At 44.3% G+C, this 144,179-nt stretch overlaps 1 protein-coding gene across 5 annotated transcripts; it reads left to right on the top strand.

Moving 5' to 3' along the window:
* The first annotated feature begins 51,413 nt into the window (after nucleotides 1-51,413).
* AKAP1 (A-kinase anchoring protein 1) lies at nucleotides 51,414-127,215 on the top strand. Of its 5 annotated transcripts, XM_073589718.1 has the most exons (12): nucleotides 51,608-51,661; nucleotides 58,675-58,744; nucleotides 93,085-94,922; nucleotides 95,406-95,539; nucleotides 97,914-98,040; nucleotides 98,137-98,261; nucleotides 103,303-103,480; nucleotides 103,897-104,047; nucleotides 116,701-116,768; nucleotides 119,730-119,803; nucleotides 120,499-120,564; nucleotides 126,309-127,215. In XM_073589718.1, exons 3-12 carry the CDS (start codon nucleotides 93,110-93,112, stop codon nucleotides 126,369-126,371), a joined length of 2,799 nt encoding a protein of 932 aa, XP_073445819.1. In that variant the 5' UTR covers nucleotides 51,608-51,661; nucleotides 58,675-58,744; nucleotides 93,085-93,109; the 3' UTR covers nucleotides 126,372-127,215. The 5 variants fall into 5 exon arrangements, with proteins under 5 accessions (XP_073445822.1, XP_073445821.1, XP_073445820.1 ...); XM_073589721.1 differs by lacking the exons at nucleotides 51,608-51,661; nucleotides 58,675-58,744 and adding an exon at nucleotides 51,414-51,556; XM_073589720.1 differs by lacking the exon at nucleotides 58,675-58,744 and having other exon boundaries at nucleotides 51,526-51,661.
* The last annotated feature ends 16,964 nt before the right edge of the window (nucleotides 127,216-144,179 follow it).

Below are 144,179 nucleotides of genomic sequence, written 5' to 3'. Positions count from 1 at the left end.
CTGCGAGTTCCAAAGTGGAACTGAGAAAGTGAGTTATACATAATTCCCCGCAGTTCTTGGAAGGTTGTTAGCAGTGGTGGGGCATCCAAAATACCCCCCCTGCGGTAAATTGTTAGAGCAAGATTAGCTTGCTGTATTTTGTCACGTGGTGCCGGTGGTGCGATAACTAAGATAAGCCCCAACTGTGCCTGTGATAGCCGTGTGCCGGCAGTGTGTCGCGTCCCTCCGTCCGCTGACAAACCCGTGTCGGTGGTGGGATCGTGACTTTTTGGTGGCACCGGCCGCGCCGTTCATCACAATTTGGTGGCAATGGCGTGCCACCTGCTTGCGTTCATCACATCAACTATGGGACAATCATATTTTGCAGGCTGCTCGCTTCTATAGCATACAGATGAAGCAGCATCTGCAAGCTATAGAATCTGTCAGTGCTGCACTTACTGCACACTGACATGAAATGCACGACAGGAAATTTCTCAGCTCTGGTAACCTGGATGTCGTCATGATGACATCGGGTTACCTTGGCAGCGAACGGGACTCCATGACATGCCGCAGGGTCTCCGATCCAAAGGCAGAGGAGCTGTCAGGCCTCTGCCTGCTCCCGGAATGCTGCGATCGTGTTTGATCGCAGCATTTCGGGGGGTTAAAGTGCCGGGGCGGTCTGTGACCGCTCCAGGCACTTAGTGCCGGTGTCAGCTGTGAGAATCAGCTGACACCCGGCTGCGATCGGCCATACACCACCGGTGCGTGCGGCCGATCGCTATGACATACTATACCGTCCATGGTCAAATTGTGCCAGGGCACATGGACGTTATAGTACGTCAGCTGTCAGAAAGGGGTAATGAGGAGTCTGTTTTTTTTCAAATCCAGAATAAGGCTGAATTGAGCCCCATTTTTATTTCTCCTGGTGGAACTTCTTCCAATATGTGACTCTCCTGGAGAGCTAGGATCTCGTTCTCTAGCACAAGTTTATGCGGGGATGGCTGAGCAGGGATCTCCATATATCTTTCCCACGGGAAGGTATGGAACTTCAGTTTTAGGCCTGATCCTATTATGCAAAGGATCCAGGTACTGTAAGAAATCTTTTCCCAGGCTGGGAGAAAGAGAGCCTTCCTCCCACATGGGGAGATGAGTCATTGAAAGGGTGTTTTGATTTCTCTCAAGAGACCCCCAAAGAAGAATCCCCTGCCTCCTCTGGATCCGTCTTGCAACTTATCCAAATCCCTGGATGGCTTCTTGTGGCTGTACCGTCCCTTCCGAAAGGACTTTCAAAATGATGGAAAGGGTGGTCTTGGGAAACCCTTCTTACCATCCCCAGCTCCTTCCAGTATCTTATCCAGGGCAGGCTAGAATAGGAATTTGCTTTCACAGGAATATAGCTTGATCTTCGCCTGCATGTCTCCCGGCCAACACTTTAGCCAGACTGCCCTGCGACCTCCGATAGTCAGTGCAGCTGATCTAGCTGCCAACCTAGCAGAGTCTACTGATGCGTCAGCCAGGAATGCTGCTGCCCCTTTAATGGTTGGGATTGAGGCCAGGATGGTATCCCTTGGCAACTCCTTATCCAGTTGATCTTCAAGGTTATCTAACCAGACCCTTAGAGACCTGGCTGCACAGGTTGCCGCAATTGCTCGTCTTAGGGCACCTGCGGAGGCCTCCCACGTTGCTCTAAGGAAGCTATCCATCTTCCTGACCAACGGGTCCGTTAGTGAACCTAGATCTTCAAAACCTCCTGTAGACCTTGGATGTCACTACATCCAACTTAGAGGCCTTATCCCAAGAAGTAGTAGCCTCCTCCTCAAAAGGGTATTGCCTCTTGAAGGAAGCTAAAAACGGGCCAATTCTCTCCACTTTTTCCCCACTCCATTAATGAGGTCCTGCACCTTATAATTCATGGGGGAAAGACCTGCGTTTCCTTTGTTTGAGGCCCCCAAACATCATGTTCTGAACTGACCTCTTGGATTTTTGGGCTACGAAACCCATTGTGGACCTTATGGATTTTAGCAATTTATCTGTCTCATCTAAGGGAAAACAATGTCGACCCTCTGTGTCACTATCAGATGAGGTGGAACTTAGACCTGATGCATACAGCCCCTCTTCCTCTGACACTGAAGAATTATCTGATGACGGAGGGGATACCCTTGGCCTCTTCTTTCCCTTAGGGATTCTATCTTCTGAGTGGGACAGTGATTTTACGGACTTTTGTATTTCTGTCCTGATTAAAGACCTCAGACTTGAAGCAAAATTAGGGGACTCTTCTGAAATAGTCTGCTCTATACACGACTGACATATCTTTTTTGACCATGTTCTAACGCGTCCCTTCCAACAGAGGGGGCACTCCCTGTGGTTTGTTATCCCCGTACACTTCTCAGGCACCTCCTATCTCCCTCCCCCACTCCAAAAAAAATAGAGAGCTGAAGAGAAGAGAAAAAAAAAAGAGAAAAAGGGGGCATTAACACGCTGAACTTTCTCAAAGATCACTCAAAACTTTGAAGCTTTTAAAGGTACCAGATCAGGAGATTGGACCACATCCGAAAGTTCTTCCCTGGAGACTGCGGATTCCTCAATCCTACTGGATCTGCAATGGCTGCTGGATTCTGCAGTGCCTGGCACACTGCCTGAACGACCCCCACAGCTGCTGCCCCATCGACCTGCACGTAGTTGCTGGGGTGCTTGCTTTCTGTGGGGTTGAGACAGGCGTCACCTATCTTTATCCGATTTCTGCTGCAGCGCTTCCATGCTGACATCGGCACTCTGCCTGCCAGTGGTCCTCCTTACATAGCTCCGTTCCACGTGGGGACCGCTGGCTGACATGCACAGGTCACTTCTGGTACTCACCCCCAAATCCACCAAGTATGACTAGGACACATGGTATCAATTATTACCTGTAATTATACTCCACATGTATCCACTCGGATTAATGATGCCTATCATCAACTACATAACATATCCACAACAACAAAAGATGATTAGAAAGGACTTTTACCAATATAGAAAAAGATTTTGTTAGAAAAACATTTAAAATATTACATATCACCAATTAGAGGAACAAGGGGAAATAGACATACACATATGTGTAGTGTGATTGCACACACGAAAATGACGCACACATCCAGCACATAGAGGATAATGACCGCTGTGTATCCCTAATTATAAGACCATCATAAATATGGTATTTATCCAAAATAGATCAACCTCAAAAAGCAATAAATAAATATAATTGATAATAGTAATTAAATTACCATATCCCATAAATAATTGTCAAATTTCACCACTGAGATTGTACATTATGATACCCCATAAGGAAACCATATTCTAGATGCCTATTTTTGTTATTTTTATTTTGCATCCACCACAATTGTAAAATTGGCCACTATAATTAGAAAACATTGCCACTATATAGTAGTAAGTATTTTGTGGGACGATGCATAAATACAGCCACACTTCCTGGCTATCCATCTATTAAGCTACCTATAACTCCGCCATAATGGCCGCTGTGTAAATAGGAAACAAAGCCCATTATATAATAATTACCGGCGGTGACAGTCAGGAGGTGCTCCGATGCCTGGATAGCGCGCCCGCCCCGACGCGCGTTTCGGACCCGCCTTCTTCATGTTTAGTTAGTTTGCTGGTGGTGACCACTCCCACCATCCTATATAAGTTCACCTGGTGCATCAGCTGACTGTTGGTTATGACAGTTCCTTTTTGGATACCAACCGTGGTGAAGACCGGCGCCAAACGCAACCTGTTGCAATTTGGTGCACTCTGCGCACCGTCAAAAGGACGCATGCGCCGCCAAACGCATACCTGCGCATGGCCTGCATCCCCAGTGCTAAAGATAGGGGACGCAGGTCGCATGCAGCGTCATGTGCCCCTAGGCGGAGCTACCGGAGGAGGCGCAGCAGGGGGCGGGACTTAGCGGCGGACGTGCGCAGGCCGACGCTGCTGTTGGAAACGCAAATGTGAAACCACCCTTAGTGTGACGGGGCCTTTAAGCATTTTTTGTGCTATTAGATAAAAAGTGACTGATAAGTGGAGAAAGAAGTATATTTCTCTACAGCACTATATTATAAAGTTTCTTATCTTCACTTGTACAATTAATTTATGTACAACATTAACCCCTTCCTGCCATCCGACGTACTATCCCGTCCACGGTACCCGGGCCCGTATGACCGGGGACGGGATAGTACGTCGGCGCGATCAGTGGCGCCCACGTGGTGAGCGCCGCTGATCGCGGCCGGGTGTCAGCTGATTATCACAGCTGACACCCGGCACAATGTGTCAGGGGCAGTCACGGACCGCCCCCGACACGTTAACCCCTTGCACACCGCGATCAAACACGATCGCGGTGTACCGGGGGTTAAAGGGAAGCATCGGCAGGGAGGGGGCTCCCTCCGTGCTTCCCTGAGCCCCCCACGGCAGCGCAATGTGCAGCGCTGCTGCGGGGGACTCCCTTCCTCCAGGCCCCCGAATCCAAGATGGCGACGGGGGCCTTCGGGGGCCTGCGGAAGCTGGCTTCCTCAGTGCCTGCAAAGCGCAGGCATGAGGAAGCCTTCTGCAGTGCCTGTGTCAGATCGCTGATCTGTCACAGTGATCTGTGATGTGACAGATCAGCGATCTGACACAGGACAGTGATGTCCCACCTGGGACTATTTAATAAAGTAAAAAAAAAAATAAAAAAAAGTGTAAAAATAATTAAAAAAAAATCGCCAAATAAATTAGAAAAAAAAAAAAAATATTCCCCCAATAAATCCATTTTTTGGAAATAAAAAAAACAAACAATAAAAGTACACATATTAGGTATCGCCGCGTCCGTAACGACCCGCCCTATAAAACTGTCCCATTAGTTAACCCCTTTAGCAAACCCCTTAAAAAATAAAAATAAAAAACGAAGCAAAAAATAATGATTTATTATCATACCGCCAAACAAAAAGTGTAATAACGCGCGATCAAAAAGACGCATATAAATAGCCATGGTACCGCTGAAAACGTCATCTTGTCCCGCAAAAAACGAGCCGCCACACAGCATCATCAGCGAAAAAATAAAAAAGTTATAGCTCGCTGAATAAAGCGATGCAAAAATAATTATTTTTTATATAAAATAGTTTTCATTGCATAAAACCGACAAAAACATAAAAAACGACCTAAATGAGGTATCGCTGTAACCATACTGACCCGAAGAATAAAACCGCTTTATCAATTTTACCGCACACGGAACGGTATAAACGCACCCCCCCCAAAAGAAATTCATGAAACGCTGGTTTTTGTTCATTCTGCGTCCCAAAAATCGGAATAAAAAGCGATCAAAAAATTTCACGTGCCCGAAAATGGTACCAATAAAAACATCAACTTGTCCCGCAAAAAATAAGACCTCACATGACTCGGTGGGTCAAAATACGGAAAAATTATAGCTCTCAATATGCGGTGATGCAAAAACTATTTTTACAATAAAAAGCGTCTTTTAGCGTGCGACAGCCGCCAAACATAAAAACCGCCATAAATAGTAAATCAAACCCCCCGTTATCACCCCCTTAGTTAGGGAAAAATAATAAAATTAAAAAAATGTATTTATTTCCATTAGGGTTAGGGCTAGGGGTGTGTTGGGGTAGGGTTAGGGCTAGGGTTAGGGTTAGGGGCGTGTTGGGGTTCGGGTTGGGGTTCGGGTTGGAGTTAGAATTGGGGGTTTCCACTGTTTGGGCACATCAGGGGCTCTCCAAATGCAACATGGCGTCTGATCTCAATTCCAGCCAATTCTGAGTTGAAAAAGTCAAATGGTGCTCCTTCCCTTCCAAGCTCTGCTATGCGTCCAAACAGTGTTTTACCCCCACATGTAGGGTATCAGCCTACTCAGGACAAATTGCAAAACAATTTTTGGGGTCCAATTTCTCCTGTTACCCTTAGGAAAATAAAAAATTGGGGGCAAAAATATCATTATTGTGGAAAAAAATGATTTTTTTATTTTCACGTCCGAGTGTTATAAACTTCTGTGAAGCACTTGGGGGTTCAAAGTGCTCACCACACATCTAGATAAGTTCCGTGGGGGGTCTAGTGTCCAAAATGGGGTCACTTGTGGGGAGTTTCAATAGTTTAGGTACATCAGGGGCTCTCCAAACGCACATGACACCCGCAGACCATTCCATCAAAGTCTGCATTCCAAAACGTCACTGCTTCCCTTCCGAGCCCCGACGTGTGTCCATACAGTAGTTTTCTCCCACATATGGGGTGTCAGCGTACTCAGGACAAATTGGACAACAACTTTTGGGGTCCAATTTCTCCTGTTACCCTTGGGAAAATGAAAAAATTGGGGACTAATTGATCATGTTTGTGGAAAAAATACGATTTTTTTATTTTCATGCCCTGGCATTATAAACTTCTGTGAAGCCCTTGGGGGTTCAAAGTGCTCACCTCACATCTAGATACGTTCCTTAGTGGGTCTAGTTTTCAAAATGGGGTCATTTGTGGGGGGTTTCCACTGTTTAGGTACATTAGGGGCTCTCCAAAGGCAACATGACACCCGCAGACCATTCCATCAAAGTCTGCATTCCAAAACGTCACTACTTCCCTTCCGAGCCCCGACGTGTGCCCATACAGTAGTTTTCTCCCACATATGGGGTATCAGCATACTCAGGACAAATTGGACAACAACTTTTGGGGTCCAATTTCTCCTGGTACCCTTGGGAAAATAAAAAAATGGTGATTAAAAGATCATGTTTGTGGAAAAAATACGAATTTTTTATTTTCACGCCCGGGTGTTATAAACTTCTGTGAAGCACTGGGGGGGTCAAAGTGCTCACCACACATCTAGATAAGTTCCTTAGGGGGTCTAGTTTCCAAAATGGTGTCATTTGTGGGGGGGTTCCACTGTTTTGGTACATCAGGAGTTTTCCAAACGCGACATGGTGTCCGATCTCAATTCCAGCCCAAAACGTCAAATGGCGATGCTTCCCTTCCGAGCTCTGCCATGCGCCCAAATAGTGGTTTACCCCCACATGTGGGGTATCAGCGTACTCAGGACAAATTGCACAATAACTTTTTGGGTCCTGTTACCCTTGGAAAAATAAGAATTGAGGGTGAAAAGATCATTTTTGTGGAAAAAATATGATTTTTTAATTGTATGGCTTTATGTTATAAACTTCTGTGAAGCCCATGGGGGTTCAAAGTTCTCACCACACATCTAGATAAGTTCCTTAGGGGGTCTAGTTTCCAAAATGGTGTCATTTGTGGGGGGTTTCCACTGTTTTGGTACATCAGGGGTTTTCCAAACGCGACATCGTGTCCGATCTCAATTCCAGCCAAAAACGTCAAATGGCGCTGCTTCCCTTCCGAGCTCTGCCATGCGCCCAAATAGTGGTTTACCCCCACATGTGGGGTATCAGCGTACTCAGGACAAATTGCACAATAACTTTTATGGTCCTGTTACCCTTGGAAAAATAAGAATTGAGGGTGAAAAGATCATTTTTGTGGAAAAAATATAATTTTTTAATTGTATGGCTTTATGTTATAAACTTCTGTGAAGCCCATGGGGGTTCAAAGTTCTCACCACACATCTAGATAAGTTCCTTAGGGGGTCTAGTTTCCAAAATGGTGTCATTTGTGGGGGGTTTCCACTGTTTTGGTACATCAGGGGTTTTCCAAACGCGACATCGTGTCCGATCTCAATTCCAGCCAAAAACGTCAAATGGCGCTGCTTCCCTTCCGAGCTCTGCCATGCGCCCAAATAGTGGTTTACCCCCACATGTGGGGTATCGGCGTACTCAGGACAAATTGCACAATAACTTTTAGGGTCCCGTTACCCTTGGGAAAATAAAAATTGGGGTGAAAAGATCATTTTTGTGGAAAAAATATGATTTTTTAATTGTACCGCTGTACGTTATAAACTTCTGTAAAGCCCTTGTGGGTTCAAAGTTCTCACCACATATCTAGATAAGTTCCTTGGGGGGTCTAGTTTCCAAAATGGGGTCACTTGTAGGGGGTTTCCACTGTTTAGGTACATCAGGGACTCTCCAAACGTGACATGGCGTCCAATCTGAATTCCAGCCAATTTTACATTGAAAAAGTCAAACGGCGCTCCTTCCATTCTGAGCTCTGCCATGCGCCGAAACAGTCGTTCCCCCCCACATATCAGGTATCTGCGTACTCAGGACAAATTGCACAATAACTTTTGCAGTTCAATTTCTCCTGTTACCCTTGGTAAAATAAAAAAAATTGAACCTGAAGTATTTTTTTTATGAAAAAAAGTTAGATGTTCATTTTTTTTTTAAATATTCAAAAAAATTCCTGTGACGCACCTAAAGGGTTAATAAACTTCTTGAATGTGGTTTTGAGCACCTTAAGGGGTGCAGATTTTAGAATGGTGTCACTTTTGGGTATTTTCTATCATATAGACCCCCTCAAAGTGGCTTCAAATGTGATGTGGTCCTAAAAATAAAATGGTGTTGTAAAAATGAGAAATCGCTGGTCAACTTTTAACCCTTATAACTTCCTAACAAAAAAAAATTTTGGTTCCAAAATTGTGCTGATGTAAAGTAAACATGTGGGAAATGTTAGTTATCAAGTTTTTTGTGTGCCGTATCTCTGTGATTTAAGGGCATAAAAATTCAAAGTTGGAAAATCGCGAAATTTTCAAAATTTTCGCCAAATTTCCGTTTTTCTCACAAATAAACGCAAGTTATTTGAATGAAATTTTACCACTAACATGAAGTACAATATGTCACGAGAAAACAATGTCAGAATCACCGGGATCCATGGAAGCGTTCCAGAGTTATGACCTCATAAAGGTACAGTGGTCAGAATTGTAAAAATTGGCCCGGTCATGAACGTGCAAACCACCCTTGGGGGTGAAGGGGTTAAACATGCAGTTATGTAAAGGGGTTGTCGATCATACTTTTCACAAGTCTGCAGTCACTCTGTGCTTTCCTGTCATTTTGGTAATGTGACAAAATATAGAAAGATGTGTCTCTCAGTTGTTTGTCTGTTCTGATTTTATTGTATATAAAAAACGGAACTCTGCCCACTCCTAGATTTTGGTATTAGGCTATGTGCCCACGTTGCAGAAATGCTGCGGAAATGTCCGCAGCATTCCCGCAACTCCCCGACGCGGGTAAAACGCATGCGGAATTCACATGCGTTTTCCCGCAAAACACAAGCGTTTTGCAAGCGTTTTTAGTTTGCAGAATGCTTGCGCTTTTCCAAGCGATTTGAAGCATCGCTTGGAAAAGTGACTGACAGGTCGGTCACACTTGTCAAGCATAGATTTTTAAAAGATAGTAAAAGATAGAATGTAAAAAATAATAAAAAAACAAAACAGACATATACTTACCCTCTGTTGGCCCCCCGGAGTCCTTCCGGCCATCAGCGGTCCATGCGGCAACTTCTGTTCCCAGGGATGCCTTCGACAATGACCCCTGATGACGTAGCATCAAGCGACACCTCTATGTCATCCGAGGTCAATCGCACAATGCATCCCTGGGAACGGAAGTTGCTGGCAGCGTTGATGAGGGCCGGGGGGACTCCGGGTGCCGACACAAGGTAAGTATAGCCCTATTTTTTATTTTAATTCTATTTTTTACAGGAATATGGTACCCAGGACATGGAGGAGAGTCTCCTCTCCTCCAGACCCTGGGTACCATCCGCACAGGAAGCGCTCACTTTACGCATGGTGGGCATAGCCACATGCGTAAAGTGAGCGTTTCAATGCAATCCTATGGCGGCGGAATCGCCGGGATTCCGCAGAAATAATGGACATGCTGCGGATTTTACCACTATGCGATTCTGCAGCGGTAAAATCCGCAGCATGGGCATAGCAACTGCGGAATCTCATAGGATTGTATGGGGATGCGTTTCATTAGCGTTTCCGCTGAGGCAAAAACGTGGTGGAAACGCATAAAAAACGCAATGTGGGCACACAGCCTTACAGTGTCAGCCAGGACCAGAGCTGAAGTGCTTCCTGTAAGAAGGGACACACCAGGACAGACATTCACTACTAAATACTGCTTAGCCCTACTGTTATGAATGGGTCACCAAGGAGGATAGCAGGACCAGGCTAAGCCACCAGAAAACCAGAGAGGTTGGTAACTAAGCAGATTGCAGACCCCTCATCCTATCCACACAACTAGCAGTAGCCGTGGAGCGTACCTACGATGCCCTAGACGCCTCGGCACAGCCGGAGAGCTAACTCAGCCTAAAGCAAGAAAGGTGAAATCTAAACTGCCGTGGAGCAGACCCCAAAGGAATAGATAGCCCCCAAACATATATTGTCGGTGAGAGAAGATGAAAACACAATCGCAGGCAGAAAAATAGACTGAGCAAATGATGGGGCCTAAACTGACTAGACAGGACAGGAAAGACACTGTCTGCAATCATGCAAAAAACCCTGAAAAATCCAACACGTCTGATGCACAAAAAAACACTGAAGTCACACGACTTCACCCCCACCATATCAGCACTCTGGTATATACTGAAAGCAAAGCAAAAAGAGACCAATATAAAAGGCGACAGAACAAACTGACACAAGCAGGAACATATGGGCGGTGATCCAGCACAGCCCCAGCAGGAGCACGCTGACCCGCACAAAGCAGAGATAGACAAAACCAGATCAAATGCAAAAAGATTAGCAAATGAACCACTTAGCTGAACCATGCAGGAATAGAGCAGGAGACATCAGACCTCAGAAGGCACAGAAAGAAAATCACCAGCAGGGATTGAGAAGTCAGCTGTCTTAAATACACTGGTCAGAAACCCCAGATCTCCAATTGTCATAATCATTATCAGGTGGCAAGCCTCTGTCAATCTGACCAGCTCCACTACCTCCAGTAACCACCAGAGGGAGCACAGAAAGAGAATTTACAACAGTACCCCCCCTTGAGGAGGGGGTCACCAAACCCTCATCCACGCCACAAGGCCAGTCAGGATGGGCCCGGTGAAAAGCACGAACCAATCTCTCGGCAAGAATGTCAGAAACAGAGACCTAAGAATTATCCTCCTGGCCATAACCCTTCCACTTGACCAAGTACTGGAGTCTCCGTCTAGCCAAATGAGAATCCAATATCTTCTCTACCTCATACTCCAAATTACCTTTAACCAATACAGGGTCAGGAGGCGCCGCCATGGGAACTACTGGCTCCACAAACCTCTTCAACAAAGATTTATGAAAAACGTTATGAATCTTAAACGTAACTGGAAGGGCCAAACGGAAAGAAACGGGGTTAAGGATTTCCAAAATCTTATAAGGTCCAATGAATCTTGGTTTGAATTTTGGAGACGCAACCTTCATAGGAATATTTTTTGAAGACAACCAAACCATATCACCCACTTTAAACCGGGGACCAATGGTCCTATGCCGGTTGGAAAACCGTTGGGCCTTTTCCTGAGAGTGGGACAACTTATCCACTACTTGGTCCCAAATCTGCTGCATTCTCTCTACCGCAGAATCCACACTTGGGCAGACCGAAGATTCCACCTGCCTTGAAGAAAATCGAGGACGAAACCCAAAGTTACAGAAAAAAAAGTGGCAGAACTAACCCTATTGTTTAGCGCGAATTCGGCCAAGGGCAAAAATGAGACCCAGTCATCCTGATCAGCAGATATGAAACATCTCAAATAGGATTCCAAGGTCTGGTTTGTTCTCTCAGTCTGCCCATTGGTCTGAGGATGAAATGCAGAGGAGAAAGATAACTGAATTCCCAGTTTGGAACAAAAAGCTTTCCAAAATCTGGAAACAAACTGGACTCCTCTGTTTGACACAATATTCTCAGGAATCCTGTGCAAGCGAACCACCTGTTGTAAAAACAAGGGCACCAACTCAGAAGAAGATGGCAACTTTGGGAGTGGTTCAAGATGAACCATCTTAGAAAATCTATCACAGATCACCCAGATAACAGTCATTCTCTGAGAGACAGGAAGATCAGAAATAAAATCCATTGAGATATGGGTCCATGGCTTCCTGGGCACCGGCAGGGGCATCAACAAACCACTAGAACGAGAACAGGGCTTGGACCGAGAACAAGTACCACAGGACTGCACAAAATTCCTGACATCACGAAATAAGGCAGGCCACCAAAAAGACCGACTCATCAAATCTCTGGTATCAAAAATACCTGGATGACCAGCCAACGCGGAGCAATGAATTTCAGACATTACTCTTTTCCTCCACTGGTCAGGGACATACAATTTTGCCATAGGGCAACGTTCAGGTTTGTCTTCCTGAAATTCCTCCAGGGCATGTCTCAAATCGGGTGAGATGGCAGAAAGAACTACACCCTCATTTAGAATGGTAGTAGACTCGATCACATCAAGAGAATCCGCAAAGAAACTCCTAGAAAGGGCGTCCGCCTTAACATTCTTAGTGCCCGGAAGAAAAGAGACCACAAAATTTAAAACGCATGAAAAACAAGGCCCACCTAGGTTGTCTAGGATTCAAGCGTTTGGCTGATTCAAGATAAATCAAGTTCTTGTGGTCTGTGAGGACCAGAACTTGATGTCTAGCTCCCTCCAACCAATGTCTCCACTCTTCAAATGCCCATTTCATGGCCAACAATTCCCGATTCACCACGTCATAGTTACGTTCAGATGGGGAAAATTTTCGAGAAAAGAAGGCACAGGGATTCATCTTAGAAGTCACCGGATCTCTTTGGGACAAAACAGCTCCTGCACCAATCTCAGTAGCATCTATCTCCACCTGAAAGGGGAGTGAGACATCAGGTTGCCGTAGAACCGGAGCAGAAGTGAATCTCCGCTTAAGCTCCTGAAATGCCGAGACTGCATCTGGAGATCAATTCACCACAGCAGCGCCCTTTTTGGTGAAATCAGTCAGTGGTTTGACAATACCAGAAAAATTACTTATAAATTTACGGTAGACATTAGCAAAACCCAAAAACTTCCGGAGAGCCTTCAAAGAAGCGGGCTGAACAGAATCATAAATGGCCTGTACCTTGGCCGGGTCCATTTCAATAGCAGACAGGGACAAAATGAATCCCAAAAATGAAATCCTCTGTACACCAAAGAGACACTTCGATCCCTTAAGATACAGAGAATTTTCCCTCAAAATCCAGAACACAGTCTGGACATGTTCAACATGAGAATCCCAATCACTGGAAAAGATCAAAATATCATCCAGATAAATAGTAACATAGTAACAGTTATTAAGGTTGAAGGAAGACTTTACGTCCATCTAGTTCAACCCAGATCCTATCCTAGCTTGCCCTAACATGTTGATCCAGAGCAAGGCAAAAAAAACCATGGGGCAAACAGTAAGCTTCACATTGAGGAAAAAAATTCCTTCCCGACTCCACATACGGCAATCAGACTAGCTCCCTGGATCAACGCAATATTAAGGAAACTAGTGTATAATGTATACCCTGTAATATTATACTTTTCAAGAAAGGCATCCAGTCCCTTCTTAAATGTTAGTAAGGAATAACTCATTACAACATCATATGACAGTGAGTTCCAGAGTCTCACTGCTCTTACAGTAAAGAATCCGCATCTGTGAGTATGCTTAAGCCTTCTTTCCTCCAGACGTAGATGATGCCCCCTTGTCCCCGTCACAGGTCTTAAGGTACTGTCACACTTAGCGATGCACCAGAGATCCCGACCAGCGATATGATGCGGTCAGGATCACTGGTGCATCGCTAAGTGGTCGCTAGTGAGCTGCCACACAGGCAGATCTCACCAGCGACATTGCAGGGGTCGCTACTTACCTGTCAGACGAGGCGATCCTGACGTCCTCCCGCCCGCGTCCATGCGTCGCTCGTCTTCACAGCAGGAAGCTGACGACGCGAAACGGTCCAGGACGTTTTCGCGCGATCAGCGATAACCAAGGTAGCGGTCGGAGGTAAGTATCAGACATAGCGATATCGCTAGCAATATCGCTATAACGTCACAAAAACCAGTGACATTATAGCGATATTGCTAGCGATATCGCTTAGTGTGACAGGCCCTTAAGAGTAAAAAGATCATTAGAAAGGTCTTTGTACTGTCCCCGCATATATTTCTACATTGTAATAAGATCACCCCTAAGCCTTTGATTTTCCAAACTAAATAACCCCAAGTGTAATAACCTGTCTTGGTATTGCAGACCCCCTAGTTCCCTAATAACCTTGGTCGCTCTTCTATGCACCCGCTCCAGTTCAGCTATGTCTTTCCTATACACCGGAGACAAGAACTGTACACAGAATTCTAAGTGTGGTCGCACTAGTGACTTATATAGAGGTAAAATTATGTTCTCCTCATGAGCATCTATGCCTCTTTTAATGCATCCCATTATTTTATTTGCCTTTGCAGCAGCTGCCTGACACTGGCCCCTAATGTGAGTTTGTCGTCCATCCATACACCCAGGTCTTTTTCAGTGACAGTCTTGCCCATTGTTTTACAATTAAGCACATAATTATACACCTTGTTCGTTCTACCCAAGTGCATGACCTTACATTTATCCCCATTAAAGCTCATTTGCCATATATCAGCCCAAGCTTCTAGTTTACATGAGTCCTCCTGTAATATAAAATTGTCCTCCTCTGTATTGATTACCCTGCAGAATTTAGGGTCATCTGCAAATGATCAAAAACTTATCTACAAAGTCCCGGAAAATATCGTTCATAAAAGATTGGAAGACAGAAGGGGCATTAGTGAGCCCAAAAGGCATCACCATCCCTCAGGGCTATTAAACGCCATCTTCAATTCATCCCCGTGCTTGATGCGAATAAGATTATATGCCCCCCTGAGGTCAAGTTTGGTAAACCAACAGGCACTTTTAACTCTGGAAAATAAATCAGAAATCAGGGGTAACGGGTACTGATATTTAATAGTGATTTTGTTAAGGGAACGATAGTCAATACATGGCCTTAATGAGCCATCTTTCTTGGCCACAAAAAAACCCAGCACTTAAAGGTGAAGAGGATGGTCTAATATGACCCTTCTCCAACGACTCCTTGATATAAGATCGCATAGCATCATGTTTGGGTAACGATAAGTTGAAAAGCCGACCCTTGGGAAATTTACACCCGGGCATTAACTCAATTGCACAGTCATAACTCCTATGAGGAGGCAAAGACGCAGACTTTCTCTCACTAAATACATCAGAAAAATCAGCCAAATGTGGTGTCCAGTTTTGGGCACCACATTTTAAAAAAGACATCAACAAACTGGAGAAAGTTCAGAAAAGAGCGACCAGAATGGTGACCGGTCTGCAAACCCTGTCTTATGAGGAAAGGTTGCAGGATTTGGGAATGTTTAGTTTGCAAAAGAGAAGACTGAGAGGAGACTTAATAGCTGTCTATAAATATCTCAAGGGCTGTCACATTGTAGAAGGATCAACTTTATTCTCATTTGCACAAGGAAAGACTAGAAGCAATGGGATGAAACTGAATGGGAGGAGACCCAGATTAGATATTAGAAAAAACTTTTTGACAGAGTGATCAATGAGTGGAACAGGCTGCCACGAGAAGTGGTGAGTTCTCCTTCAATGGAAGTCTTTAAACAGAGGCTGGACAGACATCTGACTGGGATGATTTAGCGAATCCGGCTTTGAGCAGGGGGTTGGACCAGAGGGCCCAGGAGGTCCCTTCCAACTCTACGATTCTATGATTCAGGAATACCATGAGACTGGGGAGAGGTGGAGAAAACAGGAGTGTCCCTAAGAACACACTGACAACCCCAACTCACCACAGACACAGATTTCCAGTCCAAAACAGGATTATGAGTTTGCAACCAAGGAAAACCAAGAACAGTATCATGCAAATTGTGCAACACCAAAAATTTACAAGTCTCTTGGTGGTCTGGGGCGACCCGCATTATCACCTGGGTCCAAAACTGGGGTTTATTCTCTACCAAAGGAGTAGCATCAATACCCCTCAAAGGGATAGGAGTCCGCAGGGGTATCATGGGACAACCACAAAATTTAGCAAAGTCTAAATCCATCAGATTCAAAGCTGCTCCTGAATCATCAAAAGCCTTAGCAGAAAATGTAGATAAGGAGCTGATCAGGATAATCGCCAAAAGGAACTTAGGCTGTACACTGCCCACAGCAAATGCATGAGCAAAACGCTATTCTCGTTTAGGGCAGACAGAAATATTATGAGAGGTGTCCCCACAGAAAAAAAACAACTTATTGCGCCTTCTAAACTCCTGACATTGCGCCCTAGACAAAACACTATCGCATTGCATGGGTTCAGAAGTTCGTTCGAAAGGCGGCAACGCCTCTCGTGTAGTTTTATGTTCACGTAAACGCCGATCAATTTGAATGGCCAATGACAGAGTCGTCAAGACCAGAGGGGACAGGAAATCCCACCACAACATCTTTTACGGTTTCTGCCAAACCCTTCCGAAAGAGAGCTGCTAGGGCATCGTCATTCCATTTAGTAAGGACCGCCCACTTTTGGAATTTTTGACAATATAACTCTGCAGAATCCTGACCCTGGTTCAATGCCAATAAGGTTCTCTCAGCTTGATCAATAGCATTAGGTTCATCATACAACAACCCCGGGGCTTGAAAAAACGCGTCCACATTAGCCAGAATAGGATCTCAGGGTGTCAAAGAAAAGGCCCAATCCTGGGGATCGCCGTGCAGCAGGGAGATGACAATTTTAACCTGCTGCACAGAGCTCCCCGATGAGTTAGGTTTCAAAGCAAAAAATAGTTTACAATTATTCTTAAAATTCAAAAATTTAGACTGATCCCCAGATAACACATCAGGAGTAGGGTTTTTTGGTTCAACAGCAGATGATTGAGCGAGATAGGCAGAATTCCCCGCACTTCAGCAGTGAACTGCTCAACACGATCAGACAATTGCTTAGTCTCCATTTAGACAACAAATATCCTCCTACGGCCCCAGAAAAAAAGAGGAAAAAATATACAAAAAAAAAAAATTCTGACATTCTTTAGAGTACCCTAAAGTGTACAGTAAGGCTGGTGATTCTGTTATGAATGGGTCACCGAGGAGGATAGCAGGCCCAGGCTAAGCCACAGAAAACCAGAGAAGTTGGTAACTAAGCGGATTGCAGACCCCTGATCCTATCCACACAACTAGCAGTAGCCGTGGAGTGTACCTACGATGCCCTAGACGCATCGGCACAGCCAGAGAGCTAACTCGGTCTAAAGCAACAAAGGTGAAATCTAAACTGCCCCGGAGCAGACCCCAAAGGAATAGATAGTCCCCAAATATATATTGTCGGTGAGACAAGATGAAAACACAAACACAGGCAGAAAAATTGACTGAGCAAATGATGGGGCCCAAACTGATTAGACAGGAAAGGAAAGACACTGTCTGCAATCACCCAAAAAACCCTGAAAAATCCAACACGTCTGATGCACAAAAAAACACTGAAGTTACACGACTTCGCCCCCACTATATCAGTACTCTGGTATATACTGAAAGCAAAGCAAAAAGAGACTAATATAACAGGGGACAGAACAAACTGACACAAGCAGTAACATATGGGCGGTGATCCAGCACAGCCCCAGCAGGAGAAAACTGACCCGCACAAAGGGTCAGTTTTAGACAAAACCAGATCAAATGCAAAAAGATTAGCAAATGAACCACTTAGCTGAACCATGCAGGAACAGAGCAGGAGACATCAGACCTCAGAAGGCACAGGAAGAAAATCACCAAAAGGGATTGAAGTAAGTCAGCTGTCTTAAATACACCAGTCAGAAAACCCAGATCTCCAATCGTCATCATCATTATCAGGTGGCAAGCCTCAGTCAATCTGACCAGCTCCACTACCTCCAGTAACCACCAGAGGGAGCCCAGAAAGAGAACTCTCAACACCTCTGTCAATCTGACTAGCTCCTCTACCTTCAGTAACCACCAGAGGGAGCCCAGAAAGAGAATTCACAACTACAGTCTGAAGCCAATGGGCCCCTTGTGGTAGGCAGACCCACTTTCTGCTCATTGCACCACCACTATGCATACAAGTGCTTCTCACAAAATTATAATATCACTAAAAAGTTAATTTATTTCAGTGCTTCAATACAAAAAGTGAAACTCATATTATATAGTCATTACAGAGTGATCTATTTCAAGTGTTTATGTAACGAAGGCCATGGGGGTAGTTGTGGCTGAGGGTGGCAATACTGGCACTCCATGGCCCACTGTCACATAAACACATTGTCCCTTCTGTTGTGCACTTGGGGTTCACTTACTTGGTCTGCTGGGGTTCTTTTCCTTTAAGTACCTCGTAATGACAGTCACCCGAGTTCAGATCTATTTCCAACAAAGCAACTAAAGTCGCGTGTCCAATTTTGTCACAGAAACAGCACAAGATTCTTCCCAGAGTATAACCTTTTCTTTTCCTGTGCTGTCCCTCACTAATCCAGGAATATCAAAGGGTTGTACCGTCGCCTTCGGTACCGCAGCTTCATGACTGGTCAGACTAATCTGCTTCAGAAGTTCACTGTCCGTTTTGCCACGGACATTTGGGATTGTTCCCATGAAGTTAACTGCTACCATCTTGATGCTCCGCTGTATTCCTCCACTATCATGTGACTATCAGCCCATAGGCCCTGGACTCCTTGCTTAAACGTTATGGGACTCAACTGTCCTTTTTGGGCTCCCAGCCCCTACCAACTAAATGCAGGAAGCTCTCTAACTTACACCCAGTTGGCCCCTCCTAGCTTAACTACAATCCTTTTAGTCTATCTTATCCTATTATGCCCCCTTTAGTGGGCTAATCTAAATACTACACTTTCCCTGCAATTATACCACCCAAGGATCATATGTATTTACAATACACTACACACCAATATTATAATACAGTGCCTTGCGAAAGTATTCGGCCCCTTGGAACTTTTCAACCATTGCCCACATATCATGCTTCAAACATAAAGATACCAAATGTAAATTTTTGGTGAAGAATCAACAACAAGTGGAACACAATTATGAAGTTGAACGAAATTTATAGGTTATTTAAAATTTTTGTGGAAATGCAAAAACTGAGAAGTGGGGCGTGCAATATTATTCAGCCCCTTTACTTTCAGTGCTGCAAACTCACTCCAGACGTTCATTGTGGATATCTGAATGATCCAATGTTGTCCTAAATGACTAATGATGATAAATATAACCCACTTGTGTGTAATCAAGTCTCCATATAAATGAACCTGCTCTGTTATAGTCTCAGGGTTCTGTTTGAAGCACAGAGAGCATCATGAAGACCCAGGAACACAACAGGCAGGTCCGTGATACTGTTGTGGAGAAGTTTAAAGCTGGATTTGGATACAAAATGATTTCCAATACTTTAAACATCCCAAGGAGCACTGTGCAAGCGATCATATTGAAATGGAAGAAGTATCATACCACTGCAAATCTACCAAGACCTGGCCGTCCCCCTAAACTTTCATCTCAAACAAGGAGAAGACTGATCAGAGATGCAGCCAAGAGGCCAATGATCACTCTGGGTGAACTGCAGAGATCTACAGCTGAGGTGGGACAGTTTGTCCATAGGACAACAATCAGTCATACACTGCATAAATCTGGCCTTTATGGAAGAGTGGCAAGAAGAAAGCCATTTCTCAAAGATATCCATAAAAAGTGTCGCTTAAAGTTTGCAACAAGCCACCAGGGAGACACACCAAACATATGGAAGAAGGTGCTCTGGTCAGATGAAACCAAAATCGAACTTTTTGGCAACAATGCCAAACGATATGTTTGGCGTAAAGGCAGCACAGCTCATTACCCTGAACACACCATCCCCACTGTCAAACATGGTGGTGGCAGCATCATGGTTTGGGCCTGCTTTTCTTCAGCAGGGACAGGGAAGATGGTTAAAATTGATGGGAAGATGGATGGAGCCAAATACAGGACCATTCTTGAAGAAAACCTGCTGGAGTCTGCAAAAGACCTGAGACTGGGACGGAGATTTGTCTTCCAATAAGACAATGATCCCAAACATAAAGCAAAATTTACAATGGAATGGTTCACAAATAAACATATCCAGGTGTTAGAATGGCAAAGTCAAAGTCCAGACCTGAATCCAATCGAGAATCTGTGGAAAGAGCTGAAAACTGCTGTTCACAGACGATCTCCATCAAACCTCACTAAGCTCAAGCTGTTTGCCAAGGAAGAACAGGCAAGAATTTCAGTCTCTCGATGTACAAAACTAATAGAGACATACCCCAAGCGACTTGCAGCTGTAATCACAGAAAAAGGTGGCGCAACAAAATATTAAGTTAAAGGGGCCGAATAATATTGCACGCCCCATTTTTCAGTTTTTGAATTTACATAAAAATTTTAAATAACCAATAAATTTCGTTCAACTTCACAATTTTGTCCCACTTGTTGTTGATTCTTCACCAAAAATTTACATTTGGTATCTTTGTTTGAAGCATGATATGTGGGAAAAGGTTGAAAAGTTCCAGGGGGCCGAATACTTTCGCAAGGCACTGTACATATCAGACATATTAAATATACTTTACATTTCACAGTAGAACATACTAAATATACCAGCTTCTCGGGGACATAGAAACATAAGCAAAGGGAGTGGGGTACGAACTAGTAACTGTACATCCCTTACATTTATTTCTGTTAATGCTGATGATTATGGCTTACAGCCAATGAAAACCCAAAAGTCATTATCTCAGTAAATTAGAATAAATAACAAAAAACACCTGCAAAGGCTTCATAAGCATTTAAAAAGGTCCCTTAGTCAGTTTCAGTAGGCTTCACAATCATGGGGAAGACTGCTGACTTGACAGATGTTCAGAAGGCAGTCATTGACCCACTCCACAAGGAGGGTAAGCCACAAAAGGTCATTACTAAAGAAGCTGGCAGTTCACAGAGTGCTGTATCCAAGCATGTTAATGTAAGTTTCCCAGTCTCTTTGCCATATCCGCTGTATTTTCTGTTATTGAAACCTAGTTAGTTTTTTTTCGTTGGCCATTTTACTTTCTGTCCTGCTGCATCTATTTTGCACTCAGAAACTAGAAACTCCATACTGACTATGTCTCCCCCCTGTTCTCAGCCACTTGCCTTTTTAAGAAGCCTCAGCCGTTCAATCATTGCTTCTGAATCATGTCTGCAGTTCGCCTGTGACCTGGCTCCGGAGGTCTTGGACATAGTATTCCATCCATCTCTTACTGCGGATCTTTGGAGCACATATGGACAAAGATATCCCTCTGTTTGCAAGCAACATTTGCTAAGGAAGTAAGAGAGACTCTAAACCTATTTCTACGATTTATTCTGGACTTAGACTCTAAATCTATTTCTACGATTTATTCTGGACTTAAGGTTTATTACGGCCTGCCTTGTCTCCTACCTCTGTACCTGCAATTGTATGAAACCTTTTCCCTGTGGTATACTGACTTGTATGAATTCAAGCACTTATTAAACAAGTCTGTATTTCCTGTGTTTCCTCGCACCCAAGCACAAGACACTATACAGATTGTATTCAATACATTACAAGATTCAGAAGCCAATGTTAGTGTCTGCTGGGTCAGGGAACGCTTTGTCTGCCACTGACCGTCGATTCAAGATATCTATTGCTACCATTTGTGATGACATTAGTTGTGACTTCTCTCAACCATTTCAGGTGAGCGCATTCCCTTCTTTTTGCAGTCACGTGTGTTGCCACAGGTTAACATTATTGTGCGCCCTTTTTCTCTTCCAGCACTTCTGCCTTAAAGGATCTGGGAAGATGGAGGCTCACCTTAAGGCTGGGTTTGCACGTAGCGGAACTCTCGCGGAAATTACCACGAGAATTCCTGAATTCCACTCTGCGGTAAAATTCACCTTCCGGCGTCCTGTGCAGCGTCCCCAGGCCTCCGCGATGCTCCGAAAGGTCCATTCCCAGTGATGCATTGCGGCAATGACCTTTGACGTCGAGAGATCGCTACATGATTGCGAGACGCGACGTCAGCAAAGGCATCGCAATGCATTACTGGGAACGGGAGCTGCCGCGTGTATCGTTGAAGCCTGGTGACGCTGTGCGGGACGTCGGAAGGTGAATATAACCCGATTTTTTTATTTTAATTCTATTTTTTACAGGGCTATGGTACCCAGATCCCAGAGGACAGTCTCCTCTCCTCCGGACCGTGGGTACCATCCGCAAATGTTCTGCTTACTTTTCGAATGGTGGGCACAGCCACATGCGGAAAGTAAGCAGAACAATGCAATCCTATGGGTGCGGGATCGCCGCGATTCCGCAAATTAATGAGCATGCTGCGCATTTTACCGCGAAGCGATTCCGCCACTGGAAAAACCGCAGCATTAGCACAGCATTGTGGAATCCCATAGGATTGCATGGGATGCTGTTTTTTCGCTGCAAAATCGCGCAGTAAAAACCGCCGAGAAAATGCGAAAAAAACGCGACATGTGAACGCAGCCTAAAGACCTGTGAGGAGTTACTGATACAGTACAATTCTTGCAGATGTACAGGATTTAAAGACCAGCTTTACAAGTCTGCAGGATCGTAATAATCACTATCTGCAATTTTTCGGACAGAATATTCAGAAATTACGAACCAGGATTGAGGTTCTGGAGGAACGAGTCCAGGCATCATCCTCACCCTCGGGTTCTGGACTTCCCAAGTTACCACCTTTCCGCTTTGGTGGTGAACAGGAAAAATTCAGAGGATTTATCTACAGTCATGGCCAAAAGTATTGACACCCCTGCAATTCTGTCAGATAATATTCAGTTTCTTCCTGAAAATGATTGCAAACACAAATTCTTTGGTATTATTATCTTCATTTAATTTGTGTTAAATGAAAAAACACAAAATAGAATGAAGCAAAAAGCAAAACATTGATCATTTCACACAAAACTCCAAAAATGGGCCGGACAAAAGTATTGGCACCCTCAGCCTAATACTTGATTGCACAACCTTTAGCCAAAATAACTGCGACCAACTGCTTCCGGTAACCATCAATGAGTTTCTTACAATGCTCTGCTGGAATTATAGACCATTCTTCTTTGGCAAACTACTCCGGGTCTCTGATATTTGAAGGGTGCCTTCTCCAAACTGCCATTTTTAGATCTCTCCACAGGTGTTCTATGGGATTCAGGTCTGGACTCATTGCTGGCCACCTTAGAAGTCTCCAGTGCTTTCTCTCAAACCATTTTCTAGTGCTTTTTGAAGTGTGTTTTGGGTTATTGTCCTGCTGGAAGACCCATGACCTCTGAGGTAGACCCAGCTTTCTCACACTGGGCTCTAAATTATGCTGCAAAATTTGTTGGTAGTCTTCTGACTTCATAATGCCATGCACACGGTCAAGCAGTCCAGTGCCAGAGGCAGCAAAGCAACCCCAAAACATCAGGGAACCTCCGCCATGTTTGACTGTAGGGACCGTGTACTTTTCTTTGAATGCCTCTTTTTTCTCCTGTAAACTCTATGTTGATGCTTTTGCCCTAAAAGCTCTATTTTTGTCTCATCTGACCAGAGAACATTCTTCCAAAATGTTTTAGGCTTTTTCAGGTAAGTTTTGGCAAACTCCAGCCTGGCTTTTTTATGTCTCGGGGTAAGAAGTGGAGTCTTCCTGGGTCTCCTACCATATCCCTTTTCATTCAGATGCCGACGGATAGTACGGGTTGACACCGCTGTACCCTCGGACTGCAGGGCAGCTTGAACTTGTTTGGATGTTAGGGGAGGTTCTTTATCCAACATCCGCACAATCTTGTGTTGAAATCTCTTGTCAATTTTTCTTTTCCGGCCACATCTAGGGAGGTTAGCCACAGTGCCATGGGCTTTAAACTTCTTGATGACACTGCGCACGGTAGACACAGGAACATTCAGGTCTTTGGAGATGGACTTGTAGCCTTGAGATTGCTCATGCTTCCTCACAATTTGGTTTCTCAAGTCCTCAGGCAGTTCTTTGGTCTTCTTTCTTTTCTCCATGCTCAATGTGGTACACACAAGGACACAGGACAGAGGTTGAGTCAACTTTAATCCATGTTAACTGGCTGCAAGTGTGATTTAGTTATTGCCAACACCTGTTAGGTGCCACAGGTAAGTTACAGGTGATGTTAAATACACAAATTAGAGAAGCATCACATGATTTTTCGAACAGTGCCAATACTTTTATCCACCCTCTTTGTTAAGTTTGGTGTGGAATTATATCCAATTTGGCTTTAGGACAATTCTTTTTGTGTTTTTTCATTTAAGACAAATTAAATGAAGATAATAATACCAAAGAATTTGTGTTTGCAATCATTTTCAGGAAGAAACTGAGTATTATCTGACAGAATTGCAGGGGTGTCAATACTTTTGGCCATGACTGTATGCAAACTGTTTTTTGTTGCTCATGCACCACATTTCCTCACTGAACGGTCCAAAGTGCTAACTATAATCATGCTGCGCTCCAACAAAGCTCTTATGTGGGCAAACCCCCTGATTGAGACTGAGGATGAATGTCTAAATAATCTTGATGCTTTCATTTCAGCCATGGGGCAGATGTTCGACGACCCAGACCAAGGTGCGACAGCTGAAGCAGCCATGTTGACTTTGCGTCAAGGTAAGCATTCGGTAGCCGAAAATGCCTTGGATTTTAGGAGATGGGCCCTCAATTCTGCCAAAAAATCTATTTTCCAGAAATGATTGTCTCCCATTATTAAGGATGAACTTGCTCGTGCCGACCCTCCCACCGCTTTAGGAGACTTTATTAACTACTGCATTCGTATTGATACCCGTCTTACTGGACGCAGACAGGAGAGATGGTCTGAAATTAATCGCACTAACCATTTCCCACCTTCCTCCATAGCTGAGTCTTTGAGTAGGATCATGTGAGAACCAGAACCCGAACCTATGCAGGTGGACTCTTTACAGAGACGGGTTAGTGATGCACGCAAAGAAAATTGACTAAAGGAAAATCTATGTTTCTATTGTGGTAAGAAAGGGCACTTCATTACAAACTGCCCTGGCCGTTCTCGTAAGACTATGGCAGCAGTCATACACTGAGTGCTGCAAAAGGAGATCTGTCATGTTTGAACCTCAGGCCCCATAAAGATAGTGATTATTCGGACTTGAACTCTGTTACTTCAGAGACTGATGACTGTGTAAATGCAGCAGTTTTTAAAGTTTCCTCAGCAGTGTCCCAGCTGAGCTGTAAGAACAATTCTCATTGCATTCTTTCTATCAAGCTCTGGGTTGACTTGGTCTGCCAAGCGGAAATTTAATGGACATCTCCTTTGCTCAGAAACATGGGATATGTTCAGTGAAGAAGGCTACTCCTGTATAGATGGAGACTGTTGATGGTTCCCTGTTAAACTCTGGACTAGTGGATCAGGAGATGGAGCCCTTGAAGGTCCTTATGGGTAAAGATCTTCAGGAGAAACTGTCTTTTATGCTTGTCTCTTCTCCCCACTTCTACATTATTTTAGGGCTGCCGGCTCAGAACCCTACAATTAACTGGGAGACTAAGGAGCTGCACTTTCTGGAGAAACAGATAAATCCAGAAGTTTCAGGCTGTTCTGTTCCAAAGAGACCCATGTCAGTCTCTAAACTACAAGCAATATACCATGAGTATGCAGATGTATGTGACAGAAGGCTACTCCTGTATAGATGGAGACTGTTGATGGTTCCCTGTTAAACTTTGGACTAGTGGATCAGGAGATGGAGCCCTTGAAGGTCCTTATGGGTAAAGATCTTCAGGAGAAACTGTCTTTTATGCTTGTCTCTTCCCCCTACTTCTGCATTATTTTAGGGCTGCCGGCTCAGAACCCTACAATTAACTGGGAAACTAAGGAGCTGCACTTTCTGGAGAAACAGATAAATCCAGAAGTTTCAGGCTGTTCTGTTCCAAAGAGACCCATGTCAGTCTCTAAACTACAAGCAATATACCATGAGTATGCAGATGTATGTGACAAGAAGAACGTTGACCAACTTGCCCCTCACTGTCCATACGAGCGTCCAATTGAACTATTGCAGGTATGATCTACTCTCTGGCAGGGCCTGAGCTCAAAGCTTTGATAGACTATATCGATGAAAATCTAGCCAAGGGCTTCATACTCCACTCTTCATCTCCTGCTGGTGCGCCCATCTTCTTTGTGAAGAAGACGGATCTCTTAGACCCTACATAGATTATCAGGAACTCAATAAAGTTACTAATAGAAACCTTTTGCCCACTGCCATTGATCCCTGAGTTATTGGGGAGAGTACGGCATGCTAAAAATTTTTCTAAACTGGATCTCCGTAGGGCCTATAATTTGGTCCGTATTAGACCAGGGGACGAATGGAAGACCGCATTCAGGTCACGCTACGGACATTTTGAATATTTGGTTATGCCTTTTGGTCTGTGTAACACCCCATCCACTTTCCAACATTGAATGAACGACATTTTCAGGGATCTCTTGGATATATTCATGGTGATTTATCTTGATCATATTTTGACTTTTCTAACTCCACAGAGGAACATCATGGACATGTGAGAATGGTCTTAGAATGCCTACGGCAGAACCATCTTTACATTAAACTTGAGAAGTGTGAATTCCATTGGATCGAGATTCAATTTTTGGGGTATGTAATGTCTTCACAAGGAAATAGTATGGATGGAAGCAAGACCCAAGCCATCAAGAATTGGCCAGTTCATAAGAATGTGAAGAAAGTGCAGCGCTTCATCGGGTTTGCCAATTTCTACAGGTGTTTTATTAGGAATTTTTCTGAGGTTGTGTCACCTATCACACAACTTACCCAGAATGAGTCTAGCTTCACCTGGACCCTCAAGCCCAAGAAGCATTTTCCCGTCTTAAGGATAACTTTACCACAGAACCTATTCTAGTGCATCCCAACCATGAACTTGCCTTCATAATAGAGGTGGATGCCTCAGACTGTGCCATGGGAGCTATACTCTCTCAGAGAACAGGTGAGAAGAATGTGAGCAATAGAGAATCGTTGGCCATTATTGCTGCCTTCAAGGAAAGGAGACACCTTCTTCAGGGAGCTGCATAGCAAATAGTCGTCCTGACTGACCACTGCAATCTTGAATTCATCAGGTCGGCTAAGTGCCTGACTCCTCACCAGGCTCATTGGAGTCTTTTCTTAAACCAATTTAACTTTGTAATCTCTTAAAGGCCAGAATCGCGCAATGGAAAGGCTGATGCACTCTCTAGGATCCATTCAACTGAGACCCTTCCACCTACTCCTCCTAAAACTATTCTTCCTGATTATAGGTTCCTGGGAGTGATTCATAATCAAGACCTACTTAATGACATCAAGGAGGCATACCATTAGGATCCCTTGTTGGCACAACCTTCTAGTGACGTAAGTATTGTCTATAAGGATGGTGTGTGGATTCAAGGGCAACGCCTGTATATACTGGAAACGGTCAGATTGAGAGTATTGCAACTCAGCCACGATTCTAAGATAGCTGGGCATAGAGGAGTTCTAAAGACACAAGAATTTCTTTCTCGTTTTTTTTGGTGGCCCACTTACAGAAAAGACGTTCAAAATTATGTCACTTCATGCAAAGTTTGTGCGAGATGCAAGACACCACGATCCTCGCTGACAGGTCTATTACAACCCCTACCGACCAAATCCCGTTCGTGGGGATCCATTTCTATGGACTTCATTGTGGAGTTGCCAACCTCTCAAGGGAAGAACACCATTCTAGAGGTGGTAGATCGGTTAACAAAGGCAGCTCATTTTATTCCCTGTTGTCTGCTTACCCACTGCACAACAGACATCTGATTTGATGATTCAAAATGTGTTTCGCTTGCACGGAGTACCGGAAGAGGTCATTTCTAAATGAGGGTGTGATAAAACACTCTGGGATCGCCTTTGCTGGGGTCAAAGGTCACGTGGGTTTTGCATGAAACTCAGGTGCACAGCCGGGATTCGAACATAACTGACGCTGGGTCCGGTTTATTTTAGGTGAAAGCAAAACATACAGGGAAAAAACATAAAACAAATCCTTGCCTGTCCGGCACTAACTAAACAGGGTCCGTACTAACTCCCAACTGGAGGGCTTCTCCCAGCCAGCCAAACTAGCGTTACTGTAAGCACAGCTTTCACTCACAAGTGTCGCTCACACAGACAGGCTCTCTGTGTTCACCAGGCTGAGCAACTAATACACCACCTGGCATCCTTATATATCCGCTTCCCATTACTCATTAGTCACCAGGTGAGATGCTGACCAGACTAGGCCACATAGGAAAGGTATCTGGGCGAGATATACCTGCCCTCATCCACGATTCCCCCATGCTTCTCACAAGCGGTACAATGCACTTCAAGGTTTTGGCAGAATTTCTGTGCCACATTGGGTATTAAAGTAAACCTTTCTTCTGCTTTTCATCCCTAGACTAATGGACAGACTGAAAGGACCAACCAGACCCTGGAGCATTATCTCCGCTGCTTTATCTGCCACCTATAGGGTGACTGGGTGGATCTACTTCCACTGGCTGAGTTCTCTTATAATAACTCTCAGAGCGCTTCCACTAAGCAGTCTCCTTTTTATGCCAATCTGGTTTACCATCCTAACATTCTTCCTCGATTTCCTGTAGACTTGCCTTTCCCGGCTGTGGCCGACAGAATCGCTTCTCCACAACGGAATGCTGATCTTCTAAAGGAGAATCTGGAATCGGATCAGGAAAGGTATAAGAAAGCAGCAGATAAATTTCCTAAACCTGTACCAGCCTTCAAGGTAGGAGACTTCATCTGGCTGTCTAGTAGAAACGCTAAATTGAGAATCCCATCTTCCAAATTGGGACATAAGTACATTGGACCCTATAAGATCAGTAAAATTGTAAGGTGCCGTTGCTTGTCGTCTTCAACTGACAAGAAATATGAGAATTCACGCTTTCACGTTTCTCTACTAAAGGCAGCAGCACTCAATACGTTTCCTGGTAGAAAGGATCCTGGATTCCAGGTTGCATAGAAATCAGCTACAATATTTGATTAAATGGCAGGGCTACTCAGTTGAAGACAACTCATATAAGCCAGCTAATAATATTAATGCCCCTCGCCTACTCCGCTAGTTCCATCAGAGGTACCCAGACAAGCCTGGTCTGGGGTCATCCGGATGCTGTCCTTAAGGGGGGAGTGATGTAAGGTTCCCAGTCTCTTTTCCATATCCGCTGTTATTTTCTGTTATTGAAACCTATTTTTTTTCTGTAGGCCATCTTGCTTTCTGTCCTGCTGCATCTACCTTGCCCTCAGTCAGTATGGAGTTTCTATGTCTCCGCCCTGTTATTTGCCACTTGCCTTTTTAAGCAGCCTCAGCTGTTCAGTCAGTGCTTCTGATTCATGTCTGCAGTTTGCCTGTGACCTGGCTCCGGAGGTCTTGGACATAGCATTCCATCCATCTCCTACTGCGGATCTTTGGAGCATATATGGACAAAGGAATCCCTCTGTTTGCCAGCAACATTTGCTAAGGAAGTAAGAGAGAGACTCTGAACCTATTTCTATGATTTATTCTGGACTTAAGGTTTATTCTGGCCTGCTGTGTTTCCTGCTTCTGTACCTGCAATTGTAATGAAATAGTGGGGTATTGGCCAATATTTTGGGCAAAATACGTAAGCTCGAACCCTTGTCAAGGGTCCCCATGCTTACGAGTCTCTAACACTAAACTAATAGCAAAGCAAAAATTTCTATTTTTTTTGAAGATTCACAAGGAGTGGACTGCTGCTGGAGTCATTGATTCTACAGCCACCACACAGACGTATCCAGGACATGGGCTACAAGTGTTGTATTCCTTGTGTCAAGCCACTCTTGACCAATAGACAACACCAGAAGCGTCTTACCTGGGCCAAGGAGCTAAAGAACTGGTCTGTTGCTCAGTGGTCCAAGGCGCCCCCGGACGAAGCTCTGGGCGAAACGTGCATCGGGGTGGAGGGGGGACTCCTTGCCTTCCCTATTACATGGTCCGTATCTGATATTGAGGTAATGTGCAATTATATTTAATGGTTTTGTCGGGGCCTGGCTGCATATGATATGCTAAAGACTAGTGTTGAGCGATACCATCCGATATCGTGAAGTATTGGATCGGATTGGATTGGACCGATACCCGAAAAGTATCGGGTATCGCCGATTCCGATACCGGAAACACATGCAAGTCAATGGGGCACAAATATCGGAATTAAAAAAACCCCTTTCTTTACTTGCACATCCAGTTTGGGAGGGGGGAAGAGTGTGGGCGGTGCGTGGGCGGACACTGTGCTTGTCTGTGTGCGCGGGCGGAGTCTGTGCGGGCCTGTCGGGGGTTGTGTGTTTGCGCAGGCATCGTCCGATGGGACTACAAGTCCCATCGGGCTATGCCTGCTACAATGACAGTGACTGACACATTAGCTAATGATGGGACAGTAGTAGTCCCATCATCCGGCTAATGTGTTGAATGTAAAAAAAAACATACATACTACATTCATAAAACATACATACTACATACATACTACATTCATACAACATATATACATTCATACAACATACATACTACACATATACTACATTCATACAACATACATACATACATTCATACAACATACATACTACACATATACTACATTCATACAACATACATACTACATATATACTACATTCATACAACATACATACTACATATATACTACATTCATACAACATACATACTACATATATACTACATTCATACAACATACATACATAATGCATAGATACTACATTCATACAACATACATACTACATACATACTACATATATACTACATGCATACAACATACATACTACATTCATACAGAATACATACATACTACATTCATACAACATACATACTACATACATATAGTACATACTACATACATACTACATACATACAACATGCTACAGACATACTACATACATACTACATACAATGCACTGATACGTTCATACAATACATACATATAGACATACAGTCTATACAACATAGAGTACATACTCGCCATCACTTGTCACTTTGATCCCCGAAGCCAGTGTCATCTGTAAAAAATATTAAAATAACAAACAAGCAATATACTCCCTGATCCACAGAAATCCACGAGTGTCCCACGACGATCTCCCGTGGAGAACAGCAGTATCAGCTGATGCGACCGCTCTCTAGGGGCCCCAGATTAAAAACACACATGTGACATGCACAAATGTGAACACGTCGATCAGAGAATGCTCACACCACCCACTAACTGAGATACAACAAGAAAACACAGAATGACAGATTTGCAAAAGTACTCTGCAATAAAAAATGGCAGTAATCAGCAAGTGCTGGATGTTGTGAGCTCATTTTCGGGTTTGCTTCTGGTGAGGGTTAAGGAGCTGGCTGTGCTGACAGAGGAGTAGTGAGTTCTCTATCTGGACTCCCTCTGTTGGTGAAGGGAGTGTTATGAATGAGTCACCTAGGAGGCAAAAGCAGAAATACAAGCTAAGTCCAGAAAACCAGAGAAGTTGGCAACTATCAGATTGCAGACCCCTGAACCTATCAACACAACTAGCAGTAGCCGTGGGGGGTTCCTACGATGCCCTAGACCCCTCGATCACAGCCGGAGAATTACATAGGCCTAAAGAAAGAAAGGGGAAATCTAAACTGCCCCAGAGCAGACCCCAAAGCAATAGGAAGCCCCCAACATATAATGACGGTGAAGCAAGATGAAAATACTAACACAGACAGAAAGATAGACTGAGCAAGACGGGGCCCAAAACTACCTAGATAGGAAAGGACAGGAAGGCTGCTGTCTGCAATCTGCCAAAACCCTATCAAAGACATAAGCCAACAAGCTGATATGAAAAAGGCCCTGAAGCAGCTAGGCTTCAAAAACTAAATCAGCACTCAGGTATTTTCAGAAGACAGAGCTAAATGAATTCAGCACACCCCAGCAGGGAATGGCAAAAATCCAGAAAAACAAAGCAAAACAAAGTCAAAGCACCAAAGCAAAAGGCCGAGCAGCAAACTTAGCTTTAGAGGAGCAGGAATTCAGACTGGTCTCCAAGGATCCCACAGAGAAATCACCCGCAGGGCAGAAGGGCGTCGGCAGCCTTATATCCAGTCAGTAACTCCACTCAGCCAGTCATCATCATCAGCCTCAGGTGTTTGATAATCAGGCTCACTACCTTTCTTTACCAGAAGAGGGAGTTCCTCGGGCCTCAGTAATGAAGGGGAAAATGAACTCACAACAAGGGAGGTAATGAAGCTGATCTAAATGGCAGAGACCGGCCACCTGAGGAAGAGGACTGCGATTGGACATCAGGAGTTTCTGATTGGATTTAAGGCAGCTGGCTCCCTAGTTTCTTGCTGGTGATTTTTCCTGACTGTGGCTCCTGGTTTCCAGTTTGGTTCCTGCCTTCCTAAAGCTAAGTTTTCTCTGCTATTGTTCATATGAGTTTTTGTCTGGTTTACTTAGTTTTTGAATTCAGCACACCCCAGCAGGGAATGGCAGAAATCCAGAAAAACAAAGCAAAACAAAGTCAAAGCACCAAAGCAAAAGGCCGAGCAGCAAACTTAGCTTTAGAGGAGCAGGAATTCAGACTGGTCTCCAAGGATCTCACAGAGAAATCACCCGCAGGGCAGAAGGGCGTCGGCAGCCTTATATCCAGTCAGTAACTCCACTCAGCCAGTCATCATCAGCCTCAGGTGTTTGATAATCAGGCTCACTACCTTTCTTTACCAGAAGAGGGAGTTCCTCGGGCCTCAGTAACGAAGGGGAAAATGAACTCACAACAGTACCTCCCCCTTGAGGAGGGGTCACCGAACCCTCAACTACGCCACCAGGGCGATCAGGGTGAGCCCGATGAAAGGCACGCACCAATCTTTTGGCATGAATATCAGAGGCAGAGACCCAGGAATTATCCTCCTGACCATAACCCTTCCACTTAACCAAATACTGGAGTCTCCGTCTAGCCATACGGGAATCCAGTACTTTCTCTACCTCATATTCCATGTTACCTTCAACCAATACAGGGTCTGGAGGTGCCACCCCCGGAACAACAGGTTCAACAAACCTCTTCAACAAAGATTTATGGAACACATTATGGATTTTAAATGTGACAGGAAGAGCCAAACGAAAAGAGACCGGATTAATAATCTCCACAATCTTGTAAGGTCCAATAAATCTAGGCTTAAACTTAGGAGAAGCCACTTTCATAGCAATATTTTTTGATGATAACCACACCATATCACCAACCTTAAACTGGGGACCAATGGTCCTATGTCGGTTGGAAAACCGCTGGGCCTTTTCCTGGGAGAGAGATAACTTATCCACCACTTGGTCCCAGATCTGGTGCATTCTCTCCACCACAGTGTCAACACCTGGGCAGGCAGAGGGCTCCACCTGCCCTGAAGAAAATCGAGGATGAAACCCAAAGTTACAAAAAAAAGGTGACATCAAAGTGGCAGAACTAGCTCTATTATTTAAAGCAAATTCGGCCAAGGGCAAAAATGAAACCCAATCATCCTGATCAGCAGAAATAAAACATCTCAAATATGACTCCAAGGTCTGGTTTGTTCTCTCTGTCTGCCCATTGGTCTGAGGGTGAAAAGCAGAGGAGAAGGACAACTGAATTCCCAGCCTGGAACAGAAAGTTCTCCAAAATCTAGACACAAACTGGACTCCTCTGTCAGATACAATGTTCTCTGGAATCCCGTGCAAACGAACCACCTGTTGTAAAAACAGGGGCACCAACTCAGAGGAAGACGGCAACTTAGGGAGTGGTACAAGATGAACCATCTTAGAGAACCTATCACAAATCACCCAAATAACAGTCATCCTCTGAGAGACAGGCATATCAGAGATGAAATCCATTGAAATATGGGTCCATGGCCTCTTGGGGACAGGCAAAGGCATCAACAACCCACTAGAGCGAGAACACGATTTAGACCGGGAGCACGTCCCTAGGACTGCACAAAATTCCTGACATCACGAGACAAGGAAGGCCACCTAAAAAACCGACTCACCAGATCTCTAGTACCAAAAATACCTGGATGACCAGCCAAAGCAGAGCAATGAACTTCAGACATCACTCTCTTCTTCCACTGGTCAGGAACATACAACTTTCCACTGGGACAACGCTCAGGTTTGTCCTCCTGGAACTCTTCCAGAGCACGTCTCAAATCGAGCGAGATGGCAGAAAGAACTACCCCTTCGCCTAAGATGGTAGCAGGCTTGGTCACCACAGGAGAATCAGCAAAGAAGCTCCTAGAGAGGGCGTCTGCCTTGACATTCTTTGTTTCAGGAAGAAAAGAAACCACAAAATCAAAACGTGTAAAAAACAAGGCCCACCTAGCCTGTCTAGGGTTCAAGCGCTTAGCCGACTCTAGGTAAATCAAATTCTTGTGGTCAGTGAGGACCACGACTTGATGCTTAGCTCCCTCCAACCAATGTCTCCACTCCTCAAATGCCCATTTCATGGCCAACAGTTCCCTATTCCTCACATCATAGTTACGTTCAGATGGAGAGAACTTTCGGGAAAAGAAAGCACAGGGATTCATTTTAGATGTTACAGGATCCTTTTGGGACAAAACAGCTCCTGCACCAATCTCAGAAGCATCCACCTCTACCTGGAACGGAAGTGAGACATCAGGTTGCCGCAAAACCGGGGCGGAGGTGAATCTTCGCTTCAGCTCCTGAAAGGAAGAAACAGCCTCCGGAGACCAATTTAACACATCAGCACCCTTTTTAGTCAAATCAGTCAATGGCTTGGCAATACTAGAAAATTTTGCTATAAATTTCCGATAAAAATTAGCAAAACCCAAAAACTTCTGGAGGGCCTTCAAAGAAGTGGGCTGAACCCAATCGTGAATGGCCTGTACCTTGGCCGGGTCCATTTCAATAGTTGACGGGGACAAAATAAATCCCAAAAAAGAAATCCTCTGTACTGCAAAAAGGCATTTAGATCCTTTGACATACAGGGAATTCTCCCTCAAGATCCGGAACAGAGTCCGAATATGTTCCACATGAGAATCCCAATCCTTGGAGAAGATCAAAATATCATCCAGATAGATAATCAAAAATTTATCGACAAAATCTCGGAAAATATCGTTCATGAAGCACTGGAAGACAGAAGGGGCATTAGTGAGCCCAAAAGGCATCACCAGGTACTCAAAATGTCCCTCCGGAGTATTAAACGCCGTCTTCCATTCATCCCCATGCTTAATGCGAATAAGATTATACGCCCCCCTGAGGTCAAGCTTGGTAAACCAGCAAGCACCTTTAACTCTGGAGAATAGATCAGAAATCAGGGGTAACGGATACTGATATTTAACAGTAATTTTGTTGAGGGCACGATAATCAATACAAGGCCTTAATGAACCATCCTTCTTGGCCACGAAAAAAACCCAGCACCTAAGGGTGACGAGGATGGTCTAATATGACCCTTCTCCAACGCCTCCTTAATATAGGATCGCATAGCCTCGTGCTCGGGTACAGATAAATTGAAGAGCCGACCCTTGGGAAATTTACACCCCGGGCTCAGTTCAATTGCACAGTCATAACTCCTATGAGGAGGCAGAGACGCAGACTCATTCTCACTAAATACATCATAAAAGTCCGCCAAATAATCAGGAACATCATGCGACTGAGGAGAGGTGGAAAACACCGGAGCCTCACTAAAGGCACACCGACAACCCCAACTCACCACAGACACAGATTTCCAATCCAAAACTGGATTATGAATCTGTAACCAGGGAAACCCCAGAACAATAGTATCATGCAGATTATGCAACACCAAAAATCTGCAATTTTCTTGATGGTCTGGGGCGACCCGCATTACCACCTGGGTCCAAAACTGGGGTTTATTTTTAGCGAAAGGAGTAGCATCAATCCCCCTCAAAGGGATAGGCGTCTGCAGAGGTGTCATCGGAAATCCACAACGTTTAGCAAAATCCAAGTCCATTAGGTTTAGGGCTGCTACCGAATTCACAAAAGCCTTGGCGGAAAATGTGGACAGGGAGCAGATCAGAGTAATAGCCAGAAGAAACTTAGGTTGAACACCCCCAACAGAAAACGTGTGTGCAAAGCGTTTCTCTCATTTAGGACAGACAGAAATAATATGCGAGGCATCTCCACAGAAAAAACACAACTTATTACGCCTTCTGAACTCCTGACGTTGCTCTCTGGAAAAAACTCTATCACATTGCATAGGTTCAGACATTTGTTCAACAGGTGGCAACACCTCTCGTGCAGCTTTGCGTTCGCGCAAACGCCGATCAACCTGAATGGCTAATGACATAGAATCGTCAAGACCAGAGGGAACAGGAAATCCCACCATAGTATCTTTTACGGCTTCTGACAACCCCTTCCGAAAGAGAGCAGCCAAGGCATTATCATTCCAGGTAGTAAGTACTGCCCACTTTCGGAATTTTTGACAGTACAATTCTGCAGAATCACGACCCTGGCTCAATGCCAGCAGGGTCTTTTCAGCCTGATCAATGGCATTAGGTTCGTCATACAACAACCCCAAAGCTTGAAAGAATGCGTTCACATTAGTCAGAATAGGATCATCTGGTTTCAAAGAAAACGCCCAATCCTGGGGATCGCCACCCAGCAAAGAGATGACAATTTTAACCTGCTGCGCGGAGCTCCCTGACGAGTTAGGCTTCAAGGCAAAAAATAATTTACAATTATTTTTGAAATTCAAAAATTTAGACCGATCCCAAAAAAATACATCAGGTGTAGGAATCTTTGGTTCAGCAGCATGTGAATGAGCAAGGTAGGCGGAAATTCCCCGCACTTCCGCAGCAAGCTGCTCCACACGATCAGACAATTGCTTTATCTCCATTGAGAGAAGAAAAAAAAATTCCCCCTACGGCCTCAGAGATATAGAGGAAAAAATATACACACTTTTTTTTTTTTTTTTTTTACAATTCTTTCTTGCTATTGAGTACCCTAGGATCTGCGGTATGGCGGGTGATTCTGTTATGAATGAGTCACCGTAGGAGGCAAAAGCAGAAATACAAGCTAAGTCCAGAAAACCAGAGAAGTTGGCAAGTATCAGATTGAAGACCCCCTGAACCTATCAACACAACTAGCAGTAGCCGTGGGGGGTTCCTACGATTCCCTAGACCCCTCGATCACAGCCGGAGAATTACATAGGCCTAAAGAAAGAAAGGGGAAATCTAAACTGCCCCAGAGCAGACCCCCAAGCAATAGGAAGCCCTCAACATATAATGACGGTGAAGCAAGATGAAAATACTAACACAGACAGAAAGATAGACTGAGCAAGACGGGGCCCAAAACTACCTAGATAGGAAAGGACAGGAAGGCTGCTGTCTGCAATCTGCCAAAACCCTATCAAAGACATAAGCCAACAAACTGATATGAAAAAGGCCCTGAAGCAGCTAGGCTTCAAAAACTAAATCAGCACTCAGGTATTTTCAGAAGACAGAGCTAAATGAATTCAGCACACCCCAGCAGGGAATGGCAGAAATCCAGAAAAACAAAGCAAAACAAAGTCAAAGCACCAAAGCAAAAGGCCGAGCAGCAAACTTAGCTTTAGAGGAGCAGGAATTCAGACTGGTCTCCAAGGATCCCACAGAGAAATCACCCGCAGGGCAGAAGGGCGTCGGCAGCCTTATATCCAGTCAGTAACTCCACTCAGCCAGTCATCATCATCAGCCTCAGGTGTTTGATAATCAGGCTCACTACCTTTCTTTACCAGAAGAGGGAGTTCCTCGGGCCTCAGTAATGAAGGGGAAAATGAACTCAACAAGGGAAGTAATGAAGCTGATCTAAATGGTAGAGACCGGCCACCTGAGGAAGAGGACTGCGATTGGACATCAGGAGTTTCTGATTGGATTTAAGGCAGCTGGCTCCCTAGTTTCTTGCTGGTGATTTTTCCTGACTGTGGCTCCTGGTTTCCAGTTTGGTTCCTGCCTTCCTAAAGCTAAGTTTTCTCTGCTATTGTTCATATGAGTTTTTGTCTGGTTTACTTAGTTTTTGTGTTCAGCCAGCCCTGGCTGGGACTGGGCTGAATCCCCATTTTGTCTCTGATCAGTTGATCTCTTTTGCTCTGTCTTCAGAATATACCTGAGTGCTGATAGTGTTTTGAAGTCTAGCGACTTCAGGGCCTTTTTCTATCAGACTTTTTGGAGATTCTTTTTGGCAGGGATTTTTGCGTGATTGCAGACAGCAGCTTTTCTTTCCTGTCCTTTCTAGTTAGCGAGGGCCCCATCGTTTGCTCAGCCTATCTTTCTACCTGTGTCTGTGTTTTCATCTTGTTTCACCGACAATACATGTTGGGGGCTGTCTATTGCTTTGGGGTCTGCTCTGGGGCAGTTTAGATTTTCCCTTTCTTTCTTTAGGCTTATTTAGTTCTCCGGCCGTGACGAGGCATCTAGGACCACCGCAGGCATGCTCCACGGCTACTGCTAGTTGTTGTGGATAGGATCACGGGTCTGCAATCCGCTAGTTACCAACCTCTCCGGTTTTCTGGGCTTAGCTTGCTTTTTGTTTTTTCCTCCTCGGTGACTCATTCATAACAGAATCACCAGCCATACTGCAGATTCTAGGGTACTCAAAAGCAGGAGAGAATTGTAAAAAAAAAAAAAGTGTCAGAATTTTTTTTCATGTGTATATTTTCTCCTCTTTTTCTCTGGGGCCGTAGGAGGATTCTTTTTTTTTTTTCTTTTTCTCCTTGATGGAGATTAAGCAATTGTCTGATCGTGTGGAGCAGCTCGCTGCTGAAGTGCGGGGAATTTCCGCGTATCTCACTCATTCACATTCTGTTGAACCAAGGATCCCTGCTCCTGATGTGTTTTCTGGGGATCGGTCTAAATTTTTGAATTTTAAGAATAATTGTAAATTATTTCTTGCCTTGAAGCCTAACTCATCGGTGAGCTCTGCGCAGCAGGTTAAAATTGTCATCTCCTTGCTGCGCGGCGATCCCCAGGATTGGGCGTTTTCTTTGACACCTGAAGATCCTGTTTTGACTAATGTGGATGCATTTTTTCAAGCCTTGGGGTTTTTATATGATGAACCTAATGCTATTGATCAAGCTGAGAGAGCCCTATTGGCATTGAACCAGGGTCAGGATCCTGCAGAGTTATACTGTCAGAAATTCTAAAAGTGGGCGGTCCTTACTACATGGAATGATAGTGCATTGGCAGCTCTCTTTCGGAAAGGTTTGTCTGAGACTTTAAAGGATACTATGGTGGGATTTCCTGTTCCCTCTGGTCTTGACGATTCTATGTCATTAGCCATTCAAGTTGATCGGCGTTTACGTGAACGCAAGACTACACGGGAGGCGATGACACATTTTAAACAAATGTCTGAACCTATGCAATGTGATGGAGTTTTGTCTAGGGCGCAACGTCAGGAGTTTAGAAGGCGTAATAAGCTGTGTTTTTTCTGTGGAGATGCATCTCATGTTATTTCTGTCTGCCTTAAACGAGAGAAACGTTTTGCACACACATTTGCTGTGGGTGGTGTACAACCCAAGTTTTTTTTGGCAATTACTCTGATCTGCTCCTTGTCCACATTTTCCACGAAGGCTTTTGTGGATTCAGGAGCGGCCTTGAATCTAATGGACTTGGATTGTTGTGGTTTTCCTATGACACCTCTGCGGACGCCTATTCCTTTGAGGGGTATTGATGCTGCTCCTTTGGTGAAGAATGAACCTCAGTTTTGGACCCAGGTGATAATGCGGGTCGCCCCAGACCACCAAGAAAATTGCAGATTTTTGGTGTTGCATAATTTACATGATACCATTGTTCTGGGTTTTCCCTGGTTGCAAATCCATAATCCGGTTTTGGATTGGAAATCTGTGTCTGTGGTGAGTTGGGGTTGTCTGTGTGCTCTTGGTGACACTCCTGTTTTCTCCACCTCTCCCCAGTCGCATGATGTTCCTGACTATTTGGCTGATTTTTATGATGTATTTAGTGAGCGTAAGTCTGCGTCTTTGCCTCCTCATAGGAGTTATGACTGTGCAATTGAGTTGAGACCTGGGTGTAAATTTCCCAAAGGTCGACTTCAATTTATCTGTTCCCGAACACGAGGCTATGTGATCTTATATTAAGGAGTCGTTGGAGAAGGGTCATATTAGACCATCCTCTTCGCCCTTAGGTGCTGGGTTTTTTTCGTGGCCAAGAAGGATGGTTCATTAAGGCCTTGTATTGACTATTGTTCCCTCAACAAAATTGCTATTAAATTTCAGTATCCGTTACCCCTGATTTCTGATTTATTCTCCAGAGTTAAAGGTGCTTGCTGGTTTACTAAGCTTGACCTCAGGGGGGCGTATAATCTTATTCGCATCAAGCATGGGGATGAATGGAAGACGGCGTTTAATACTCCGGAGGGACATTTTGAGTACCTGGTGATGCCTTTTGGGCTCACTAATGCCCCTTCTGTCATCCAATCCTTCATGAATGATATATTCCAGGACTTTGTGGATAAGTTTTTGATCATCTATCTGGATGATATTTTGATCTTTTCCAGGGATTGGGATTCTCATGTGGAACATGTTCGGACTGTGTTCCGGATTTTGAGGGAGAATTCCTTGTATGTTAAGGGATCGAAGTGCCTTTTTGGTGTACAGAGGATTTCATTTTTGGGATTTATTTTGTCTCTGTCAACTATTGAAATGGACCCGGCCAAGGTACAGGCCATGTATGATTGGGTTCAACCCAATTCTTTGAAGGCTCTCCAGAAGTTTTTGGGTTTTGCTAATTTTTATCGTAAATTTATAGCTAATTTTTCTGGTATTGCTAAACCACTGACTGATTTAACTAAGAAGGGTGCTGATGTGCTGAATTGGTCTTCAGAGGCTGTTTCGGTCTTTCAGGAGCTGAAGCGGAGGTTCACTTCTGCTCCGGTTTTGCGGCAACCTGATGTCTCACTTCCTTTTCAGGTGGAGGTAGACGCTTCAGAGATTGGTGCAGGAGCTGTTTTGTCCCAAAAAGATCCGGTGACATCTAAAATGAATCCCTGTGCCTTCTTTTCCCAAAAGTTCTCCCCATCTGAATGCAACTATAATGTGGGGAATCGGGAATTGTTAGCCATGAAATGGGCATTTGAGGAGTGGAGACATTGGTTGGAGGGAGCTAGACATCAAGTTGTGGTCCTCACTGACCACAAGAACTTGATTTACCTTGAGTCGGCCAAATGCTTGAATCCTAGACAGGCTAGGTGGGCCTTGTTTTTTTACGCGTTTTGATTTTGTGGTCTCCTTTCTTCCAGGCACTAAGAATGTTAAGGCAGACACCCTTTCTAGGAGTTTCTTTGCTGATTCTCCTATTGTGACCAAGCCTACTACCATCCTAGGTGAGGGGGTAGTTCTTTCTGCCATCTCACCCGATTTGAGACGTGCTCTGGAAGAATTCCAGGAGGACAAACCTGAGCGTTGTCCTATGGGAAAATTGTATGTTCCTGACCAGTGGAGGAAGAGAGTGATGTCTGAAGTTCATTGCTCCGCATTGGCTGGTCATCCAGGTATTTTTGGTACAAGAGATTTGGTGAGTCGGTCTTTTTGGTGGCCCGCCTTATCTCGTGATGTCAGGAATTTTGTGCAGTCCTGTGGGACTTGTTCCTGGTCTAAACCCTGTTCTCGCTCTAGTGGTTTGTTGATGCCCTTGCCGGAGCCTAAGAGGCCATGGACCCATATTTCAATGGATTTTATTTCTGATCTTCCTGTCTCTCAGAGAATGACTTATCTGGGTGATTTGTGATAGATTCTCTAAGATGGTCCATCTTGTACCACTCCCAAAGTTGCCATCTTCCTCAGAGTTGGTACCCTTGTTTTTACAACAGGTGGTTCGGTTGCATGGGATTCCTGAGAACATTGTATCGGACAAAGCAGTTCAGTTTGTTTCCAGATTCTGGAAAGCCTTTTGTTCCAAGTTGGGAATTCAGTTGTCCTTCTCCTCTGCGTTTCACCCTCAGACCAATGGGCAGACGGAGAGAACAAACCAGACTTTGGAGTCCTATTTGAGATGTTTTATATCTGCTGTTCAGGATGATCGGGTTTCATTTTTGCCCTTGGCCGAATTCGCTTTAAATAATAGAGCTAGTTCTGCCACCTTGATGTCGCCCTTTTTCTGTAACTCTGGGTTTCATCCTCGACTTTCTTCAGGGCAAGTGGAATCTTCAGCCTGCCCAGGTGTTGACACTGTGGTAGAGAGAATGCAGGTGATTTGGGACCAAGCAGTGGATAAGTTGTCTCTCTCCCAGGAAAAGGCCCAGCAGTTTTCTAACCGGCATAGGACCATTGGTCCCCGGTTTAAAGTGGGTGAAATGGTTTGGTTGTCATCAAAGAATATCTCATGAAGGTGGCTTCTCCAAAGTTCAAGCCAAGATTTATTGGACCTTACAAGATTTTGGAGATTCATAATCCGGTTTCTTTTCGATTGGCTCTTCCTGTTACGTTTAAGATCCATAACGTGTTTCATAAGTCGCTGTTGAAGAGATATGTTGAGCCAGTAGTTCCTATGGCTGCACCTCCTGACCCTGTATTGGTTGAAGGTAATGTGGAATATGAGTTATAGAAAATACTGGGTTCTCGTCTGGCTAGACGGAGACTCCAGTATTTGGTCAAGTGGAAGGGTTATGGCCAGGAGGACAATTCTTGGGTCTCTGCCTCTGATATTCATGCCGATAGATTGGTTCGTGCTTTTCATCGGGCCCATCCTGATCGGCCCGGTGGCGTGGATGAGGGTTCGGTGACCCCTCCTCAAGGGGGGGGTACTGTTGTGAGCTCATTTTCGGGTTTGCCTCTGGCTTCTGGTGAGGGTTATGGAGCTGGCTGTGCTGACAGAGGAGTAGTGAGTTCTCTATCTGGACTCCCTCTGTTGGTGATGGGAGGTAATGAAGCTGATCTAAATGGCAGAGACCGGCCACCTGAGGAAGAGGACTGCGATTGGACATCAAGAGTTTCTGATTGGATTTAAGGCAGCCGACTCCCTAGTTTCTTGCTGGTGATTTTTCCTGACTGTGGCTCCTGGTTTCCAGTTTGGTTCCTGCCTTCCTAAAGCTAAGTTTTCTCTGCTATTGTTCATATGAGTTTTTGTCTGGTTTACTTAGTTTTTGTGTTCAGCCAGCCCTGGCTGGGACTGGGCTGAATCCCCATTTTGTCTCTGATCAGTTGATCTCTTTTGCTCTGTCTTCAGAATATACCTGAGTGCTGATATAGTGTTTTGAAGTCTAGCGACTTCAGGGCCTTTTTCTATCAGACGTGTTGGAGATTCTTTTTGGCAGGGTTTTTTGCGTGATTGCAGACAGCAGCTTTTCTTTCCTGTCCTTTCTAGTTAGCGAGGGCCCCATCGTTTGCTCAGCCTATCTTTCTACCTGTGTCTGTGTTTTCATCTTGTTTCACCGACAATACATGTTGGGGGCTGTCTATTGCTTTGTGGTCTGCTCTGGGGCAGTTTAGATTTTCCCTTTCTTTCTTTAGGCTTATTTAGTTCTCCGGCCGTGACGAGGCGTCTAGGACCACCATAGGCACGCTCCACGGCTACTGCTAGTTGTTGTGGATAGGATCAGGGGTCTGCAATCCGCTAGTTACCAACCTCTCCGGTTTTCTGGGCTTAGCTTGCTTTTTGTTTTTACCTCCTCGGTGACTCATTCATAACAGCTGGATAACAAATACAGGGCATTTAGTCGATACGTTTTTTTGCACAAAAAAATGTACACCAAGCTGCTCCACCACGTCAAGGTAACCCCTATTGAAGCAGTCCCTATCTAATGTATTAAAAACCTGAACATGTGAACAGTGCCTAATATGAACAGGATTCAGACAGGCCACTCCCTAGTATGGGCTTGTGGTCTGAGACAGCTCTTATGTGCACGTCACACAAGAGAGGGGTGGGGTCTCCCAAACCATGCTAAGCAAGGAAAAAAAAGAATTAAAAACACACATGACATGCACAAATGTGAACACATCGATCAGACAATACCTACACCACCCACTAACTGAGATACAACTAGAAAATACAGAATGACAGATTTGCAAAAATACTCTGCAATAAAAAATGGCAGTAATCAGCAAGTGCTGGATAACAAATACAGGGTATTTAGTCGATACACTTTTTTGCGCAAAAAAAATGTACACCAAGCTGCTCCACCACGTCAAGGTAACCCCTATTGAAGCAGTCCCAATCTAATGTATTAAAAACCTGAACATGTGAACAGTGTCTAATATGAACAGGATTCAGACAGGCTGCTCCCTAGTATGGGCTTGTAGTCTGAGACAGCTCTTATGTGCACGTCACACAAGAGAGGGGTGGGGTCTCCCAAACCATGCTAAGCAAGGAAAAAAAAGGATTAAAATCACACATGTGACATGCACAAATGTGAACACGTCGATCAGACAATGCCCACACCACCCACTGAGATACAACAAGAAAACACACTGTTTTCTTGCTGTATCTAGGGGCCCCAGGAATACAATGACAGGAGGTAGGTATCCTTCCGCACTGTATTCCTCCGCCACTGTAAAAATATAGTCCCTAGTCTCACTTTTGGCATTGCTGTGTGAGAAAGTTCCCACGCAGCTTTTGCCATAAAGTGAGACCAGTGAACTATAGTAACCTCTCAGTGATGCACTGCAGGAGATCGTCGTGGGACACTCGTGGATTTCTGTGGATCAGGGAGTATATCTGTTGTTTTTTTAATATTTTTTACAGTGAGATGACACTGGCTTCGGGGATCAAAGTGACAAGTGATGGTGAGTATGTACTCTATGTTATATGTACTGTAATGTATGTCTATATTTATTGTATGAATGCATTGTATGTAGTATGTATGATGTATGTATGTAGTAAGTATGTAGTATGTTGTATGAATGTAGTATATATGTATGTATGTTGTATGAATGTAGTATATATGTAGTATGTATTATGTAGTATGTATGTTGTATGAATGTTGTATATATGTATGTAGTATGTATGTTGTATGAATGTAGTATATGTAGTATGTATGTAGTACTAAAGACACATATGCTTTGAGCGGTGTGTCATCACTAGTGTTGAGCATTCCGATACTGCAAATATCGGGTATCGGCCGATATTCGCTGTATTGGAATTCCGATACCGAGTACCGATATTTTTACAATATTGAATACCGGAATTGGAAGTTCCCATAATGCAATGAGCCAGTGTTGTGGCTGTGCTTGGCTGCTGAAATGATGTCATCATAATGCGCGTTCTGTGCGGGCTGCCGTGGGTCTGTGCGGGCCTGTCGAGGGTCTGTACGGGCCTGCCGGTGGTTGTGTGCAGGCATCGTCCGATGGGACTACAAGTCCCATCGGGCTATGCCTGCTACAATGACAGTGATTGACACATTAGCCAGTGATGGGACAGTAGTATTCCCATCATCCGGTTAATGTGTTGAATGTAAAAACAAAAAAAAACATACATACATACTACATATATACAACATACATACTTCATATATACTACATTCATACAACATACATACATACTACATACATACTACATTCATACAGCATACATACTACATATATACTACATTCATACATACTACATACATACTTCATATATACTACATTCATACAACATACATACTACATTCATACAGCATACATACTACATTCATACAACACATACTACATACATGTACATACTACATATATACTACATTCATACAACACATACTACATACATGTACATACTACATATATACAACATTCATACAGCATACATACTACATATATACTACATTCATACATACATACATACTACATACAATACATTCATACAATACATACATATAGACATACAGTACATATAAGAGTACATACTCACCATATCACTTTGATCCCCGAAGCCAGTGTCATCTCACCGTAAAAAATATTAAAATAACAAACAACCGATATACTCCCTGATCCGCAGAAATCCACAAGTGTCACACGACGATCTCCTGCAGTGCATCACTGAGAGGTTACTATAGTTTACTGGTCTCACTTTATGGCAAAAGCTGCATGGGAACTTTCTCACACAGCAATGCCAAAAGTGAGACTAGGGACTATTTTTTTACAGTGGCGGAGGAATACAGTGTGGAAGGATACCTACCTCCCGTCATTGTATTTCTGGGGCCCCTAGAGAGCTGATGCTGCTGTTCTCCACGGGAGATCGTCGTGGGACACTCGTGGATTTCTGCAGATCAGGGAGTATATTGCTTGTTTGTTATTTTAATATTTTTTACAGATGATACTGGCTTCGGGGATCAAAGTGACAAGTGATGGTGAGTATGTACTCTATGTTGTATGTACTGTATGTCTATATGTATGTATTGTATGAATGTAGTATGTATGTATTATGTATGTTGTATGTCTGTAGCATGTTTTATGAATGTTGTATGAATGTAGTATATATGTAGTATGTACGTTGTATGAATGTAGTATGTATGTTGTATGAATGTAGTATGTATGAAGTATGTATGTAGTATGTATGCATGTAGTATGTATGTTGTATGAATGTAGTATGTATGTTGTATGAATGTAGTATATGTAGTATGTATGCTGTATGAATGTAGTATACATGTTGTATGAATGTAGTATATATGAAGTATGTAGTATGTATGTTGTATGAATGTAGTATGTATGTAGTATGTATGCTGTATGTAGTATGTATGTATGTTGTATGAATGTAGTATATGTGTAGTATGTATGTATGTTGTATGAATTTAGTATGTATGCAGTATGTATGTTTTTTTTTTTACATTCAACACATTAGCCGGATGATAGGACTACTACTGTCCCATCATTGGCTGTGTCAATCACTGTCATTGTAGCAGGCATAGCCCGACGGGACTTGTAGTCCCATCGGACGATGCCTGCACACACACACAACCCCCGGCAGGCCCGCACAGACCTCCGGCAGGCCCGTACAGACCCCGCCTGCACACACAGACATGCACAGTGTCCGCCCACGCACCACCCACACTCTTTCCCCCCTCCCAAACTGGATGTGCAAGTAAAGAAAAGGGTTTTTTTTAATTCCGATATTTGTGCCCCATTGACTTGCATGGGTTTCCGGTATCGGAATCTGCGATACCCGATACTTTTTGGATATCGGTCCGATCCAATCTGATACTTCACGATATCGGATGGTATCGCTCAACAATAGTCATCACTTATCTACACTACTTTGGGTTGTTTTGTATTCAGGTCCAGAGTCTCATACATTATACGGCCAGGAGGTTATAACAGTAGTTTGAATTATTGATTTTTGTGGACTATGTGAACTGTTATTTCCTTTCTTTATTAATAATCCTGTTGTTACCATGCATACTCAGGATATGTAAAGTGACAGATACTTTTATCTAGGGATTAGGCTAGGTTCCCCTCTACTGGACACTTTGTTGTATTGTCTTTCGTGCCTTTTTTAATATATCTTTTTCTGTATATTATAATAAAAAATTTTAAAGATTTATTTGTATTGCGATATAATTCTCTTCAGCTGCTGTTCCTGATTTAAGTCCGCATTTGGTTACATGTTATTTTGAAGTGCCATCACTTATCTTGTCTGGACATTTTCAGAAATATAGTTGTTTCATATGAAAGGAAATTTTGCATTTCACATTTCATTTGGAAATCCAGGTCCCAGAGTCTGGAGGAAGAGTGGCGAGGCACACAATCCAAGCTGCTTGAGGTGTAGTGTGAAGTTTCCACAATCAATGATGGTTTGGGGAGCCATGTCATCTGCTGGTGTAGGACTACTGTGTTTTATCAAGACCAAAGTCAGCACAGCGGTCTACCAGGAAATTTTAGATCACTTCATGCTTCCTTTTGCCGAAAAGCTTTTTGGAGATGGAAATTTCATCCTCCAGCAGGACCTGGCACCTGTCCACACTGCCAAATGTACCAATACCTGGTTTACAAACAACAGTATCACTGTGCTTGATTGACCAGCTAACTCGCCTGACCTTAATCCCATAGAGAATCTATGGGGTATTGTAAAGGGGAAGATGAGAGACACCAGACCCAACAATGCAGATGAGCTGAAGGCTGCTATCAAAGCTACCTGGGCTTCCATAACACCTCAGCAGTACCACAGGCTGTTTGCCTCCATGCCACGCATCATTTATGCAGTAATTGATGCAAAAGGAGCCCCGACCAAGTATTGAGTGCATTTACTGAACATACATTTCAGTAGACCAACATTTTGGATTTTAAAATCATTTTTCAAGCTTGTGTTATAAAGTATTCTAATTTATTGAGATGACTTTTGGGTTTTCATTGGCTGTAAGCCATAATCATCAAAATTAACAGAAAGAAACACTTGAAATAGATCACACTGTTTGTAATGACTCTATATAGGAGATTCACTTTTTGTATTGAAGAACTGTAATAAATTAACTTTTTGATGATATTCTAATTTTGTGATAAGCACCTGTATGTCATAGGTTTTGTATTCTTGCCTTTTATCCCTGATACTCCTCCAAAATTACCAAGTGTTATGTAATATTTGCTGTTCTGAGTCGACATCATGTGGGTCCAGATCATAGTCCTCAAAAGCTCCTAGCCCCTACCTTGTTTTGGTGTATGTGTGATCCTTAATGAGATCTTGTCAACATGTTTATAGGATAGGCCATTCATCTAAAGGTACCGTCACACATAGCGACTCACCAGCGATCCCGACAATGATATCAACGTGTCAGGATCGCTGGTGAGGTGTCAAACAGACAGCTTCACCAGCGACGCCGAGCGCCCGGCGTTGCTATGTACTTTAGTTACCAGCGCGCTGATGCAGGGAGCTGGTAACTAAGGTACACATAGGGCTTCTAAGGGTCGTGCGTCACTTAGAAACCCGATGTGTACCTTAGTTACCAGCTCCCTGCATCAGCGCGCTGGTAACTGAGGTACACAGAGGGTTTCTAGGCACCGCACGGTGCTTAGAAACCCTGCGTTTACCTTAGTTACCAGCTGATCGCTGGTCTCCCACCTGTCACAAGCAGCGATGCATGCTGGCCAGCGGGAGACCAGCGATCAAAGAACTGTCCAGGGCTTTCCAAGAGCGATCAGCGATACCGGCAGGGGGGCCGGTCTCTGATAGGTGTCACACACAGCGATCTCGCTGGTGAGAACGCTGTTGCGTCACAAAACTTGTGACTCAGCAGCGATCTCGCTAGCGAGATCGCTATGTGTGACGGGGCCCTTAGATCAGTAGGATCTACCATTTGCACCACCTTAAATCAGCTGTTTGAAGAGACCGCAGGACTTTTGCGAGCGAGTCAGCCATTTGATTACGTTTACAGGTAGATTAGTACTTTAGTACTTGCCTGCACTGTATTTTTAAGCATACATTAAAGTTATTGCAGTATTGCTCCATATGATAGAGGTCCCCAGGTCCGCTATGGCTGTATGCCTTACCATATCCCAAACCCACCAATGACGTAATAATCAATAACTTTAAGAGACTCTGTCACCTAATCTGAGAGCAGCATAAGGAAGAGACAGAGAACTTAATTCCAGCATGTGTCACATATTTGTTCCTTGAGCTAGTTTTGATAAAATCACTGTTCGATCAGCAGGAGATTATTACTAAAGACTGGGGAAGGAGACAGGAGGTTGCAACAGCTCCTGTGTAGTGATGAGCGAGTATACTCGTTACTTACTCGCATGCTCGGGTGACCTCCGAGTATTTCGGCATGCTCGGAGATTTAGTTTGTCGAAGCAGCTGCATGATTTATGACTAATAGACAGCCTGAATACATGTGGGAATTCCTTAACAAACAGGTATTCCTCAAATGTATTCAGGATGTCCAGCAGCCACAAATCATGCAGCTGCGTCGACACAAACTAAATCTCCGAGCACGCCAAAATACTCAGTCACTAGACCTTGCTCGGGAAAACCCGAGCAACGAGTATACTCGCTCATCACTACTCCTGTTGTGGTGATGTGATAACGGGTCATTACAAGTTGTAGTCTTTCATGAAGAGAAGTGTTTTCAAGTTTTATCGGAAGGTTCTGAACATTGGAGACACTTTAGTGTGTTAGGGCTTACAATTCCAGAGGATGGGGATGTTCAGGTGATGTTTTGAATGCGACTAGATTATTAAAGTAGGAGTGTGGAGCAGAGAAGGCCATGGGAGGGCCAGAGAGTCCATATAGGCAGGTGTCAGGTGATTTGTTAGGACATATATGGAGGAAACAGAGTATGGATGGCTTTGCAGATCAATGTTAGATGTTTAAATTGGATTCATTGGGGAACTGGAAGCCATTGAAGAGATTTGCAGAATGGAGAGGTGGAAAAGTAGCGAGGTGGATCAGGATAGACTGCAGAGGCAGAAGATTGTTAATTGAGAGGCCTTCAGAGGTTAACATATCATTGGTGCAACATCTGCAGCTGCCCAAGAGGTAAGGGGGCTAATGGGACTCATTTCCACCTCCAAAGCATGTGGAATTGTGCGTTATGATGAGGCATTAAACTGCAAAGTGCCCATTTACTGTTCTTCCACAAGGGTTCTTTTCTATCTGTGCCCACCAGAGAAGGCTATCGCTGTAGTCGAGGCGGGAGATGATGAAGGCATGCACTAACATTTCAGTAGATTCAGGGATGAGAAAATACATCTTGTCCTTTAGAAAAGTAAGCAGTCCTAGATCAAATGAAAAATAAAATGTTTGCCGCTTTGAATCCAGAAAAGAAAAAAAAACAAACAATGCATTTTATGGGCCAGGATAGGCCTGTGGTCTCTAGAGGGTTAATGAGCACTGGTGAGCCCTGGAGACAGTCCTGCCGCTCACACCAAGGCTGCTTGTGCTTAGACAAACTGTGGTGTCACATTACTGCCTGTATCCTAACATGGCGGTGTGAGGCACAGGACAGACACAGCTGCAGCCTCGCCACAGGAAGTGAGCAGCCGAGATGTCCCTATCGTGATACCTCCAGTCATCCCCTATACTGGTAGACTATAGAACACTCCATGCAGGGAATGTCCCTATCACGATACCTTATACTGACATGATATAGTATGTTCCATGCCGGGAAAGTCCCTATCGTGATACCTCCAGTCATACACTAGACCAGGGTCCCATGAGTTGTGGCTCTCGGCTGTCTGCCAGCTTGGCGCATTAGCTCCAGATCTAGTAAACAGGTATGAAGAGGGCATCTGAAAATGGTGAATTTTGTGAGCAGCCCTGCACAGAAGAGCAGATCTGGATGCACTTATACTGGGGGGCTCTGGTTGCCACTACTGTGAGGGGGGAGGCAGCTGGATGTGGCTCGCGCCCCTATCTCCGAGCTGAACGTGGCGCTCTAGGTCAGAAAGGTTGGGGACCACTGCACTATACTAACAGAATATAGAACACTATGCCGGGAAAGTCCCTATCGCGATACCTCCAGTCATACCCTATACTAACAGGCTATAGTATGCTCCATGTTGGGGATGTCTACATCGCGATACCTCCAGTCATACCCTATACTGGTAGAATATAGAACACTCCATGCAGGGAATGTCCCTATCGCGATACCTCCTGTCACACTGTATAGTAACACGATATAGTACGCTCCATCTCAGATAGGAAAAGGAAGCGACGTCATGACAATCCTCCCTGACGCAACGATGAAGTTGGAGCCGGCCGCTCTCCGTCTCCTCACTAATGTGCGCTGTGTTGTGCTTTTACTTCCGCTCTTTGTGACGCAACCTGACACTTGGAAGCTGATTGGTCGAGGCGTGGAAAGAAGCACACATGCTCCTCCTCCGGTTTCCACGCCCCTCAGACGGTGTTCGGAGCAGTAAGCCGCCAGCGCTCTGCTTAGGTGAGTTCGAGGCCGCAGTCACAGTGTGCAGGTGCGGGAAGAGGGCGCGCTCCTGGCCATCGCAGTGCGGCCCGCTGATTTGCTGCAGTTTCCTCCTCCATGGCTGTAAGTGTGAGCTCGGTGGTTTCCCGGTGTAGCCGGTGAGTTGCCCGGCTCGTGCTGCCTCTGCCCGGTGGGTACAGGGCGCTAGTTGCCTCGGTGACGTCCTGCGCGGCCCGGCTGACCCCTCTCCTCAGTGTGTCCTTCTGGGCGCCCACGTGTGTGCAGTACACAGGAGAGGCAGAGCGTGCGGGAAGGGGTGGTGTCTGGCTGAGGAGCGGGGCGCTGTGATTTCCCGGCTGTGGGCGCACTGCACGTGCACGGCTGGCAGTGCCTGGCCGTGGGTGACATCCCGCAGACAGCGGGCACGGAGTCTGGGCCTGGTGGCTATAAATAGACCCGAGCTATTCCTATACATAGCCTCGTATATATGGAGGCCGCGGGGTGACCTCAGGCACGTGACAGAATGTGACCCCCTCATGGTGACATGTGCCACAGAACAGCTGTGGGGGATGGCCTGTCCTGATGGAGGGCTACACAATGGCCCAGCTGCTCTCACCTGCTTCCAGTGCCTGCAGGGTTAGTGTGGTCTGCAGTGTGACCAGAAGCACCTCATCAAGGTCACCCACACTGGCAGAATGGCAGGCTCAAAGGTCACTGGCCTGCTGTATGGCAACTGCACACTAGTATAGTATGTAACATTGGAGTGCAGTGTGCCATCTACAGGTGGCAGTGTCATTGTAGTGTGCCATCTACAGGTGCCACTAACATGGCAGTGTCATTGCAGTGTGCCATCTACAGGTGCCACTAACATGGCAGTGTCATTGCAGTGTGCCATCTACAGGTGCCGCTAACATGGCAGTGTCATTGCAGTGTGCCATCTACAGGTGCCGCTAACATGGCAGTGTCATTGCAGTGTGCCATCTACAGGTGCCACTAACATGGCAGTGTCATTGCAGTGTGCCATCTACAGGTGCCGCTAACATGGCAGTGTCATTGCAGTGTGCCATCTACAGGTGCCGCTAACATGGCAGTGTCATTGCAGTGTGCCATGTACAGGTGCCGCTAACATGGCAGTGTCATTGCAGTGTCTCATCTACAGGTGCCACTAACATGGCAGTGTCATTGCAGTGTCTCATCTACAGGTGCCACTAACATGGCAGTGTCATTGCAGTGTGCCATCTACAGGTGCCACTAACATGGCAGTGTCATTGCAGTGTCTCATCTACAGGTGCCACTAACATGGCAGTGTCATTGCAGTGTGCCATCTACAGGTGCCACTAACATGGCAGTGTCATTGCAGTGTGTCATCTACAGGTGCCACTAACATGGCAGTGTCATCTACAGGTGCCACTAACATGGCAGTGCTATCTACAGGTGCCACTAACATGGCAGTGCTATCTACAGGTGCCACTAACATGGCAGTGCTATCTACAGGTGCCACTAACATGGCAGTGCTATCTACAGGTGCCACAAACATGGCAGTGCCATCTACAGGTGCCACTAACATGGCAGTGTCATTGCAGTGTGCCATGTACAGGTGCCACTAACATGGCAGTGTCATTGCAGTGTGCCATATACAGGTGCCACTAACATGGCAGTGTCATTGCAGTGTGCCATGTACAGGTGCCACTAACATGGCAGTGTCATTGCAGTGTGCCATGTACAGGTGCCACTAACATGGCAGTGTCATTGCAGTGTGCCATGTACAGGTGCCACTAACATGGCAGTGTCATTGCAGTGTGTCATCTACAGGTGCCACAAACATGGCAGTGTCATTGCAGTGTGTCATCTACAGGTGCCACTAACATGGCAGTGCCATATACAGGTGCCACTAACATGGCAGTGTCATTGCAGTGTGCCATGTACAGGTGCCACTAACATGGCAGTGTCATTGCAGTGTGCCATGTACAGGTGCCACTAACATGGCAGTGTCATTGCAGTGTGCCATGTACAGGTGCCACTAACATGGCAGTGTCATTGCAGTGTGTCATCTACAGGTGCCACAAACATGGCAGTGTCATTGCAGTGTGTCATCTACAGGTGCCACTAACATGGCAGTGCCATCTACAGGTGCCACTAACATGGCAGTGTCATTGCAGTGTGCCATGTACAGGTGCCACTAACATGGCAGTGTCATTGCAGTGTGCCATGTACAGGTGCCACTAACATGGCAGTGTCATTGCAGTGTGCCATGTACAGGTGCCACTAACATGGCAGTGTCATTGCAGTGTGCCATGTACAGGTGCCACTAACATGGCAGTGTCATTGCAGTGTGTCATCTACAGGTGCCACTAACATGGCAGTGTCATTGCAGTGTGCCATGTACAGGTGCCACTAACATGGCAGTGTCATTGCAGTGTGCCATGTACAGGTGCCGCTATCATGGCAGTGTCATTGCAGTGTGCCATGTACAGGTGCCGCTAACATGGCAGTGTCATTGCAGTGTGCCATGTACAGGTGCCGCTAACATGGCAGTGTCATTGCAGTGTGCCATGTACAGGTGCCACTAACATGGCAGTGTCATTGCAGTGTGCCATGTACAGGTGCCACTAACATGGCAGTGTCATTGCAGTGTGCCATGTACAGGTGCCACTAACATGGCAGTGTCATTGCAGTGTGCCATGTACAGGTGCCACTAACATGGCAGTGTCATTGCAGTGTGCCATGTACAGGTGCCACTAACATGGCAGTGTCATTGCAGTGTGCCATGTACAGGTGCCACTAACATGGCAGTGTCATTGCAGTGTGCCATGTACAGGTGCCACTAACATGGCAGTGTCATTGCAGTGTGTCATCTACAGGTGCCACTAACATGGCAGTGTCATTGCAGTGTGTCATCTACAGGTGCCACTAACATGGCAGTGTCATTGCAGTGTGTCATCTACAGGTGCCACTAACATGGCAGTGTCATTGCAGTGTGTCATCTACAGGTGCCACTAACGTGGCAGTGCCATCTACAGGTGCCACTAACATGGCAGTGTCATTGCAGTGTGCCATGTACAGGTGCCACTAACATGGCAGTGTCATTGCAGTGTGCCATGTACAGGTGCCACTAACATGGCAGTGTCATTGCAGTGTGCCATGTACAGGTGCCACTAACATGGCAGTGTCATTGCAGTGTGCCATGTACAGGTGCCACTAACATGGCAGTGTCATTGCAGTGTGCCATGTACAGGTGCCACTAACATGGCAGTGTCATTGCAGTGTGCCATGTACAGGTGCCACTAACATGGCAGTGTCATTGCAGTGTGCCATGTACAGGTGCCACTAACATGGCAGTGTCATTGCAGTGTGCCATGTACAGGTGCCACTAACATGGCAGTGTCATTGCAGTGTGCCATGTACAGGTGCCACTAACATGGCAGTGTCATTGCAGTGTGCCATGTACAGGTGCCACTAACATGGCAGTGTCATTGCAGTGTGCCATCTACAGGTGCCACTAACATGGCAGTGCCATTGCAGTGTGTCATCTACAGGTGCCACTAACATGGCAGTGCCATTGCAGTGTGTCATCTACAGGTGCCACTAACATGGCAGTGCCATTGCAGTGTGTCATCTACAGGTGCCACTAACATGGCAGTGCCATTGCAGTGTGTCATCTACAGGTGCCACTAACATGGCAGTGCCATCTACAGGTGCCACTAACATGGCAGTGTCATTGCAGTGTGTCATCTACAGGTGCCGCTAACATGGCAGTGTCATTGCAGTGTGCCATCTACAGGTGCCGCTAACATGGCAGTGTCATTGCAGTGTGCCATCTACAGGTGCCGCTAACATGGCAGTGTCATTGCAGTGTGTCATCTACAGGTGCCGCTAACATGGCAGTGTCATTGCAGTGTGTCATCTACAGGTGCCGCTAACATGGCAGTGTCATTGCAGTGTGTCATCTACAGGTGCCACTAACATGGCAGTGTCATTGCAGTGTGTCATCTACAGGTGCCACTAACATGGCAGTGTGTCATTGCAGTGTGCCGCTAACATGGCAGTGTCATTGCAGTGTGCCATCCTTCATGTGCCATCTAAAGGTGCCACTAACATGGCAGTGTGAGCGCATTGCATAAGATAGTAAGACTTCTGCTGCTCTCTACTTCTACAAGTTTGCTCTTTGCTGCACTTTCCCTTAGGCAGGTACTGCCCCTCAGCATGCCATAATGACCTTGGACAGGACCAAGGGCAGACGTGCCATCAGTGTAACTTGTGTAGCTGGGTCCAGTCTTAGGGCCACTTTTTGTAAAAGCACTTTCCTCCTGTTAATTACACACAGGGGTGTGAACTTTAGCTCATATTTACAGCTGGTTTGTTAGACAGGAAAGGGTGCTTTCAGTTAAGAGGTGCCCTTTATATTCTGTGCCCACCGACAGCCCCGTGGTTTATACTGTGAGGAGCCCCCTAATTGTCAGTGAGAACTGCCTATAGTCTGCACAGTCCTTATTCTAGCTGCCATAACATGGTTTATTAACTTTTTATTTCTAATTTAAACATGGGTTACTTTGAATTTTTTCAACAAGAAAAAGCTAGCGCTCAACTTATGATGGAAAAACGAAAGGAACTCTTATTCAGTCCATAGGTGTAGTACAGCAAAACGTTTCAGTCATGCCTGACCTTCATCAGTTACTACAGAGGTTATGTACAACAAAAATGTAAACAAATATAAATACAATAATTAAATAAATATTTTTTGGTTTACAACTTGCTATAAGGGGACTGTGGTGAGCGGATAATGATGAGTGCATCAGTTGGAAAGACAGCAATAAGAATGGAAGAAATAAGATTTGGAGATAAAAATCAAGACCCAAGACAATCAAGTGTGTATATACAGTATATCCGAACAAATAACCATATACTATAGAAGTGTATGTATTGTATAGAGCAGGGGTGGGGAACCTCAGGCCCCAGGGCCATTTACGGCCCTCGATGACCTTTTATCCGGCCCCCGGGCAGATTCTCAGGGACCGCATTCTTGGGCAGGGAGCTGTATTTTGATTGCCACAAGCAAATTAATTTCTTCTTGCTCTGTTAGCAAACACATGCAGTGTTCACTACTGAACATTGAAGGGCATGCAATGAAAGATTAAGTCATGAAACCAGTGCCAGAGTCAGGATGTACTTTGTGGGCGGAGTTTGTACGGCTCCCGAAGGATGGTATAAATAACCAAATGGCCCTTGGCAGAAAAAAGATTACCCACCCCTGGTATAGACTGTGGAAAGTAAAGAGGGGCTATATGCCGACGTACCGTACTGTAGAATAAAGGTTGCCAAACCTTGGAGGTAGATTCATATGAATATCACAGCATCTAAGTAATAATATGCTCATGGTGAGTATATAGATATGAGGTGGAATGCAGGATTGGGGGAAGAGGAACATACCCATAATAGGGGATCATATGCATACATGGGCGGCAATGTCCGTACTCATCAAACTAGCAGTGGACACCGCGTCCATAGGTACTCCTCTGTACCGGCCACATTATCTAAGGTAATTAGCGCAACTTACATTTACTTACCCCCTATGTTTTTAGCACATTCCTTTTTTGGTCAGCAGCCTTACCGTTTTTAACCCCCCCTCCCCCCTTTTTTTTTTTTTTTTTTTTTTTCAGGCTATTGATAACAGTCCATGTATGCATATGATCCACTATTACGGGTATGTTCCCCCAACCCTGCGTTCCACCTCATATCTATATACCTGTATACTCACCATGAGCATATTATTACTTAGATGCTGTGATATTCATATGAATCTACCTCCAAGGTTTGGCAACCTTTATTCTACAGTACAGTACGTTGGCATGTAGCCCCTCTTGACTTTCCACCGTCTGTACAATACATACACTTCTATAGTATATGGTTATTTGTTCGGATATATGTACACACTTGGATTGTCCTGGGTCTTGATTTTTCTCTCCAAATCTCATTATTTCCATTATTATTGCTGTCTTTTCCAGCTGGTGCACTCATCATTATCCTCTCACCACAGTCCTCTTATTTTTTGGTTTACAACTTGTTATATTTATTTAATTTTTGTATTTATATTTTTATTTACATTTTTGTTGTAACTTGTACATATCCTCTGTAGTAACTGACGATGGTCAGGCCTGACCAAAATGTTTTGATGTACTACACCTATGAACTGAATAAAAGTTCCTTTCGTTTTTGCATCATAAGTTTAGTGAGGTTTTTCTTGTTGTATCACATTAACGTTTGGGAACCTAACCTAGGCACCTTTTCACAGTAGTGCACACGATAACTATTCCTTTATACTTTTTAATTTTTTCATGCGACACCTTGGCCTGTCTGGTGGGGCCTAGTAGAATCAACTTGAGAAACCTTGCTTTATATACTGTACATACTGTAGTCACAAGAGGTTATACCTCTAATAGATATAAATAAGTCTCTGCTGAGGGATTTATTTATCAGAACTTACTTGATCTTTTTATATTAGATTGTTACATAGTCCTGCTGTGAAGGGTTAAAGGGAACCTTAGGATGTGTGCACACGTTGCAGATTCTGCTGTGGATCCACAGCGGATTTGGCCCTGCGGATTCACAGCAGATTCTCCTGCGTTGTACAGTACCATTAAAGTCAATCTAAAATGAGAAACGCTATGCTGTGTGTTCATTTCCGCAGCATGTCAACGAAGGACATTTTACCTGCGGATTTAGCCAAATCCGCGCGAAAAAATCCGCAGGGTAATCCGCAACATGTGCACATACCCTTAGAATCTGTGATGGCACAGATGGATCTGATCACTATTTAGGGCTTGTTTACACTACAATTTTTTAGTTTCCGTATGAACAACGGACACTTTTAGGCGCAGTAATAGTCGATTGCCCAATTTAAGTGATTTGTGTGGGGGGAAAAAATGGCAAAAATTTCAGCATTATCCATTAGACTGTCTCATGAGCAAGGATTAGATTTGTTATGGAGTGTAAATCATGATTTGTTTTCCATCGACTATGACCTAAACTGACTGGTTAGTGTGCATACGCTTTTATTGCTGTAGGTGAAGTGCTCATGCATGTAGTCATTTTAGGCTCTTTTCACATATGCTTGACACAGTTTTGTCTCCGCTAACAAGGGCGAGGAGAAGTCTGCTGGAGAACACAAAGGACTAGTCGGCCAAGGCAGTCCCCAGCTGGCTTGTCAAAGTATGTTTACTATGAAACACTATGTAAGACATAACTGGCTACAATTGTGGTCTGGATAGGTTTCCTTAGGCCACGTGCACACATTGAGTATTTGATCAGTATTTTACATCAGTATTTGTAAGCCACAATCAGAGGAAAAGTATATTAGGAACACATCACCACGTCTTCACTTTTCATCCACTTCTGGTTTTGGCTTACAAATACTGAGGTAACAAACACACTACTCAATGTGTGCATGTGGCCTTTAGGCTATGTATCCATGATCATGAAGTATCAGCCTTTTGGATGCAGCTATTTTTGCTGCGTTCTAATCACGCAGGTAAATCCACATGTATTTACCACATCCAATACATATCCATTGTGGAAATATCTAACGTCTCCAAAACATAAATTACATGCTGCGGCTCATAAACCCACGACATGGGTGAGTTTACGAAGTGTCAAATAGAAGCACAGTGGGCGTGAGATTTCTGTAAATCGCAGCGCTGTGTCCAAAATGCTGCTTTTTCTGATCATGGGTACGACAAGTCTCACTGAGTTGATGAAAGTGTTTTATATATTGTAGCCTATGTTAAAGGGTTATTTTGCCCTACTCCCATGTTGAGAGGAGCCTGTCACCTGCCGATAGCTCACACATCCCAGTAGGCGTTCCAGGAAATGCACATGTGGATACTAGTCCCTATGAAACATCTCTGACCTCACCATTTGTACTGGAGCATCTAATGAGCGTGTGCAAATGTCATTGTGAATGGAGGTGGCGCAGGTTGAAATCTGACAACACTATTGTGATTGGATCCTGCATTTGCAGATAGCCTGCTGAAAACTCATGAAACTGCAGGAAATCCCATTGACCATCTTGAAAATTGCAAAATTACTAATTTTGGTTAATAAAGAGAGTAATGTGGAAAAAATTAGCAAAATGTTTTTAAAAATGCATGTAACACAAAAATATGAATTAAACAATTGTCTATTTTCTCATGGTTTCCCCTTTAAGCTTAATCTCTTTGAGGAATTTGTACACTTTCTATTGCAATATTCCCTTTTGTGTGATTATGGCTATGTGCCCACGTAGTGTTTTATTCCGGACACTAAAAACCGGACTCCTTCCCAGAAATCGTGTGTTTTTTTTCCACACGATTTCACCGCGATTATGATCGCGATTTTCACGTGCGATATTCAAGCACTTTCCAAGCGATTTGAAGCATCGCTTGGAAAGTGATTGACAGGTTGGTCACACTCATCAAGCATAGTGTTTGACAAGTGTGACCAGATTTTTTACTATTGAGGCTGCCTATGCGGCATCAATAGTAAAAGATAAAATGTTAAAATGCTAAAAAAAAATTAAAAAATCGGGGTATATTTACCTTCCGGCGTCCCACGCTGCCATCCCGGGCCTCAGTGTTCCCAGCGATGCCTTGCGAGACCTGTGATGACGTAGTCTCGCGTTGCTATAGCGATCTCGCGAGACTACGTCATCACAGGGCCTTGCCGCAAGGCATTACTGGGAACGCTGAGGCCGGGAATGCAGCGCGTGACGCCAAAAGGTAAATATACCCTGATTTTTTTATTTTTTATTCTTTTTTTTACAGGGGTATGGTACCCAGGGCCTGGAGGACAGTCTCCTCTCCTCCACACCGTGGGTACCAACCGCATATGAGACGCTTAACTTCCCGCATGGTGGGCATAGCCACATGCGGGAAGTAAGCGATTCTCATGCATTCCTATGGGTGCGGAATTGCGGCAATTCTTTGCGATTCCGCACAAAAGAATGACCATGCTGCGATTTTTTTCCGCGATGCGATTCTGCCGCGGAAAAAAGCGCAGCATGAGCACAGCATGTGCGGAATGCCATAGGAATGCATGGGGGGCGTTCTGTACACGATTTTTAAACATTTTCGCGCCAAAAATCGCGGCAAAAACGCTTAAAAATCGCTACGTGGGCACACAGCCGTAATACTATGTGCACACGCTGCGGATTCACCTGCGGGTTTTTCCGCGCGGATCCGCTGGTAAAGTGACCTGCGGTTTGACACCTGGACAATGGAACAGGTGCCAAACCGCTGCGGAATCCGCAGAAAGAATTGACATGCTGCGGTTTGTAAACTGCGGGGAAAAAAACGCAGCGTCGGCACAGCGGTTTTGAAAACCCATAGGATAACATGGTACTGTACCATGTCTGCAGAACTGCTGCGGATCCGCAGGGCCAAAAACGCTGCGGAACCGCAGCAGAATCCGCAGCGTCTGCACATACCCTTAGTGTTTCTGCATCTCGGTTTGAGTGATTGAATAAGGTCACAGGACTTGTTGACTTGTGTGGGCTCATTAGTTAAAGGGGACCTGTCACCTGATTCATGCTCCTCAAACTGTGGTCAGCATGAATCCGAGCCGAGCTCAAGGGTACGTGCCCACGGTGAGGAAGAGCAGCACTTTCGACGCATCTCACCTGCTTGGTGTCCAAAACGCTGCGGTCTACACTAGAAGCGTAGTGGATGGGATTTATAGAAATCTCATGCCCACTGTGCGTCTATTTAACGCTGCGTAAACTAGGTATGTTTTTTTTTGTTTTTTTTTAAACTCATGTTTCTGGGAAAATATACTTTGAAGAGCCATAGCCAGAGACTAGCCTAGTCTAGTTCCACTCGGGCCGACTTCTACCAACGCTGTAAGGGTATGTTTCCATGGTCAGTATTGTCAGCGCTTTGGACGCAGCACATGTCCGCTCCGTCAAAAATGGTGCCGGCTTTTGTATGCACGGTGATTCCGCATGTGTTCCTTGAACCATATGGAATCACTGCTTCTTATACATTGTATGGGTGACTTTTATCTAGCGGAGACGGAGCGTTTCCACAAGATAAATAGACATGCTGCGTTCTGGAAAGACGCCCCACATGTCCGGTTACACAGGGAAGCCGGAGGCATCCCTGCATGCATAGTGGAGATGGGATTTCATGAAATCCCCCTCCACTATCCTGTAACATCTGGCCGCTGCGGCTGTACACAGCATCCAACCCGCAGCGTTTAATGACCGTGGAAACATACCATTACAGATGATTCACAAGTTTCTTCCATAGCGGGGGAATTGGGAAGTGCTGGGTGAGGCCGAACTACTCTAATCTGTGGCTATGGTCTCCTTCCAAATCCTTGAAGTGTATCTTCTGTGAAACGCCTGAACGTTTTAGAGAAAAGTATACCTGGCTGCAATCGTGATCAGTTCCCTTCAACGTTGCCTGTAATATATATGTATTGATAAAGTTTAGTAATACTTTAAGAATAAAATCTCCATGTAGTGTGTTACCAAAATGTTCTCTCGAAGCAGTGAAATTTAACGTTCAGGAGCATCAGCCTAGCTACTAAACCCTCATGAGGCCTCTTATGTATAAAGTAGGGAGCTGGTTTATGATGTCTATCCTTCAAAGCTCTTACTTGTCAAATTCACATTTACAAATTATACATTCCTGTTGTCTCCAAGGACTTTATCACATGAACCTATTTCAGGTTAGGTGTAGTTCTCTAGCTAGCAGAAAATAAAAATCTTGCTATGTGTTTTTCCCCAGCGTAGTATTGAAGAGCTTGCTGTTCTGTAAGTTTTCAGTCCATTGGCTGAGACAGTAGAAAGGTATTGTGTTTTATTGGCTGAATTGTATTTTTGCTACTTTTGTAGTTCACTTTTGCCTGCAGATGTAAATGCGCTTTGCTTGCTGTGCTGTTAGTCAGGAGGTTAGCAGGTTTATTAACAGGCAGCTGGCATAGCCTAGGTTTGTTTGCAAAAGCCTGCCAGTGTTAATGTTCTTATCACAAGAGTGAAACCTTTGGTGCACATTTAAGTAGATGTGCTGTTCAGCCTCCGTATAGGAAGCATGAATTATGGAGTGGCCTGAGAGATCAAATATTGAAGCGCAGAGAGGAGCACAAGTTAAGAATTGATTAATGGCTAACAATAAAGGTTTAGTATTTATAATATAACTCAAGCATTTTGCTATGTTTCAGAATATGATCTAAATCTAGTGGCAACATATCATATATATTTTTTTTTTTTTTATTCTTCCTCTCCCATGTCTCAAAACCACCTGAAGCAGATATCTGTACCACACTGTTTTTCTTAACATTTAAACTGGCATTGGCAAAAAAATGCAGCTATGCTGCCTCTCCACTTTGTAGGCGTAGGTTATTTCTCTTGTCTGCTTTCTTTTATCCATATTTAGAAGTAATGTTTCTTATACTATAGGTGCCCAATACATATCGGATAACGTTTGGACGAATGCACTTTTCTTTATTCTTCTATACATATTAAATATTGGCAGAACTGAACATTTTCAATAAGAATCTTATTTCTCATAGTCTGGGAGTTCTTGTGCTTTCTTGCCAAACTCCATGCGGACTTTCATATGTCTTGCACTGAGGAGAGGCTTCCGTCGGGCCACTGTGCCATAAAGCCCCGACTGGTAGAGGGCTGCAGTGACAGTTGACTTTGTGGAATGTTCTCCCATCTCCCTACTGCATCTGTAGATCTCAGCCACAGTAATTTTGGGTTTCTTCTTTACCTTTCTCACCAAGGCTTTTCTCCTACGATTTCTCAGTTTGGCTAGACGGCCAGGTCTAGGAAGACTTCTGGTGGTCCCAAACTTCTTCCATTTAAGGATTATGGAGGCCACTGTGCTCTTAGGAACCTTGAGTACTGCAGAAATTCTTTTGTAACCTTTACCATATCTGTGCCTTGCCACAATTCTGTCTGAGCTCCTTGGCCAGTTCCTTTGACCTCATGATTCTCATTTGGTCTGACATGCACTGTGAGGTATTATATAGACAGATGTGTGCCTTTACACATCAAGTCCTATCCGTTTTATTATAGGAACAAAAACCGTTGGCACAACCCTGAAGGTTAAAGGTGGTGCCCAAGTAGGATCCCAATCCGTGAATCTGATATATGTAAGAACTTGGCACACACCAGGAGCTCTGATGCAGAAAGGTGATTTTTAATAGAGAACAGTACATACATACACAGACGTTTCGGTCTAGGACCTTCATCAATGTACGATATATTGCACTGTGAGATTCTTAGTGACTGGGCTCTGTGAAATGGATCAGTCCTAAGAATCTCACAGTGCAATATATCGTACATTGATGAAGGTCCTAGACCGAAACGTCTGTGTATGTATGTACTGTTCTCTATTAAAAATCACCTTTCTGCATCAGAGCTCCTGGTGTGTGCCAAGTTCTTACATATATCTATCCGTTTTATTAAACATAGCTGGACTCCAATGAAGGAGTAGAACCATCTCAAGGAGGATCACAAGGAAATGGACAGCATGTGACTTAAATATGAGTGTCTGAGCAAAAGGTCTGAATACTTATGATCATGGCATATTTCAGTTTTTCTTTTTTAATTTGAAAAAATGTCTACTTTTTTTTCAGTCAAGATGGGGTCCAGAGTGTACATTAATGGAGAAAAATATGAACTTTTTTGAATTTACCAAATGGCTGCAATGAAACAGTGAAAAATTTATAGGGGTCTGAATACTCTCTGTACCCACTGTATGTGCTGTGATGGTGCAGTTTATATTCAGTATCTGAATGTTAGGCTGGCTTCACACTAGCGTTTTGCAGCTCTGTGGATGGCAGTCTACTTCCTTCTTCCGTCCTCTGTTAAGCCCTGCCCACTGCCGCACCTCCTCCGTTCAGCTCTGCCTACGGCTGCATGCGTCCTGCGTACCCCATCTTTAACATTGGGTATGCAGGTCATGCGGATGTAGGTTGATGCATGCATCGTTTTGACGCTGTGCCGAACGCAACAAGCTGCATTTTGTTGCGGTCGGCGGATGCGTCAAAACGAATCATGCGGATGTGTCGGCATACATCCGCATGGCCTGCCTACCCAGTGTTACAGATAGGGGACGCATGCAGACGTAGGCAGAGCTGAATGAAGAGGTGTGGCAGTGGGTGGGGCTTAACAGAGGACGAAAGTGTGAACTAGGCTGCCATCCGCAGCCACGCCACACGCTAGTGTGAAACCAGCCTTAAAGAGGTTGTCCAACACTTTTTTTTTTTTCCCTATGCGGCTATGAACTTACAGGCGGGTAGTTGCCAACTGCCTGTTCTTCCCTGCAAAGATCTCGGGCAGTGACTCCTCATGTCAACAGGGCTCGTTATTGTCGCGATGCTGCAGTTAGCAGGAAACCAGCTGTCAGTCAGCTTGACATGAGCAGTGATGGCCCATGGACAGGACAGAGCGGAAGTGAAGAAGCTGCACGGTCCGAACCATGGCACAGGGCCGACCATTCAGGTAGTCTAGCAACTACATGCCTGTAAGGTCTTATTAAAAAATAACCAAAGTCAGGGACAACCCATTTTAATTGGAACTTTATGCTCTATTCATGATACTCATTAATTTGTATTGTCGAGTAGCTGAACCACAAATTTCCTTATAAATTGCCAAAAGTGGCTCTGGAACACGGTGAATTCCTCGGTGTATCTTAATGGGCATCAAACCAATGTAACAAATGGCACTAAACATTTCCTCACTTCTATCCAGTAACCTAAGCTTTACTAAATATAGAATGTCATTATTTGTAAGCCATATAAGAAGCTCTGTTCTATGCAGTTATGCACCCAAGCCTGATAAAGGGGACACTTTTTTTTTTTTAATATACACTCACTGGCCACTTTATTAGGTACACCTGTCCAACTGTGTGTTAAGACTTAATTTCTAATCTGCCAATCACATGGCGGCAACTCAGTGCATTTAGGCATGTAGACATGGTCAAGACAATCTCCTGCAGTTCAAACCGAGCATCAGTATGGGGAAGAAAGGTGATTTGAGTGCCTTTGAACGTGGCATGATTGTTGGTGCCAGAAGGGCTGGTCTGAGTATTTCAGAAACTGCTGATCTACTGTGATTTTCACGCACAACCATCTCTAGGGTTTACAGAGAATGGTCCGAAAAAGAAAAAAAATCCAGTGAGCGGCAGTTCTGTGGCCGGAAATGCCTTGTTGATGCCAGAGGTCAGAGGAGAATGGGCAGACTGGTTCGAGCTGATAGAAAGGCAACAGTGACTCAAATTGCCACCCGTTACAACCAAGGTAGGCAGAAGAGCATCTCTGAACGCACAGTGTGTCGAACTTTGAGGCAGATGGGCTACAGCAGCAGAAGACCACACCGGGTACCACTCCTCTCAGCTAAGAACAGGAAACTGAGGCTACAATTTGCACAAGCTCATCGAAATTGGACAGTAGAAGATTGGAAAAATGTTGCCTGGTCTGATGAGTCTCGATTTCTGCTGCGACATTCGGATGGTAGGGTCAGAATTTGGCGTAAACAACATGAAAGCATGGATCCATCCTGCCTTGTATCAACGGTTCAGGCTGGTGGTGGTGGTGTCATGGTGTGGGGAATTTTTTCTTGGCACTCTTTGGGCCCCTTGGTACCAATTGAGCATCGTTGCAACACCACAGCCTACCTGAGTATTGTTGCTGACCATGTCCATCCCTTTATGACCACAATGTACCCAACATCTGATGGCTACTTTCAGCAGGATAATGCGCCATGTCATAAAGCTCGAATCATCTCAGATTGGTTTCTTGAACATGACAATGAGTTCACTGTACTCAAATGGCCTCCTCTGTCACCAGATCTCAATCCAATAGAGCATCTTTGGGATGTGGTGGAACGGGAGATTCGCATCAGGGATGTGCAGCCGACAAATCTGCGCCAACTGTGTGATGCCATCATGTCAATATGGTCCAAAATCTCTGAGGAATGCTTCCAGCACCTTGTTGAATCTCTGCCACGAAGAATTGAGGCAGTTCTGAAGGCAAAAGGGGGTCCAACCCGTTACTAGCATGGTGTACCTAATAAAGTGGCCAGTGAGTGTATATATTAACTACAGCCGGCTCTGGACCGGAACTGTAACCCGGGTTTCCCTTGAAACCAGTGTTCGGGACCGTTTGACCGAACACTGTTCGGCTCTGTCCCGATCGTTACAGTTCGGGTTTGCCCATCCCTAATGCCAACCTTTTTTGCTGCCTTTCTGCACTTATTGCTTTTTATGGCTGAAAAAAATGCTGAAAGTGACCTCCTGCAGTTTATAAAAAAAAAAAAGTAAAAGTATTTTCCAGTTTAGTCATGAGAAAACCAATGTGTGTGCATGAGTCTTCTGAAAACAAATAACTTCTGCTGGTACTGTAATTATCAGCTTTTAATTTGCATAAAAAACTCAGCAAAAATGCAATGTGTGAACATAGCCTAAGGCTACGTTCCCATAACGAACCTTTATTTAGTTTTCTCCTGGGGTTTTCGCAGCGTCTTACAATTTCAGCAAAGTGGATGGAATTTATAGAAATTTCATGCCAACTATGCTTATTTATGCTGTGTAAATTCACCAGTGGTGCGTTTTTAAATCCACGGCATGTAAATTTCTCTTGCGGGTATGCAGAGTTTTATGCATTAGATGTGGAAAGTCCCCAGGTAAAGAACGCACAAGTAGTTTCTGTGCGTTTCCACAGTGCAAACGCATGTAATCCACGCTGAAGTATGTCAAAACCAAATATCAGGATGTTTCAAAAACAAAGTGGCTGTAGTTGAAGCATGATGTCCAAACAGATACAGGAAAGATGTATATCTTTGTATCGTGTTAGCCAGTAGATAGAAAAATATTCAGGATTGAGAGTCCTCAGTAGTTGATACCATCTTTTCAGTTAACCTTTAAAAGGTAACACATTGCAAGCTTTCGAGACTACTCAGGTCTCTTCATCAGGCTAGACTAATACAAAATCTGAAGTCACATATTTATGCACAATACAGCCTAGAAAAAATGCAATAGATAAGACAAGTGACGTGAAGCAGAACTATCAATATGGGAGAGGGAGAAACATAAATATAAACATTGGACCAGTTCATAGATAAGGAGTCCGGATGTTTTATGGTCCTCTGATTGGGGTCTAGTTCTGTGTTGTGATGCCCCCACAAGGTTTTAAAAGGAAATTCCTTAATTGATTTAAAAATACATAAATCCATGCGACACATTCATTCCAACACTGAGAGTGTCAAAGGTCGTCATAAATTTGTACTCCCAAACTTGTCTCTCTCTCTGAGAATTGAAGTTACCTTTCAATACCAGTAATTTCATATCCACGTTGCTGTGATCAGGGATACAGAAATGTTTTGCCACAGGTAGATCCATTCTTTTTTCTCTTATTGTGTGACGATGAGCATTCATCCTTGTTCTAAGCTTTTGCCCTGTCTCCCCCATATACAGACCCCCAGTTGGACATTTAGTACAAATAATTAAGTACACCACATTAGATGTAATGCAGGTGAAAGTACCTGGGATCTTGTAGTCCTGATGTGAGTTGTGGATCTTTATCTTGTCCGTGGTCATTATAAATAAAGATCTCTATCTATAGCCAAGCCATCAGATACAATCGTATATGTTCCAACCCCATGGATAGAGACAAACACCTTGGTCGCCTCAAAAAGACCTTTTTAAATCAGGGTTACCATCCAAGAACAATTGAAAACCAAATTACAAGAGCCACCAGATTGTCAAGGAATCACCTGCTACATTACAAAGCTAAAGAAGAAAATAACCGAGTGCCTCTAGTAGTCACCTACAACCCAAATCTGGAGGTGCTAAGGGGAGCTGCACGGAAATTACAACCTTTACTACAAAAAGATGCCCGATTAAAATTCATTTTTCCAGACCCCCCACTGCTGTGTTTTAGGCAGCCCCCAAATTTAAGACGCATCATTGTCCGAAGCTCCCTGTCCTCTCCAACATCTGCAGGAACCTTTCCTTGCAACCAGAAAAAATGTAAAACCTGTCCATTTATAATGACCACGGCCAAGATAAAGATCCACAACTCACATCAGGACTACAAGATCCCAGGTACTTTCACCTGCATTACATCTAATGTGGTGTACTTAATTATTTGTACTAAATGTCCAACTGGGGGTCTGTATGTGGGGGAAACAGGGCAAAAGCTTAGAACAAGGATGAATGCTCATCGTCACACAATAAGAGAAAAAAGAATGGATCTACCTGTGGCAAAACATTTCTGGATCCCTGATCACAGCAACGTGGATATGAAATTACTGGTATTGAAAGGTAACTTCAATTCTCAGAGAGAGAGACAAGTTTGGGAGTACAAATTTATGACGACCTTTGACACTCTCAGTGCTGGAATGAATGTGTCGCATGGATTTATGTCTTTTTACATCAATTAAGGAACTTCCTTTTAAAACCTTGTGGGGGCATCACAACACAGAACTAGACCCCAATCAGAGGACCATAAAACATCCGGACTCCTTATCTATGAACTGGTCCAATGTTTATATTTCTCCCTCTCCCATATTGATAGTTCTGCTTCACGTCACTTGTCTTATCTATTGCATTTTTTCTAGGCTGTATTGTGCATAAATATGTGACTTCAGATTTTGTATTAGTCTAGCCTGATGAAGAGACCTGAGTAGTCTCGAAAGCTTGCAATGTCTTACCATCTTTTCAGTTAGCCACAGGGTGGATAAAAATCAATGTTTTTTTAAAAAAAATCTGATTTTTATTTAAATCGGATTTTTTTCAATAAACTGCTTTTTGAGGAAAATATTTTACCATCCAAAGGTTCTTCCATCATGAGATAAAGCTGAGTTGTTTAACTCAGTAGAATAAAGGCTGTATATGTGTAACCTTCACAATGCCATGCTCTTCCAGAGGTTTCTGTAGGATTAGTGGGCAGTTTCTCTCCTATATTATCACAGACGCTCGCTTTACTTACGCAGTTCTCAAAACTGAATTTGACTCCGCAGAGGTCCCAGCCTCTTCTTCACGGCAAAAATGTTACAACATGAACAGAGTTGAGAAAAAGACCTTAATCCTATTGTTCTACAAACCTATGAATACAGAATCAACCCCTTCAGTGCCAAGTCCAAGAAGTTAGACAATATGTTTCTGATTGTTTGGAGTGGAATAGATCTGCACAACACAAGAAGAATGTGAATCTAAGTGTGAGGAGGAGGAAGGGCAAGCAGACAAGAAAATGAAAGTGAAACTTTGAGCACAATACTGCAGCATAGCCACAGACAGACAAGTCTGGATCTGTTTGTGTGTACGATCTGAGGTTTATTACATTCTTTCCTTATAATGGCAGCAGGCCGTAACAGAGACCCAGTTTGGGAATATTTTAATGAAGCTCCTTCGCCTATCGGTAAGGCAGGCATGCGTGCAAAATGCAAACGATGCAACAAAGAGATGCAAGGCCTGGTGGCGCGAATGAGGCAACATCATGAGAAGTGCGGTGATGAAGATGACCAAAGAAACACTTCTGAACAGGCAGGATCTTCAGGTTGGTAAACATTTTTATTGAATCCTATTTCTAAAGACTGAACTGTCATGTGTGAGAAAAATTATATTTCTTATTATTACTGCATGTTACTGTCATTTGGTACAGTTATGAAGAAAAACAAGTATTCCTTTTGGGGCAGGGGCAGTGATGTGTTGTGTACAATAAGCAGAAATTGTATAAACAATAAAATAACAGCATTGACTTTTTTTGTTTAGGGGAATTCATGGATTCTGGAAACTATCCACCTCCAAGATCACCATCATCCTGTTCTACAGTTTCAGAGTTATCCATCCAGGATAGTGCTTCATTAGCAGCAGCAGCATCATCATCAGACACCCACAGCCACATATCACCATCACCCAAAAGGAAGAAAAAACCTTTACCTCCTGGAACCACCATAGATAGGTTTGTGATAAGAACTAGCAGATTAGAAAAAGAGTTGATTGATGAAAAAATTGCCCAGTTTATTTATGCAACGAACTCTTCTTTCTGTCTGACTGAGAACCCACATTTCATTAATATGGTTCAGTCACTGAGACCAGGATACAGTCCACACAGCAGAGCTGATGTTGCAGGGAAACTGCTGGATCAAGTGTATGACAGAGAAATGGAGCAATGTGCAACAGCTCTGGAGGGTAAAATTGTTAACCTAAGTATTGATGGGTGGAGTAATGTCCACAATGATCCTATTGTATGTGCTTGTATAACAACAGAAGAAGGTAAAGTCTTCCTTGCACAAACAACTGATACGTCAGGAAATGCACACACAGCAGAATACTTACAAGAAGTGGCAGTAAAAGCTATAACGACATGTGAACAAAAATTCAAATGTCTAGTACGCAGTTTGGTCACTGACAATGCTGCAAACGTATTCAAGATGAGAAGAGATTTAGAAGAGCAGGGAGGGAATACAAAGCTGCTAATAACATATGGTTGCAGTGCTCATTTGCTGCACCTCTTAGCCAAAGACTTAAGTGTTCCAGAAATAAAGGCTAATGTTGTTGAAATTGCTAAATACTTCCGTAATCATTTTGCTGCAGCAGCTCTGAAAAGGATGGGTGGAACCAAGCTAACGCTCCCACAAGATGTTAGATGGAACTCTGTGGTGGACTGTTTTGAGCAGTATATCAAAAACTGGCCTATTCTGATGACACTTTGTGAAGAAAATCGAGATAAAATAGATGGCACTGTCACGGCCAAAATCCTCAACATTGGGCTTAAGAGAAATGTTGAACATATGCTGAGCTTCCTGAAACCCATCTCTCAAGCTTTAAACAAAATACAGAAAAATAGCTGTTTTATTGCGGATGCTGTTGAAATTTGGAAGGAACTGAGTGAACACTTAAAAACAGAACTACACATGGACAGAATTAAATTACAAGCAGTAAACAAACGAATGGGACAAGCACTGACTCCAGCTCATTTTTTGGCAAATATTGTCAATATCCAATATCAGGGTCAAAACCTAAGTGCTGAGGAAGAGGAGTTAGCTATGACATGGGTATCCAGCAATCATCCATCTTTAATGCCAACTATAATAAACTTCAGCGCTAAGGGGGAACCATTCAAGAAATATGTTTGCTGAAGATATTTTAAGGAAGGTCACACCAGTAAACTGGTGGAAGTCACTTAAGCGCTTGGATTTAGAGACTGTTCAAGTAATGATTTCACTTTTAACAGCAGTAGCTTCTTCTGCAGGCGTTGAAAGAATATTCTCTTCCTTTGGACTCATTCATTCTAAATTGAGAAATCGGTTGGGACCCAGTAAAGCAGGAAAGCTTGTTTTTCTTTTCCAGATTATGAATAGGAACAAAGAAGAAGATGATGATGAAGATGACGACAAGTGAGCTACAGAGGACAGCAGGGACAGTAGTATTTAAGTTTTTCATGTGTCGGCTGGGCTGACAGTCTAAGTTTCTTAAAATATATATATATATATATATATATATATATATATATTTTGTTTAGCCAAATTAGTTAACAAACATGGATGTTTGTTTAAGCAAATAACTTATGCTGTAATGTTATTGTTTCAGTTGAATAAATCTATTTAAATTGTTATTAAGGTCAGGATTATTTTTCTCCTTCCTAAGTACAACAGAACAGTGGTGTCCAAATATGAATGATTAACCCATTAAACTGGGGAGAAAAAAGTAATATAAAAAGTGATTCTAAAAATCTTCATCTACTTGCATGTTAAAGTAGCAAGAACTAGTTTAGGTAGAAACTTTGATTTAAATCAAGCCTTACTGACTAGTGATTTAAATCGTGATTTAAATCAGTTAGATTTAAATCAAATCCACCCTGGTTAGCCATTAAAAGGTATCAACTACTGAGGACTCTCAATCCTGAATATTTTTCGATCTCCAGACACCCAAACCATGGCGTTAATAAAACGCGCACACTGACACAATAAGAACTGCAAGTAACCTAATTAAAATAGATGCTGAAATTCTGCAACATCAAATACTCACCAAAAGCTCCTTGTGGAAACGTAACCTAAAGGGGTTGACTGATATAGAAAGAAAAAATATTAACCCCTTCACGGCCTGTGACCCTGCTTATTTTCGGCCACATGACAGCTGATTTCATGTTAAGTGCCGCTGTCAATCTCAGACAGTGGCTTTTAACATGGACCCCCCCCGCCCGAAGCGCGTCACTAATTCCACCCATCGGTGCCACTGTCACATGACCGTGTGGCGTTGATGGGTAGGCATGACAACCTGGGGTCTGCAGGACCCCTGTGGTTGTCATTGCTGATCTGGTATGAGCGCCATCCCGTGGCCAGGGCTCAAAGCAGATGACAAAATTTTGCTACACATAGCAGGGCTGAAACCCTGCTATGTGTAGCACAAGCAATGGGATGGGAAGTTTTTAAAAATATAAATTCATATCACACCCCCTTTTTTTTTTTTTTTTTTTTTTTTTTTTTTTTTTTTTTTTTTTTTTTTCCTTTTTGCTCCATTCAAAATGAAGCAATAAAAAAAAAAAATAAATACACATTTGGTATTGCCGCATAACAAGAAAAAATTCAAAATGCCAGAATTACGTGTGTTTTTTTTTTTTTTAAACTTTGGCAGCTGTAACAGTTGCATTAAAATGAAATAACTGGCGATCAAAAGATCATGTCTACCCCCACAATGGGATAAATAACCTCAGCTCGACATGCAATACAGCACTCAGCCAGCCCCAAATCCCGGAAAATGGAGCCACTACAGGTCTTGGTGCCTTTTATTTTTTATTTCACCACTTAAGTTAAAAGCAAACTACCGTATTTTTCAGACTATAAGACCCGCTTTTTCCCTCCAAAAATGTGGAGGAAAATGGTGGGTGCGTCTTATAATCCGGATGTACCAGCTCTGACTGTGGTGGGGAGGTGGGGGAGCGGTATCTGTGGAGCAGCAGGTCACAGGAGGCTAGATCCGGTGGTTGCGTTTAAAGGGAATCCGTCACCCCTTTTTTGAGATATCATAATGATATTCAATTGTGTGTCACATAAGGATTCTCTTAGTACTTTTGCTTCTCCCTGACAACGCACCTTTCATGCATAAATACCTTGTTTATATCGGTTCAGATGTATGTAAACTGCCGCTGTCCGGTCCACTGGGCGGGGCTTATTCACCTGCTCCCCCTCCCTGTCTTGCTCTACGCATTTCTTGTGTAGAGCAAGACACTGAGGGGGGAGCAGTTGAATAAGCCCCGCCCAGCAGACCGGACCGCAGCAGTTTACATACATCTGAACCGATATAAACAAGGTATTTATATATGAAAGGTGCGTTGTCAGGGAGAAGCAAGAGTACTAAGAGAATCCTTATGTGACACACAATTGAAAGATATCTTTGTATGATATCTCAAAAAAGAGGTGACAGATTCCCTTTAACTCCTGTGCCCGCTGCTATAACGAAATGAATATTCACTGCATTCCATGCCCATGTGTGTGGAGGGCAATGAATATTCATTTCTCTTTAATAGTATCTTGGTATGATTGGACCCCAACCCCGGGCTTGGTATGCATTCCCCATCCTTATGATTGGCCCCATCAGAAAACATTAAAAAAAAAAAAACATTACACTTGCCTCCTTGGCGCTCCCTAGGAGCGTCCTGCTCTTTTGTCAGCAGCTGCTTTATGCTTGTTAGCAGCGCATGGCAGGGACGTCTTGCGCTTCTCACATGCCGAGCACAGCTGCTGGAATACTCACTGCTCTGTACCCCGGGACTGCGTGCAGAGAGCAGTCAGTATTCATTGCTCATCAGTAGCGCGCTGTGTCAGACGCTGGATTCCCGCTGCTGCTGGCGGTCACGTGTTCCGCTACTTAAGAGAAATGAATATTCACTTCTCTGGGCGTGGAGAGAAGTGAACAAGATCCTGCAAGGGAGTGCAGGGGAAGGTAAGTGTAATGTGGTGTTTTTTTTTTTTTTTTTTTGATTTTTACCATTTACTTTCGGAGCCATGCATACCAGGACTGGGATGACGGGCAGTAATATAAATGGAGCCATTCGTACCAGGATAGGGGTGTGGGGGGCCATTCATACCAAGATAAGGGGTGAGGGGGGCCATTCCCACCAGGATAAGGGGTGAGGGGGACCATTCCTACCAGGATAAGGCTAGATTCACATTGCGTTAATGCAGTCCGTTCAACGCATAGCGTTGACGGACTGCATTAATGCTACTGTCATTTTGTGATTGCGTTTAGCGATCACGCTAGTGCAGCTTCCCTGTCTGTGCTAGCGGTGACTGACCTCCGAACGCTGCAGCCTGCGTCCGAGGGTCCGTCACAGAATGATGGCACATCACGAACGTGTGCCGATTATGGCATGCGTTAGCGATGCGCTGCATAATGGCGGTCTATGGCTGTGCTAATGCATCCGTTACATAGCGTTAGTGCCGCTATGTAACGGATGCCTTCAGCGCATTGCCATTAGCGCAATCTGAACCCAGCCTAAAAGGTGAGGGGGACCATTCCTACCAGGATAGGGGGATATTACGTACAGAATTGACCACTTTTTTTGCTATACATGTTTGGTATATGCAAACTCATAATTACCTGGAGAATCATAATGGCCGGTCAGTTTTAGCATTTATTGAACAAACAATTGTGGAATTGCACTTTTTTTAAACTTCTCTGCACATTTGAATTTTTATTTCAGTACATGATCGTGTTGTTCAAAAGTACAATTTATCCTGCAAAAATAAGCCCTCACACAGCCATATAGACTGAAAAATAAAGTTTTGGCTCTGGGGAGAAGGGGAGCAAAATAACAGACGAAAAATGAAAATTCCAAAGTTGTGAAGGGGTTTATTCAAATTCTAATAAAATTAAGGCATGGAGATGCTTAAATAAAAATACAATTGTATACTCTTCCTCCAGTGCATCTGCAGATCTAGTTTGCCCTGGTGCTAAAAGTGACTGCTTCTTCACAGACCTGATGCTGCCACAGCACCGCTGCAGCAGTTCTGTGACTACCATTTAGAGTAGACATTACTTCTGGAGAGGCCTTGCTGCTTCTGAGGCTTGCTGAAAGGTGAGGGCCACTATTTTTATTTTAGTGGTGATTTTTTTTAAATATTCTCCCCTCCATATTTTTTTTTTTTTTTTTAATACAATATGTACCGTACATTGAGTATAATTCTGCAGTGTTTCAGTAAAGAATATATGATTGTCTACCTTGCTTTTGATATCCTGTTTAGCTTGCAGTTGAACACATGCTCATGGAACTGTTCGCAAACCCTATAAGGGTATGTGTACTAGGACTGTTTACTGTAGCCTGGGAGCTTCTAGCCTGACATCCACTACTTGTAGGCAGGACAGCAGGGGCAAGCCCTAGATTGAGAAGAAATGCAGAAGTCCCATCCGCTTTATAAATAGATGATCCGTCTGTATATAATATAGCCAAAAGGAAGCTTGGCAATGTTTGTAAAGGCAAGACGTCTGTTCAGACAGTATTAGCAGTGTAAAAATAGTTCATCTGTGTGACTTTTCTATCGACCTACGTAAAAATAGTAGCGATTGCTAGACACATTTCATAGTTTTTTTTTTTTTTTTATAACCTTGTTCACATGGTGTAACTTCATACCAACATGGCCCCAGATATACAGATTTGTGTGTTTCCCTAAACACTGGTGAAGTTGCTTTTGGGAATGGGAACTATTTTGCTTTCCTGCCAGCAGAAACCCCTCCCCGCCTAAAACTATGTTCATGTAGGTCTTTCGAAGACAAGTCTAGCAGTACCTTTACATGGCCAGTCCGTTACTCGGTAACTGGAACAGACTGGCCAAGTACCGTATTGCTGAACTTGTCTTTGAAAGAGATATATGCTTATATAAATCGTTTGGGGTGCAAAATCCTGCTGACAGATTCTCTTTAAGTTTTTGACTTTTGACCTTTCTGCTGGTAGGTAGAACAAATATTTAATGGTTAAGTCTATTTGGGATGTTAAAATGCAACCCCATTTTATAAATATGCCATGTCACTTTACATTGCATTAACTTTAATGCCTTTATATATCTCGATGGGTCTAAGAATTTGTTTTTTTTTTTGCATGACACATTGTACTTGTATACTTGTAAATTTAGGTTGATATTTATTTAAGTAATAATGATCCTTAAACTTTCAAAAATTAAAAAAACCCAGCATTTTTTCTTTTTTTTTTTTTTTTTTAAGATTGTTGCAGTGAATTTTCTTTATTTTCCCCTTTATTAGCTATCATATGTGAAAATGTCATGAAACTAGTAACATAATCACCGGTCACTGTCTCTTCCTGGTTTCAGCAGCATTCCAATCCAGCACCACAAGACAGCATTTGTAGGATCACTGTGTGGAGCGGCAGTTACACTCTCAATGCAAGTCTGAGGGTTTGTTTCCACGGTCAGGATTGGCTCAGTATTTGCTCGGGATTTGACACAGGTAAAATCTGCACCAAATCTGCATCAGAGGTCACTGGCGGGTCACCTTTTATGCGTTTTTTACATGCTTTTTTTTATGCGGATTTGTATGCATTTTTTTTTCTAAGCTAAATAAAGATATATTTAACAAAAAAAATAATTGTGATGTAATTTCCTTGTCCAACCTCTACCTACTCCATTGAAGAATGTTTACACACACTGATAGCTAGATAGATAGATATGGGATAGAGAGAGAGAGACTCGGGACTGGAGTGTGCGGCTGCATGTATTTCTATGCAGTTGAACGCTCCGGTCCTGAGTGCAGTGCGGGGAAATGAGGTGAGAGACTTGTGCAAGTTTCTCGCACGTCTGACCCCGACCTAATGTGCAATGTCCTTTCCTTCTTTTTTTTTTTTTTTTTCTCTTTATAAATTAAAAAAAAAAAAAATATGGTGTGGGCTCCCGTGCAATTTTTTGCTCCAGAGAGGAAAGCCAGCGACTGGGGGCTGATGTTTATAGCCTAGGAAGGGGGTAATACCCATGGATCTTCCCACGCTATGAATATAAGCCCGCTGCTGTCTGCATAGCCTTTACTGGCTATTAAAATAGGGGGACCCCCAAAAAAGTAAGGTACCCCTATAATTAGCCAGAAAGGCTATGCAGACAGCTGCGGGATGATATTCATAGCCTAGGAAGGGGCCATGGATATGGCACCGACCCCAGAGTACAAACACCAGCACACAGCTGCCCCAGAAATGGCAACAATTCTGGCACTTAGCCTCTCTTCCCACTGCCATGTAGCGGTGGCATGTGGGATAATAAGTGGTTAATGTCACCTTTAATTGTAAGGTGACATCAAGCCTGGTTACTAATGGAGAGGCATCAATAAGATGCCTATCCATTACTAATCCTATAGTATGTAAAGGGTTAAAAAAAGACACAGCCAGAAAAAGTATTTTAATGAAATAAAACCACATAGCTTTGCCATTTTATTATACGCCTAATTCCCCGAAGCCATTGATCTGAAGAAAAAAACAAACACAAATACTTCCTGTCCGACGTAGTCCTTAATAGCGAGTGTCCCACGACGAGTCCAGCTCTGCTACATCTGGATGCATGACATCCAGAGATAGCAGAACTCGTAGATGACCACTGGAGATCTCCGACGGTCACCTACACTGTAGTCACCGTGAGAACTAGCCTAGTGACCAGAAAAAACCCCGGTCACGTGCACGGCAGTTCTCGCGGTAAGCTAAGTTATTGCAAGAATTGCAGTGGACGGGGACTTCCGGCGGTGGGAGGAGGTAAGGCCTAACCCTCGGATGGGACTAATGTTCCTGACAGGCGCTTCTCTTTTCCTTTCCTTTCTCCCTCCTCACCAGATTGTTATGAAATCCCCTCCCTCCAGGTTCCTGGCTCTAGCTGCTGTGTGAAACCTCATCCCACAGTTGGATTGCAGAGCTTCAGGAGGGCAGATATAACTGTGTTGGCTTCTCAGGCTCATTGTTCCCGAACACGTCACACTTTATAAGGTTGGTATTTTTATGTTGTTAGTCATCACAATTGTTTATTTAGCTTGTTTTATGAATGGATGGTGCAAAGTGTGTGGATATTTCATAGAAATAAGGCAGATTACAAATGAAAGTGTGATTCTCAGGCACATTGTTCCCTAACACATATTCTTTCTCTTGCTTCAGATTATCTGCTGAAATGGAGAGGAAAATGTATAATTTATCAGAACCCCTTCATGTTGAGGAAGTGAGAAACATACTGTTAGATGATGATGATGCAGATCCCACACTGAATGAGGAATTAGGAGAATAAAGTGAGATTGATTCTCATGATGAGGTGGAAGTATGTGAAATTGATTCTGAAACAGAGCAAGATGGTGACAGTGAGGATGAAGAAGATGTAGAATCATATTATATGGGAAAAAATAAACTAAATGGAACAAGAAGCCACCCATGAAAAAACATAGGGAACCTCAAAACATTATCACTCACCTTCCTGCAGTAATAGGAACAGCAAGTAATGCAAAAACTGCAGCTGAATGCTGGAATAGTTTTTTCACAGATGGCATTCTGGACTCTATTGTCACATACACAAACCAATATATAGACATTATAAAGGACAAGTTCATCTGCAACAGAATCATCAAGGCCACAGATGAAATAGAACTGCGTGCTTTTTTTGGACTGTTATACCTTGCAGGAGCTTATTGGGCAAATCGACAAAGTTTTGAGGAACTTTGGAGTAAAGATGGTGATGGAATTGAAAAATTTGGCCTTATGTCTCTAAAAAGATTCAAGGTTCTAATTCGTTGCCTTCGGTTTGACAGAACTACCCGCACCGAACGTGAAACACATGACTGACCTGCTTCATTCGCGATTTATTCCAAAAATTTGTGGAAAACTGTAAGAAAAGCTATTGCCCTGGGGCGAAACTCACTATTGACGAAATGCTCCCTGGTTTTCGTGGAAGATGTGCATTTCGTCAATACATTCCATCGAAGCCTAGCAAATACAGAATAAAAATCTATGCCCTTGTTGATGCCAGTAAGGCCTACACATACAACCTTGAAATTTATGCAGGAAAACAACCAGATGGTCCTTACTGTGTCAGCAACAAACCCACTGATGTTGTGAAAATAATGTCTGAGCCCTTATTTGGATCAGGTCGCAATATAACCGCAGACAATTGGTTTTCAAATTGTGATCTGATTGATTTTCTGAAAATGCAGAAGCTTTCATATGTCGGAACTGTAAGAAAAAATAAATTGCCTACACAGTTTGTAAGTGTGAAAGGGAGAAAACAGTACAGCAGTATGTTTCCATTCCATAATGGAAAAATTTTGGTTTCTTATTTTACCACGTGGAAAAAAAAATGTACTCTCAACACTTCATAATCATGGTGCCATCGATCCTGGGTTTGAGGCACAAAAAAACGGAGATAATTACATTTTATAATGCAACCAAAGGGGGGTGTTGATACAGCTGATCAGATGTGCTCAACTTTCAGCGTCAGCAGAAACACAAAGCGATGGCCAATGGTCATATTTTTCACTATGTTGAATTTGGGTGGTATAAATTCACAAGTCATTTACCTTGAAAACAAGCTTGAACCACTCCGTAGACGAGTCTATCTGAAAAAATTGGCCCATGAACTAGTGCTTGGAGAGCTACGCAGGAGAAGTATGAAAACTATCGGTATCCCCTCTCACCTTAAAGTTCAGCTCAAAAGATTCCGTCCAGAAGATGATAGTGAAAATCCACTACCTGCACCACCTCCCAAAAGGAGATGCACCACGGAAAGCGGAAACAGAAGGCTTTCTAATTATGATTGTCACAAATATCCTAATGCAATCTGCCTGACACATGCAAAAATGATGTGTAATTCTTGCTCTTTGCTCTGCAAATGTTTTTTTTTCTGGCCAAACTTCAGGATCTAATTCTGAATGAATATGTGTGTAATATTACTTTAGGTACCTTTAAAATTAAGTTTCCCTAAATTTTCTTTTTGAAGTTATTTGTCAGCGTCAAACTGGGGGCTATTTGACGGGAGTTTTGAAATGTTTGTATTTCAGAGTTATTACTTTTATGTTAAGTAAATGGTCTTTCTTTGCATCTGATTATGTGTAGTCTGTTTTTTTTTTTTTTTTTTTTCATCCCTATGAAGGTCACTGATCACTTTTAGAGCACTGAAATTGCAAAAATTAGATATTATAGGTATTTTTCTAGCCTGTGCCTGACTGGCACATTATTCCCTAACTCGTTAGTAAAGATATTGTTCCTGTCGGAGGGTTAAATTAGTATACATGCATAGTAAGCTGCGTTTACATAGTTATTGCGCATGTGACTAATAGTCTATGGTAAATTTACGGTGCAGCAACGGAGAGTTGCCGCATTATAAACAGACATGCTGCGTTCTGGAAAGACGCGCCGCATATACGTTTACGCGGGTCTGCCGTCTGCGTCTATTAATACGTAGTGGAGATGGGATTTCATGAAATCCCCTCCACTATGCTGTAACATCTGGATGCTGCATCAAACACTCAGCGTTTCCTGACCGTGGAAACATACCCGAGACTCCAAACAAAGCTCTCCTCTCCTGCATTGAGAAAATTCAAAAAGTAACCTCCACTCCACACAGCCTCCACTGTGATTCAGCAGGTCACTAATGCATTCATGTACTGCTGAAAACTGCAATCGGTAAGTTACTACGTTCATGATATTTACACGCATGACCGCTATCAAAGAAGCAAATAAAGAGAATTCACTGATGTGAGCTTCAACTGTTTTGTGTGGTTTGAAAAGGGCTTAAAGTGCACTTTAATCTTTAAATTAAGTTTTTTTTTTTTTGTTTTTTTTTTTTAATGTTAATTAAAGGGGACCTGTCGCCTCGTTTTTGAGCTATAAGCTGCGGCCACTGCCTTTCGCGGCTTATCTACAGTATTCTAGATTGCTGTAGCTAAGCCCCCAATCTAACCTGAAAGATAAGAAAAACAAGTATTATACTCATCTGGGGGCGGTCCAGTCCGATGGGTGTTGCAGGTCTGGCGCCTCCCATCTTCTTGCGATGTCGTCATCCTGCTTGCTTTGTGCTGTGCTCCTGCACAGGCGTACTGATCTGCCCTATTGATGGCAGAGCCAAGTACTGCAGTGCGCAGGTGTCGGGAAAGGACAGGCCCATCGCCTGCGCACTGCAGTACTTGGCTCTGCCATCAACAGGGCAGATCAGTACTCCTGCCCTGTAGCCGCGGGATGAATGCTATAGATAAGCCCCTAAAGGCAGTGGCCGCAGCTCATAGCTCAAAAACAAGGTGACAGGTTCCCTTTAAATAACCTAAACATACAATTACCAAAATACAGTGTGTCATCCAAAAAAATCTTAAAACCACCAAGATATATAAAGGCACTCCTAGGTTATAGCAACCTAAAGCAATATAGTAAATTTGAAATATTAGGTTGCATCCAGAGCTCCCAAGGCATGCTTGGGACAACAGAGAGCAGGCTGAAGGACTGAGCGGGAGCCACTTAGTGACATAACGGAGCACAGTGTGTCCGTGTGGGGGCATCTTTCCCACGCTGCTTGATCACTGGTGGTAGGTTAATATGGAGGGTATTTTTTTAACCCTCATTCCTGTCACCTGCCTTACATGTACAGCAATGCAGGAGGGGACTTCTTGTAAACCTTTATACATTTTGCAGTGCAGCGATGGCACAGACTCGCAAGCAGAGCCGGCTCCATCAGCGGGTGTCTGCAGTATCATAGCTAACATACTGCTACAACAGCCAAGATACTCAATAGTGACTGCAGTATTTAGGTTTGAAGAGGGAGTCCCTTCAAATCTACTGTATCTGCACCCTGTAATTGTCTAATGCTATTACCACCTGAGGTTTCAGTTGGCTGACTACAGCGGCCTTTAAGGCCCAGCAATAGATAGGCGCAGTATAATGTCTAGAATATATATGGAAAAAAATAAAAAAAAAATATTTTTATCTAGAAGTCCCATTAGGGACCAAGTTAAAAAGCTACACTTATATGTTTGGTATTAGCTGTTTCTGGAACTACTCAAGCTATAAAATTACCAAAAAAAAATAGATGAACATAGCCCTTTTAACAGTTTTTTATAGAAAAAAAATATATCACTGAAAACGTCTTCAAAGAATGTGGCTCTTTGACCTTTCCTGGCGCCTGCGCATTGCAGTACTTTGCTCTGCCCTCAGCAGGGCCAAGGAGTCTGTGTGGATGATGCTGGGACGCGTCCTCCACAGGAATCAAGCAGGAGGACGGCATCGCAAGAGGATGGGAGGCACCAGACCAAGAAGAGCGACACCCATCGGACAGGACCGCCCCGTAGGGGAGTATAATAAAAGTTCTTTTTCTTCTCTTGCAGGTCGGGTTGGGGGCTCATATACAGCATTGTAGAATGCTGTAAATCAGTCCTGAAAGGCAGCTTGTATTGGTGACATGTTCCCTTTAACGAGTTTGAGACCCCTGGCCAAATAAAAACAAATGCCTTGGAACACAAAGCAGATCATGTATGTAGCATGCTTTGGGTGGTTCTCTGCAGCACGGTGGCTCAGTGGTTAGCACTGTTGCTTTGCAGCACTGGAGTCCTGGGTTCAAATCCCATCAAGGACCTCATCTGCATGGAGTTTGTATGTTACCCCATATTTGTGTGGGTTTCCTCCAGGTTCTCATATTTCCTCCCACATTCCAAACATACTGATAGGGGATTTAGGGTGAGCCCAATGGGATGCTGGTGTTTGTAAAGCACTGTGGAATTAATGGCGTTTTATAAAGTAGTAAAATAAATAAATTGAATAAATCTAGGTATATAGTATATGGCATACAACCAAATAACACTGTAACTATGCTATAATTGAAACTGAGCACAAGATGGCAGTATAACTCTGGGTGTAATATAGCAAAAACACATAATGGTAATATAGAATGCATGATTTAAGAGACACAAACATGCTATACCTATATAGAATATCGAAGCCAGATGTAAAATGGCAGTAAGTGCATCATCAATACATCTTGTGTATTGCTCCAATTTTAGTTTACCTAGTTCTTAGGTGTCAAAGCTTGATAAAAATGGCTGTATAGGAACAAGACAATAGATATATAAAAAGGGTACCAAAGCATTAATAGCAGTGTACTTGGATCTAATACCAATAAATTCCTTGGTGTTCAGGACTGCATTTAGACAGATGGGCTTGCTGTGGAATTCAGCCTTCACCATTCTTGTGACGTCATGGTAAATCAAGTTGCACAAATATGCGTAGTCTTAAAGTATTGCATAATGTTCATATGCCCATAAAGGCATCTGCTAAAATGCGCAGCTTTGACATGCATCATGTTCATGTGATTCTTGATATGTTTTTAAGGGGTGGTCCGAAACTAAAATGTATTTTATTCAGTAAGGCAAATTGATTTAATGTTATAATCTAATCTCTTTTCTAATATACTTGAATTAAAAATTCCCTATCCTTACTCCACAACACTATCTAAATGATTGATTTTTTTTTTTAACTAACTACTTCCTCTTTGATGCTTTGAGTATCCCAGTGCATGCTGGGATAGTCAGACAAGTTGTCAGGGGGCAGAGGCTGTGGTCTACTGACTCAGTAGTTTGTGACTGACTGTGTGCTTGCTTGCACACGTAAAAACAACTTGTTCAGTCTTTGGATATATGAAGCAGTTAAAAAACGCCAAAGATGCAATGTGCTGAAAGTGACTTCACCATTCTTCATGTGGACTTTTGCTCTGATGGATTATTAATAGCAGCTGATCATTGACCACTCGTTAGTTGCTGCGCTCATGTGAGAAAACGATCAGGGGTCAGCTGATGCCCATCAGTATTCTATCAGAGCAGACTTCCACTCTGACGAATTGGTAAAAGCTGCAGCCAGTCAGCAGCTGCTGAATTTTCTTCGCAATGCTCACATAAGTGTCACGTGAGACCCGGCGCCAACATCTCTGGTGTGCTGATGAGGGAGGTAACTGTTACTCTGGTGGCTGGTGCTTTTTAAAGGGATCCTGTCACCAGTTTTTGAGCCTATGAACAAATGCCACCACCTTTAACTGCCCCTGTGCTGCATTCCACAAACGTGTCTGTCAGCTCCTGACTCCCCCTGTATGCCCCCAAAAATACCATTTGATATGCTACTGCGCTGTATGTAAATAAGAGTGGTCTGTTCCGATGGGCGTCTTTGCTGCGGCGTACGTCCCTCCTCTCTGCTCCTAATCGCTTCCTCCTGCTTTGATTGATGTGATGTGTCATCCACATAACGAACTGAGAGCTTGCGCAGTAGCCTCACAGGACCGTGCAGGTGGATTCTGCTCTGCCCTACTGTGAGCAGAGCATTAAACAGCACTGTGCAAGCGCATAGTTCTTGATGTGAATGGCAAACCGAGATTTTGCGCCTGTGCAGTAGCCTCATTCAAATGACGTCGCAATACGCTTGTACAGTGCTTTTTAATGCTCTGCTCGGTCCTGAGAGGATACTGCGCAGGCAAGAGCTCTAGGTTTGCTATGTGGATGACTCATCACATCAATCAAAGCAGGAGGACACAATTAGGAGCAGAGAGGAGGGACGTACGCTGCAGCAAAGATGCCCCTTGGACTGGACGACTCCTATTTACATACAGCGTGGGAGCATATCAAATGGTATTTTTGGGGGCTTACATGGGGGAGTCAGTAGCTGACAGATACGTTTGTGGAATGCAGCACAGGAGCAGTTAAAGGTGGTGGCATTTGTTCATAGACTCAAAAACTTGTGACAGGTTCCCTTTAAGAATAGGTTGGCTAAGTAGTGGCCAATGTAATGAATTTGGTAAAGCTTACTCCAGCCTTCCCTTCACTAAGACTGGTGTACAAACACCAGCCTTGATTAATTTAGGAGGCTTAATAAGGTTCTCCAAGAATGTGATAAAATGGCCCCATCACCTAAATCAAACAAAAGCTCGTACTTGTCACATAAGATGTGCTGCACTTTGAAGAAACACTGCTCCTGAGACCTATGTCATAACTGACAGGAGCTATATCATAAGCACAATTGTCTGTTGGCTGAGAAATGTGTGTGCCATGAGAAGAAATCCTCAGTCCTGTGGGGTCAGTCAGCTGAGAAAAAGATTTCCTTCCCGTGACACGCTTCTCTGGCAGTGGCATGTCCGATACTTGCTTACAACACTAGTCTTCTGACAGTTGAAACATGGATCTAAGGAGCAGTGTTTCTTATGACTGCAGCACATCATGACACATGACTACGATGGACTGCCATTTGAGTTGCTTGATGAGGGCTGTATTACTTTTTTAAAGAACCCATTTAAGGCCAGGGTCAGACTTGTGAGAAACTCACACGAGTCTCGCATCTCAATACCCGGCACTCGGACCGGAGCGCTCAGCTGCATAGAAATACATGCAGCCGCACTCTCTGGTCCTAAGTGTGGCGGCAGTGCTGGGTATTGAGATGCGAGAGTCGTGCGAGTTTCTCGCAAGTCTGACCCCGGCCTAATGCTTGCCTAGGTTAATCAGTATTTCATCTCCAGTTTAAAACCACTTCCATTTCAGGGACAATTTTACCTTTGCATCAGACCTAGATAGTCTTTAAGAGGACGCTTATAAAAACTTTCTCTAAAAGGCAGACCACAAGAGGAAAGTTTTTTTTTTTTTTTTCTTCTTTTGTGGTCAAAGGCAACACTAAGGGCTCATACTGATCTGCGTTTAAAACAGATAAGTGCAATCCAATAAATCGGATCACACGCTGACTGTTATTGAATGATTGTGTTAATCTGTGATTTTTTTTTTTTTTTTATAACTTCTCGGCTCTGATCAGACTGAGAAATTGCAGCATGCTGCGAGTGACCGCATATATCAGACAAAATTCACCAATGCAAGTCAGTGTGTGAGAGAAAAATAGCATGGCACACAGACTATGCTTGTGCTGTCCAATTTGTATGCACCCATAACATGGGAAAGCTGACATTTCAACAGCTAAGTACAGTAAATTCCCAGCATGAACCGTCAGACTAGAATAGATATATACATAGAATAAAGATGTCAATGAGATCCAATAAGTGCAGTGCGTGTAGCTTACTTTACGTGTATTTAGCTAATTAAAAAAAATAAAGAAAATGTTGTGGGGTCCCCTTTATTTTTCTTAACCAGTTGAGGGAAAGCAGACAGGTGGGGGCTGGTGTTGATGCCGGATTAGGTGGGTGCATCTGGGCATAGATTCGGCAGCAATGTGTGTCTGGAAAAAACTTCCGATGTCAAGTGACACTGCGCCGTGAAGCAGCCTTTGCTAACGGAGGACGGCTAGGAGACTTTGTGCACATATGTGCCCAGCAGTGGCCATATTAGAAACAGAAAATGGGTTTGGGCAATAAGAACTATTGTGTGACCATATGCAAAAAGGGCAATAATGTAGGCTAAGGAAGCTCGAAGAATGATAAATGGTAAGTAATGGAAAGATAATTGAAAATGGACAAAAGCAGTAGAAAAACATAAGGGGAGAAATACATGATAAAGTGCCATGTGTATGTATCACAAAAATGTGAAAATATGAATGAAAAAATAGTATTTGAATATCTATGGTTAGGCGTCGGGTTCCTGTCGCTGCACAGCAGGAATCCCGAGCCTTGCATTCGGCAGTGTCCCATTCCTCTCCGGCTACAGAGGAAGCTGCTCAGCAGACTCGTCGATCCTGGCGTTCTGCTCGGACCAGCTCTGTGGGTTTGGTTGTATGAATGTCTCTGTTGAATGACTCATTGGAAACCCCTATCCTTGGTACGCATGTGTTGTGTAACCTAGCCTGCTAGCGCCCAGGCTGAGGTCCAGGTAGAGTCAGGGACTGATCAACATCCACCGGTGGCTTTGTCTGTACGCCACGGTGCACATAGTCTTGCACTCCTCTGTGGAAGAGTCTGCAGGTGTGACGCCGCACACTCAGTAGGTCTAGGGGGACTCAGACCTCGTGTCCTTGCGGCTGAGTTCTGTGACCACATACTGAGTGCTCTCTTGCCGAGTGCTGTGAGTTTAACAGGCTCCGGCATTTATGTTCAGCGGTAGTGCGGCTCTGTGTCGTAACAGAGTTCGCTTCTGTTCACACTGGGTGACGTTACCCCACGTGTGGCCTTTTGTATACCGCGTTATACTTCCGCCATTACTAAGCAGCAGTTTACCACCCCTGCACGGTGGACCCCGGGCTGCGTATGCACCTTACTATTTTATTATTTGGTGCGTTCCGCCAGCCCTAACATTTGGATCCCTATAGTAGAAGGTGATTGACAGCTGTATTATGCGCTGCTCAAAAAAATAAAGGGAACACTAAAATACCACATCCTAGATATCTCTGAATTAAATATTCCAGTTGCAAATTTTTATTCATTGCATAGTGGAATGTGTTCAGAGCAATAAAACATAACAATTATCAATGTAGATCAAAATGAATATCCCATGGAGGTCTGGATTTGGAATGATACTCAAAATCAAAATAGAAAATCAAATTACAGGCTGATCCAACTTCAGTGGAAATGCCTCATGACAAGGAAAAGATGCTCAGTAGTGTGTGTGGCCTCCATGTGCCTCTATTACCTCCCTACAACGCCTGGGCATGCTCCTGATGAGGCGTCGAATGGTCTCCTGAGGGATCTCCTCCCAGACCTGGACTAAAGCATCCGCCAACTCCTGGACAGTCTGTGGTGCAACTTGACGTTGGTGGATGGATCGAGACATGATGTCCCAGATGTACTCAATCGGATTCAGGTCTGGGGAATGGGCGAGCCCAGTCCATAGCTTCAATGGCTTCATTTTCCAGGAACTGCTGACACACTCCAGCCACATGAGGTCTGGCATTGTCCTGCATTAGGAGGAAACCAGGGCCAACAGCACCAGCATATGGTCTCAAAAGGGGTCTGAGGATCTCATCTCGGTACCTAATGACATTCCAGGCTACCTCTGGCGAGCACATGGAGGGCTGTGCGGCCCTCCAAAGAAATAACACCCTACACCATTACTGACCCACTGGCGAACCCGTCATGCTGAAGAATGTTGCAGGAAGAAGATCGCTCTCCACGGCGTCTCCAGACTCTGTCACGTGCTCAGTGTGAATCTGCTTTCATCTGTGAAGAGCACAGGGCGCCAGTGACGACTTTGCCAATCCTGGTGTTCTGTGGCAAATGACAAGCGTCCTGCATGGTGTTGGGCTGTGAGCACAATCCCCATCTGTGGACGTCGGGCACTCAGACCATCCTCATGGAGTCAGTTTCTAACCGTTTGTGCAGACACATGCACATTTGTGGCCTGCTGGAGGTCATTTTGCAGGGCTTTGGCAGTGCTCCTCCTGTTCCTCCTTGCACAAAGGTGGAGGTAGCGGTCCTGCTGCTGGGTTGTTGCCCTCCTACGGCCCCCTCCACGTCTCCTGGTGTACTGGCCTGTATCCTGGTAGCGCCTCTAAACACTATGCTGACAGACACAGCAAACCGTCTTGCCACAGCTCACATTGATGTGCCATCCTGGATGAGCTGCACTACCTGAGTCACTTGTGTGGGTTGTAGAGTCCGTCTCATGCTACCATGAGTGTGAAAGCACAACCAACATTCAAAAGTGACCAAAACATCAGCCATAAAGCATTGGTACTGAGCGTGTGGTCGGTGGTCCCCACCTGTAGAACCATTCTTTTATTGTGTGTCTTGATGATTGCCAATAATTTCCATCTGTCTAATCCATTTGCACAACATCATGTGAAATTGATTGTCAATCAGTATTACTTCCTAAGTGGACAGTTTGATTTCACAGAAGTTTGATTTACTTGGAGTTAAATTCTGTTTGTGTTCCCTTTTATTTTTTTGAGCAGTGTGTATACAAAGAACCATATAAACATTTTAAATAAACACATTGGTGTAAGATTATAGATAGCCAAAAATGGAGTGTCAATCCAGATCTGTTGAGTAGAGGGCGGAAGGACAGATGACAAAAGTCCAAATCACGTGTCAAGATGATCAAATACTAAATTAAACAAAAAGATGAAAACGCAATTAAGAAAATATTATTACACGTTATAAAAAAAGGTGTAAACTCAATTTTTCATTAAGACAAAATGGAGTCCTGGTACGAAATTTAACTATCCATCGGCATTCAAGCTGTGCCAGAGTGCTCTTGAGGTCACCACCTTCAGTGCCATTATGTACTCTGTCAATACCTCTGACCTTGAGCTCATTTGGGTTACAGTTTTGGCAGAATCTGAAATGCTGAGGGATAATATAAAGTGTTGAGATGTCATCAGCACCCAGAGCTGCCCTAATGTCCCTGACATGCTCTCTGGTACAAACCCGTAGTTCATGTGACGTGAGACACATACACCAGTTTGCAATAGCATATGGCATAATACATATTTTAGCTGGTGCTACATAAGATATAGGGTAATCCATAATCCTATATTCTTGACTGCCATCTGCTGAAAAGAAGGTTGTTGCACGTATGATGTTACGACAAGCCTTGCACGAGCCACATTGGTTGCAGCCCCACCTCTGTTTTCCCCTATAAAAAGTAACCTTTAACCAGCAGATCCTTTAGATTTTTACTATTTCTGGCTGTGAGTAGAGGCTGTTCAGGGAGAATTTTGCAAATGGTGATTTGCATTTTTAAACTGGGCCAATGTTTACAAAGGATTTTATGCTCAATAATATCGTGTCCTAATGCTCTAATTGCTATATCTATGTGCGTGTAATCTGTTATGGAGAACTTTTTTTTTGTTTTTGTTTTTTTAAGAGAGTCCATTAGTGGAGCAAACACGTCTCATCCTTAGAAACTGTCCTATGGGGACAGCCTGTATGGTTGAAGACTTGTGTGCCGACTAGGCGTGAAGTAAGGCATTCACTGCCGTTTCTTTGTGGCAAACGTCAGTGTAGATCCTATCAGCTTGGGACAAAGTTCAAATATCTAAGAAGTGTCTCTAATGGAATTTGTACACTCACTGGCCACTTTATTAGGTACACCTGTCCAACTGTGTGTTAAGACTTAATTTCTAATCAGCCAATCACATGGCGGCAACTCAGTGCATTTAGGCATGTAGACATGGTCAAGACAATCTCCTGCAGTTCAAACCGAGCACCAGTATGGGGAAGAAAGGTGATTTGAGTGCCTTTGAACGTGGCATGATTGTTGGTGCCAGAAGGGCTGGTCTGAGAATTTCAGAAACTGCTGATCTACTGGGATTTTCACGCACAACCATCTCTAGGGTTTACAGAGAATGGTCCGAAAAAGAAAAAAAATCCAGTGAGCGGCAGTTCTGTGGCCGGAAATGCCATGTTGATGCCAGAGGTCATAGGAGAATGGGCAGACTGGTTCGAGCTGATAGAAAGGCAACAGTGACTCAAATTGCCACCCGTTACAACCAAGGTAGGCAGAAGAGCATCTCTGAACGCACAGTGCGTCGAACTTTGAGGCAGATGGGCTACAGCAGCAGAAGACCACACTGGGTACCACTCCTCTCAGCTAAGAACAGGAAACTGAGGCTACAATTTGCACAAGCTCATCGAAATTGGACAGTAGAAGATTGGAAAAACGTTGCCTGGTCTGATGAGTCTCGATTTCTGCTGCGACATTCGGATGGTAGGGTCAGAATTTGGCGTAAACAACATGAAAGCATGGATCCATCCTGCCTTGTATCAACGGTTCAGGCTGGTGGTGGTGGTGTCATGGTGTGGGGAATTTTTTCTGGGCACTCTTTGGGCCCCTTGGTACCAATTGAGCATCGTTGCAACGCCACAGCCTACCTGAGTATTGTTGCTGACCATGTCCATCCCTTTATGACCACAATGTACCCAACATCTGATGGCTACTTTCAGCAGGATAATGCGCCATGTCATAAAGCTCGACTCATCTCAGATTGGTTTCTTGAACATGACAATGAGTTTACTGTACTCAAATGGCCTCCTCAGTCACCAGATCTCAATCCAATAGAGCATCTTTGGGATGTGGTGGAACGGGAGATTCGCATCAGGGATGTGCAGCCGACAAATCTGCGCCAACTGTGTGATGCCATCATGTCAATATGGTCCAAAATCTCTGAGGAATGCTTCCAGCACCTTGTTGAATCTCTGCCACGAAGAATTGAGGCAGTTCTGAAGGCAAAAGGGGGTCCAACCCCTTACTAGCATGGTGTACCTAATAAAGTGGCCAGTGAGTGTAGTTCAGTTTGATGTTGTACCGATTTTGATTTAACTGACAGTCCCGCAGTTCACTGGCAGAACCCTGCCAGATAATGAACAGGTCGTCGTTGTATGGATGAATAATACCCTGGGAAAACGCCATGTCAAAAATCTGAAAGAGTTCTTTGTCAAAGCTAATTTGAGGATTATATGATAACGATGTATACGTCTCTGGATCTCAGAGTTGCTTGAAATCCTTCTCGTACATCTCAATGGGCCAGTAAACCACGTTCCCCCACCTTATCAGCTGGTTTCGATACAAAGTAATGACCCTTACTGTATGATCTCCCAAAATCTAAACATATTATGATAGTCCCTATGGTCCCCCCCCCCCCGTACAATTTGATACCCCAAACACTTCCACAGTATTGTGTCCAGCAATGATGACCCTCGAAGTATGTTTACTCCAGGATAATCACCCTGAAACAAGATGGTTCCCACTGCCACCAACACAGAATAACACTCCCAAAAGTATGATTGCTCTACAGCCACAACACTATGATCTCACACAGCCACCCCCAACACAGGATATCACCCCCATAGTATGATAAACCCCTTTCAGTATGATGGTCCACTCCATACAACAAGACCCCCACAGTATCATCCCCAAATACCTAATGATTGTACTTCAAAATCACTCTGCAAGGGACAAAAAAATACTGCATGTGTCGCACTACTCTGGACTCTACACACTGAGGCTCTACAATGACTCATAGTGCCAGCTCATTGTGGGAATGTTGCCTTGCATTCACCTGTATAGGCTTTCTGAAGATGTAGATACTGGGGAAATCAAGAGACCGGTGTGATGTGGCCCTTGCACTGTAATTTGCCCAGGTCTGCTCTATACTAAAAAATAATGGTTTCCATTAAGTGTGACAATTGCAGAGGCAGATTTATAGTATGTCATTTTTGCACATTTAGTTTTCAATATTTTGGAAAGACAATCCGTTCTGTTAAATAAAACTTGGGAAAGAGTCAATCTGTTAAGTCATTCTAAAAAATGCGGAATTCTGATCCTAATTTGCTGCATTTTGCAGGACGGGAGCAGGTTCGCTATTCAACCTTGAATGGGAATCGCAGTAGGTTTCTTTTTACAAAAGGAAGCTAAGCGGGTTTTGTTCTGAAGCAATAGGCAGATTAGGTTTTAATTGTGTTTTTTTTTTTTTTTTTTGTAAATGCGCATCTAGGTCTTTGTTTTCAATGGAAATGTGTAAATAGATAAAATGTTGCTTAAAAAAATATAAATCTATCGATAGATGAGATTTTGCTAACATTTTTATATGGTGTTTAAATAAACTAGCAATAGGAAAGTGGGGGTGTAACTTTTTTATTTTATGTCCCCACTCTATTAGCAGGAGGCAGTCTCCGTAGTTAATTTTCCTTTTTTTTTCTTTTACAGAGTCCATACAAGAGCCTTGTTTAAAATGGCGCTGCGCTTCCGTGTGATTTTGCCCTACACCATTCCTGGAGTGCTGGCACTTCTTGGCTGGTGGTGGTTCTTTTCAAGGAAGAAAGATGACAACCATAGAAAACAGCAGCTTACTGCTCCCACGGACATTCAAGAAGACACTGCACTGCCAGAGCTTGGCCCCACAGTAGAAATGCAAAGCTGCTCAAGGGTGCAACTTGTGCAGTTGGACAGAGAGGCAAGTGCTCCACTGGACGCATGCTTTGTGCCTCCAGTAGTGGAGGTAGCCACTTTGATTAATATGCTGTCGGACGGCAAAGCAAAGGATATTGTATGTGTGGATTCTGACATCCAAATTACTGCTTTAGATTCCTTACAACAGCCTTCTGTGGAATGTGATATTGAGCTGTGTTTAATGGATGCAGCTAAAGTGTCCACCACCTCTACAGATTATCTCCAAAGTAATTCCTCAGAAGTTATCCAGAGTATCCAGTCAGAACGACTGCACATGGTGCCTTGTATAGAGGATGAACAGCCTTGCATTGATGAAATAGAAACCGTGGTGAAAATGTCCGTTCTAGTACAGTGTCCTCAGTCAGGTAATAATGAGACAGGAGTGTCTATGCAAGACACTGGGGGCAGTAGTACTCAGTTTACAAAATGTTATAGTCAGTCTGAGTTGGGGGCAGAGTCTATATCAGTGAAGCAAGATCAGTTGTCTCCTTCCTTTGAGCTAAAAGGTTCAGAACTTTTGCTTGAACCTGTAACCTCCAAAACTGCAGAATCTGTATCAGCTGATAAATTATCAAATATCAAATCTGCATGCACTGAAGTTATGAGAGAGGGAAACTGTGCTGATATTTTGGATGCCTTTTCCCAGTGCTTGGAAAAAAGCGAACAGTTTGAAGAAGGGAATGCTAAAACTTTTTTTGGAAACTACGAGGCCAAGATAGTTGAGCAGCTGGCCATAAACATCATATCCAAAGTGATTGTGGCAGCTAAACAGGAAATTTTGGCAGGCTCAGCAGGTGAGGTGTCAGATGGTAGCTGTCAAGTACTTGATGAGACCAATGGAGAGATGCTACCAAAAGATGCCCAGTGTCAGCAGATTGCACTGCAGAGAAATTTTGCTGACTACAGCGAAAGTTGTGCAGAAATGGATTCTACCTGTAAATCTGCACACACACAACATTCTCAAATGGAAAACATCAGAAGCACTACAGTAGATGAGGAAGAGGACTCAGTTCGGGAATCCATGCAAATAAAGCTGTCCCAAGAGGAAAACGTTAGGATCACTGAACTTGTTGATCAGGAAATCGATTCCGTCTGTGACATGGACTCTACTTGTGAATCTACACAGACAGAAGAATCGTTGGTGGAAAACCTCTCAAGCATTTCGGTTGTGAGTAAGGATTTGTTTCCTGAAAAAGCAAATGAAGAGCCGTTGGTTTCAAATATGTCCACACAAGAGACCTATGCGATGCCAGATGTAAGTCTAGTTCATAGAAATGCAGAATTCCAAGATGAGTGTCACGCAACTTTGGAGGATTCCAGTGTTAGCGTATGTACATCAGAAGATGGTATCAGCATAGAAGATCAGTTGCAAAGCACTGCACTGTCAAGTGTTTGCGTTGGCTCCTATGACTCATTAAGTTCATCAGGCATTGAGTTATCGCAGGAAACTTTCAATTTGACCAGTGAAAAAATGAAAAAGCTAAGAACGGTGGATAACTGTGTACCATATAGCAATGGGGATGTGAAGGCAAGTTCTCTTGACTTGAAAAATGAAGGCCTGTGGACTGGCGATGCAGAAGTTGATCACTCGGGAGGTAAGAGGTTTGCGTTTTACCATGTTGGCTTTTGGATTTGAAAAATGTAATTTTGAGAAAGCATTAACTTGCAAACCTATGTCGGCCTTGGCTTTTTAGGATTAGCGTTTATTTTATATTGGCTCTAGTGCTCATACGATTAGTAATATATTCGATGAGGTTACTGTAGTAGAATACAAGATTGTGACACTCCATGACCCTTTACTCCCAATAATAATTGCCTTTCTACTGTCCTATAACTGTGTGTGTAAAAAAAAAAAAAAAAAGCCTTTTTTTTTTTTTTTTTTTGTACTAAAAATTTCAATATATTGTATAATTTATTTTGCATAGTTCTGAGCTTATTACCTCAGGTAGTCCAATATTAACCAATCACATTCATGGCATGAACACAGCTGTTGGAGGTGTAGACCAGTGTCATACAGTCACTCTCAATGATGTACTGTGTGCAGATAAGAAAGTTTACTAGCTGACTGAATTTTTCAGGTTCAGATGTGAATAGTATGGACTCTGTGGACAGCGGTTGTGCTCTGGGAAAGCCTGAACAAGTCCAGAATGTAAAGCAGAAGGTAGATGTAAAAAAGGCTGAGCTTGTCATCTGGGAGGTTGAAGTGCCAAAAGTAAGTAGTTTGTCTGTAAACTTTCAAGGAGTGCATGGTATACAAGCATGTGTTGGCGTGTTATACTTTGTATAATTTAAGTCTTGTGTATACATATTTCAAGTATGAATAATACTCTACCAATTTAGAAGACCTTTCCTTGTAGCCAGTGTCCTTAAGTACAGGTGCTTCTCACTAAATTAGAATGTCATCAAAAAGTTAATTTATTTCAGTTCTTCAATACATAAAGGAAAACTCATATATTATATAGAGTCATTACAAACAGAGTGGTCCAATTCAAGTGTTTATTTCTGTTAATTTTAATGATTATGGCTTACAGCCAGTGAAAACCCAAAAGTCATTATCTCAGTAAATTAGAATATATAACACCAGCTTGAAAAATTGATTTTAAAATCTGAAATCTTGGCCTACTGAAATGTATGTTCAGTAAATGCACTCAATACTTACTTGTGGCTCCTTTTGCATTAATTACTGCATCAATGCGGTGTGGCATGGAGGCTATCAGCCTGTGTCACTGCTGAGGTGTTATGGAGGCCCAGGTTGCTTTGAAAGGAGCCTTCAGCTCGACTGCATTGTTGGGTTTGGTGTCTCATCTTCCTCCTGACAATACCCCATAGATTCTCTATGAGGTAAAGGTCAAGCGAGTTTGCTGGCCAATCAAGCACAGTGAAACTGTTGTTTGTAAACCAGGTATTGGTACTTTTGGCAGTGTGGACAGGTGCCAAGTTCTGCTGGAGAATTAAATTTCCATCTCCAAAAAGCTTGTCGGCAGAGGGAAGCATGAAGTGCTCGAAAATTTCCTGGTAGACGGCTGTGCTAACTTTGGTCTTGATAAAACACACTGGACCTACACCAGCAGATGACGTGCCTCCCCAAACCATCACTGATTATGGAAACATCACACTAGACCTCAAGCAGCTTGGATTGTGGCCTCTCCACTCTTCCTCCATACTCTGCGATCTTGATTTTTAAATTAAATGAAAATTTACTTTTATCTGAAAACAGTAACTTGGACCACTGAGCAGCAGACCAGTTATTTTTCTCCTTGGCCCAGGTAAAACGCTTCTTTCACTGTCTGTTGGTCATGAGTGGCTTGACACAAGGAATGCGACACTTGTAGCCCATGTCCTGGACACGTCTGTGTGTGGTGGCTCTTGAAGTAATGACTCCAGCAGCAGTCCACTCCTTGTGAATCTCCCCAAAATTTTTGAGTGGCCTTTTCTAAACAATCCTTTCAAGGTTGCTTGTTCATGGTTTTTCTACCACACTTTTTCCTTCCACTCAACTTTCTGTTAGTATATGCTTGGATACTGCACTCTGTGAACAGCCAGCTTCTTTAGCAATTAGCCTTTTGTTTCTTACCCTCCTTGTGGTCTGTGTCAATGACTGCCTTCTGGACATCTGTCAAGTCAGCAGTCTTCCCCATGATTGTGGAGCCTACTGAAATAGACTAAGGGACCTTTTTAAACTTTTAAGAAGCCTTTACAGGTGTTTTTTGTTAATTATTCTAATTTACTGATACGACTTTGGGGTTTTCATTGGCTGTAAACCATAATCATCAACATTAGCCGAAATAAACACTAGAAATAAATCACTCTAATGACTCTGTATAATGAGTTTCACTTTTTGTATATTGAAGAACTGAAATTAACTTTTTGATATTCTAATTTTGTGAGAAGCACCTGTATTTATGCAAGATAAGAACCGTTTTAACCCCTTTACGACTGACTTACATGTACATCCAAAGTTCTGTTCCTGAATTTGGTGTGGGCTCGCACGCCGATACTGCATCTTTTCCTGCACATCAATGATTTAATTAACCATCATGTTCCTTTATTAGTCGCTGGTTTAGTGGCGTTCCCGTTAAATCCAATCTCATGACGGCGGCACTTAACACGCGCCAGCAGGGGGGCACGGCGTTCCGTGCTGCCATTGGCGCACTCATGACAAGATCACAGGCTGTCGATATGGTGTTGTGGCAGCCGTGGGTCTGCTGATGACTCCCCTCGTGCCTGTCATTACAATCCTGTGAAAGCCTACCCTTGGCTGGCGTTAATAGATTGAGATTTTCTCTATAAATGGTACAAGCGATCAGACTTTTTTTTTGTCAATAAACTATACTTTCTTATTTAGTAGCATTGACTCTGGTTTCTCTCTGCATGTGCATATAGTGATCATGGTAAATTAAAAAAAAAAACTCAGAGAAAACAATAGTGGAATTGCAACTTTATTGCAATTTTAGTGCACTTGGCCCAGTCGCTTTTAATGCCCAACTCAAGTAGTCATGTGAAAGTCATTTTTATGGTTAATACTTGGTAACATCTTATAGTTAATGGATTTTGATTTTTTTTTTTCCCCTCCTTTCTGTTTTAAGCATTTAGTTGGCCGGCTAATTGGCAAACAAGGCAGATATGTAAGCTACCTGAAAGAGTCATCTGGTGCCAAGATTTACATTTCTACACTGCCTTACACACAAGACTTTCAAATTTGCCACATAGAGGGTAAGCATGCATATTTATAGATATTCTTCTTATTGTTATAAATTGCTGTATTTTTAAGTTGTGGGGTTTTTTTTTTTTTTGTTTTTTTTTTTACAGGGTCTCAGCAGCAGGTTGACAGAGCGTTGAGTCTAATAGGAAAGAAGTTTAAAGAACTCAACCTGACGAATATCTATGCACCTCCCCCTTCTTTGGCATTACACTCCCTTCCCATGACTTCATGGGTAAGCTGCATTACAGCATGTACCTTATTTTTTTATCGAGATTCTTGTGAATTGTATCTATACTGGTTGCGCTAATATTAGGGCTTTCAATGCCAATTTTATTTTTTTTTGGGGGGAGGTTTATATACTTTCATCATTGGTAGCTATGACGATTATCACAGTTTTGACGTGCAAATAAAATGTAAGTAGGAAAATATAAAAAATCGTTATAACCCCTTAGTGACAGAGCCAATTTGGTACTTAATGGCCAAGCCAATTTTTACAATTCCAGCCACTGTCACTTTGAGGTTATAGCTCTGGAACGCTTCAACGTATCCCACTGATTCTGAGCTTGTTTTTTTCGTGACAAATTGTACTTCATGATAATGGTAAAATTTCTTCCCTATAACTTGCGTTTATTTATGAAAAAAATGGAAACTGCAAAAAATTAGAAAATTTAGCAATTTTCGAACTTAATTTTTGTACCCTTAAATCAGAGAGTCATATCTCACAAAATAGTTAACTTCCCACATGTCAACTTTACATCAGCACAATTTTGGAAACATATTTTTTTTTTATTTAGGACGTTATAAGGGTTAGAAGTTGACCAGCGATTTCTCATTTTGCCAACAAAATTTACAAAACCATTTTTTTAGGGACCACCCCACATTTGAAGTGAGTTTGGGGGGTCAATATAACAAAGTACCCAAAAAGTGACACCATTCTAAAAACTACACCCGTCAAGGTGCGCAAAACCACATTCAAGAAGTTTATTAACCCTTTAGGTGCTTCACGAGAACTAAAGGAAAGGAAAAAAATGAACATTTTACTTTTTTTCACAAAAAACTTACTTTGGAACCCATTTTTTATTTTCACAAGGGTATCATGAGAAAATGGACCACAATAGATATATCACACCCCTGGTAGCAGAGACCCCAGAGAAACTCCGACTCTGGAGGGCGCTATGCACACATTTCTCAGCACTGAGGCATAAGTACCCTTAACTGCCACCCGTTAAAAGGCGTATCGGCGGTCGTTAAGGGGTTATGCTCGCATACTTGCGTTTTCTAAAAGTTGGCACTTTGTGAAAATGCCATTCATGCCAAGTTTACACATGGGCGCCTTCATGCAAGCTTGCGTCAGTTACATTTTTTAATAAATATTCTTAGTGGCTAAAAGTGTGGCCCAGAACCAGAAAATAGGTATATCACACATCCTTATTCCCTTGCCTCCATTACCAATTTTAATTTAACATTTTGCATTTATTCATCCTTTTTCCAAGAGCCAACTTTTTTAAATTTTTTGCCTTGGAAAAAGTCTTAGTTACTCACCGGTTAACGGTATTTTTCGGAGTCCATGACAGCACCACCTGAGAGAGGGGATCCGCCCTTTAGGAACAGGAAACCTACAGATACAAAAAGGGCGGCACTTCTCCCACGCATCAGTTGGATTACAGAGCACAGAGGACCACCATGGTTAATAGCATAACTTATCCATAATACTATACACAATTTAAATTACCAGTGTACATATATAAGAGGAAGAAGTGCACACCCAAATTAAACTAAAGGGAGGGAATATACGGGTGCTGTCATGGACTCCGAAAAATACCGTTAACCGGTGAGTAACTAAGACTTTATTCGGTCGTCCATGACAGCACCACCTGAGAGAATTACAGAGAGTAATAACTACTTTAGGGAGGGACTACAGCCTGCAGCACCCTTATCCCAAAAGAGAGGTCTGTGGAAGCACCCAAGTCTAGCCTATAATGACTATAAAAGGTGTTCGGAGAGGACCAAGTAGCCGCCTTACATATCTGGTCGATGGAGACTTCTGATCTCTCGGCCCACGAGGTCGCCATGGCTCTGGTGGAATGTGCCCTCAGCTTCCCGGGTGGCGACCTGCCTTTTGAGGTGTATGCTAAGGCAATCGCTTCTCTAATCCACCTGGCTAGTGTATTCTTTGATACTCTATAACCTTTCCTAGGGCCTTGGTAGGAAATAAACAGGGCATCATCTTTCTTCCAAGGATCGGTAGCTGCCACATATTCTATAAGGCACTTCCTAACATCCAGGGGATGTAGTTTCTCTTCCTTCTTATTAGCCGGATTAGGGAGGAAGGATGGAAGGACTACTTCCTGAGTCCTATGAAAGTTAGAGACCACCTTAGGTAAATACGCTGGATCAGGTGTGAGTATTACCCTATCATTTTTAATCTGTATATAAGGAGGACGCCTAGATAATGCCTGGATGTCGCTAACTCTGCGAGCTGAGGTTAGAGCTACCAGGAAAGCTACTTTGAGGGACAGGTTTTTTATGGAAGCTGATGAAATAGGTTCGAATGGAGCTTCCGTCATGGCCGTGAGGACTAGATTCAAGTCCCATGGCATGAATCTATCCTTCACTACAGGCCTGGATCTTCCTGCTGCTTTAATGAACCTACTGATCCAGTAATTCTGTAGGGAGTCCTGTCCTCTAGGAACAGGAAACCAACTGATGCGTGGGAGAGGTGCCGCCCTTTTTGTATCTGTAGGTTTCCTGTTCCTAAAGGGCGGATCCCCTCTCTCAGGTGGTGCTGTCATGGACGACCGAATAAAAACTAAGCAAAATTGTTAAAATAATGAGAAACAACTAACCATGGTACATTAAGGATTTTTTATTTTTTTTTGTTGTGTAAAAATCACTTGGTGACATGATTCTCCAGGTCAGAGCAATTGTTACCATACTTTATGTTGTATTTACACCCAAATTAAGTAATACTGAGACAAATTAAGTCAGTTTGCCACACAAAAAGTAAACCCTTACAGTGCTTAATCGACAGAGAAATGCAAACATTAGGGGTTTAGGAAAATCCTTCAGTATTTTTTTTTCTATAATAATGAAAGCCATAAAAACCAAGAAAGAAGAAAATAACAGGGATCACCAAATAAATAATATCAAAGTCTTTATTAAAGTGACAATGCAACAACACTGCAAGGTTAAAAACATTTAAGAATGTATATTGCAAAAGAGGAATCACACAATGACCCACAATAGAGCCATGCCCTTGCCAGACCCCAAATGTACCGTAGTCCTTCCTGGCTACACCATGAACATATTATTTTGTGCAAGACATAGTCAATCACATACAGCACATATATGAAATAAGATACAGGGGAGAATATGCCAACTAGTACCATACAAATGAAGCTGTACAGTTGCATATGTACTGCAAAGGAAACAGAATTAAGTGGCCAAATACGGCCAACTATCAAAAAGCATGGTGTAGCAATAACCTCTCCCAGGAACCAGGATGAGCTTTTACAAAGCAATACAAATGGCCCGCAAAAAGCGGCTAAAAAGTCTCATACTACCTGGACCTGGGAAGAGTATCACCCACGTGGAGGAAATCCTGCCTAAAGTACAAATTGTACTGTGGAGGAGGCAAGGCACAGGTATGCCCAACGCGTGTTGCCAGAGAACCTGGCTTCTTCAGGGGAAATGCCCGCAGTGCAGTCGGGGGTGTCTTAAATACCTGTGTGTAATCAGATGGCCATGAAACAGCTGGGGGTTGTAGTTCCGTAGGCATAAACGCGCGCATCAGCCCGGAAGTGGCATATGCATGCTGGAGTACCGGAACAATCAGTGCGCATGCGTGAATCTACGCATGCACTATAGATATAGTGAAGTCTTTGAAAAAAGGCGCACAAATATGGCTGCCAAAAGCCGCGATGCGCACGTGCAAATCGGTGAGTGCGCAAACAATGCAATAATATCTCCAGTGCCAGTGATGTCATAGTGACGGCGGGGAACTTGCGCTCCATGGCGGTAGTAACCAAGGACGCCTGAAATTCTGACTAACGGTGGATGCCGTGTCAGTGTTGGAGAGACTTTGCACAGCGCCTGCCTCCATAATTTACCCCTGGTCAGCTTGCCCCATTCATTCTCCTGAAATTGCAGGACTACATGCTCACTACCACTGCAACTCTTTTGCCCATATTGGGCTCTCCTTAAACTTCAAACACACACAGTCTTAACTTCATAAAATTTCGTAAGGTGAAGCAGTTGGGCTGATGAAGGTCCAACTGGGACCGAAAGGTCCTGTTATTCTGACTGCTAATTAAAAATCTCTGGATTTCTTTACCAAAAGTTGAGTGCCAAGTTTTTCTTATTACTATTTCTCTGGCTTAGGAACCTACTGGAGCACCTTCACAGTAGTGGTACGATTTATTCTCTTTTAATGACGGCGGGGAACTTGAGCACCATGGCAGTAGTAACTAAGGACGCCTGAAATTCAAAGTGGGGCCAGAAATAGTGCTAGCTCAATGCTCAAAAACCTTGAGCAAACTCAATGCTCAAGCTTTTTGAGCATTGAGCTAGCGCTATTTCTGCTATGCTACTTTTTTTCTTTATTGGTTCATGAGTTACTCGTAATGGGAGATCCCAAAAAAATGGGCTGAAAACCTCGGCTTATACACGAGTATATAGAGTACTTTGAGAAATTTAATTAGTAAATTACAATTGTTTTTGTCTAGAGAGGTAATCGCTATAGAATAATAATGGCGGCTGTCCTGTTACACTGAGAATCGTGTCCTGGAATGTTAGGAGCGGTGACTGAGCATGTGCAGTAGGAAGCACCGCGGCCGCCATCGGGAGATAACCCATGACATGTCATTGGGGCGCTCATATATTCCAGCAGCCTCTTCTTACCGCAACACTCCTGTTATCTCCAGTAATATTGGGGGAGACCATCTTGCATATGAAGGGAGGGGGTGACTCTTCCTACTGCACATCCTCAGTCACCGCTCCTAATATTCCAGGACACGATTCTCTCCGTGTAACAGGACAGCCGCCATTTTGTTCTATAGTGATTACCTCTCTGGACTAAACATTCAATTAAATGTAGACCATTAAACTAGACAATTAATGTATTTAGGAATTTATAATGTCCTTTCCTTTTGGTTATTCATGCCTTTCTATTCTTGGAGAATCCCTTTAATTCAACCATAATACTGCCTTTGAGAAAACCTTTTTGTAAATGGAAACTGAACACCATATGTGTGTTTTTGTTTTTTCCCCCTTAGCTTATGCTGCCAGATGGTGTGACGGTTGAAGTAATTGTAGTAAACGTGGTGAATGCAGGACACATGTTTGTTCAGCAGCATACACATCCAACATTTCATGCACTTCGTGGCCTGGATCAGCAGATGTTTCTCTGTTACTCACAGCCTGGTGTCCCAACATTGCCCACACCAGTGGAAGGTGAGTTAGCTTGTCTCATAGGTTAGTGTACCTTTCACTTCTGATAAAGTGACAAATGAAATTATGATGCAGGTTTTCCTTTCCTTTAATAACATCTAATGGGGTTCTCTTCTCCAGGATGTACTATGTTGAGTGATAGAGGGGCTGATTATGATTACATGCCACATCTCAATACTAGCTAGAGCTTTGTGCTCAGATATAGCAGGATTTCAGGTGGACATCAATTTGCCTTCACTGTTTTGATGCTGGAGGTAGTCGATATCCTTGACAGCTAATAATTGTAAACTTTGTAAGATAAAAGCGTTCGCAACAGAAAAACAATTTGCAAACATATTATCATGCTTTCTAAATACCAGTTTCATAACAAGAGAATACCCCTTTAAGGACTTTGTTATAGTGTTGTCTTTTCCTTTCAGTTGGCGTTATTTGTGCAGCACCAGCTGGAGATGATGCTTGGTGGAGGGCACAGGTGGTGGCCTATTACAAAGACTCTGAAGAAGTAGAGATACGGTATGTTGACTACGGTGGTTACGAAAGGGTCAAGACTGAAGTTCTCCGGCAGATCAGGTCAGTACAGCCATTGGTGGTTCAGTATATTTGAAAATGGCAAACTTATTAATGACCTTGCAATTCTGTACACTCAGTTTCTGGTTAACATGGTTAATGTGGAAAAATATGAAATGAAGTATGCTACACTCTAAGGGTACTGTATATACTCGAGTATAAGTCGATCCGAGTATAAGTCGACCCCCCTAATTTTGCCACAAAAACCTGGGAGACCTTATTGACTCAAGTATAAGTCTAGGGTGGGAAATGCTCCATAGATTATTCCCCCATATGGTGTCCCCAGAAGAAGCTCCATAGATTATTCCCCCATATGCTGCCCCCATTAGAAGCTCCATATTGTTCCCCCACATACTGCCCCCATTAGAAGCTCCATATTGTTCCCCCATATACTGCCCCCATATGCTGCCCCCATTAGAAGCTCCATATTGTTCCCCCATATACTGCCCCCATAAGCAGCTCCATAGATTGTTCCCCCATACGCTGCCCCCATTAGAAGCTCCATATTGTTCCCCCATACGCTGCCCCCATTAGAAGCTCCATATTGTTCCCCCATACGCTGCCCCCATTAGAAGCTCCATATTGTTCCCCCATATGCTGCCCCCATTAGAAGCTCCATAGATTGTTCCCCCATATGCTGCCCCCATTAGAAGCTCCATATTGTTCCCCCATATGCTGCCCCCATAAGCAGCTCCATAGATTGTTCCCCCATATACTGCCGCCATATGCTGCCCCCATAAGAAGCTCCATATTGTTCCCCCATATACTGCCCCCATAAGAAGCTCCATATTGTTCCCCCATATGCTGCACCCATTAGAAGCTCCTTATTGTTCCCCCATATGCTGCCCCCATTAGAAGCTCCTTAAGATTATTCCCCCATGTGCTGCCGCTGCTGCAGCATGTAATAATAAAAAAATGACATACTCACCTCTCCGTCGCTGGGTGTCAGATTCTCACCTGTCCTGTGTCCATGGCTGCTCACCGCTATCTGCCACGCCATCAGTCAGTGACGTTCAGACTGCAGGGGGAGCGGCGCGCACTAACCACGTCACCGCGCCCTCTGCTGTCTGAAGTCACTGACCGATGACAGACAGCAGCAAGCAGCCATGGACGCAGGACAGGTGAGTATCGCTATACTTACCCGTCCTGACGCTGTCTCTTGAGCCCCCAGCTTCTCCGCGCTCTCTCTTCCTGCGTTCAGCGGTCACGTGATACCGCTCATTAAAACTCATGAATATGCGCATATTCATGAGTTTTAATGAGCGGCACCACGTGACCGCTGAAGGCAGGAAGAGAGAGCACGGGGAGAAGCTTGGGGGCTCAAGACACAGTCAGGACGGGGTAAGTATGACCTGACACCCCCGCCCCCCTCCCCCTCCGACCCCCTTTGTATATGACTCGAATATAAGACGAGAGAGGGGGACTTTCAGCCCAATTTTTTGTGCTGAAAATCTCGACTTATATTCGAGTATATACGGTATGTTCACACTGGCTGTTTTTGTTGCGTTTTTTATGCTAATTTTCAGCTGCTTTTTACAGTACCAGCAAAACCTAGGAGATTTCAGAAATCTCATATACACACACTTTGGTTTTCTTGTCCTTTACAGCATTTTTTTGACAGACCATGTCACTACTTTTAGCGTTTTTGCAGCATTTTTCAGCCATTAACTTGAATGGATGGTGAAAAAATGCTGCAAATATGCAAGTTGACTTTTTTTCAACGTATTTGCTGCAGAAAAGTCAAAGGACAGCCGGATGTGACCTCACACTCGGCTCTGCTACCTCTAGATTGCAGGCTGCATGATTTGTCTATACAGCCTGTCATCCAGCAGAGTGGACCCGAGCCCCATTCACAGTACAGAAACACTGCTTCTGATCGGCGGTGAAACCATCCCCACCAGTCAGTGAGCCGCAGTTCCCAAGATTTTAAATGATTAAAAAAAAAAAAAAAGCGTGGGGACCCCTCTATTCTTGAAACTAGCCTTGCTGAGGGTTGCAGCGCCTGGCTGGTTATCAAAAATAGGGGGAACCCACAAAGGAGCAGCGGATGAATACTCCCATTATCCGCTTATGCTCTCACTGTTAGCGGCAGCAGGTGTCGGATGATGGGAGCAGTTGTCCCATCAGTTGACACCAGTGACCAGAGGAAAACTGTATACCTCCCATCACAGCTGAGCAAAACTCATTGCTGGGGGCTGAAACCTTCAGCTGTCAGCTTCAGCAAGGCTAGTTATCAAGAATAGAGGGGTCCCCACGCGTTTTTTTTTAATTAAATTAAAAAAAAAAAAAAAAACCCGTGGGTCCCCCTACTTTTTTTTTTTTTTTTTGCAGCCTGCCTTGCTAAAGCAGACAGTGACTAGCGGTGACGTCACTGAGGTTGCGTTCTCAGCCGGGCTTAACTGCGGTGACCTCAGTGAGATGTCTGCTAGCACCGTGAGAAAGTCGCATAGTGCAGAGGCGAGTTCACTGTGTGTGTATATGTATATAATGTGAGCGTATATAGGGTGTAAAATGTGTGTGTATGTGTATATATATATATATATGTATGTGTGTGTGTGTGTGTGTGTGTATATATATATATATATATATATATATATATATACACATTTTCTCATCCATAGTGGGACAGGAAACCACGAGAGTCTAAAAGGACCCTCCCTCTACCATCCCACAGTGTTTTTCCTGTCCCACTGCGGATAGGAACGACGAGCCAGCCGTTCCGCGCAGAGGGTCAGGATCGGGGGGCCCAGCCTTTCCCTTCCTACCGGGAAAACTCTGCAAGCTGAAACCCAGCACAGGGTCCCTCAGCCCCTCCAGTGTAGCGCTGCTCCTGGAGAAGGGGTCGCTTCCTCCCGACGGGGGGGCTCTCGACCCCGGACGCCACTGCCACCACCGATGTAGGTACCGGGGCCGCCTCTACGGACTCCACGTGCCCCGCAAGCGGACCTCGGCGGAGGATCGCCGCACCTCTCCCCCCTTCCCGCTGTAAGCGGTAACAGCGCCATGCCTGGGGAGCCAGAGGCGCGCTACTTTCGGCCATACAGAGCACGTGAGAGCGCCATCCAGGAGGCGGGTCTTCCGACCGGGACGTCACTTCCGGTCGCGTCACCGGACCCGAACGTCACTTCCGGTCGCGTCATTAAAGACGACCGCCCTGCATTCAGGAAGTGCCGGCATCGCTGAGAAGGGGGCAGACTCTGTGCAGTGGAGCGGATCGGCAGCGCGGCAGGACAGAAGACGCAACAGCGGTATGCAGGCCCTGCGGTGTAAGGGCCGGACACCACCTCCCGGCCACTAACACGGTTTGATGTCTCCGCAGGCAGACAGCCACAGGGAACCTTATCCATCGATGATGGAGGACCAGGCAAAGACGGAGACAGGAACGGAAAGCCAGGGACACATGAGTAGCCTCATATGAGGTCATGGCAGGGCCCCAGTAAAACAGACCCCACAGAACACGTACTTTGTGTTCCAGGGGGGAACCTCCACCTCAGAAAGGAAGAAGAAAGATAAGAAGTGTCCCGTCTGCTCTAAGAAGCTAAAGGACACATGGCAAAAAACCCTCTGTGACGCATGTACAAAGCGCATAATGGGGGAAGAACAGGCTACGCTCATGTCTAACATGAGGGCAATAATTAGAGAGGAAGTACAAGCTTCGGTGTCCGGAGCCATGTCCCAAGCCCCGCAGAACCCTCAGGTATCCAGGAAGAGGCAGAGGGAGTCAGGCACGTCTTCTGAGGACATCCTGTCCGAATCAGACGCAGAGGAGGAGTTCAGAGAACACCCGGAAAGAGGGAGCAAGTATCTCTTTGCATCCGGCGATACGGATGAGCTATTGGGGGCAGTCCGGCAGACTATGCAGATTGAGGAACCCCAGACTACCCTCTCAATACAGGATGAGATGTTCGGGGGTCTGCGCTCCCAGACCTCAATGGTCTTCCCAGTAAATACCCATATACGGGCCATGATATTGGACGAATGGGAGGAAGCAGAGAAAAAATTGACTATCCCCCGAGACTTCAGGCTTCGCCTGCCGTTTGACCCAGAAGAGGTCAAGGTCTGGGAAGAGGTCCCTAAAATCGATATCCCAGTAGCAAGGGTATCAAAAAAGACAGCCATTCCGTTCAAAGACTCCTCAAGCTTAAAGGAGCCCCTAGATCGGAAGGCAGACGGGCTCTTGAAGAGGGCCTGGGAGAGTTCAGCGGCAGTCATAAAAACAAATATAGCCGCGACATCAGTGGCACGCTCCATGCATCTATGGATAGATGATTTAGAGGAGCATTTGTCAGATAGAACTCCGAGGGAAACTATTCTAAAATCTCTTCCCTTGTTAAAGTTAGCCACAGGGTTTTTGGCTGACGCCTCAGCAGAGTCCGTTAGATTTACGGCCAGAACCCAATCACTGTCCAACACAGCCAGAAGAGCTATCTGGCTTAAAAGTTGGTCGGGTGACATGCAGTCCAAGAATAAACTGTGCTCAATTCCCTTCTCGGGAGGCAGAGTCTTCGGACCTTTGCTTGATGATATCTTAGAGAAAGCGTCAGACGAAAAAAAGGGGTTCCCCGAAGAGAAGCGTAAGAGGTATCAGCCCTTTCGTAGACCCTGTTACAATCAGAGAACGGACTACAGAGGGAAGGGGAAGTCAAGTCGATGGAGCTACCCCAAAGGGGGTGAGGGTAGGAATAGGAGCAGAGATGCCATCTTCTCCGGCCCAGGGTCTAGCTCCCGGAAGAAATGATGCCACCAGTGTAGGGGGGCGACTGCTCAGGTTCAAGGAAGAATGGCGGGAGGTTACCACCAGCCCCTGGGTACTGCAGGTAATTTCTCAAGGATACAGGATAGAATTCAGCTCCCTACCCTCAAACAGGTTCCTAGTAACCAGCTCTTGACTCTGTCCGGCCTCCCCCATGTGGTTAGATATCCAGGACCTCCTAGAAATGGAGGCAATCAGACCAGTGCCCACGCAAGAAGAGGGAAGGGGATACTACTCGAGCCTCTTCGCGATAAAAAAACCGTCGGGGGAGACCAGGACCATAATAAATCTCAAGCCCTTAAACAAGTGGGTATCATACAAACGCTTCAAGATGGAGTCAATAAGATCCACGGTTCCACTCCTGGGAGAAGCGGTGGTAATGTGCACATTAGATCTAAAAAGCGCATATTACCACGTCCCCATCCACCCAGACCACCAAAAATATCTCAGGTTTGCGGTCGAGAAGGAGGGCAGGGTTCACCACTACCAGTTTCGCTGTCTCCCCTTCGGCCTAGCATCAGCCCCAAGAGTTTTCACGAAGATAATGGTAGAGGTTGTGGCCTATCTAAGAGCCCAAAACATCACGGTGATCCCGTACCTAGACGACTTCTTGATCGTAGCAGATTCAGCAGCCCAGCTCAGAGTCGACTGTCAGTCCTCGATCGCCACACTGCAAAAGTTGGGCTGGATAATAAATTGGTCGAAATCAGATCTTATACCCAAGCCCAGAATAAAATTTTTAGGGGTCATGCTGGATTCAGAAAGAAGAATGTCCTATCTTCCAGAAGAAAAGCAGACCAACATACCAAGGAAGATCCGCCAATTCTCAAAGAACCGAGTGTCGATCAGGGACGCAATGAGGATTCTGGGACTGATGACTTCGTGTATCTCCTGTGTCAGATGGAGTCAGTTCCACTCCCGCAGACTGCAACAGGCAGTCCTAGCAGCTTGGGACAAAAGGCAAGGCTCACTAGACAAGAAGATACAATTAATTCCCCAGGTCAGAAGGTCGCTGCTGTGGTGGACCATCCCGAGAAACCTAAAAACCGGTGTCTCATGGATTCAGTCCCCAGAGGTCGTAGTAACCACGGACGCAAGTCTGTGCGGCTGGGGGGATACATCGGAGGAGAGTACTATCAGGGGCGATGGAGTCGGGAGGACAGCAACAGGTCCTCCAACTTCAGAGAACTAAAAGCGGTCTGGAAGGTACTACTCGTCGCCTGGCCTCGGGTGAAGAACAGGCACATCAAGATATTTTCGGACAATACCACAACAGTAGCCTTTCTCCGCCATCAGGGCGGACCGAAACACCCGGCACTACAGGGCTTAGCAGACCAGATCTTCAGATGGGCGGAAAGAGAGGTCCTCTCAATCTCAGCAGTACATCTGGAGGGCACCAGCAACCAGGTTGCGGACTTTCTCAGCAGGAGAAGAATAACCGCAACGGACTGGGAACTCAACGAAGAAGTGTTCAGCCTGTGCGATCGCTGGGGACAACCAGAAATAGACCTGTTTGCGGACAAGGGGAATGCAAAGGTCAGAGCCTTTTACTCCCTAAACCCGGCAGGAAACCCGACAGGGATAGACGCTCTGTCGCAGCCGTGGAACAGGGGCTTACTGTACGCCTTCCCGCCTCTAGCTCTCATTCCAAGAGTTCTCAGGAAGATCTACGAGGACGGAGCCAGGGTCATATTGGTAGTTCCCTATTGGCCAAGAAGAAGCTGGTTTCCTCTACTCAGGAAGATATCACGGGAAGACCCCATTCTCCTGCCAAGAAGAGAAGACCTTCTTCACCAGGGTCCGGTCTTCCACAAAAGGCCAGAAGCCCTCAAACTATCAGCCTGGATCCTGAGCGGCAGCTCCTAAGAACGAAGGGTCTATCGGACGAAGTTATATCCACTCTACAAGCAAGTAGTAAACCCGTAACAGCGGCAATATATAACAAAATTTTGAAAGAATTTTGCAGCTTCTGTGGAGAGGCGACAGTCGAAACTGACCAACCTCACATCCCGAAGATCCTTGACTTCCTACAGGCAGGGTTCAAAAAGGGCCTCAGACCTAGCACCCTGAGAGTGCAGATTGTGGCCTTAAGCGTGTTCTATGACACAACCCTATCATCTCACCCCTGGATAGCCCGGTTTTCAAGGGCTGTGCAGAGACTTAAGCCCTTGATAAGAAGGACCGTCCCTCCTTGGGACCTTAATCTAGTGCTTAACGCGCTATGTAGACAGCCATACCAGCTAGGGGTAGAAATAACTATCAGTAACCTCTCTCTGAAGACAGCGTTCTTAGTGGCTGTTACGTCAGCCAAAAGATTAGGGGAACTCCAGGCCCTATCGGTTCAGGATCCCTACTTACAAATATTTGACGACCGGTTAGTCCTGAAACTCGACCCGGCTTTTCTCCCCAAGGTGATCTCAGATTCAAACATGAATCAGGAGGTAGTGCTCCCCTCATTTTGTCAGTTTCCTAAAAATAGCAAGGAGGAAGCTTACCATAACTTGGATGTTAGGGAAACAGTGCTCAGGTACCTGGACGCAACCAGGCCTTGGAGGCAGGATAATAATCTCTTTGTCCAGTTCAGAGGCCCTAATAAGGGGAAAAAGCAGGGCTGTGGAGTCGGAGTCGGTGCTCATTTTGGTGGAGTCAGAGTCGGAGTTGGAGTCGGTATAAAATGGACCGACTCAGACTCCTAAAATATATAATAAATTGGGTACAGTAATTCAATGCAGGATGTGCTGAATATTTTTTCATAGGAGTTTGGGAAAGTTATGAAATGTCCTATAAATGGCTGTTATATTCCTGATCTAAGGCTACATTCACACAGCGTTTTTCCTGTGTTTTTTGAGGATACGTTTTTCAGCTGCAAAAGCTGATCATCTTTTTAAAAAACTGCATCACCTGAAAGGTTTTTGAGCTCATAGATAATGTTTTCAATAGCAAAAGCAGATTAGAAATCTGCTCTATCTATCCATTTATCCATATCTGTCTATCCATATCGTATCTGTACCAAAAAGCAGGGCTGTGGAGTCGGTAAGCCAAACCTGCGACTCCGACTCCGACTCCTCAATTTCCCTTACACCGACTCCGACTCCAACTCCGACTCCACGACTCCAACTCCGACTCCACGACTCCGACTCCGACTCCCACACATATTGCTTATATTTAAGTGAAAAATTTATTGTAGTACAATGTGAACCTCAGACATTTAATCATTTTTATGATCCAATAATCAAGATATTTATATAGAACAGAATATATATTGGTGTACTACCCGGTTTTCATTCTTTTTGGTACAGATACGATATGGATAGACAGATATGGATAAATGGATAGATAGAGCAGATTTCTAATCTGCTTTTGCTATTGAAAACATTATCTATGAGCTCAAAAACCTTTCAGGTGATGCAGTTTTTTAAAAAGATGATCAGCTTTTGCAGCTGAAAAACGTATCCTCAAAAAACACAGGAAAAACGCTGTGTGTGAATGTAGCCTTAGATCAGGAATATAACAGCCATTTATAGGACATTTCATAACTTTCCAAACTCCTATGAAAAAATATTCAGCACATCCTGCATTGAATTACTGTACCCAATTTATTATATATTTTAGGAGTCGGAGTCGGTCCATTTTATACCGACTCCAACTCCGACTCCGACTCCACCAAAATGAGCTCCGACTCCGACTCCACGACTCCGACTCCACAGCCCTGCCAAAAAGAATGAAAACCGGGTAGTACACCAATATATATTCTGTTCTATATAAATATCTTGATTATTGGATCATAAAAATGATTAAATGTCTGAGGTTCACATTGCACTACAATAAATTTTTCACTTAAATATAAGCAATATGTGTGGGAGTCGGAGTCGTGGAGTCGGAGTTGGAGTCGGTGTAAGGGAAATTGAGGAGTCGGAGTCGCAGGTTTGGCTTACCGACTCCACAGCCCTGGGAAAAAGGCATCGAAATCCACAATAGCAAGGTGGATTAAATCCGTTATTAGCACAACGTATAGAGCACAGGGTCAGAGCCCCCTGGGGAGCCTTAGAGCCCACTCAACTAGGGCCATGGCCACATCATGGGCAGAGAGGGGCGGAGCCTCGGCAGAACAAATCTGCAGAGCCGCATCTTGGGCCAGTCTCAGTACGTTTTCTAAACATTATAAATTAGACGTGGCCTCCGCACAGTTGGCTTTTGGGAGAAAGGTACTCCACGCGGTAGTCCCACCCTAGGACCAATATTCTTTGGTACTACTCCAGGTGTGCTGTCAGGTGGTGACCTGGAAAACGGTAATTAGACCTACCGGTAATTGTGTTTCCAGGAATCCATACTGACAGCACTATTAGTTCCCTCCCGTTAAACGTGTCCATGCAATTGTGATGTAACATGTGTATGGAAAATGTTGGTTTGAATAATATTTCTTTTTTGTCTAAATCCATCCAGAGGTGTTACTTTGTGAAATCCCTGTGGGATGGTAGAGGGAGGGTCCTTTTAGACTCTCGTGGTTTCCTGTCCCACTACGGATGAGAAGGACGTCCTCCAGGTGTGCTGTCAGGATGGATTCCTGGAAACACAATTACCGGTAGGTCTAATTACCGTTTTTTCCCATTTTTTTAGGCTGAAAGTCCCCCTCGGCGTATATTCAAGTCATATACACCAGGGAGGGAGGGGGGGTCAGGTTTGTTGTCAGGTCATACTTACCCGTCCTGGCACGGTCTCTGCAGCACCCAGCTTCTCCGCGATCTCCCTTCCTTCCTTCAGCGGTCACATGGTACCGCTCATTACACTCATGAATGTGCATATTCATGAGTGTAATGAGCGGTACCATGTGACCGCTGAAGGCAGGAATGTAGATCGAGGAGAAGCTGGGGGCTGCAGAGACCGTGCCAGGATGGGTAAGTATAGCGATACTCACCCGTCCGGAGTCCATCGCTGCTGTCTGGCACGTCATCTGTCAGTGACGTTCAGACAGCAGAGGGCGCGGTGACGTGGTTAGTGCGCGCCGCTCCGCCTGCAGTCTGAACGTCACTGACAGATGATGTGCCAGACAGCAGCAAGCGGCGATAGACCGGGGGACAGGTGAATATTTCAGGTGCCAGCAGTGACACCGGCACCTGGCCCCAGTGACGGAGAGGTGAGTATATCATTTTTTTTATTTTTAAATGCAGCAGCGGCAGCACATGGTGGCATAATCTATGCAGCATCTTATGGGGACAGCACATGGGGGCATAATCTATGAAGCATCTTATAGGGGCAGCATATGGGTGAATATTCTATGGAGCATCTTATAGGGGGAGCATATAGGGGCATAATCTATGGAGCATCTTATAGGGGCAGCATATGGGGGAATAATCTATGGAGCATCTTATAGGGGCAGCATATGGGGGAATAATCTATGGAGCATCTTATGGGGGCAGCATATAGGGGCATAATCTATGTAGCATCTTATAGGGGCAGCATATGGGGGAATGTATGGAGCATCATATAGGGGCATCATATGGAGGAATAATCTATGGAGCATCTTATGGGGGAATAATCTATGGAGCATCTTATGGGGGAAGCATATGGGGGAATAATCTATGGGGCATCTTATAGGGGCATAATCTATGGAGCATCTTATGGGGCCTATTCTATGGAACATTTTATATGGCATAATCTATGGAACATTTTTATTGGTATCTATTTTTATTTTTTAAATTTACCAGTAGCTGCTGCATTTTCCACCCTAGACTTATACTCGAGTCAAGTTTTCCCAGTTTTTTGTGGCAAAATTAGGGGGGTCGGCTTATACTCGAGTATATACGGGGGGGGTGTGTGTGTATGTATATAAAATATATATAAAATATTTTTTTACGGTAGCGTCCTAGGAATTGCTCTTCAAAGGAACTAAAAGTACGATTCTACAGGAAGTACCGTATTTTTCCGACCATAAGACGCACTTTTTTCCCCCAAAATTTTTGGGGAAAGTGGGGGGGTGCGTCTTATGGTCGCAATACACGGTACTAACCTGGTGGCAGCGGGCGGGGCTCTGCGGTGCGGTGGTGGCAGCGGGCTGTGCTCCGGTGCAGGGGCGGCGGCTCCGCCGGCGTTTCTTCGCAGCCCGGAAGCCTCCGCACTTCCCTTGCTGGCCACCGCCATGTTGCGGTGGCCTCCGGGAGCATGGACGCCGGGAATATGGCCGCCGGTCCGGGGACGGCGCATGCGCAGCTTCAGATCTCGTCCCGAGATCTCGGGGGACGAGATCTCGTTGCCGAGATTTGAATCTCGTCCCCCGAGATCTCGGGACGAGATCTGATCTCGCGCATGCGCCGTCCCCGGACCGGCGGCCATCTTTCCGGCGTCCATGCTCCCGGAGGCCACCGCAACATGGCGGCGGCCAGCAAGGGAATTGCGGGGGGGCCTCCGGGCTGCGAAGAAATGTCGGCGGAGCCGCCGCCCCTCACCGGAGCACAGCCCGCTGCCACCACCGCACCGCAGAGCGCCGCCCACTGCCACCACCGCAGAGCCCTGCTGCCCCTGCCCCAGCCCTGCTGCCCCTGCCCCAGCGCTTCTGCCGCTGCCCCAGCCCTGCTGTCCCAGCCCCAGCACAACCAACCTGCCCCAGCACAGAGCCGCCACCGCACGAGCCTGGACCACTGAATGACCCCTGTGACTACTTCTCCACCTTTGCCGGATCCCTTCCCAGGTAAGCTGAATTCGGACTGTAAGACGGACCCCCATTTGACACATTATTTTTTTTCCCCTATTTTCCTACTGAAAATTGGGGTGCGTCTTATAGTGCGGTGCGTCTTATAGTCCGAAAAATACGGTAGGCCTGCTTTTTTTTTTTCCCCCTCTGGGGGTGCTTAACTTTATTAGCATGCACAAAGAGACACAAGTTAGCCCCAAAAACGCAAGCAAACAACGCACCAAAACATGCATTTTGGCCACAGCTTCTTTCATGCCAAGAAATTAGGTTTTGCTGCAGAAAAAAAGCAAAAACGCCCTGTGTGAACTTACCCTAAATGATGTCCTACCTACCTCACTCTTTTTGCAAGAGACTAGTAATATGGTGGAACCCGCATTGCATGCACTAAATTCTAGTGGTTGTCCCATAATAGACTTTTGTTACATATCTACAGAATAGGTAATGCATGTCTGATGTGTGGGAGGCCCTTGTTCTAGTAATGTTAAATATGCAGCGTATTACGATATGGATCTTTGCTTCTAGTAGCAAAATTTGTACCAAATGCTTTTGTGTTTTATGGTGGGACACAAATCCCTAGTTACTGAGGAGTGGGACATGGGAGTGCACTCCACGTGCCTTGTCTATTTTTTCAGTGCTTCTTTTTTTGTGATGTTTTGTTTTCTGATGTCAAAGCATTTAACTTGGATTGCGTTACTAATCAACTTTAAGGCTATGTGCCCACGTTGCAGAATTGAAGCAGATTTTTCCTCAGCAAATCCGCACCCCTTTGCCCAGAAAAACTCATGCTGATTTTGATGCTTTTTTTCATGCGTTTTTTCCAATGCAAGTCTATGGCGGCGGAATCGCTGCGATTCCGCAAAATTAATGAACTAGCTGCGTATTTTTCCGCAATGCGATTCCGCTGTGGAAAAAAAAAAGCAGCATGGGGACAGCAATTGCGGAATGTAGTTAAAATGAATGTGATGCGTTTTGTAAGCATTTAAGTGTTTCCGCAGCGGCAAGACCGCTGCAGAGACGCTTAAAAGAAAAAAAAAAAACCGTGGGCACACAGCCTAATCTCCACTAATCTGATACTTTATTTTTCTTTAATTTTGACCTGAAAACCTTTCATTTGATCATATTATAACTTTCCTTTCTTTTTATAAAACCACCTCCTTGTTTCATGTATGGCTGTCCTATTTTTTGTATATCTAACATATTTGTTTAAAAATACAGGTCTGATTTTGTTACGTTACCCTTCCAAGGTGCAGAGGTTCTTCTAGACAACGTGATCCCGCTTGCAGGTACACTTTTTGCTGCATACTTGAGTGACACAGAATTTTATTACATCTTGGGAAACTTTTTCAGATATATAAAAAAAACAAACCTGCAGGGGACAAGTACTTGCAGATCAGCTTTTATGACCTTGGACTGTTTGCTGCTGAATATTTGCGGATGTTCTTAATTGACAACAGTAGAGAAACTAGTCTGCATTAAAATCTGCAATACTTCAAATAGTTTGCAAAAACATGCATTTTAGTCCATAACAGTTGTTTTGTTTTTTTCGCTTTACTTTCCAAACCTGATTTTTGCCAAGTTTAGACTACTGTATTGAAAAAGGAGCCTGCTGTGCCCACAGATTGCCAATATGACTGGCTACCTGTGAAGCACCATGTGCTTGTCCATGTTGTGAACGGGTGCCAGAGCTGCATTTACGTTGCAAGCATTATTCTGATCCATAAAATAGACCAGAGTAGTGCGTGTTACGAATTGACCCCACTCAAACCTTTGGTCCATGTAGATAGTCAGCCATGTCCACTGTTGTTCATGTCTCACACAGACAGTGCATGGATCATTTAACTGATCTCATCTGATTGAACCCTTAGAAATATAACACCTCCTCCCATTTGCGCATATTTTAATGTAATAATGGGTTCAGGCAAATGTGATAAATTAAAGCAATACAATTTTTAATGCATTAACTGCAAGCAAAAGTGAGGCCCAGGTTTAAAAAAAAAATGCACGGAAAGCCATTTTGTTTTTCCATACTGAATAGTCTACAAAAATATTTAATGTGGCTTACCAGCAAGAATATGGTGACATCCTGTTTTACCCTGCAGATGCTTGCTCAGAACTGTAAATTTGTTTAAAAGGGTTTTGCCAGAATTAAAGGGGTTTTCTCCCAAACAAAAGTTAATTTTAATCAATAGATCTTGGAATAATAATTCCACAATTGTATGTGTTAAAACAAAAAAAAATGTCCCTGTGCTGAGATAATCTTATAAATGTGCCCCTGCTTTGTACTGTTATGGTTGTGTCTGACCGTACAGGAACATGGTCTGATCATACCCCACCGCTCCAGTGCTCGGTTCTCTAGTTAGAGCGTGTCTCCTCTTTTTCAGCACACTGTACAGTGTAGGTACACAGAGGGCACACATGTAGCTGCAGAAAAAATGAGACATATTGCAAAGCATAGTGTTTTATGATGAGAGGACACTTGGACACCTTCGCAACTGATACGTCATATGTTTTGATGCCAGCCTGCATCTTTCCTGGTAGATGATGGCTGAATTAAAGAGCCATCGTGTGCCCTTGACAGCTGTGGGTAGAGCTGCGCCCAGACCGTGTCTGTTAACTCGTTAACTCTGCATTTTGTAAAAAAAAAAAAAAACAATAAATTTGTGACATATACAGCTCTGGCAGAAATTGAGACCACTTCCAAATGTACAGTTTCTGATTTTTCTCTTTATAGGTATATTTTTGAGTAAAATGTAAATTGTTCTTTTAGGCTATAAACTTCTGAAAACGTCTCTGAATTTCCAAGCAATGAATTTTTTTTTCTTCCAGAAAAAGGAGAAATGGTCAAAATTAAAAAAACCAACAAAAAAGAATAACCTAGTGCTTTCAGAACTCAAATAATGCAAAGAAAACAAGTTCATAATCCTTTAGAAACAGCAATACTAATGTTTTAACTCAGGAAGAGTTCTGAAATCAATATTTTGTGGAATAACCATGATTTTTAAAAACAGCTTTCATGCGTATTGGCTGCTTTCCACCAGTCTTTCACACTGCTTCTGGCGCAAAACTTTAAGTAGTTCTTCTTTGATGGCTTGTGACTATCCATCTTCCTCTTGATGACATTCCAGAGGTTTTCAATGTGGTTCAGGTCTGGAGAATGGGCTGCCCATGACAGGGTTTTGATGTGGTGGCCTCTTCATTTTTGCCAGAGCTGTAAAATCCCTTAAAATGTATACATTTTAATTACTTTTAAAATACACCACCCAGTGTGTAAGACCAGCACAATATTAGGATAAGCAAAGCTTAAATATAGAAAAACAATAATAAAGCACATAGACTGATTAACATCCATAGAATTGCCTAAAGGGTCCAAGTTTAACCCTATCTGATCTTTGTCTAACTGTGGAGGTTGGCACCCTAAAGAGAATGATTGCTTGGCGCCCCCACTTAGTGAAGCTGTCCCTGTCTCTCCTTCATAGTTCCTGTACTAAACAGGAGAGAAAACATATAGATTTTAAGATAAGAGATGAATTATAGATATAATTATTATGCAGTGATAAGTTAGGGACAATCTTTTTGTATCCAGGAAACTAGTAAACCCAAGGATGTCCTACACTATGTAGATCACAGTATATTTCATGCAGTGTCAAAAAGATAATCCAGTTCACTGTAGGAGATAAACTGTGAGGTCGACCTATTATATGGTCGCTGGAAGGATTAGTGCGACAAACTATTTTTATTTATTAAAAAAAAAAAAAAAAAAATTACTTGCCTTCCTCCGCTCCATCGCAGCTTCTTGTTCCAGTGCCAGCAGCTGCTTTATGCTTGTAAGCAGCGCATAGCAGGAACATCATGCGCTGCTTACAAGCCAAAGGACAGCTTCCGGAATACTCGCTGTTCTCCACGCTGGGACTGTGTGTGGAGGACAGTGAGTATTTATTGCTCTTCAGTAACGCGCACAGTATTAGCCACAGGTTTCCTGCAGCTAATGTTTTAATTTTAATGTTTTTCTCAGGGAGCCGAAGATACCAGGATGGGGGGCCATGCCTACCAGGGTGGGGGATATTACAGTTGTTGCGTTAGTGCACATTTTCCATATTTTCTATTAAAAGGTATAGTTTATATTTTGGAACCTTTAGTTGGGAATTATTTGCCTTTTGGCAATTTGTAAATATGCTAACCTATTCCTTGAATGATTTTGGTGGTCTACTACTGTTATGACTCATTTCTTGTACGTGTTCCTATAGATGAGGATCACTTTTCATCAGAAGCCGATGCCGCTGCAAATGAAATGACAAGAGGCACAGCATTGCTTGCACAGGTAATCTATATATATAAAAAGTGGGCAATATAAAAATTGGGCACTATGAAAAATATTATTCACTTTCTGAAACGCTTGGGGTCCGATTCATCAAAGCTTTCACGCCAGAATTTTTATGTAAAAGCTCAGAAAAGTCTTTGCCATTTTATCCCAAAGATACGGAAATGGGCACAGCTGGGTCGGGAAGTGGCGGGGGCAGAACTCATCCAATTTATGGAGAGTTGTTTTTTGTTCCCTACGCCAGACCTCTTACTCTAGTCCCTAACTGGAGTGAGATTTCTGGCTTGGCGCACGGAGGCACACGCCACACATCAGACGTTCCAAGAGTGCACTTCTTCATGAATCTGGAGCATCTGACTTCAGTACACCCCCCCTCAGAGACCGTCATGAACTACAACTGTCTTGATGAATTTGACCTTTTTAGTTATCGGTAAGATTTGCTCCAAAATGCATACATGTGTCCTACAGATGTTTGACATTTAAGGCAAACATACTACTGTATTGGTAATTGAGCTATAACAAACTGAAATGTTCTGTTTGTGCATAGGTGATGGGTATGACTGGTGGTATATTGGAGTACAGAATTTACATTGTGACGGTCCAAAATTCTATGTTTGAATGTTTAAAAGCATTTGTCATTGAATATTTAATCTTCCTGTACATATTGGCATTATTGTCTTTATTTTTATATAAAGGTTACAAATTACGATGGTGCAACAGGACTTCCACTTGTGCAGTTATGGAGTATGATGGCGGATGAGGTGAGATTTTTCAACAACTGCAGTCTTTTTTTTTTTTTATGCTTTTGACCTGGTTTGGTGATCTTTTTAATACAAATTTACTATAGTACTGATAAACCAAGTACTAGAGCAAAAGGAGATCTGACGGATAATTTGTACAGAGTGCCAAGCTGACTTGTGGTACCTATAGACCAAGCAATGTTCCTCTGGGAATTTAAATATACAAATCTCATATGGGCGATACATAACCAAATCCAATTTCCTGTTTTGCATTGATGAGGGGCAAAGACCCTGAAACACAAAACAAATGGTCTTTCTGGTTTGGCTTTTTTTTTTTTGTCCTTTGCATTTTAACCCCTTCACCCCCAAGGGTGGTTTGCACGTTCATGACCGGGCCAATTTTTACAATTCTGACCACTGTACCTTTATGAGGTCATAACTCTGGAACGCTTCCATGGATCCCGGTGATTCTGACATTGTTTTCTCGTGACATATTGTACTTCATGTTAGTGGTAAAATTTCATTCAAATAACTTGCGTTTATTTGTGAGAAAAATGGAAATTTGGCGAAAATTTTGAAAATTTCGCAATTTTCCAATTTTGAATTTTTATGCCCTTAAATCACAGAGATACGGCACACAAAAATCTTGATAACTAACATTTCCCACATGTTTACTTTACATCAGCACAATTTTGGAACCAAAATTTTTTTTTGTTAGGAAGTTATAAGGGTTAAAATTTGACCAGCGATTTCTCATTTTTACAACACCATTTTATTTTTAGGACCACATCACATTTGAAGCCACTTTGAGGGGTCTATATGATAGAAAATACCCCAAAGTGACACCATTCTAAAAACTGCACCCCTTAAAGTGCTCAAAACCACATTCAAGAAGTTTATTAACCCTTTAGGTGCGTCACAGGGATTTTTTTGAATATTTAAAAAAAAAATGAACATCTAACTTTTTTTCATAAAAAAAAATACTTCAGGTTCAATTTTTTTTATTTTACCAAGGGTAACAGGAGAAATTGGACTGCAAAAGTTATTGTGCAATTTGTCCTGAGTACGCAGATACCTGATATGTGGGGGGGAACCACTGTTTCGGCGCATGGCAGAGCTCAGAATGGAAGGAGCGCCGTTTGACTTTTTCAATGCAAAATTGGCTGGAATTCAGATTGGACGCCATGTCACGTTTGGAGAGTCCCTGATGTACCTAAACAGTGGAATCCCCCTACAAGTGACCCCATTTTGGAAACTAGACCCCCCAAGGAACTTATCTAGATATGTGGTGAGAACTTTGAACCCACAAGGGCTTTACAGAAGTTTATAACGTACAGCGGTACAATTAAAAAATCATATTTTTTCCACAAAAATGATCTTTTCACCCCAATTTTTATTTTCCCAAGGGTAACAGGACCCTAAAAGTTATTGTGCAATTTGTCCTGAGTACGCTGATACCCCACATGTGGGGGTAAACCACTATTTGGGCGCATGGCAGAGCTCGGAAGGGAAGCAGCGCCATTTGACGTTTTTGGCTGGAATTGAGATCGGACACCATATCGCGTTTGGAAAACCCCTGATGTACCAAAACAGGGGAAACCCCCCACAAATGACACCATTTTGGAAACTAGACCCCCTAAGGAACTTATCTAGATGTGTGGTGAGCACTTTGACCCCCCCAGTGCTTCACAGAAGTTTATAATGCCCGGGCGTGAAAATAAAAAATTCGTATTTTTTCCACAAACATGATCTTTTAGTCACCATTTTTTTATTTTCCCAAGGGTACCAGGAGAAATTGGACCCCAAAAGTTGTTGTCCAATTTGTCCTGAGTATGCTGATACCCCATATGTGGGAGAAAACTACTGTATGGGCACACGTCGGGGCTCGGAAGGGAAGTAGTGACGTTTTGGAATGCAGACTTTGATGGAATGGTCTGCGGGTGTCATGTTGCCTTTGGAGAGCCCCTAATGTACCTAAACAGTGGAAACCCCCCACAAATGACCCCATTTTGAAAACTAGACCCACTAAGGAACTTATCTAGATGTGAGGTGAGCACTTTGAACCCCCAAGAGCTTCACAGAAGTTTATAATGCCAGGGCATGAAAATAAAAAAATTGTATTTTTTCCAGAAACATGATCAATTAGTCCCCAATTTTTTCATTTTCCCAAGGGTAACAGGAGAAATTGGACCCCCAAAAGTTGTTGTCCAATTTGGCCTGAGTACGCTGACACCCCATATGTGTGAGAAAACTACTGTATGGACACACGTCGGGGCTCGGAAGGGAAGCAGTGACGTTTTGGAATGCAGACTTTGATGGAATGGTCTGCGGGTGTCATGTGCGTTTGGAGAGCCCCTGATGTACCTAAACTATTGAAACTCCCCACAAGTGACCCCATTTTGGACACTAGACCCCCCACGGAACTTATCTAGATGTGTGGTGAGCACTTTGAACCCCCAAGTGCTTCACAGAAGTTTATAACACTCGGACGTGAAAATAAAAAAATCATTTTTTTCCACAAAAATGATATTTTTGCCCCCAATTTTTTATTTTCCTAAGGGTAACAGGAGAAATTGGACCCCAAAAATTGTTTTGCAATTTGTCCTGAGTAGGTTGATACCCTACATGTGGGGTAAAACACTGTTTGGGCGCATGGCAGAGCTTGGAAGGGAAGGAGCAACATTTGACTTTTTCAACTCAGAATTGGCTGGAATTGAGATCAGACGCCATGTTGATTGAGATCAGACGCCATGTTGCATTTGGAGAGCCCTTGATGTGCCCAAACAGTGGAAACCCCCCAATTATAACTCCAACCCTAGCCATAGCCCTAGCCATAGCCCTAGCCCTAACCCTAGCCCTAGCCCTAGCCCTAGCCCTAGCCCTAGCCCTAACCCTAGCCCTAACCCTAGCCCTAACCCTAGCCCTAACCCTAGCCCTAACCCTAGCCCTAACCCTAGCCCTAACCCTAGCCCTAACCCTAGCCCTAACCCTAGCCCTAACCCTAGCCCTAACCCTAGCCCTAACCCTAGCCCTAACCCTAGCCCTAACCCTAGCCCTAACCCTAGCCCTAACCCTAGCCCTAACCCTAGCCCTAACCCTAGCCCTAACCCTAGCCCTAACCCTAGCCCTAACCCTAGCCCTAACCCTAGCCCTAACCCTAGCCCTAACCCTAGCCCTAACCCTAGCCCTAACCCTAGCCCTAACCCTAGCCCTAACCCTAGCCCTAACCCTAGCCCTAACCCTAGCCCTAACCCTAGCCCTAACCCTAGCCCTAACCCTAGCCCTAACCCTAGCCCTAACCCTAGCCCTAACCCTAGCCCTAACCCTAGCCCTAACCCTAGCCCTAACCCTAGCCCTAACCCTAGCCCTAACCCTAGCCCTAACCCTAGCCCTAACCCTAGCCCTAGCCCTAACCCTAGCCCTAGCCCTAACGGGAAAATGGAGATAAATACTTTTTTTTTAATTTTATTATTTTTCCCTAACTAAGGGGGTGATGACGGGGGGTTTGATTTACTATTTATGGCGGTTTTTATTTTTGGCAGCTGTCGCACGCTAAAAGACGCTTTTTATTGTAAAAATAGTTTTTGCATCACCACATATTGAGAGCTATAATTTTTCCGTATTTTGACCCACCGAGTCATGTGAGGTCTTATTTTTTGCGGGACGAGTTGACGTTTTTATTGGTACCATTTTCGGGCACGTGACATTTTTTGATCGCTTTTTATTCCTATTTTTGGGACACAGAATGAACAAAAACCAGCGTTTCATGAATTTCTTTTGGGGGGGTGCGTTTACACCGTTCCGCGTGCGGTGAAATTGATAAAGCGGTTTTATTCTTCGGGTCAGTACGGTTACAGCGATACCTCATTTGTCATTTTTTTATGTTTTTGTCGGTTTTATGCAATGAAAACTATTTTATATAAATAATTATTTTTGCATCGCTTTATTCTGCGAGCTATAACTTTTTTATTTTTTCGCTGATGATGCTGTGTGGCGGCTCGTTTTTTGCGGGACAAGATGACGTTTTCAGCGGTACCATGGATATTTATATGCATCTTTTTGATCGCGCGTTATTACACTTTTTGTTTGGCGGTATGATAATAAATCATTATTTTTTGCTTCGTTTTTTATTTTTATTTTTTAAGGGGTTCGCTAAAGGGGTTAACTAATGGGACAGTTTTATAGGGCGGGTCATTACGGACGTGGCGATACCTAATATGTGTACTTTTATTTATTTATTTTTTTTAATTTCCAAAAAATGGATTTATTGGGGGAATATTTTTTTTTTTTTATTATTTTAACACTTTTTTATTATTTTTTTTTTTTTACTTTATTAAATAGTCCCAGGTGGGACATCACTGTCCTGTGACAGATCGCTGATCTGTCACATCACAGATCACTGTGACAGATCAGCGATCTGACACAGGCACTGCAGAAGGCTTCCTCATGCCTGCGCTTTGCAGGCACTGAGGAAGCCAGCTTCCTCAGGCCCCCGAAGGCCCCCGTCGCCATCTTGGATTCGGGGGCCTGGAGGAAAGGAGCCCCCCGCAGCAGCGCTGCACATTGCGCTGCCGTGGGGGGCTCAGGGAAGCACGGAGGGAGCCCCCTCCCTGCCGATGCTTCCCTTTAACCCCCGGTACACCGCGATCATGTTTGATCGCGGTGTGCAAGGGGTTAACGTGTCGGGGGTGGTCCGTGACCGCCCCTGACACATTGTGCCGGGTGTCAGCTGTGATAATCAGCTGACACCCGGCCGCGATCAGCGGCGCTCACCACGTGGGCGCCGCTGATCGCGCTAGACGTACTATCCCGTCCATGGGCATAGGAGCCCGGGTCCCATGGACGGGATAGTACGTCTCATGTCAGGAAGGGGTTAAGATTGATACCTCCAATAGGTGGCGCTAGAGTTCCTGCCCTCTTCCTGAAAAATAAATTTTTCTTTATCTTGGACTTTGACGTTATGCATTATTCTTTGGGTATGCACTGTCATAGTGAATGAAGAGGATCTGACAGCTTCAGTATCCTGCTCATAAACTTGGCTACTCACTATGGCACAATTGATTTTTTTTTTTTTGATTTTTTTTTTTTTAATATAAAGTGTAACACAGGGAAGAGCTAAGGGAGCAGCTTAATGGCCCCATTTATCGAACATGTAGAGAAGGGGGTCTGTCATTGAGGATTTATAATGAATATTAATTTATACCTTAACTTGTTCACACCTTGTAAAGAGGACTGAATATTTTCCCACAAAAGCCTGTATCGAACATACCCAAATGTTTAACTTTCTGCCTGCAAAACTTGACAGGTTTCTCTTCCATTAAAATCTTTACTGGTCATGTTGAAAAAAACGAGGCTTACATTATAGAGGATCTTATTTTATAGTGTTATCTTAGATCATCCTTTATAGATTTGTGCAGCGTAGGTATCTCATGTGAATGAGGTTGTACCAAATTTAGAAGTTATTCCCAATATTAGGATAGAAAACTTACTGATACCTGGTATCCCCACTAATCTGAAGAGCCCCGTGTGAATGGAGCTGTGGTTGATCATGTGCATTTCTGTGGGTCTTTTGGAGATGGCACCACTGCTCCATTCACAGAGGGATCCACAGTTCTCATTATTGGTGGGCGTCCCAACGGTCTGACCCCAGCAGTCGGGAAATTATCACATATGGGGATGACTTCCAAATGTAATACAACCCTTTTAGGTATTAATGTTTTGCTTTATTTGGCTAATTTTTTCTTTTGTTTTTACAAATCCCATAGGTGGTGTCTATCAACAGGACTCTTGTGGAAAGAGGATTTGCACAGTGGATAGATAGCTATTAGCACTTGTAAAATGGTTTACTCCTTAATGAAATCTTGCACCACTGCAGGCTTGGTATGCAGTTTAGATTTTTTTTGTTTGTTTTTTTGGTTTATGTATAGAAATCGTGCAAAAGACTGATTTTTAAAAGCCATATATTTGTCGCTATGTCCATCTTATTGTTCTGCCCACAAAAATACAACCAGCAACTATCTTTACCAAACACTGTCTTTTGGACATCTGAGAGTTCCCTTTGGATGAGTGATTTGGGATGAAGCCTGCTAAGAGTCAAATGGCATATATTTGCATAATACATCTTCCATGTAAAATATAAGAAGTGTTCTAACTGGAGGAATGTCAGATTAATTATACGTGACATTATATCATTATTGTCTTTGTACATTACGCGGCGCACTCTGCCTGCCAAGCCTGACTGTAATTTATTTTGTTGTGCAAATCTTTGTAAATATATTGACATAAGAACTGATCACTTCAATATTTTTGTATCTGAACACTGAAAAATGAAAGGGAGTTTTGCAATTTCCACACTAGTCATCTGTTCCCCGAACGGTAGCACAGGAACTCAGTGATGCCTTGGAATGGGTCTTCTGTGCACCAATGTGTGGTATTTAGATTTGCCATATAGTTTGATGTTGCTGTGATTGAATTATTTGCTACTCTGCTGTACAGATGTAAAAAGTTACAAAAATGAAATACATTTGTGTGCTTTTTTATTTCTTGACAAATGGATTTTTAAATGTCTAAGTAATTTAAATCCACTGGAAAGGTATTGTTAAATGCATATTTTTCCTAAGCCTGTTGTGAGCGGGGTTGATTAAAAATAAAGCACTGAACGGGAAGCATTAATGCCTGAATTATGTGACTTCTTTCAAACACTAAAAGAAAAAATGTTACATTGAGTGATGTAAAAACCTGCACAACTTAAAAAAAAAAAAAAAAATCTGCAATTACATGTCAAAAAACGTTTCAGCAGCTTGTGCTTCATAATTGTGTAACTTTTAAGGTTACCAGAAGTCTCAAACTACCTGTTTTTTGTAGGTACCATGAGTATTGCCAAAGGCTTAAAATCTTATACCTAAAGGGTCTGTCTCCTGTTCTTAAGCAAAATTTTGTCATCTAGGACAGTGGTCCCCAACCTTTTTTGCACCAGGGACCGGTTTCAAGCAAGACCATTCTTCCATGGCCCGGCAGGGTGGGGATGGAGGTGTGCAGGGGCGTATCTAGGGGGGCGCAGTCCGGGCCGCAATGCAGCGGTCCGCAGTGTCCTCCCTGGCGGCTGCGTTCTGCCGCCCCCCTGGCCTGAGAGTCGGCGGTTCTCTGTGTCAGCTGTCAAGCTGACAGCCGGCGTAGAGAAGGTGCGCGTGCCGGCTCCCAGGAAACAATTGTACTGACGTCTGTATAGACGCCAGTACAATTGCAGCTCTGACCGCGCCGGGCCAGAGCGACCTCACCAGCGTGACATGTCATGTGATCACGCTGCTGACGTCACTCCCCGGCGCCCAGAGTGAAAGCTCAGCACTGGTGGTAAGTGTGCTCCAATGTGGAGCTGAAGTAACCACCGAAGATGGGGGGTGTTAATGTGTGTCGATGGGGTTAATGTGTGGGGGGGTTAATTAATGGAGATGAGGTTAATGTGGGGATTAATGTGTGGGGGGGTTAAAGAGTGGGGATGGGGTTAATGTGTGGGGATGGGGGTTACTGTGTGGGGTTAATGTGTGGGGGTGGGGGTTAATGTGTGGGGGTGGGGGTTAATGTGTGGGGGTGGGGGTTAATGTGTGGGGGGGATTTGGAGTGGGATGGGGTTAATGTGGAGTGGGGGGGGCGCCGAACCAAATTCTTGCCCCGGGTGCCAGGAAGCCTAGATACGCCTCTGGAGGTGTGGCAGGGGCGGGGCTATGGATGCGGTTGTAGTGTAGCAGTGCATACTTATAATTAAATAACATTTATAATGTGACTCAACTCACCATAGGTTTTGAATGAGTGCTCCATCACCCCCATCCTTGCCTGCTCCATCACCCCATTCTTGCCTGCTCCATCACCCCATCACTCCCTTCTCCCCATCACTGCCATTCTCTCCATCTTTGCCTTCACCCCATCACTACCGTCTCTCCATCTTTGCCTTCACCCCATCACTCCCTTCTCCCCATCATTGCCTTCACCCCATCACTGACATCTCTCCATCACTCCCATCAATGCCTTCTCTCCATCACCCCCCTCATGGCCTTCTCCCATTACCCCCTCATGGCCTTCTCCCATCACCCCAAGCATCATGGCCTTCTCTCATCACCCCAGGCATCATGGCCTTCTCTCCCCATCACGGTCTTCTCTCCCCATCACGGTCTTCTCTCCCCATCACGGTCTTCTCTCCCCATCACGGTCTTCTCTCCCCATCACGGTCTTCTCTCCCCATCACGGTCTTCTCTCCCCATCACGGTCTTCTCTCCCCATCACGGTCTTCTCTCCCCATCACGGTCTTCTCTCCCCATCACGGTCTTCTCTCCCCATCACGGTCTTCTCTCCCCATCACGGTCTTCTCTCCCCATCACGGTCTTCTCTCCCCATCACGGTCTTCTCTCCCCATCACGGTCTTCTCTCCCCATCACGGTCTTCTCTCCCCATCACGGTCTTCTCTCCCCATCACGGTCTTCTCTCCCCATGTCCCCATCTCCTCCAGGGCCAGGCTCCACCTACACACACACACACACACAGACAAACACACACACACATACATACATACATACACACACCACCTCTCTCCTCTCACCTGTCGCAGCATCGCCCGCGCTTCCTCGCTCTGACACAGCAGCGGCGCGCTCCTCTCTGTGTCAGTCAGAGACAGGAAGCGCGGGCAGGAAGCTGGACGGGTCCTTGCAGCTCTGCTCCTGCTCTTCCCTATTGCAGGCAGCGGAGCTGCTTGGATCGCTCCCTGGCCGCTGCTACACATGAGGGCAGTTTAAGAATTGCTGCACGCCGCCCCAGCCCCCGCTACGCCACTGACCGCCCCTGGCTCGCCTTGTGTCCGTGGACCGGCAAGGGCACTGCAGCGGCCCGGTGCTGGGCCGCGGACCGGCGGTTGGGGACCCCTGATCTAGGAGACTGGAGAGGATTTTCTAAAATCCATACATGCCAACAATAAACCTATGGCATAGGACTTTCAGTTTCATCCTTTTAGCTTAATCTTTTCCCTTCACTCATGACATCGCACCTGAGAGAGGGATCTGCCCAGCCAGGAAAGGAAACTACTGAAATAAAAGGGCAGTACCTCTCCCCCCGGTTAGGTTCCTGTCCTTGATGGGATTCCCGTGCTGAAATCCGGCGGTAACCTGTAATGGGTGAAAGGAAAAGGTCCCAGGCCTATCCCGGCGTCAGAACAACAGGCTGTATACCTGTGGAGCCGGCCTTCGGGTGTCTGGAAAGCGCCATCCTCTGGTCCCCCAGGGGCTCAGTGCAGGTGTGGGTGGCACAGTCGGCTTTGTCCTGGCTCGGTCTGCCATGCCACCCTCCCACTGCTGCGCTCCTCACGCCGGGTCCCCGCTGGTCTCAGCATGGTAAATTGGCCAGTGCATCATCCAGCGAGTACCGCTGATGTCACAGGCTCTGGGTATGGGCATGCCCAGATGACGTCGCGGAGGTGCGCCAGAAACAAGATGACAGCGCCCTACACTGGCTGGGATGCTGGAACAAGACTGCATGTCCTGCTGGCTTTTGCGGGTCAAGCATTTTCAGTTCTGAGTTTTGGGTTGTCAATAGCCCCAAGAGTGTTCACTAAAGTGGTAGCGGATAAGACTGCCTTCTTCCGTATCCAGAACACAGTCATTGTTCCTTATCTGGACGACTTTCTAATAGTAGGCAGATAGGAGGACCACTGTACTACACAGTTGAAAGAGGTGCCAATATTCCTACAAGAACTGGGCTGGAAGATGAGCTCTCAAAAATGAAGGCTACAGCCCCTAAGGGTGCAGACCTTCTTGGGCCTTGTTCTGAACTCCAAGCTGCAGGCTTGTTTCTTGCCCAACAACAAGGTAGAGAAGGTGGTAAACCAAACCTCAACAGCCATAGAACTTCCACAGATGTCCCTGACAAAAACAATGTCCCTGTTGGGAACCTTAATGTCCTGCATCTCGGCAGTCAAATGGGCCCAATTCCATATCAGGCAATTGCTACGGGAGATACTGTCGGTATAGAGATTGCTAAAAGGGTGTTTAGAAGGGAGGATACATATTTCTTCAGAGGTAAGGAACTCCCTCAGATGGTGAACTGACAATGCGAACTTGACATCCGGGATTCCATGGATAAGGCCAGTAAGCGACATAATCACCACAGACGCGAGCATCTCAGGTTGGGGGCACACCTGAGAGGTCAGGCAATTCAGGGGTATTGGGCACCTCTGGAGCTAGAAATGTCATTAAATCTAAAAGAATTGTGGGTAGTAGAAAGGGCTCTAAAAAAACTTTTTCCCTTTCCTCCTGGGGCGCCACGTCGGCATTATGTCTGACAACTGCGCCACAGGAAAAGATGGCAGAAAAACATCTCCAATCCCTTACGGCACTACACGTAAAGGGGAGCAGAAATCGTCGGGGCAGACTTTCTAAGCTGCAACAGACTAAACCAGAGGGAATGGGTGTAACATACCCGCTTCTCAGCACGTGACTTGCGGTTGCACCTACAAGTATTACTCTACCTCCTCTCACTCAGTCCAGCATTTGACCTCTGTCCTATGCTGCAATGGGAGCATAAATTGCGCCCTGACACAGACCACGCATCCCACTTCACACACACTGCCACCACTCACCGAACACATGGGCGATGAGTCCTGGAAGTACTACTACTGTTTGCCAATCACCAGGATCATACACTCTAAGGCTATGGATTCTTTTAGAGCATACAGTGCATGCAATAAAAGGATATAAGAATATGGAAATAAAAGTTTCCTTCATTGGAGACTGCCCTTCCTGTGGTTGTTCCTTCCCGGGGAAAGACCTGGCTAGTCATTGCTTGCATTGAGAAACACGTGATTGTGTCTCCACGGCTTGTGTTTTGCATGGAAATAAAAGTGACATACACATATTCAAAACAGTTATATATAAACTTTGCAGTCTGGTATTCGGTTTCCAGAGGGAGGAAGTATGAAAATGGACCACATCAGCTTGGCTGCCCTCAAACTGTGAACACTTTTTTTTTTTTTTTTTTTTTTTTTTTTTGTGGAGGGCCTAATTTATTGGTTTAGTCTGGAGATCAGATTTCTAGGCCAGCCTTTCATGTTAATATTCCAATCCCTGGTTTGTAACTGGACCACAGCTACTTTACCAATGAATACATTATTTTTTTTCTCTAACACTTTGTATAACCTTTCTTCTCATAGTAAATAGCAATTATCAGGTCTCATTTGGCATCTTCCCTCAAAGCATCAGAGGTGTAAATTGTTTCCAATTCTGTTCTTTCTCAGAAAGGCACCCAGGGGTCTGAGACCAGGAAAGCGGCCTTTTCTCAGGATAACATATGTTTTGACCGTTGTGAGAGCTGCAGCCTAAGGACAGATTCTATGAAAAATGAGGATGAATGAACTCATGGAGATCAACATCCAACATTGCGGAGACACCATCACATGTTTCTCAACGCAGTGATTCTAGAGCAATGCCCCCATCCCTTATGGGAAATATGCAAAAACATGCAAAACACAAGCCGCGGAGACACCATCACATGTTTCTCAACGCAAGCAATGACTAGCCAGGTCTTTCCCCAGGAAGGAACAACCACGGAAAGGGCAGTCTCCAATGAAGGAAGCCACCTATGCTAAAACATGGTATCCATCCATAGACAGCTGTTTCGGGGTATTGCCCCTCATCAGTGTGGAGTAGGAAACTGGCTAAGAACAGATGCTAGTTAACTGCCGGCCATACATAAACATATTTTCACTACACCCTCCCTCCTTATGAGGGTCAGCTTGCGAGTGTGTATCTGGTTCCGCCCCGCTTTGGCGAGATAAGCCGTTGGCGTTGCCGTGATCAATGCCTTTCTTATGTTGAATTGTAAAATCATATTGCGGTAATAGGCTCCATCTAAGCAATTTACCATTGTGCCCAACTACTCTGTTGAGCCAACTCAGTGGGTTATGATCTGTTATCACAGTGAAGTTGCGCCCATAGAGGTATGGTTGCAGTTTATGCAGAACCAACACAATTGCTAAACATTCCTTTTCAATTATGGCATAAGCCATAAGTTTCCTTAGGCTGGGGTCACACTTGCAAGAAACTCGCACGAGTCTCGCATCTCAATACGCAGCACTGATGCCGGCGCTCGGACCGGAGCGCTCAGCTGCATAGAAATATATGCAGCCGCACAATCTGGTCCCCAGTACAGACGGCAGTGCCAGGTAATGAGACACGAGACTCGTGCGAGTTTCTCGCAAGTGTGACCCCAGGCTTTGGTAGAGAATTGGGTGCTCCTCACCTTGCTGGTTCACCTGGCTGAGAAGCGCACCTAGTCCATATGTGCTTGCATCAGTCTGCAATACAAACCTGCGAGTGACATCTTGGGCCTGAAGGATTGGTGAACTAGCTAATAATGCTGACTATAGGGCAGAAAATGATTCCTCACACTGAGGAGTCCAGGAAACAATTGGGGGAGCTTCCTCCTGGTCAAATCAGTTAACGGTTTAGCCAGAGCACTGTAGTTTGCACAAACCTACGATAATAGCCAGCTGTACCCAGGAAGGACAGTACCTGCTTCTTGGTTCGTGGGGTGGGCCAGGCTGTAATGGCTTCTACCTTCCCTGTCTCAGGTTTTAGCAGTCCTCCCCCCACCTGGTGTCCGAGGCATTGTACATCCCGCATGGCTACCTGACACTTCCCTGGCTTAACAGTAGTACCTGCAGCGTTAAGCTTTTGCAACACCTGAGAAAGATGTACAAGGTGTTCCTCCCAAGAATTACTAAAAGTGGCTATATCATCGAGATAAGCAACAGCAAAACCATCAAATCCTTCCAATAAGTGATTAACCAACCTCTGGAAGGTGGCAGGGGCATTTTTCATACCAAATGACATCACCAGAAACTCAAACAGCAGGAATGGCGTTATAAAGGCAGACCTCTCCTGAGCTTCTTTGGTCAGGGGTATCTGCCAATATCCCTTAATTAAGTCCATGATAGTGAGGTACGATGCATTAGATAGCTGCTCTAACAGTTCTTCTATCCTTGGCATGGGGTAGACCTCACATGCAGTAAGTAGATTTAATTTCCTATAGTCTACACAGAACCTGTTATAAAGGTCCTTTTTCGGGACAAGAACTAAAGGCGAAGCCCAGGCACTCTGGGATTTTTGTATTACCTCGAGGTTTAGCATCTCCTCTACCTGTTCGTTCATGTGTGCCTTCACCTCTGCTGTCACCCGGTATGCAGATGGCCGTACCGAGGGATTATTACCAGTCTCTACATGGTGGGTTGCTAAGTGAGGCTTCCCTGTTAAGACTTCTGTGGACTCGCTTAGCACCACCATCAGCTCAGAACTCTAACTGTGGGATAGTTCAGGTTTAAACTCTGTTGACTCCAGGGACTCCATATACTGAGTCATTTATTACTTCCTGGATTCAGTGCATTTCTTTTTTTACCACTCATAACATTTGTTACTGATCCCTGTCCATCTTGGGGATGGTGGGCGCGTGCGGTGCAGTGCGTCCGTGATCTGTCTGGTGGACCGCGCCTTTATGCTCCCTGGCTCTTTGGGTCATGTGTTCCCCCACATGGCTCACGTAGCCATGGGTGCATGACGCGGTCTCCCCGCTGTATCGCGGCGCCCTGTCCACCACACATCATTCCACACCCCCTCCAATTTCGGCTCATAATTACCTTTCCTCATCCGCGCCTGTGCGTCTGGTGCTTCCGGGACATGTAGTTCACTGCGTGTTCCCTGCAGTTCGGTGACGCGACACCTTTTGGGGGACATGTGATTCTAATCTATTTCATTTCTGCTCATGATCGCCCGGTGTCTGCCAGGACATGTAGTTTTTCTGCATGTCCTACATCATTTTCGGATGTACGGCGTAATTTTCTGACATGTTACTATGTTAATGTGGCAATTTGTATAGGCATTGCAACTATTTGTATTATGTTCACGCCCCCTTCGTCTTGTAATTGGTTCTTATCATATACACCTCTAATACTCCAGGACTATGTATTGGCTTACGCTTGTATTTAAACCTCCCTCCTCCGTTATGCCACCACCCTCGACGAAGGCAACGAGCTGAAACACGCGTTGGGGGGCACGTCATCCTTGGAGAGTGACACCCCATTATTTTTGTAAGCACTTCATAATTTCATTGAGTACTGTGTTCTTATAATTAAGTCGTCTCTCTTCTCCATCTTTACAATACTGTCTTTTCTAAATATGTTACTACCATGTTTGCTTTTACAAATGCATATATATACACCATCCTCACCGGTGACTTCACCAAATTGTTTTTTTGCACTTAGTTTTTTATATATTCCATCAGCACTCTGCACTTTACAGTTGATTGTTTTGCAACTTGTGTATTAACACTTTTAAATAATAGGTGATTTCATATACACTTTTTTTTTTTATTCTCCTTGATAAATACAGCTCTGGTAAAAATTAAGAGACCACTGCAAAATTTTCAGTTTGTCTGATTTTTCTCTTTATAGGTATATTTTTGAGTAAAATGTAAATTGCTCTTTTATTCTATAAACTACTGACAACATGTCTTTGAATTTCCAAGCACTAAATTTTGTATTTTCAGAAAATGAGAAATGGTCAAAATAACCCAAAAAAGCAGTGCTTGCAAACCTCAAATAATGCTAAGAAAACGAGCTCATAATCATTTAGAAACTACAATATAGCGTTTTCACTCAAGAAGAGTTCAGAAATCAATATTTTGTGGAATAACTATGATTTTTAATCACAGCTTTCATGTGTCTTAGCATGCTTTCCACCAGTCTTTACCTTCTTTGGGGTGACCTTATGCCACGCCTGGTACAAAAATTTAAGCAGTTCTTCTTTGTTTTATGGCTTGTGACTATCCATCTTCCCCTTGATTGCATTCCAGAGGTTTTCAATTGGGTTCAGGTCTGGAGATTGGGCTGGCCATGACAGGGATTTGATGTGGTGGTCCTTCATCCACACATTAATTGACCTAGATGTGTGGCATGGCGCATTGTCCTGCTGGAAAAACCAGTCCTCAGAGTTGGGGAACATTGCCTGAGCAGAAGGAATCAACTGTTTTTGCAGGATAACCTTGTATGCGACTTGATTCATACATCCTTTGCAAAGATTAACGCCCAATTCCAGCCTTGCTGAAGCATCCCCAGATCATCACCGATCCTCCACCAAATTTCACAGTGGGTGCAAGACACTGTGGCTTATACGCTTCTTCAAGTCTCCGTCTAACCATTAGATGACCAGGTGTTGGGCAAAGTTTACAATTAGACTCAACAGAGAAGATTACCTTACTCCAGTCCTCTATGGTCCAATCCTTATGGTCTTTGGCAAATTTCATCCTGGCTCTCCTTTGCTTCTCAATGACTAAAGGCTTTTTTCTAGCTTTGCATAACTTGAGCCCTACCTCTAGGAGACTGTTATGAACTATTCTTGCCGTGCATGTCACCCCAGCTGCCATTTGCCATTCGAATAAGATGACGGTCATCCCGGTTAGTGAAGAGTCGTTTTTGCCCTCTGCCGGTCTGTAGCTTTGTTGTTCCCAATATCTGCTGCTGGATGGAGGCAACATGACACTGACTTAGTTACAACTAGAGTTGAGCGAATATCTTTGGTTCCCCGCTGAATAAGCTACAGCGGGAACCCGGCTTCCTGGATCAGGCCACCTGAACAGCTGATCGCCAACGCAGCTGCATGTGTCGCAGCTGTGTCACTGTCATAGCCCATGCATGGAGACCCCAACGCACAGGCTTTCCATGAATGTGCTGTGACTGTATAAGGAGGAAGACCGGGCTGCGGGTACCTGTACTGAGCCGGGTTCGGAACTGTTGAGTCTGCCTCCCTTGTTTCCTGTGGGAAAGAATGAGGAGCCGGACCAACCTCATGACCTTGGTAGGAGGGATAAGATGAAAGCAAAAGCACGTGCAGCAGCCGGCAGTTTGGCGCGAACTAGCAGCAGTGCGCAGCTGGGTGAGCAGCGTGCTCTGTCCCGAGTACCGGTGCCTTGTCAGGCTGCGTTGGTTGGTCCCTGCCGTCTCCAGTGGCACCGCTGAGGAGAGAGGTACCATGTGCTCAGTGACTGAGAGTACCGCGCACGAGTATAGAATGCCGAGTACTGGACAGAATCTTGCAGCCTTCCCTGCCAGTGACTTTGCGCCCATTCCTGTTTGACACTGAGAGTACCGCGGCCTTGTTTCCTTCGTCCGCACGTGTTTATGGACTAGGGGCCCAGTGGAAGGTACCGGAGACCGACCGCTGCCGCCAGAAGACCAACCATCGTTTAGAGGAACCCATCTGAGGACATCTCCCCGGACTCTGCCGATGCTACAACCCCTGTGGGACAACCTGCTGAGGAGCATAAAGGACATGATAAGTTCCTTAACTGGACTGCTATTGTTTTACTTTCATCGCTCCTATTATTCATTCCTTAACCTTTTACCTCCCTGCGAGGAGTGAATACCCTGTTCTATTAAATTGTTACATTTGGTTAACCCTGTCTGTCACTGCATCCTGCAGCCTGCATACACTTGGTGTAGTCAGCAGGATGCAGTCCACAAGCACAGAGGTGGCAGACCAAGCGGCTGTGGGTGTCCCAAGGGCCAGCTTACCCTTGGGGGCCATGCTCGGCAATCTCTCACAGATAACAGGTAGCAATTCACTTTTATAGGACTGGTCCGAGTGGATTAAGGGCATGCTAAGGATGCACCCCATGACCCCCGCTATGCAGGCGGAGATTGCTGTGATGTGATGGCCCTAGACGGGGAAGCCAGATGATATGTTCCGGCCCCCACACGAGCAGAACATGTTCACCAAAGTGTTGCAGATCTTGGAAGAGATGCATGGTGACCCCACGGATACCTGTGAGTTGCGGATACGTTTGTTTAGCCGCGACAAAGGGAGGGGGAGTCTGATCCAATATATGAACACGCAGGAGATCCACGCCGCGATCGCTAAGCGGGATGATGTTGGTGTTGGGCCCCCTGATGTAATTTTGAGGGACCAACTCGTGGCAGGCCTGAGGGATGCGCTGCTTAAACAGGCCCTGCAGGAGCGCTTGTGAGCCAATCCACGTATGTCTTTTCTTGAAGTTGGGGCGGAAGCGTGTGCATACGAGCGAGCAAGAGCAGGGATGGCAGCCTCGACAGGGAAGGTCCGGAGCGGGGAGGTACCTGTTTTGCTCGCAGCTGAACTAGGTTGCGTTAGAGAAATCCGGAAAGAAATTCAGGACATATGAGAAGAGTGGTCCGGCTTGAGAAAAATCCCCCTTAAAGTTCTGAACTCGTCTGGAAGCAGAACTAATCCCGAGCCCCATCCGGAAATGGGGCCATCCCAAGCAGGAAGACAGGCGATTTGTTTTAGATGTGGGGACACTGGACATTATGCCCAAGGATGCACCAAATGGGGTAGGCCACAGCCCTGTCGGCCGTTAAACTAGTGGGCTCCGTGGCTGGGGGATGCCGCCCGGAGCCTGAGCTGCCAAGAAGGAGAGAAGGAAGTCCTGCAAGTTTAGTTTCCCTGAGCCCCCTTGTGTGGGCTGAAATGGATGGACGGGCCATCTGCTGTCTAGTTGATACCAGTTCCGACGTGAATACCATGCCAGAAACTTATTTCAGATGTCACTTCTCTGAGACGATGCGGACTGAATGGGGCCCAGTGATCAAGTTGATGTCGGCCAACCAATTGCTGTTAGAGGTTGCAGGGTTGGTCTGGATGCAAATTACTGTGTTTGGCAAGATGTGGGCCAAAAAGGAGTAGTATTGACCACTGGAGACCCTGGCACCATGACACTATGAATGAATATGCTGAAGGAACTTGGGACCATCCTAGTCAGTGAGTCACCCGATACTTAATCGATGGAGCCACCGCACGCCCCAAAGGAAGGTATTCCAACAGGTGATATGGATAGCCCAAGCTCAAGAGACATTGAGGGAAGGAAAAGTTCTGGGGAAAGTGGTCATACCGGCCTCTGCCAAACTTGTTCTATCGCTTGGCCAGACTGTGCTCACGCTGTCCGTGCGAGCCTGTGCCCCCCTCGAAGGAGTAGAAGTCCAGATAGAGCCAGCTCTGATGGATCAACTGCCTTCAGGACTCCTTGTTGCTCGGACATTAGCCACCATCCACGACGGTAATGTAGTGGTGTGGTGTGTCAACCTAGGGGAGGACAGTATCACACTCCCGCCCAAGAGTGACGTGGCACAAGTACTGGGTATGCTGGAAGTACTGACCCAACCAGAGGCAGTTCATTTAGCGGTGAAACAAGGCGATCCCAGGACTGTAGCCATGAAGGTGCCCTCAGAACCTTCGTCTAACACCATGAAAAAAGGACGCTGGATCCTGGAACAGAGGCGGGCCGAGCTGATGGCACTCTCATCGCAACAGGTGCAACAGGTAGAAGCTATGCTAGGGCGTTATCAGGATGTCTTCGCCCATCATGACGATGATTTTGGGTGCACCACAGCCATGACTCACAGTATTCCCATAGGAAGTGCCGCACTGATTTTGGAGCGCTATCAACAGATCCCGCCACAAATGTACCAGGAAGTGAAGTAAATGCTGACACATATGCTGCAGAGTGGGGTCATACGGGAGAGCCAGATCCAGTGGGCAGCTCCCATCATTTTAGTTCGGAAAAAGGACAGAACCCTACGTTTTTGTGTTCACTACCGTCGACTAAATCCCTGTACAGTGCGAGACCTTATCCCCTACCGAGAACTGAGGAGTTGTTGTCTGCCCTGGGAAAAGCCAAATACTTCTCGTTAGATCTAGCCAGTGGATATTGGCAAGTGCCCAGGGCTGAGCAAGACCGACCAAAGACAGCATTCATACTGCCTATGGGGTTGTTCAAATTCAACCGGATGCCCTTCTGTCTTACCAACGCGCCAGGCATCTTTCAGCGACTGATGGAGCGGTGCTTAGGTGACATGAACTTTGAAGCCACCCTCATTTATCTGGTCGACATCATTGTCTATGCAGCTACTTTCGACAAACATCTTCAACGGCTGTAGAAGGTGTTGAGTCAGCTGCAGAAGCACGGCTTGAAAGTGAAACCTCAGAAGTATCACCTCTTCCGCAAGCAAATCGAATACCTCGGACATGTATCAGCTGAGGGAGTGTGACCAGCGCGTGAAAAGATAGCGGCAGTACAGGAATGGCCCTGTCATGATCCAGACTGAGGTTGGAGTCCTATTTTCCCTTTTTCCCGGTCTGGTCATGAAGGGGTTAACCTTTCTCAGCCTCAGTCTGGGTTCAGGTTTGCTATTTATCACCGCAGCTTCCTGCAGGCGATGTCGATTATTGTAAAGAATGCCGGGCACTACTCAATTGCATAAAAATAAAAAAAATCAATAAAGTGCATAATGCAAAAATAGTTTGTAGAAAAGTGCATGAATAGTGCAGAAACGCTTATTATAAATAGTGCCAGGCTGTGTTCACAACACAAACATACATGAGCCTCAGAACGACATACCACAGGTTAAATGCTGAAGGACCACGTGTAGGAATCCCCTATGCATTATGCACTTTATTGATTTTTTATCAAATGAATGGGAACTTTTATCGCTGACAGGGAACTTTTATCACCATTTTAAAAAGGAGGGGCAGGTCAGATGTCTGATTGCAGCTCAATTCATCATCTTTGGGGCTTCCAGAAAAAGCCAAATGCAGCGTTCAGCGACCACTTAGGGAATGAATTCATCAGTGATCAAATCAAACATAAGCTCCATACTAATGGGTATAAAAGTTCCATATTCTGCCGAAATGTGTGGATCCCAGCATTCGTACCCCCACCAATCAATAAGTTATCATTTCTCTTATGGATAGCCCCTGTAAGCGCATCTTTGCTACTGTGTAATGGTTACAAGATAGGAACGTGTTAAACGTTGAATTATTCAATCTCTAATGGAAATAAAGAATCTCCTTGATATCAGAAAGAAGTGACCTTCATACATAATACAATCCACTATACCATGACTGAACTATATATTACGACCACATAGTGACCAAATAATACCACATGCAAGGGGCAAATACTGCCAAACCATGATAAGATCATGTATTACCACCAAATAGTGACTGAAAAATACCACATACAAGGGACAAATACTGCCACGCCATGACCAGACATTTATCACCATATAGTGACCGAATGCTACATACAAGGGACCAATACTTCCATACCATAACCAGACATTTATCATCATATAGTAACCAAATACAAGGGATAAATACCACCATACCATGACCAAACAACATTTTATTACCACATAGTGATAATAATACTACAATATTGATCATGAATAAAAACCGCAATACAAAGAATGGTATTATTACCACTGGTAACATTATACATAGGAACTCTGTATATAGTGTCAGTGTACAGGTAATACAGTGATCACCGGTGACATTATACACAGGAGCTCTGTATATAGTGTCAGTGTAAAGGTAATACAGTAATCACCGGTGACATTATACACATTAGTTTTTTATATAAAGAAAATTCTCCAAAGAAGCATTTTTAGTCCATTACTGCAAATACAAGAATTATGCCTCATGTAGTCTCAATCAACAGAGACGACTCCTACTAAATTGGAAAGAAACATGAGAATGCTGGAGTCCAGATCTATCTAAAGCAGTACAAAATGTTATTGACAAAAACAGGCACATATAGAGTAACAGAACAATCATGATAGTATGATAAAAAGGCAATAAATGAATGCCCAGAGCCCACTGAAACAGACAAATCAGCAACAAATAAATTTGTTATCATGTGAAAAGCACTCGGGCCCTTTGTAAGGGAAATTAATTAGTGCAGGTAAAAAGTGCTGGGGAGTCTGCACTGAAAAGAGTTAATCCACAAAAGTATATTGCACTAGACTCTGGCAGTATGAATCTATAATGCTGTGGCAATGAGTATTCACAGAGGTGAAGGCAGGAGGGAGTGGTGTATGCTGGAACAGGATCTGGACCTGTTCACACAGGAGGTGCAGGTATGGATATAGGCAGGAAGGGGTGGAATATGAAGGAACAGGTTTGGACCTGTTCACACAGGAGGTGCAGGCAGGCAGAGCCGCAGGAGTGCGGAGCAGGCAGAGCGGCTAGGGAGCCGTGCAGACAGCGGCTAGGGTGCAGATGCACAGATAAAACTGCTAGGGTGCAGATGCACAGATAAAGCTGCTAGGGTGCAGATGCACAGATAAAGCTGCTAGGGTGCAGATGCACAGATAAAGCTGCTAGGGTGCAGATGCACAGATAAAGCTGCTAGGGTGCAGATGCACAGATAAAGCTGCGAGGGTGCAGATGCACAGACAAAGCTGCGAGGGTGCAGATGCACAGACAAAGCTGCGAGGGTGCAGATGCACAGACAAAGCTGCGAGGGTGCAGATGCACAGACAAAGCTGCGAGGGTGCAGATGCACAGACAGGGAGGACACAAGGAAAGACACGGCAGAGAAGGAACCACAAACAAGGAGACTGACAGAGGTAAGACTGAGTTCAGACAGAGACACCGGGACAAAGACACAGGGACAAGGATATTCTGCCTCCTGGCAGGCGGACAGAGAACAGACAAGGCACTGGGAACAAGACTCAAGGGCCAGGATATTCTGCCTCCTGGCAGGCGGACAAGGTACAAAGCGAGACAAAGAGGATTCCTACAGAGAAGGAGATACACAGAACAGGGCCTGGCTTCCTCAGCAGCTAGATACTAACTGAGTATAGACATTGCACAGGCCAAGGTCAGTGGGTGTGGCGAAACTAAATAGTCAAGGGCTCTAGGTGATTGGTAAGGGACAGATTACACAGGTGCACCCTGACTGCATAAGAACCAGAGAGTTCAGGCGCCACCCCCCTATACACACAGTCTGGAAACATGGAGAGCAGAGGCACAGAGCTGGCAACAGACAGAATTCACAGCATGGCTTGAAGCAGAAAGTAAGTTGGTGTGCGGGGGATGGGAGGCCATGTAGTGATGCCAGCAGGGTTGTTACAGCAAGTCCATGGGGAATCAAAGTCAACAGGGAGTGGAGGACAGTAAACACACCTACAGTGCCCATTTCAATGCCAACAACATCAATTCTTATTACTTAAGCTTGTCAACCTTAATTTACTTTATAATAATAGTTACACATTGAAAACTGGTGGTTATTTGGCTAAAGTTGTGGGGGGAGTAGGGCTGGCTCCAGGTTTTTGTGTGCCCCGGGCAAAAGTGTCAGTGGGCCCCTTTAACACATACCACAATTCATGATGCTCCGATACGGCAGAGAAATATTGGTATAGTACAATGAAAAATACTTCACTTCTTACATGACATGACTGATATCTATCTTAAATTCTACAATAGCTCAAAAAATGGACAGTATATTCCTCCATACAGTATTATGGCCACCACATAGTGCGCCATACAGAATAATGAGCCCCATATATTTCTCCATACAGAATAATTGGTCCCATATAATGTTCCATACAGTATATGATCAGCTCAACATAATGCTACAGTATATGTTGGTCCCCATGGATGATGCTCCAGTGTCATATGGGCCCAAATAATGCTCCATATATAATGGACCCCATTTCTAATGCTCCAGTATATAATGGGCCCTGTAAATGCTGCTCCAGTATCTGATGTCCCCCATTTGGAATGCTCCAGTGTATGATGGGCCTCATGGATGATGCTCCAGTGTATGGTGCGCTCAAATAATGCTCCCTATATAATCTGCCCCATTTAGAATGCTCCAGTATATGATGGGCCCCATGGATGATGCTCCAGTGTCTAAATAATGCTCCATATATAATGGGCCCCATTTCTAATGCTCCAGTGTATAATGGGCCCCATAGATGCTGCTCCAGTGTATGATCTGCCCCATTTAGAATGCTCCAGTATATGATAGGCCCCATGGATGATGCTCCAGTATCTTATGGGCCCAAATAATGCTCCATATATAATGGGCCCCATTTCTAATGCTCCAGTGTATAATTGGCCCCGTAAATGCTGCTCCAGTGTCTGATGTCCACCATTTGGAATACTCCAGTTTATGATGGGCCTCATGGATGATGCTCCAGTGTATAATCGGCCCCATATATCATTATCCAGTGTATAGTGCTCCCCAAAAATTGCTCCCAACCTTTAAAAAAATTAAATACCTCTCCTCACTGGGCACTGCTCTACTCTGGACTCCTCAGCGTCGCCATCTTCCAGCTCTCTGCACTTGGACTGTTTAGATTCACTAATAGGATTTTTATGGATTAAAACGTGCGCTGCCAGACCATCACTCCTCACAAGTTGTATACTTAATATATTTATTTCCCAACGCGTTTCGAGGTCATAAAACCTCTTCCTCAGGGGATGACATGTACAGGCAGGTAAAGACATTGCCGGTTTTATACATACACAGTTCAAATATTGGCGCCAAGAGTCACATGTTGGGAAGGGAATAAAGGTCAGAGATCATCAGTATAAATGCTTAAAAACTTAATACATCCAACATAATTAATTCAATTGGTGTATTCCCAGGTAAATGTTTGAAAAGAGAAAGAGAGAGTGAAGATAAACGAGAAATAAAAGAAACAAAAGCGCTAAACGAACCCGCAGGAAAGGAAAAAAGAAAGAAGTGATAGCCACTGTATAATCCGCTACTCCAAATGAGCAGAG

Source organism: Dendrobates tinctorius, unplaced genomic scaffold (assembly GCF_039654945.1).
Source record: "Dendrobates tinctorius isolate UK_male_01 unplaced genomic scaffold, ASM3965494v1 ptg000112l, whole genome shotgun sequence".
Taxonomy (NCBI): Eukaryota; Metazoa; Chordata; class Amphibia; order Anura; family Dendrobatidae; genus Dendrobates; species Dendrobates tinctorius.
Note: the sequence above shows the minus strand (reverse complement) of the source record. Positions and strands in the feature narration are given on the sequence as shown.

Excerpts from the sequence above, each read along its gene's own strand:
- AKAP1 (XM_073589719.1), top strand. The coding sequence starts at position 51,656 with ATGGCTGTAAGTGTGAGCTCGGTGGTTTCCCGGTGTAGCCG. Across the intron at positions 95,540-97,913 it reads GGGAGGTTGAAGTGCCAAAA|CATTTAGTTGGCCGGCTAAT; the intron begins GTAAGTAGTTTG and ends TTCTGTTTTAAG. Across the intron at positions 104,048-116,700 it reads GAAGTTCTCCGGCAGATCAG|GTCTGATTTTGTTACGTTAC; the intron begins GTCAGTACAGCC and ends TTAAAAATACAG.